The 144179-nt window shown below is 48.6% G+C and overlaps 1 protein-coding gene across 1 annotated transcript; it reads right to left on the bottom strand.

Annotated features, from left to right (window-relative positions):
• Positions 1-88050: 88050 nt before the first annotated feature.
• On the bottom strand, positions 88051-125458 carry TBX5 (T-box transcription factor 5). Its single transcript, XM_037400107.1, has 8 exons — positions 125261-125458; positions 123506-123600; positions 120765-120884; positions 119876-120023; positions 117523-117675; positions 108728-108819; positions 97402-97628; positions 88051-89066 (listed from the first exon to the last, which is right to left on the bottom strand). The coding sequence occupies exons 1-8, from the start codon at positions 125405-125407 to the stop codon at positions 88483-88485; spliced, it is 1566 nt and encodes a 521-aa protein (XP_037256004.1). The 5' UTR covers positions 125408-125458; the 3' UTR covers positions 88051-88482.
• Between the last annotated feature and the right edge of the window lie 18721 nt (positions 125459-144179).

The raw sequence follows: 144179 nt of genomic DNA, 5'->3' as shown, positions 1-144179 counted from the left end.
GGGAATGGACAGGTTCTCACCCATTTCTGCAATGACAACACAGCTCAAAACTGTAAAACTAGCAGTAGGACCGGCATTTAGTGCATTGGAAAAGGACAAAAAACTCCAGAAATACATTAATTCACCTGACCTTATGGAGATCTCTACATGTTAGCTCCTCCAAGGAGAGAAAGATGCAGTTCCAGAAAGTGAGACACCTCATCCTGCTCCAGGTACCTAAACCCATGCCCTTGGAGAGCTTGCCTCACAAAACGCCACCAAGGTTTTCGGTCAGAGGACCTTGTAGACCAAGGTTGATGCTGCTGTGATGGACTGTACATAACAGAGACTGGGAGAGGTGACTGCAGTCGGACGCTTTAATGAAGATTACATTCATTACCAATTTAGAGCTGACTCGAGGCACACTTTTCTTAAGCACGTGGCTTTTGCATAGAAGTAACACATCAATAGTTTGGTTATTAAAAGCTTCATTTTAAAGTAAGGAAATATAGCAGTGCCATTCTGTAAGGTTATTAATTTGTTTTCAATAATAATTTAGAAAAAAAAAGAAAGAAAGAAAGTAGTCATGTTCCTGATATTCCTTTTCAGCTTGAACCAGTTTTTAACAGTTGCATGTATAAAAATAGAGGTTATTCATTCACTCCTTAGGCTTCCCGAGTACGACAGAGATTCCCCCCCAGGTAAATCCAGACAGTTCAAAAATGAAAAAGAAACACATGCTTTAACTCTCAGAAATCTGAGAGTTACAACCAGCCCACTGGTTAACAACCAGCCCACTGCAGATCTGTTGAGGATAACTTGATGGGACAAACCTTGACTGTGATGGGACAAATGACAATTGTCATGTTATTTTCAGAAAGTTTCTTCTAACATCAAGATCAAGCAGAGCCTCAGGAAACGGCACTCAACCTCTGTTCGACCCTGAGCATCCTCCAAGCGAGTACCCTCCCCTTGCCTATCCCCGCTTCCAGTTTTACAGAAAAAAAAACCAAAAACCAAAACAAAAACCCACACAACTAGAAAATTGAGCATTGGTGAATACCAAGCACAACCTTGGTGGTGCAGCACCTTGCCAGGGTAATTAGACTGGGCAATTACAAAACTAAACTGGGCCACCACAACATGTTGAAGTAACAAGCCAAGACACAGGTACCCGCTGCAGCGCGCAGACACCCAGGTTATGGAGGGCAGGACACAGCAAGACACACAGTGCTGTACCTCTGAGCGGGTTTAATGGACAGGCTGATTGCCCACAGTCCCTCCCACCACCCATCCTGGCCAGCACAGCCCACATGCCCCGTTTGGTCCTGGAGGAGCTGGGTATGATCCAGATGGGGGGGGAGTGCTGAGCTGGCCCCTAAGCCTTGGTGTCCCCTTCATCTCTCCCTCCTCGCAAGTGCTGGCCAAGCTCTCTCCCTACAACTTGGCTTCCTTGTCGGCAAAATGAGGCTGGTGAATGGTTTTTGCCTTTCCTTCAAGGGGCTGAGATAATTCGATTTAAGAAAACGATGAAAAAAAGCATTTCTGAGTACCAAGTGGAACCAGAAAGCCATGGATCAAAAGCAGTTGGTCCAAAAGTTATTGATGGAGGCCTTCACTCCAAAACCACATTTGGATTAAAATCAGAACATTTTGCAAGGAATTGTTGATTTCTATGAAATTTTTGAAGAGGGTCAAAGCATTTGCCTTAATTTTCCAGAGGCAGTGTTGGAATGTTTAATTTCATTTTGGATATTATTTTGTTGGAGCATTTTTTTTTAATATAGTAAAATATTTAATGACATATTGTTACATATTGAATGCCATAATGTATTTTATGATGTGAAATTTAAAATATGTATACAAAACTCCAAACAAAATATTTTCTCATATTAAATTGTCAGATGCTTATTTAAACAAATGGATTTTTTTCAGAAACACAGCCATGAAGCATTTGAGACTTCCAACAAACTTGTTCACTTTTGTCCCATTTTTAGTGTATGAAAAATGCTGGCTTCTAATTGCTTTTCAGAAGGTGAAATTTCATTTCATTGGTTTCAAACTAAAAATTGCAATTCTCAATCAGCTCTCAAGGTACTGGAATTTCTCAGATGCTTTTTTTCCCCCTCAGAAGGGAAGGAGGAAGGCAAAACACTAATTTCCATCAACATTTTGGAGTTATCCATTAAGCAAAAACTTGGGGCAGTTGATAATAAGGACTCAGCACCCAGCAAGCCAAGAAAAGGGAACTGGTGCCAAACATTTTTCTTAAAAAGCCAAAAATTTGCAAATGCACCCGAGATCCTATGGAAGATCAAAGACATATTACCTTTCTGGAATGGTGGACAGTACATTTTGGTCCTCAGTCAGCAACTTCTTTACTTGATGACTCCTGTCATTACCTATGGGACGGAAAAAAAGAGTAAATCCTCTTTGTTGTGTATTTTGCTTAAGCTTGGGAAAAAGAAAAAGAATAAAAAAGAAATACCCTTGTGCTATAGCATCTTCTGTTAAAGATTGTTTCTGTGGGAGCTAATGGACAGAAGGCAGGTGACGGTCATTAGTAAGAGATCGTTATGAACTATCTTCATAGCTGCAGATAACCCACTTGGTGGCTTGGCCAGCGTGGGTTTACAGCTGCACGTGGGGGAAAATGGTATTAATATCACAGATGTGATGGTGAAAGCCCTCCCTCAGCCCTCTGGCTGCAGGATCATGGTGCTGCTTTCAATCCCTCATCTAATGCTGACGAAGCTGAGGAGAGAGAGAAAAGAACCTAACAACTACTCCCTTATACTAACACGAGCGGCTTGTTCACGGATAAGTTTTCATGGAAATGAAAAGGCAAACTTTGCTTCTAAATGCTCCCAGAATGCCCAGTATTTCTGTGGAATCACAGAATGTACCTGCTCAGAAGGAACCTTGGGAGGTCTCTAGCCCAAAGCAAGGTCCACACTGAATTCAGACTGGGTTGCTCAGGGCTTGGTTTGGTCAGTCCTTGAACACCTCCAAGAATGGAGATCCCGTGACCTCCCTGGGACCTCCATCCAGCAAAAAGCTACAAAAACCCCTCTTCTTTCCCTCACACAGTCATATTAGTACATGGCTTTCCTCCATGACTAATAGCTTTTTTATTTTTTTGTGTGCGTTCTTTGGTCTGGTTGGGAATGTCAGATCCCAAAGCCTCCAAGTACTACGGTACACCACGCTCTACATCTCTTTCTTGGGATGGAGAACTGATCTGACGACAGCACTACACTTTCACCCAGTCTAAGGAGCTTCAGTTTTTCCCAGCTGATGATTCAACCACCAAGCAAAACAAAGGACATAATGCAATGGTGTGGTCATCCCTCATCTTCTGCCAACATCGCTATTAAGTGAGTTCACATGACGTGTCTCACATCCAGAGCACATAGTGAAGTTTTTATTGGCATGAATCTGGACTGCCTGCATTACTCACCCACTAGCACAGCTACGAGGCATTCCCTGATGGAGTCACAACATGTGAGTAAACTTCTTACTCCTTTATCGGCTGTGGGGATTATGGCACCACCAAGAGAAGCTGTTTTGGAAAAATGTTCTGGTGACTTCATAGCAGCAACAGTCAGAGCTGTGCTAGAAGGACCAACACTGTGAGAGAGTAAGTCCCACTCTCCCTCTCTCAGTCCCTCAGCTGGAGGCTCAGCAGGCTCGCGATGCTGTTTGAGGACTCCAGCCTCAGCTGGGGAAAGTCCAGCCCTCTCCCACCAAGCAGCTGACCAATGCTGGCATCACCACTTTGCTTCTGTTTCTCATCACACCTCTCCTGTTCTCCAGGACAGACCTGTTGCTGTGTGTTCATACAGCGCTGAGAACCTCTAGAAATCATGACATCCTAACCCACTGTTAAAAAACCTAAATATATATATATACACACATATTAAAGGCAGGATAGTCGCATCCCTGTGCTTTCAGGCAACTCCCTTTGTTGGTGTTGCCAGCCTTCTCTGGAAAAAAAATAATCTTGCTGCTACCTGGAAAAGAAGACCAAGCCCCAGATACAGCAAGCAGAGGCTAGGAGAAGGAGCTTCATCAAACTGCTGGAGTCCAGAACCAAAGAACCCAAGTGACAATCTCCCAGTGAGTCTATCCTGAGATACCACATCTCACACTCCACAGAAAGATACTGCCTTGAGCCTAGTTAAAACAGGAGAGAGATTATTAGCTCAAATAGTTCACAAGGTTCTCCATCTCATATGCAGGGGGGGGAGGAAAAAAAAAAAAGTGAAGCTTTCTAATGAATGTGTTTAGAGTGAAGCCCTCTTTAATGTTTTGGAGGGTGTGAAATGAGGACAGTAGCCACAGGTGATGAGCTGTGATTCAGCAGAGTGCAGGTGGATCCCTCAAGCTTCCAAGGAAAGGCTGCTTCTCGCGGGGTCCTGGTTGCAGAAATAACAGCGTCCAGGGCCAGGCTGTCAGTAACACATGTGGGGTGGGTGAGCTGGATATAAATGATCCTCACAGTTTGGGCTGGAGGTTTGATTGCCTGACAGTTCAACCATACCTATGGCTTGAGTGCACAAGTTCTTCAATGTTTTCATTATTTTTTCATTTGTAATTTTATTTCATAATAGTAACAAGACACCCTGGGGCAATGTGTTTCCAGGGGATTATTGCCTTCAGCTTTTTGCTTTATGACACATGCCATAATCGCCAAGAAATGTACAGCCTGTCATATCTCATTACTTAAATGTGGGTTATATATCCATGTATTAGGCGTGATGGATAGACCAGAGCCATAAAATTATATGGACATTTGGTGGCGAAAGTTAGTTTGTGCAAGCAGTTCCTGAGAATGGCTTGCAGCTGAGCTAGTTCGGTTTGGACCCATCCTCAACTTCAGAGCTCTTACAAGTTGGTTTTGCTCTTACTCTGCCCACAGAGCTATTGCAGAAGGTGCATGAACTAATTCTGTGGTCTCACGCTCCTCTGCTTACCCCTTAGCTTGGCAAAGTTCACCCTGCCTGCAGACACTGCCAAGAAACACCCTCCAGGCAAGCTCAGCCCTGGGGTGACTTAAAAGGGTCCCCCAAGGGCTTGCAAAAAGCAAACCCCACATCAGGATCCTTCTACCTCTTACTACCCACCACCTGTAAATAACCATTCGCAAGGCTTCCTGGAGTCCCGTGGTGTGGATGGAGGAAAAGGAAAGAGCACAGAACATGGGGCATGAACTGTTTTCTTCCAAGGAATGGTGTCATTCTGGATTTATTTACAGTTTCAGCCAGCCCGGGCATCTGGCACAGGAAGCCAAATGTCTGAAAACAAGGCCAAACATAGATACCCTGGCTTTTGGTCAGCTGCCAAGGGACAGGAGAGTGGCAGTCAGCAGGTAACCCCCAGGTGCGCTCTGCAGGTAGTGTTCTCCTTGGCCGACAAGGCTGGGTGAGATTGGCGGGTCCCACATGCAGGGCAGCCCCAAAAAGCCCTCAACACTCCAGAACGCTTTAACCGGAGCAGTTGCACCATAGCCAGGAAGGGCTGGTGGTTATGAGCTCTTCTCTCGTGCTTGCAGGCGCTCAAACAGGAGGCCATTCATGGGGATCCAGTCATTCCCAGCAGCTGTACTGGCTCTGGCTCCCAGTACTCTGCTGTCCTCGGCAGACTGGGAAGTTCCATCACCCCTGAGGGCTGAGTCAATGGACAAGCTCCCACGTCTTTTCTCAGCAATGCACAAGGCTGAGGTTACAGCTGCCTGCAGTTTGCTAAATCAGGAGAACATCAGCACTCAGCAAAGTGCAGAATGAAACTGAAGTGGGTGAAGAGTACTTTCGTACAACCCTAACACAAATACTCTTCAGATGAGAGGTTCCCGACCTACCATCTTGCAAAAGAACCAAGATCAAACCGAAGACTAACTATGCAGAGACAGCAGGCTAGAGGAGACCTCTCTGGAAGGCTGTGGGGCAGGTAGAACTTCATTATGAGGGGGCCAAATCCTTTCTCGGTTGGACTTGATGATCTTAAGGGTTTTTTCCAACCTAAATGTTTTTATGATTCTTGAAATGCTGGTGCATCTAAGGGACAGCATAAGCAAGCAGGAGAAATCCCTCATATGTATCTGACTGTAAAACACAGTTATAAGATGCTGTAGAGGATGCTCCTAAGCCTTTGCTATACAACTGTGAGTGCCTTTGGCTGGGAACACTCACAATAAGGCTCTGAGAGCTGGACCACCAGCAAGAGCATTACTGAGAGGTAAACTGAGGTTCAGGGTTTGCCTGGCAGACTCCGTTGCAGCGCAAGTCTTGTGCTCGGCTCTGAATGACAGTTCTGTGCTAGCCTGGGTGGCACACGCAACTGCAGACTGGTCTTCCAGCCCAGTCCATCCTGGACATTTCCCAGGACCGTGAGGAGGCTCAGTTAGACTAGGATGAAGATTTTTTATTTGTATGTTTGGCTGGAGAGAGCCTGCACTTAACCACAAATCCTGGAAGAATCCATGACCTAGCCCTTTAGAAACACGAGCACGAAATAAATTCACAACAAGCCTTTTCATCTCCAGGGAAGTTCATCTTACCTGAGTCCTGGAACAATGTCACGGGGGTAGAGTCTTCCTTTCTCCAAGGAGCATTGGCAATGGGGCTTGCAGCAAGTTTTCATGTGCTGTGCCTTTAAGCTCGCTATACTTCTGCCTCCATTTCCAAACAGCAGCCTTTTTGTTCTCCAGGCTGCTGCAACTCGCAGATACGTGTACCATGCCCTCTTTTGCTGAGTTTTTTTTTTTTTTAATCTTTCTTGCTGTTCTCCATAATCTAAAGTTAAAGACATTCAGGTTAAAAATACATGACTGAAGTGTTTTTTTCCAGACCACCTCCTCCCCCCAAAGGTACTTTCTCAGCTGAGAAGGATCAGCCTTCCCCAGGTGACAAAGGCAATTTACAAGAACATAAACTACAATTACACATGGTCAAATGCTCCTTTTGGATATAGAGAGAGAAAATCCCCTTTGCTGCTACCCTCGACAGATACTCTGCAAATAAAGCGCCTCCATCACTTCTGCTATACTTGCTCACACTCAAGTTTCCCTTTATTCTCTGCTTGAGAGCAGCTAAACATAAATCTCGGTCTTCACAGTAGCTTCTAAAGGTTTTTTTCTCTTTGCCAAGTTTCCTCCCAGCTCCTGGAGGGCAAACAGCAGCCACACAGCCCCTTTTGTGCTCCAGGGCTCGGCTAACAAGCCCCACCTGGGGCGCAGGCAGGAGGGGTGCCCTTGGCCGTGCTTGGAGGGCTGGCACACCATCAAGGGGGCTTTGAGAGGGAGCTGCCCTGGGCCTCGGGTGGCAAGGGCACCTCCCCGAGCCCCAGCACTGCGAAGGGGTAGGGGTCTGCAGGGCAGGGGCTCAGGCAGCCCACGGGTACCTGAGCTTGGGCTGCTGGAGGCTCCAGGGGAGATGCTCCTGCAGGTGGGAGCTGGGGTGTTAGATCGGCCTCAGAGGGGAAAGCTGCGTGCTCCGTATTTCTGTTTGAAAAGCACAAAATACAAACTTGAGTCTCACAAAGTTCACTGTCACAGAAAATCAGAGCCTACAACTTCAGAAATGGGACTTCCTCACCCCCATTCTCTTTGGGATATAAAAACTGGGTGCGGACAGGACCCAGCTGGAGATGCTCCTGGCCCAGTTCTTCACCACATCACCAAACCCTCCCCAGTCCCTTCACTCTGCCTGTGGGAGGGGACACGGGAGTGCCCCCTGCACTGCAACAGCAGCCAGACCCTCCAGGGCACTGCTGACAGCAGCTAAAATCAGCTTTAAGGGATGCTCCTTAGGGCCTTATTCTGCTCCCAAGGGGCAGCACCTTCCAGGGAGGAACAGAAACACCATCCAGGACCCTGCGGTGCCCAGCACCCCACAACATCCAAAGCCCCAGCAGCTTTTGCTCCGCAGCCTGGAGGGCTCGGCACAGCGGACAGAGGGTCCCTCCCCTGTGCTGGTTGGGGCTTGGGCACATCTGTTGGCTGCTAGGCCAGTGGCTCTGCATGGTGATGGCCACCGGGGTCTGTCCTGGGCCATGAAACTCTTCTGGGGGTCACTCAGCAAGTTAGTGAAATGCTGTAGTCACCTGGGGACAGGTTCAGGTAATGGAGAAAGAAAAGAAAGGAAAAAAAAACCCCAAAACAACCAACTCCAATTAGTAAGTAAGAACAATAAATCCTTTGCAATGGCCTCTCTTTCTCTTGCTTTCTCTCAGCCTTCCCTGCCCCCCCCCCCCCATTTATTGTACTGGTTCTTCTTTCTTTTTGCCTTCTGACTTTTTCTGTATCACTTTCTTTTTTCAGCATCTCCTTCTCTTTCATTTTTTTTTCTCCTTTTTACGCACTTGTGTTTTTTCTGTGCAAACCATGGCGCATGTTTCATTTACACCTTACCTGGCATGCGTGTCTGCTGTTTGCATACAGTGTCGCTGTCTAGGTTGTGGTTTGCATGAGTTGTTTATGTGCTCCCACTTCTTTCCTCACCTTTTTTTTTTTTTTTTTTTTTTGGGGGGGGGGGGGGAATGATGTCATTTTCCTTAGTGGTGCCATCATTTGAAAAGATCCCACACGCTTTAAAGTCTTAGCTAATGCCCTTTCTCTCCCCCAGGTCAGGCGCTCACGACTGCAAAGGGACATGCAGGGACCACAGCCCCAGTGCATGGCAATGCAGCACTGCTGCCCATTCCTGTCCTAAGTAGACCAGTGCTGGAGGAAGAGCCCAAGACCTCAAACATCTCCAGACAAGTCTGCAGAGGATGGGATGACAACACGTTTTATCCTCTCTTGCATCATCTTCTCCCCCTGTCCAGCCCTTTGGGACCACTGCAATGGGCAGATCACACCAAAGAGGCAGCGTTTTGGGCTGCCAGCAGACTCAGGAAGCCTCCACTTATACTTCCATCATGTTTCCAGCCCTCAGAGATATGTATTTATAAATAAATGAAAAACGAGACTATGATCTCATGTCTGGGATGAAGCTGGTCCTGACAAGTCACGCAAAATTGTTCCCGTTACTGCAGGGACCAGAATAGCAACATCCAGCCCAGTGCTCTGCTAATGGAAGGATTAGGTCCAGCAAGACACTTTGGGAACATACCCTGGGAAGAGCAGGATATTTTTGGTTTCCAAAAGGTCCTTATGTTTTAAGATAAAGGGGGAGAGTGAAAAGGAAGGTGGGCAAAGCAGTTCTTCCAGCACCCTCGAAAATACATGGTGATTCTCCATCCCCTCCCTTTCCCCTGCATTTCACAAGGTCCTCCGCCAATCCCAGGAGTTGCACAAAGTCCCTTTGCAGACATCCCTCCATTCCCTGAGCTTGCCTTTTAGTCTCCTCCATTTCTTGTGTTGGGCTGATACACACACAAAGCTGCCCCAGCTCCTGCCCAGTCTCACCACCTCCTTCTTGGCCACATCATCACGAGCAGCACCAGTTTCCTAGATGTGCACCACCAAAACAGCGCTTCTCGCCTTGAATGGGTTAAAATGTCAGTCTCTTCTCCCAAGCAAGAAGCAACAGGAGAAAACAGCCTCAAGTTGTGCCAGGGAAGGTTTAGGTTGGATATTAGGAAAAATTTCTTCACCAAAAGGGTTGTCAAGCATTGGAACAGGCTGTCCAGGAAGGTGGTGGAGTCACCATTCCTGGAGGTGTTTAAAAGACGTGTAGAAGTGGCACTTGGGGACATGGTTAAGTGGTGGACTTGGCAGTGCTACATTAACAGTTGGGCTCGATGATCTTAAAGGTCTTTTCCAACCTAAATGAAAAATACGTTTAAAATAAAGCTACGGAGCGTTCTGAAACAAACTCCCCATTTCATTTATTCTCCAAAACCTCTGAGGTTCCTTGCTTGGGGAAAAGCTTGTCCCAGCCTAGGAAAGAGCCCAGCGGGAGGTGTAAGCGCACATCAGCCGTGCCTGGGGGCTGCAAGCCGGGTGGGTTTCACAGCAAACCGGGGGACCCCACCCCCCCCGAAGCCACCCGCCGGCTGTTCCCGGCCCAGGGCGGCGGGGACGGGGCGCTGCCGAGCTGCTGCCCGGTGCCGGGGGTCCCGGCCTGGAGGTCCGGTGGCGGCACTGAGCATCCCCGGGGCCGGGAGAGGTCCCTCCCCGGGCCGGGGGCCGCTAGAGGGCAATAGCGGTATGTCCGACGGAGCCGGGAGCCGGCGGGGGAGCCGTGGGGGCCAGCGAGGGATGCGCAGGGACTGGGTCGGTGTCCTCCAGGACACATCAGGGCGTCTTTCTTGCCTAAAGAAAACATAAAAAAGGGTGTTTTTTTTAAGTTTTCTGCTTGGTTTAAGCATTGCAAGTGGGTAAGAAAACATACCTTTAGCATCCCTGCAACATCCAGGACAACACAGACCATTGCAGTTCAGAGCCATCACTCCAACACCAAGGCACAGCCCCAGGTGAGCTGCCTTTTATCTTATTAGCTCGTTAGGCTAATTTAGGGAAAACCTGTTCCCACCCCAGATAGGCAGGTGTCAGCAGTTGTTTTCCACCCTGCTAGAAATACTGGAGACACTGTCTCTGGTGTGCCTCTAATTTCCATGGGGGTGCATTGCTTTGCTCCCAGAATGTACCCCATCACTCCTCCGTGGGATGTTCCCTCTGCTTCAGGCTTGGAAGCTGGTTGTTCCCAAGTATGACCCCTTGCTCTCAGTGATCCTTTGGGGAGGGATCTGCTCTGCTGCTTCCCCTCCACCACAACTTCATCAACATGGAGGGCTCACAGAAGAAGCACCACAGCCCCACTGGCTTTGCGCCTGGCCAGTCCCCAGCTCCATCCCCTGCTCTGGGTGCTTCCCCCGGGTGCCACCAGCCCCTCTGTTTATCAGGCCAGGGCGGTGGGAGATAGGGAGGGAGGCCGATAAGCCTTCAAGTGGCAGCGTGCTGTAAACATTCCCACTGGTGCTGTTAGATTAAAGTGCTGGGAAAATGCCTCCAGTCCCCCAGCCCACCAGCGCAGCAGGCTGAGGCTGGGGGGCTGCAGAGCTGTTGAAAAGCGCAAAAGGAGGAGCTGTGTAGGAGCTGAAGTGCTTCGCTGGCATGCTGCAGGGCTGGCTCCTGCCTCCCAGGGTACCAGGGCCTGTCAGGGGTCTGACCAGCAGCACTAGGAAGGTTGTTTTGGCATCTGACCCTGCAGTCTCCATCTGCATCCACAGGCTTGACCGCCTTTTGTTCCCCAGCTGGCAAGAAAATTCACTTCTCCCTCCCTCTATCTCCCAGGCCACTGGTGGCCAGAGGTCTCACCTGGCTAGAAGCACGCTGTGTGTTTTAGCTCTTTTGCAGGAGCTCTGCTCTCCACACAGACCTCTCTTTGCAGGTACCTGGAGGACTGGCACAGAGCGAAAGGCTGTGGTCCTCCTTTCATAATGATCTGTACCCTGTTGCAACCTATTTTCCACCAGTAAAAACAACCAATCACACACAATAAGGTTTAGCAGGTTGCACCCTGCTTAGTATAATTTGATGTGGAGCGGGGAGTGCAAACCCTTCAGGCAACTTGTCAGCAAGGAAAAGGGGCTCTTTCATCACAGCAGTTCCTGTGGATGGGCTCAGCTTGAGCTCAGAACCTGCCACCCCACCTGTCACCTGGCACTAAATTTATCTAGATTCGAGTTTGGAGATGCTGATTGTTGTCAGGGTTTCTAGTATTGGCTCTGCAAAATGAGGCTTACCAGCAGAGACAACCTCACCCAGGACACACCATCAGCAGTGCCATCGCTGGACTGGGCACAGGAGTGCCCAAACTCAAACCCTCCAACTTGCACTTCAAGACCATGCAACGTGCAGGTTTCAAAGTTAGGTGGTTGCAGCGTTCGCAGAAACCTGGCACAGCTCAAAAAGGTCTCAAAACAAAGTCTTGGCGGGTGTCAGATCAGAAGAGCATTCTCTGACACCAGAACAGTGCTGTCCTCTCCCAAACAGCTGGTGCATTGAGACTGGTCCATGGGTCAGAGGGAACCTGCCCAGAGTGTGTGGGGGTGTGTGTGTGAAGTCTTTTCCCATTCAAACTGAAAGATTTTGAATGCAACTTCCAATTTTTCTTCCTCCTTGCCAGGGACTGAATCCAGCTCCCCCAGAGGACAGCACTGGGGGTGGACAGTCTTACTCTGAAGTGATACTGCTGTAACCAGGAGCAGAGCAGATCCAGCCCTTGCAGGCAAGGACAGGGCTACAGCAGCCTATAGGACATACGGGGTGGCATGTGTCACCAGAGTTGACCAGTCCTGGAAGAGCAGTGGCACTTGGAGAAGAGCACAGCCTCCCCTGCCAGCAGCAGGCAAGAGGACAGTCTCATGTTCCCCTTGCCAGGCAGCCAGAGCTGGCTCTGAGAAACAGCTCCAGATGGAGCTGGCAGGGCAAGAAGCCAAGTGAAAATCTATCCATGGGGTCCATGTACCACAAAAGCCAGGAGAAATGGGTGCTCCCAAAGCAGCACTGGGAGGAGAGGGGGCTGTACCCCTGCAGAGCCCGTGGTACCTGTGGTCTCTGCAGGGCCCCACACCGCAGTCTGAGTCACAGGTTATAAATCCTCAAGCACTAGGGCTGACACATCTGTGCTGGGGGAGAGAGGTGGGAAAGAGGCTCCTGCTCTCCCTCCCATCCTGATGCACGTTTCCAGGGACTGATCCAGACATGGTGTCACCTTTCCTTGGGCAGCAAACTAGCATGAGGAGGTGACAAGATGGCCGGGGTGATAACTGTGGAGCAGTACTGGCTCTGCTGGCAAGAGTCACTTGGCTGGAGGGGACATGGGCTCAGCATCCCCACAAGAACTGGACACTGTTCACCTTGTCCAGCATCAAGCAGCATCCACTCTCCTACCCACATTTCCGTGTCTCCCTCCTGAGTTGTTGAGGATCAGCATCACCTCGGACCTTCATCTCCAAGGGGGAATGAAGAACAGATCTTCCGGCTGACAGCAGCTCCCGGTCCACCTATTCCTTTCCTTTTTAGCCTGAGAAGGACCTTGAAGTGCCCCTAGGTTCAGGCATATTCACCAGCAGTGCTCAGCAGAGCAGTCGCAGCTGCCTTTCTGTGCCACTCGGAGGCAACCTTACCTCCTGCTCCTATTCCCCAGCATCTCCTTTGCCTTCAGGCAGCTTTCGGAGCTCGCAGGCAGGTAACGCTGAGCCATGGGAACCTCCCACTCCCACTTTCTCCCTAATATCTCCACAGTGAGTAAATCTCCATCATTTTAGGAGTCTCAAATCCATTATTTTTACATTTGCAGTGGATTCCCTGGCCCTGTTATTAATGAAAACCTCCAGGAAAGCTCCTCAAATACAGCTTTGACTTTCTGCCCAGGACCTGTGGACAAGGGGGGGGCGGGGGGGGGGGGGGAAGGCAACATTAATAAAGCAGGAGGTTTCTATTAAGTCTGAGGGACTGGACGCTCTGTCTTTCTTGGATGCTGAAATCCTCTAGTGCAGGATAAATCTTATACACTTCATTTTCCCAATCTCTCCTTCAATATATTTTAAGAGAACGTTGCTAGTATCAGAGTAAATAATGTCCTAACTGCAAACATGGGGTCTGCAGAGTGGCGTGGGGTCAGCCTGTGGGCTGTGGCATCCTCCACTGTGGTCTGCTTGTGGTCTCAGTCCTCTCTCCATAATCAGGGGGTTGAGCTTGGAGAGGTTTTAATTAGCCACGAATACAAATAACAAGCGATTCCTCAGAGGCTGGGGAAGGAAGTGGGTGAGCTAACATTACGGAGATGTGCACTAAGTCACAAAATATGCAAATCAATGAGCTCTGTAACCAACACCACCTTGGCGTGAGCAAACCTCCCCCAGCCTTTTTTCCTTCTAGCAAGACGTATTTCCCATCTGCCTGCAAGGGAACTCTCCATTTGCGGGCTCTGCTGTCTCCTTTGTGCAGCACCTGCTTTTTATACCGCTCAGCTCCTCCTAAAGATGCTGCATTTTCTTGGTAAAAGCTGTTATCTGGAAGCGTGCATGCCAGCTTTTGCTGCAGAAGAAAAGGGAGCAAGTCCATGGGGTCCTGCAAGCCCAAGGTCAGGCTGGGAGATGATTTTCCTTTGCTTTTATGCCTTTCACTGCTTTGTAGAGCACACTGAATGAGAGCTAAATGCAGCATCATCAGTGCAGGCAGGTGAGGGAGTGCCTTTGTGTCTTGTTTTGGCACCAACAGCTTGCACGCAGCCACCAATCTGCGACAGATGCTGTGAACACTGGTGCAAGGGTCACCTTTTATTTGTATCTTGGTACCTCTTTCACCTTGGATTGATGTGCATTGCTGGAGATGGGGCTGCTGTGCTTGCAGAAGACATGAGGAATTGATTGTTGCCTTAGGCTGCTTTGGGGAGTACACCTGAAGAACTTTGCTAGCAGGAAAGACATAACCTTCCTTGGGAGCAAGAGCTTGCATGTTCTTCGCAGTCACTCATACTGGTGTTTTTAACCCAGCAGGACTCTTAGGCATTACTAAAACTCAAATGCTGATGCTTTTTGATAGCACCGGAGTAGCAGAGTTACCTCTCTCCTGCCTAAGAAATACCAGGCCAGTCCCAATCTGCAGAGGCAGCAGAGTTCAGCCAACATAAGGCAGGGGCCTCGAACTCACAGCATCCTGATGCCAACACACACGCAACCAAAGCCCCCTGCAATAAGTGGTAAATGAGAGAAGGAGATGGCACGGATTCAAATTAATAAGATCCAGCGTAGCCTATAAGGCAGTTCTGGGGCTTGAGAAGCCAAGTGTGAAGGGCTCTGGCCCAAAGTTGAGAATATAGGGCTGGAAAGCACCATTTGGATGAGAGGCACCAATCCACTGGCAGTTCTGAGTAGCCAAAAAAAGGATATTTTGAACCATCCATCCAGTTCAGAGGCCACCTAGTCTGGAAACACGTCATACCTCTCTCTACAAGATCAAGGTATGTACATCATGAAACAAATTTAAATCTCTCTTGGAAAGCCATAGCAGCCCTGCCTTGTAACATGCTGCATTCGTCCTATGTTAACACCGAGAAACCGAGGCGTGATTGCATCGTTTCACATACAAAGGTAAGGAAGACCATCTTCTCCAGCTGAATTTCCTCCAGTGGAGCAGGAACAGCGCTGGGATGGGCAGTTGTAGCCCTTGGGTGGAGATGATGCATTCTAGGGCTGGAGCAGCGTGGATCTGAACTGTTCCTAGGACTGCCAAAATTGCGATAGGTTCTTGCTGTTCCATCTGGCCAGGACTGGGAGAGGCTGGGAACCGAGTCTGTAAGCAGGGCTCTGCACAACGCGCTTGGCTTTTGGGATGGATTGAAAGCCGCTCTGATTTAAGATGTCGTGTGGCTTCACACACACAGTCGGTAAAGCTCCCCTTCATTTTCCCAGTAGCCAAAGACAAATCATGTCCAGGGCTCTATCACCATCCACCCTGAGAAATCAGCAACATATCCTGCTAATGAAGCGCCATGGTAACACCACCTTCATAGCACTCATCCTCTTTGCCCTCCACTTTACTTGATCCATGACAGGTCAAACTCAGTGCTACCTGGATGAAATACACAGCCTGCTCCTGTTGGAGATAAGGGACCAAGGAGGATGCTATGAACAACTCGCATCCTTGGTAGATGAGGGGTGAAACAGGTCCCTGAACAGATGATGTAGCTTTAGCGCTGGAAAGCATCTCACCACGTCTGTGCAGTGGCTCGGCCAGGTAGGGCCAACAGCATGGAGAGATATTTCCCCTCTGCAGACTGCACTGCAGGAAGCCCTGTGAGGAGCTGGGTACAGGATCGCTCTGGCTCCATCCCCCCCACAGTGGTTTTACAGGTCCCAGCAGGACTCGTATTCAGTGTAAGCATATGAATTTAGGGGAGGGGGCAGAGAGAGAATAACTCCCTGTGAGTGGCCAAATGTAATAAACACAGTCACTAACCACTTTTCAGAATACACACATAATAATATGTGGTATTTATATTTTTACCAGCCCAGTGGGACTTTGGCAAGTAAATCTGATTTTCCCACCCTGACCCAAATAAACGTTCAGGAGTCGGAATAACAGATTGCCTTTGCCTGAAATAACCATGTGCTCATTCCAGAGGGATGTCAGCTGAGTGATCCTCACTTCTCTGGACCAGTCAGACCTTGAAAAGTTTCCCCTCTTCTCCCCAAGCTCTATAAGGACCCACTCACACTGGGCCTGATCCAAATTCCACTGAAGTTGGTGGAAAAGCTCCATCTGGCTCACAGAGATTTTTAACAATCCTTCAGCCATAAAAATGCCAAAAAGAATGGCGGGTAGAGTCCAAACAATTCTGGCCCTCCCCAGAAAAATCCTTGCCCATGTTTCAGACCCGATCCCCAAAACAACCCTCCATTAGGAATGGACACAGGAGAGCAAGCCCCAGGAAAGGGGCCCTCTTCCCCCCCAACCCCCGTTTTCCTCCCACAGTAGGGTACCTTTAAGGCCACAACTCCCCCAGCTTCTAGAATGGCTATTCATGTTAGCATCACAGTGGCCTTCTGATGTCACAAAGTACCTCACTGCTTTGCTGCGGACCAGACCCTGTAAATACGGTGTCCCCAGCAGCTGGCCCACATTCATTGAGCTCTCAGGCTGGCAAGCTGGCTAGCAGAAAGAGCACCCACAACACTGTAGCTGATAAAGAGGATCTGATGGAGATGGATCCGCCTCAAGAGGAGGAGCTGATGGAGGTGGATCCGCCTCAAAAGGAGGAGCTGATGGAGGTGGATCCATGTCAAGATGATGAGCTGATGGAGGTGGATCTGCCTTCAATCTGAGGGAGCTGATGGAGGTGGAAGGAGGATAGAGCATGTGACCTTTAAAGATTCCTTCCAAACCACACCATTCTATGAGTCTGTAATGCTGCAAAGCCATCTTCTACTGATAGGCCTGAAAAAGTCCCCGGGGAGCTGTGCTTTCTTCTTCCCTGCCCCTTCTTTACATATACCAAAACCAAACCACTCTCTTCCTCCCTCAGGTGCTTTATTCAGAGCAAAGTTTGAGAATTAAAGCAAAACGGGGAACATCAGGTTTTTCCATTTTCCAAAGGCACATATTAACGGTTTGCATTGGACGTGCACATTGGGCAGTGTCTGGCCTGCAGCTTCCAAGCTGCAGTTCCATCAGAACCTTCCCTCTTGCTGCTTCTCACGTTGCTGGGAGACACCAAGCCACAATGGTGCTTTGTGAGCTGTTACTTACCCTGTCCTCCTACTACAACCAAGTTCCTCCCTGGTGCTTCTGGAGATATTTCTCTCCAGGGTATGGGCTTAGTAGGATGACCAATGGCTATGTGAAAACTAAGGTGGTTGGTCTGTGAGGTCTCATGGGATAAAGTTGCCTCCTGTTGTTACCTCCTGAAACCTATAGTGTGCCTGAGGCAGGCGTCCTTTAAAACCTTTAGGAGCTCTATGGGTTTCGAGGCCCTTGGTGTGGTCAGAGGCTGAGGATTAAAGAATAAAAACGGTTGCCTCTGTGGTGTGTGGAGACCTCAGATGGTTGACCTCGGTCTGGTGGTCCCTTGCCACTCCCAGCAGCTGCTGAAGGATCATCATCTCAGTTCAGGTTCCATAACGCTGACAACAGGAACAGCTGTCATCCCCTTTCTTGCCCTTGATCGATAGTGTCCCAATCTCAGCGTTCAATGGCATAAATTATTTAGCTCTAATTGGATTGGATGCTTCCTTGGTTCCAGTGAATCAATTAATGAGTATTTGCCATCAGAGGTCTTGGTGCCCTCCGCGAGACTTGTCACAGCAGCACCAGTGGGAACTGGTACTGGAAAGGCTGGAAGGAGCAGAAAGGCAATCTCTTGGGGTTTTTTTCTTTGGAGGACAGGCTTGGTTGTAATGGCCATCAGGCATCTGAGCCAGAAGCAGAGCTGCATAAAACCTTTATTCCTGTTGCATGGCCTTTCCTTGAAAAGCAAAGCTCCTTGAGATCCACGTGAAACTTCAAGAAGTCTTCAGTCAGCATTGTCCACACTGCAGTTCTGTCACTTTCCTCTTCTGCCTGTAAACAGTTATCTGCCCCTGCCGTTACCACCTCGAGCCACTTCTAAAGGACAGTAGCCATCTCCTGTAACTCTCTTAACACGCTTGGGGTTGACAGTGCGAGGGTACCCTCACACACATACACTGTTGGGTAGCAGTAATCCCCCACAAGCCAGCAACTGCCTTTGATAATGAGGGATCTTTGAGGACTTAAATGTTCTCATTTTAAGCTCTGACAATATTTAAGCACGTGTTAATGGTTTAAAGAAGCAATCCACTAGAGAAAGCCTCATTTGTCAGGAGCAGTTCCTCTAAATTTCATCATAACTGAATTAAGGCAACCTAGAATGGAGTAAGTTAGAGCGAAGACAGAAGCAGTGATGGATGGCTTGCACTAGCTGCTAAAGTGGTCCTTTGAAAGCTCTTTGAGCTGAGGTTCTGCAGATCAGTGTCAGTGACTCCTGAGCAGAAGCAGGGCAGTTTGAAGAAGGCTGAACTGGATTTCTGAACTATTGTACAGAGCCACATATCAACACAATGCCTGACAGTAATGCTCCTCATCCCTCAAATCATCCGTATGCTGTAGGAAATCAAATCATGGGCTGCCACGGATTGTGATGACTGGAGAGACTCAGATATCACCTTCAGAAGTGAAGCACAGCTTCTGGAACTGCATATTTAAGATAGAAGAAAATCCACCACCATTGCAGTTCCAGATCTTCACAATTCAGAGCCTTTCCTGCATTTTTAAGCAACAAGACCATGAAATACCCTTGCAGCCCTACTGTTCCTGATTCCTTGTACTCTGGGTAAGTGAAATTTCTTGTAATATCAAAGCAGTGGTTCTAAAGAATTGCTTAATGTTGCTACAACTGCTAAACATGAGACTCGGCAAATATCTTGCAATGAGGTGTTCCTCCAGACTTATTTAACGAGTAGGGCCATGGAGATTAGATACTAACCAGGCCAGGCTAGGCTGGGAGGGGGACCAAGTCATCAAGTCACTCCTAAAGTTACCCACGATTTTGGCTCATCTATCAGAGGAAACTGAGAAAGTTGAGGCTCTTTTGGGGCAGCCAGGGCAGGGCAGGTCTCAGTGCAAGGCAGGAGAATTGGCAGAATGCTCCTACACCAGTCTAGGCTTGTCATGAAACAAAGTATTTTGGATGAATGTGTTGAGACTGACCATCTTGGGAATATTTTAGAACTTCAAAATACAGGAAATGGGATTATTTGTCCTATGCCATGGCAAGTGCAGTAAACTTGACAGGCCATGCAGGGAGCTGTGCCCACAATAGAAAGAGACCACATGGAATAGGCAAGAAAAAGAGGAAAGACTTACCCAAGACCACATGGTTGGGCAAGCCTGGAACCTGCTGATCTCAGTGACCGATGTCCTCACCGACTGAAGGCAAGCAGCTGCATCACCTGTTTATGGCTCCCACGAAGCACTGGCACCAAGCAACATCCAGGAGGGCAAAGACATTATTCTCCCTGTGGGGGAGTATTTTCTCTGTCCCATCATAAAGCTTTTTAGCACCCGCACCAGCCTTCTTCATGCTGATTTTCAGCAGATGTTGTGCTAATGAATAACAATGTAATCTCAGTGCCTTAATATAGTGCCGGGGTGCGATAAGTCTGAAATTGCTGTCATCATCAGTGTGAGGACGATCTGGTCATTGTTCAGAACTGTCCTCCTCTGATGATTACATGAAGGGGAATGTATTTTCTTCCATCTACTCCCACTCTGCTTCCAAATTTGAAACTATTCAGGCATTAGACACTTCTGCTTTTTTAAGGGCTTAATAAGAGGCCAGGATGCAGATGTTCTGATAAGGCCATGACAAATTGCAAGTGGAGAAGCCATACTAAACATGACCAATTAATGATGCCAAACTCAGCTCTGTCTGTAGAAGTGTAATGACAGTCAGAAAAGGGCCTCAGTAGTTCTGCTGAAGTGGCTGCTACCACCACGTACCTTATACTGGGAAGGGCAGAGGAGGTGGCTTACAGCCCAAGCAAATATTGCAACTCAAAGCTGAAAGCCAGAGATTAAATACAAGATTGGGGAGGGAGCAGGTGGGTGAGGGCATGGCTTGGTTTCTAACATTGGCACGTGGTGATATAACCAAACAGATCAGAGGATGGAGTAATCAGCCAAGGGACCAGCCAGAGCAGGCAAGACCCCAGGAGAACTTGCCTAGCAGAGGCTTGTTGAGCAGGGGGCTGTGCAGCTCCCACCCTTGGGAGGGTTGGGAACAGATGCTCCAGGCAGCTCTCACCGTCAGTGCTGCCAAGATGGGCTTGGCAGCTCCCTGCACATCTCCCACCCTGTGCCCATCAGGGCAAGACAGGCCCAAGCTGAAGACTGTAAACTCCATCTCGTTTTTGAAGGGTCTAACAAAACATGCCCTTATGGCCCATGCTCAGGAAGGGAGTAGTGGGCCAGAAGGGGAACAGAAATGGGAAAGTAAAGAGCAGTACGAGTGCGGGGAGGAGAAGTGAAGAGGTGCAAGAGGAAGTTCTTCTCTGGGAAAGAAGGCAAGGCATGGCAAGGCATGGCAAGGCAGCCCGGGAGCAACAGAACTTGCAGCAGCACTGCCTTGGGAGTGGAGAACTTGGGGGCAGAGCAGGAGAGGGGGCAGGGGTGAAGTGCTATGTGTGAAATCATTAAAGCAAATAAAAGGAAACAACATAACATCAGCCTTTGCTCCACTGGAAAAAGATTGACTACAGGCAGCTAGATCTACCAGGCAATTCAGTCCTGAGATCTAGAGAGGCGTGTTGGTTAGAAGGGACCTCTGGAGGTCTCTAGTCCAGTGCCAGCTTCTGACCATGGCAAGGTGAAAAACTTTTTTCCTAATCTCTAACATTAGTTTCCCACATTCCAGTCTGTCTGTTGCCTCTTGTCCTATTGCCGTGCACCTTGGAGAAGAGTTTGGCTCCATCTTATCTATATCCTCCCATCAGACAGCTGTAGACAGCAAGAATATTTCCCTTTAGCCTTTTCCTCAAGGCTGAAGAAATCCAGTTCTCAGCCTCCCCTGTACGTCAAGTGCACTGGATTCCCCCTACCCCATCTTGGTGGTCCAAATAGAATTACTTACTCTACTATGACAATATTTTTCCTTGTCCCAGAGAGCCCCAAACCTAATGTCATACTCCGGTGTGGCCCCCTCTATTTGGTGAATATTCACTGCCCCTAGCCTGAAGGCTATGCTCCTGCTCATACAGCCCAGCTCACCTCTGCAGCAAGGATTCACCACCAGCTCCTTTTCAGCCTGTTGTTCACCAGAATCCCCTTTTCTGCAAAACTGCCTGGAAAAGTTGGCCCCAGCCCATCCTGCACAGGACTAAGGCACTCCCAGAAGCCAGACTTTGGGTTTTCCTTTGTTGAACTTCACGAGGTTCCTGCGAGCCCTTGCCTTCAGCTGGAGACACCCCTCAAAAAATGGCAACTTACTGATGATTTTCCTCCAGCTGGGTGCTGAGAAGAACAGAAGTGAGTTAGCACCGACATAACAACTGGCTGTGAGCTGACAGCCTGGACCAGGACTGTCATAAACCTGTACTGTGACAGACACCCTGGAAGTAGGGTGCTGAGAAAATTGGACAAAACTGGTGCCTGCAAGATTCCCACCCTCTGTCACAGGCTGGTGTCTCTTCCCATGCACTTAGACTGTTTGAAACACTGGTAAAACTGGAAAGAACCATTTGAGGTTTGTCTGTATGAAACACTCTGTCCCCATCTTGCAGCATTTTGCTGTTGGGGGTGAGGTCCCCTAATGAAGGGGAGGCAATGTGCTGGCAGCTGAGCTGCTCCGGCTCCAGACTGAGCCGGGGACTTGCTCTGATGCAGAGCGATGGCAGGTGGGAGCTGAAGCTCTGCATTCCCCCAAGGGAAAAAATGCTTTCTGCCCAGTTTCATCCCTTTGCTGCCGAAAATCCCAACTATCGAAGGCAGTTAGGAGCTGAGGAGATGATTTCTCTGAAAAAGTATCTCCAGAAAATAAGAAGAGGGTCCATAATCCAAGGAACAGACTGGCTCTTCTGCTTTTTGGACAGCACCTCACATCACTGGGCCCTTCAGACTGCAGCAGAAGGCTGCAGCAGGTATCCTGGAAACATCTGCATCCTCCCCTCCAGCCTCTGTGGCAGAGCCTGGCCAAAACCCATGGCTAATTTCCGCCACGGCTCAAGGTGTATCCAGCATGCATGTGCTATTTTTCTTTAATAAAAACTCCTTTGGACAGTATTTTCTGGCTGAAGCTTTATCTCCTGATACCTGTTGCATGCAGGCCAACACTTACCCAGTCAATGGGGACTGGTCCACCTCTACCAGAATTCACCAGCTTCAATCTTTCAGGGGTGAGAATTCTTAAAAATATGAACACAGCCGCTGAAGCCCCATTCCATCCTGCCAGAGCACGTTAGGAGGAGGCATATCCACCTTCAAGTAGCTCTAAGGTACGTTCCTCTTCTTCTGCACCTTCATTTGTACAAACACATTTGTATGTCACCACACAAAGTCCTGAACCCAAATTCATTCTCCTTTCAAACTCCAGAGCCATGACTGGAAACCAGCTATTCAAGCCTCACTGTCCAGGCTTGCTTCCATGCTGCCAACTTGCCAGCAGCCGTTCTGCACTGGTAAAGGCAGCACGATGGAGGAGCCAGCAAACACAGCTTAGAAATGCCTCTATTATCCAGGGACAACAAAACAGTGGAGATCATCTAAGTTATACAGTCCTGGGGACTGAGGAAATGCTAGCTGTGCTCCTTTTCTTCCGGACCCTGCTGGACAGCTAAATCCCATTCTAAGCTTATGAAATATCGCCTGCTCTTTATTTATGTATCTGATGTATTTGCTGACTGCCAGAACCGACATCTCCGTGGCTCCCTCTTTCTAACCCCAGAGTCTTTGGATCTGAAAGCAGCCCTGATAGAGCAGATGAAAACGCAATGGTAACTCAATCTAGCTTGCTCGGTGTAAAATGTAATAAAAAGGGGGCCCAGAGCCCAAGCCTGAGGCTGTAAATTTTCTGCCAGCACCGTGCTTGTCGTCCTGCTCAGATGTTTCTCCTGCATCTCTTCCCTGCTCTGCCTGGTCCCACCACTGGGACTGTGCACTGTCACTTTGCCTTGCTGATTTAGGTATTTCAAAGGAGCTGATCCAATGGGTTTTAATTCGATAGATACTCTGGCAAGGACAAGATGACATAGAAGAAAGACAGAAGAAACAGGATAGACTTTGCTTTTGCCGAAGCCCAGGTGACTGAAGGGAGGGAGGCACGTCTGACACAGAGAACAGGCTTTGCTGGAGGGAAGATCCTGGCAGCACTCATCCCTGCCTTGTGTGCAGCACAGGGAAACAGCACCATAAGCAGCTAATTGTTTCAACTTAACTAATGACTTCATTTTATACTGAGGAATAAAAAGCCATATGTATTACATACTGTCTCAACTCTTCAATCTTGCCTCCTCATCTGCTTTTGACCAGCTTGTAAATAAATGGATGCGAATAACAAAGCCTTACCTGCTGCCAGCTCCACATCTTTCATGCTCTTGCTTTGCTATCCATTTTCATCTCCCTTGTCTAGAAACAAATCAATACCACATCAGTTCGCACCTTGTCCTAATCATACGTTGCCATCAGAAATAGCTGGTGGCCAGTGGGGAGGAAGCATGGGTTGGTGGCTGGCATGCTCCGTTAGGGTGTGGGATATTGCAGCTCAATTCCCTGGGCTGCCACAAACAATTGCGATGACCTTCGGCAGGTTGGGAGGGCCAGACCTGATCCAGCAGCTCCGTGGTGGCTAATGGCATTTGTGGTGCAACACCCCAGCTCCTTGGCTAGAGGCTCTGTAACACCCTGCCAGCTGAGATGGGAGGTGGGGAACACTCCTCTGTGGGCACAGCAGATGGGAATAGAGACTGCAGCTCCAGGTGGGATGGGGGCTTTTGCAGAAAACTCTCGCAAAATGAGTTTCTGCAGCAAAGACTTCCATCTCCATCTGGAGAGAAAAAAAATCCTGTGGAAACCCCCACAATTTTTATCTAAAACAGATTGGTTTGTTTGTTTGTTTGAAGTCTTCCTGGCAGATCAGCACAAAGAAAGAGGGATGACACTGCTCCACTTAGTCATCTAAGTTACACAACAGAAGAGCTAAGGGCTGGGGACCCTAAACAGATAGAAGGGGTAGAGATAGAGACTGCATTTCACAGCTCCACTGCAAGCCCTACTTGCTTAACTCCCTAATACCTCCCTCATATGCTTAAACTCCCCAAAATCCCGCAGGCAGAGCATTTCAGCCAGATACCCCCTCCCTGGGCAGAGGCACAAATCCTGTCCTGCATCCCTGGGAGCTGGGGGAGGTAAACCCAACAGCAGCCTTGCAGAGAAAGGGAACAGCTCTCTTTCCCCTCCATCCCCACCAGCCAGGCTGGTTGCTGAGCTCAGACCCCACAAACAGACAGCCCAGGCTCCTGCGTTGAGTTACCTAAATCCTGCAGGTCTCCTTTGCAAACATCTGACTGCAAATGCTGCTCAGAGCCAGCAGCAAGCCCAGGCTGAGCACCAGCAGTGAGAAAAAGGAGAAAACAGCCCTGTTGATCATCCCCTCCCTTTATAAGATCCCTTTGCCCCATCTGAGCTCTCCCACAGCTGTGGCAGAGATCCAGAGCTGCGATGCACTGCACCTGCCTGCAGCCTGCTGGAGCTTTTATCTGTGCCCAGGCACAGCTGTAATTAGGGAGGGAGTTGAGAGACTGAAAGTCCCAAATCACATCATCTTTGTTGCTTTGTATTAGAACATCCCATGACGCATGCTGCAATAAATAAGCAGACAAACAGCCATTCTAAAATGTGATCCCCACAAGCTGTTTTGAAAAGAAATTATCTCAGCAGAACATTAGCTAGAATTACCCCCGTTACACACTCTTCTTCTGCCTCCCTCACTGGAAAAGCCCTGAGCCAGCACCTCCTGATTTATGGTGCTCAAAGACACAGATCAGAGTCATTAGGGGAGCTGGTTTTAAAACTCTTCATTTATAGAGGCATAGGTGTAGAAGTGGGTTCAGCCCCAAATATGACCTCCAGCACCATGAAAATGGTATTACCAGGTACAACGTGTCTTCCAGAGTCTAAATATCCGTTATCACCTGGAGAAGCACAGGCTGTACATGAAGTGGGATAAAAAGGCAGCTGGCTCCACAGGCACCAGTGAGAGCAACACATTCCTGCACCGGCATCTCCCATTGCTACAGCAAAATCTTCAGCCCCTATAAATAAATACCTGTGCTATCTTCCACAGGGCTCCCCTGCCTTGAGATGTTAGCACAGGTCCAACTTCTAAAGATGATGCTGCGTTACCCACTGGTAGCTGGTCGAAGAGGAGGTTGACTTGATTTCTGAAACTTGTTGTTTCTCAGTCAAATAGTTGAAGTCTGAATTAATTCATTTAAATGAGGAGTATTTCTGAAACATTTGCAACTTTGTGTTTAATAACTGTTCATATTGTTGGCTAGCCCTTTTGTAGCGAAGAACTGAATGCCATTCTGGTTCAAAAACAGTGCAAAATGTAAAAATTCAAGGCATTTTCCTCACCATCTTTCTTATTCTGTCTTTCCACCACATAGAAACACTTCTCTAGAATAAAAATGTTGCTGTGCTGCACTGGTGAGGAATCCGTATTCTCACAGGTCCTTGGGATTTTAATTTCATGGCACTAAATTTTATTTTTAAAGCACCTTTGGAGTTTTCAGTTGGCTATATGACTTCACATTGTTTGAAAAGCATGAATTTACACTAAGCCACGCTAGTGTGTGCCTTTTGGTGCAAACTTTTATGATCATCCCGTGTGGGAAGCCTGGAGCTCTTCTCCCTTCATGCCTCCGGTGTGCAGTCGTCCATCTCACCCCAAGTTGCCCAGCTTTTCCCAAGTAGATTCTCATACCCCTGATCTTACAGGGCATTGGGAAAATAACATCCTAGAACAACGTTCTTCAAAACCCCCTTATTTCTCAGCACTCTTTTTCCTCTCTTTTCCTGGTGCCTAGAAGTGCTAGCTACCACCTAACCCAGCTGAAAACTTCATGCGCTCCAAATTTTTATTTTTTTTTTTAATAGAAATTAAGGAAACAAACCCTCTCCTTTCTTTTGAAATGCCTCCCACTAAAATCACACTGAGTGGTGAAACATTGGGCTGTGATCCTCACCATGCTGGCTGCGCGATCCCCATGTGCTTGCCTCCCTCCCTGCCCACGAGGCCGGCTGCTGGCAGGGATGGGGACAATATCTGGGACTTCCTCCATCCCACTTGGCCATTTCCATCTTTCCAAGAGTAGGGAAGTGGATGCAAAGCACGACGGGCCGTGCTGCGCCGGCGTGCCTCTGGAAGCCCATTACTGTTTTATGGAGGTCACCCTCACCTAATTATGCCACTGTTCCTCCCAGCCCCAGCTTGACCCTGCCTGATCCTGAAACGGATTAACATGTCTTGGTCACTTGAGCGTGTGGTGTGTGTCTGCTCCAGGAGGGCAGCGGCTGAAGGTCTGGCCGTATCTCAATGTTATTTTGACCTCAGCCGTTTTTTTCCGTGGCGAGTCCTTCGCAGACCTGTTGAATGGGGCTTTCATTTCGCTGACCCCAGGGGTCATCTGTTTTCGGAGCATGAAATATGGCTGCCGGTGGACAGGAGGGAAGAGATAAACTTCACTGAGGAGCCTTAACAGGCCAATGAGCCGTGACTAATGATGATTGTGGTTTGTCTTTCGAGGGCATAATTTATTGGGCTGCTGACCACTTAGTGCACTGGTTGGGGAATTAACTCCTTCGGGCGCGGGCCCGTGGGGCTCTGCCACGAGGGGGTTGTTTGCTCGTTGCTCATCCTTCTCCCCTTTTGCAGGGGAACGAGCATTTCTCTCTGCATCTCACTCACCTGCAATGCTTCCTGGCTGTTTTCATGAGCTTTTTACCCTGTGTCCCCCCTGGCAAAATGGTTCTTGCAGCTTTTCTCTGAGCAGATGTCCTGTTGTGGTGTCCCCTGCGATGCCCAGGCTATTTCTTGCAGGCAGGAAAGGGGCCACGGAGCACAGTGACCCTTTTAGGCAGCGACTGTCATGCTCCTGGATGGCAGGTGGCTGACGCGAGCCACAGTTGCCCCAGCAAAGGAGCCGGCATGTCAAACACTGCTTTTACATCTTCATCACAGGGCTCCCTCAAGGCCTGAAGCTTTCTCCTGGAAAGAAAGCCCGAGCCTGACAGCACGTTCCCAGCACTGCCACGATCCATCTCTGTCAGCCCACGGATAGACAGGAGCGGACAGACAGGCAGACAGGGGTGCTCCCTCCCAGCTGCAGAGCAGGCAGCCTGGAAAAGGACAGCAGCAGCCTCGCAGCCAGCAAGGTGTGCAGAAGTAGGGTCAGCACTAGGATCCAAGTCCTGATTTCACCTGTTTTTTAACTTGGCATTCAACTTTTGCAGGGGTTAATTGCAAAAAGTTGGATTTCTCATGGTTGGTAGCTGGAGGAGAGGCTGACACTACAAGGAGCTTGTTGGAAATAAGTCCTTCCAGGCACAGCAGTGTTTGTGGGAGGACCTGTGTCTTCTCTGGCATCCTAAAGCTGGATAAGAGGAAAAAATCAGAGGCTGTAGGAGTGTCCTACAACCTTTAATTTATTTTAACAACTAAATTCTGCCTTTGTCTGCATTTCTGTGTCACCCACTGAAGTCAGCCACCCTGGGTGCAATTAAGGAAGCTCACTTAGTTTGCAAATGCCTCAGTTTCCCCACCCGAAAATACAGGGTAGAGGGAGGGTGCTAGCACTGATTTTCCATATGAGGTGGGATGAAAAAGATCTGACAGGTGCTGGGGGAGGAATTTGGTGCAGGGAAAGCAGCTCACTCTTCTACCTGTTAAAAGGTACTGGCACCCCTCACTTGCCTGGGCGCTGACGGCAGCCTGCACAAGCCCCTGGCCCTGCCTGGCCCCAGGGTTGGAGGAGGGTCCTGGGGCTTGACGTACTCGGTGCAGAGCCATCAGTCATGGAGCAGTGTGCAGGGGCAGAGGGGACCGTGCTTCCGGAAATCACAGGTTTGGGGAGAGTTCTGAAAGAGCCATTTTCAAACCAGCCATAAATCGAATCAATTGATAAAATTATGAGTCAAGTTGTATTTAAAATACTGATTCCTTAATCTTGAATGAGAGCGGTCTCCTTTAGATGATTCCCCCTAAAAGCACAGGAAAAAAAAAGATATCAGAAAGCCTAGGGAGAGACTGGAAGAGTTCGCCAAAGGGTTACATGGGTCCCAATCTCTTCCACCCTTTAAAAAACTGTAAGTATTTACATATTAAGAGCTACCCTGCCAGAGGAACTCCCTGCCTTTGAAGGCGCAGGAGCTATTTCTGCAGCAGCAGTGTCTAACAGTGGGTGTCCTTTAGGGTGTGGGGACTTCAGCAGGGCCAGGGACCACAGGCCAGAAGCCACAAAGTCTCCCCTCGAGCCAACAGCCCTCCGACAGGCACAGCACAAGGTGTCCACGGTGCCTGGCTGGGACACAGCAGGGAGATGGGGTGGTAGCACAACTGCAGGTGCCTCTATATCCCTTAGCATTAGGCTTATCCTGCCCTTCAGAGCAAGGTTTGAGACTGACTCTGGACATTTGGGACTGGTTTTCAGCTGATTTACAAGCCAAAGGACAAGCCATAAACCTCAGCCCCTTAATTGCAGTAGGAGCACTGGCATAGCCCAGGTCCAAGCTGCAACACTAACACGACCATGTGCATTAATACACCATGCAGTGACCCGGCACTCTGCAAATTCAATCACGCTGTAACTCATTAGTAGCAAATTAGAGGAGATATTCTTATCCTATCCAGGCTTGCTGAAGGTTTCTGGGGAGTTACAGGGGACGCTGCTCCTCCAATAATCACAATGAGAGAGGATTTCACTGGAAATTGGGAGGCTTAGCAATCTGAAAGCCAGAGCAGAAGTAGTGTGAGTTATAAGCAGCTCCTAACACAGGTGAGGGGGTTTTGTGGGGATGCTGCCACAGCTGAAGCCAACTCTGTAATGAAATGGGTTTAGGGGAAGGACTCCTAGGAAGATGGTAAGTGTTTTACATTAATACTTCTGGGAGAAATAAATCTTGAAAAGAAATTGTAGATAGAGTCTAGGAGCCTCTGTGTGCATGCCTTCAGGCTTGAGGACTTTTTTTAAACTGCTTTTCAAAAACTAAAAAGGTACCAGGGTTACTTATTTCTCTGCATCGTTCTTGCAGACAGACTAGATGTTTGGAAAGAAAGGAAGAAAGAAAATGCCTCCTTCCCTGCCCTTGCAGCATGCTGGCATCTCCTGGGCTGCTCTCCCAGCACTGTCCAGCCCAACATTCCACCTCCCGTTTGATCTCCCCTTGCAAGAGACCTTCCTCTGACTGTTATTGTTAGCACTAAATAGTGCCCAGGCAGGAGAGACAAAATTACACCACTCGGCCCTTGTTTCTCCCAGGTGGAAGACCACACACGAGCATGGCCGGCAGGGTGAGAGCAACCTGCGCCCTGCAAGATGGGGGAGATAGCAAAGATGCACAAGATGTGTGAGATGGGGCAGCCGGCATGGCAAAGCGTGGAAATAAAGATGTGAGAAACGTGAGACTGAGTCAGCAGAGAGGAGAAATGAAGGCAGGGAGGGGGCAGGGGCAAGGCAGGCTGAGAAAGTGAGCTCATCGCATCCCGCTGTAGATGCAGACCTTCGGGGTCTGCAGCCACAGTGATTAGCCAAGACATGATCCAGCCTTCACTGGCCTGATGCAGGGTAAGAGGTCAGCAGCAGGCTGATAAAAAGGAGTATCTTCAGCTCCTCTTGGGGGGTGAGGTGGCTAACACTCAACTGCAAAGGTCTCTGAGCAAACAGTCTTGCAGGCCCCAAAAAGCATCCGTGGCCGCTGGGCTCGGCTCTGCCTTTGCTCCCCAAAACAGGCCCATGTGGGTGCGGATGCAGGCAAGTGGCAAAGAAAGGGGGGCAGCTGCTTCCTCCCACATTGTGCTCAGATGAGGTTGTCAGCAAGTTTATTTTTGGGGGGGGGGGGAAATAATGGTGCAATTTTGTCCTTTTAAGTGATATTGTTACCTGCTGTCATGAAGCCTTAATGGATGGGAAGATGGCTCTTGGCTGGGCTGAAATTCCCGAGCCCAACCTTGTAAAAAAGGATCTGAATGTAAAAGAGAGGGGGAGATATTTAACAGAGCCAAGACCTGGGGATCAAGAGGAGAGAGGAACATCCCAGCACATCAGAAGGTTAACCCTTACAGTACCAATTTCTACAGCTTTGAAAGCTGATCTTTATAAATCACAGCTAACAGACAGCATGGAGTAAAGCAAGAAGAAAAAAAAGTTGGGATCTTAAAAAAAAAATAACCCTTGAAAAACATCCCAGCCTCATTTTTAGAAGAGGAAATGTAGTTTATCTTACCCTGAAGCCTCTGCTTTCCTCTCCCATGCTCTGGGGCAGCAGTACAGCTCCCAGCCCCACAGCCAGTAGGTGACTGGTGCTGCTGCAAAATCATTAACTCTGCTACACATGCTTTTGCTAGTTTGGATAAACAGCCTGCTGTTGTTCTGCACATGTGAGTTACTGTAAGAGTTGGTGAAAGGTTCTGGATTTATAGCCTTGGAAGATGATTTATTTTTTTTAAGCCCACAGCTGATAAAGCTGGGGAAACGCCAGCATGCAATTTCCCTGCACCGCCTCTTGCTCAAGCACTGCATCTCAGAGACACCAGCTGTACGGAACGGGGAGAAATGCTTGAACAAAACGTGCCATGCAATCCGCTGCTCACCACGGTGGTAAATACTGTTTATGCAGATGCGTGTCCATTTGGACACAGACCCCTCCAACTTGCTTTGTTTCCAGTACTGAGTCATCTTCAGATAGGAACACTAGCAGGCTAGGGATGGAGTGGATTAAAGACCTCTTATCCCAGGAGTGGATCCTCAACAGCAGCCACCTTTTGGCACTCAAAGCTGTCCCAGATGCTTCAGGATAACTCTTTCGATCCTCTCACCTGGGCAAAGTGCTGTTTGGGGGGTCAGCCTGGCTCTCTCCTCTCACGAGAAATGCAAACCATGCAGCACCCACCTCTTGCACCCACCAGAGGGATCCAAGGATCCTCCAATGCCTTCACACAATCCCCTATTCCACCGGAAAATCCTGCTTTCCATACTGCTGTCAAGGAGCAGGATGTATGGTCTCAGGATCGTGCTGGAGAAGCTGCCCAGCGTCTGCTTGGTGGGCAGCATGAAAAGACAAACCTCACACCTGCCACCAGCACACAGCAGGGATGTTCTGTCTTTATCCACAGCCGTCTTTGCAGCATCACTTTTGGAGTTTTGAACTGCTGTAACTAAGGTACAACCTCCCCTAAGTCCAGCCACACCTGGGACACCTTTGCCACAGGAGTTTGCCAAATTATGCTCACTGGAGGTTACAGCTATGCAAGGTTTAATTAACACCAAAGCTGTCTTCCCTGCAGCATTCCTCCCATGCCCCTGGGGAGTACTGGGAGGTGTCAGTCATTAGTGCTGAGTGATTTCACACCCCCCAGACCACAGCTCTCATATTAATGTGGGAAGCTGCTGCTACCACTGTTACTGCCTCTAACTCCAGTCTTTTATGGGATTTGCTGCATTAAATCCGCACATGGGTGAACATGTCTTGGATATAGCCCCATCCTGTCCAGCCATCTCCTACATGACAGAGAACCACTTTCTATAGAAAAGGTCTCCCCACTCTTCCCTCCCTTTTTCGTTAATTAGGGATCCAGCAGAGAAAGCAAGCAAAAAGGTGAAGAAAGTCTGTCCCTATCTGTGAAGTCCACAAGGAGGAATTTACACTCACTAGACCCTTGGTCTGAAAAGGAGAGCAATGCTCTGGCATGCCCAGCCCAGCCCCCTGAGAACTGCTTGGGTAAGACCTGTTCCCCCAGGACAACCCCCCTGGGGGTGGGCTATAGGTTAAATCAGCCAAATCAGGCTCCTTGCCTGATTTAGTCAAGACACAAGAGTACATCTGTGTACCCCCCATCACTGGCTGGCTACTTCTGACCCTGCCATCCAGCCTACATCACTTTGTGAGCGAGGCTCTTCATATTTTGAAGAATGAAACTCAGAAAAGCAGCTGAAGTTTGAGAAGCGGTGTGGCATTCTCAGATGAGAGAGGGCATTTGGGCGAGCAGGGTATGGACCTGCTAGCTCAGTCTGATGTCCTAGCCAGCCTTCATGGAAAATAATTGCAAACAGCTCCACTGACCATGTCATCCGTTCCCCTGCCCTCGACCCCAAATCTCCCATACCCATCAGAGATGCTGGGCATTAGCAGTTTACTGCAGTCACCCAAAGTATAAGTTCAGCTCTTCAGTCCCCACTGTGGTTAAAGCCAGCAAAGCTGTGGAACCCACCGGGATGAAACTGGTAATAACACTTGGTCCTATACATGAATAAGCAGAGGTTACCAAAATCCTCATTAAGCAAACTAAGGTTGGCTTACCAGAAGATGGCTTGAAAGGCAAATGTCACCCTTTACAAGTGCAGTGTCTTGAAAAAGACTAATCCTAGCCTGTTCTAGATAAGGGAAAGAGTAGGTATGTCTTAAATATTTCTATTACTTCAAAGTCCATAAATCTATTGGTTTAAAACTGTCAACAAGAAAAAGGAAATATGAGCTAGAGACATGGTTATCACCAGGAAAGGAATTTCCTCCAAAGGGAGAGCAAGACAGTAAGTCCAGGAAAGAGGGACAGATAGGGAAATACCTCTATGAGATGTTAGGAATCTGGACGAGCCTGATCTATGAATATCTTCTCATTGACTCCAGTAGGCTTGGTTTCTACCCCAGCACAAAAGAAGGACAGTCAGGGAAGACTTGTTTTCAACTCACCAGAAAAAAAATAAAAATAATAGGAACCGTATGCGTTTGTTGGGATTATTTTGTTGGGTTGTTTTGAATTTTTTTTTTTCCAGAAAGCCTTTGAAATATGTCAGGCTTCTGTCAAAAAAAGCCTTTTACCCAGCTGGCCTGATCCCACTTTTTGGTAGACTGAGCTGGTGTTCCCAGGGAGAAGAGTCATGTGGTAAAGAGGTGGTATAGTTTACAGGGCACAAAGAAAGGGTAGAAACCCATGGGAATGAGAAGGGAGACTCCAGGGAATGATCTTTTGGTATCAGCCTGAGAGGGGAGCAATGCAAAACTGAGGAGGAGGGGGAATCAAGGACTGAAGAAACGAGTGCTGGGCTCTTCCCTGGACACTGTGCCTGTTTTTGGTTTGCACAGGATGAAACAGAAATTGCATTGACTCTCAGAAGCAGCTTTTCCGCTCAAAAGAATCCAAACCACCAACAATGCTCAGCTTTGCTACCATTACATCAGTACGCCTCCAAACAGCCCCCATTTAAGACCATCCAGATTCTGAACCCACTGACAGGCGAGTTCATCCTTTCCCAGCTGTTGAACACACCTGGGGCATTGCTGCCCCTAGAAAAGGGGATGAAGAGCTGAAGGGTTCCCAAATAGTGATGGGAAAAGGGCAGAGCGTGTATCAGGAGTGCTCAGCACTGAGTCAGAAGGTGCCTGCAGAAGGCTGCAGCAACAGAGCCCCACACGGAGCCAGCACTGTGACTGTCATCACTCCACAGGGTGACAGGGTACCTCTGTGGAGATGCTGAGGACCAAAATATGCCCTTCCCTACAGGTCTATCAACAAACCCTCAAGTGATGGAAAGTAGCTCTTAAGCAGAGCTGTGTCTGCACAACCTCCCAGTGCTAATGGTATTGAAAACTGGGTATTTGAGACATCATCTTTATTGTACCCACCCACCTTGAATGGTCATGGCTTGGTCTGATCAGATGGAGCCTCCTCAGCACCCCTCGCTCTGGACACAGCACTGCCTGGTGCATCTATTCTGGGAACACACAGAGGACTGCAGTTCCCAGAGCTGTCAGAGCAGCACTAAATTCACTAAGAACGCACTCAAACACATTACAGCAGATAAAGGATCAGATAGTTTGAAGTCTCCAACTCCTACCTGAGAGCAGCATGGCAGTACAAGTGTACCCTCCCTGAATTTCATCCCTCTCTGTATATCTGAGAACTGGTCTTTAATAAGCACCATCCTTCCCCTGCCCCTTCCCTTCCCCTTTTATCTAATTCTGCCTAAAGTCACCATCCTGTCCTAGGGCAAAGTTCCGACCACTGCCAACCCCTCCCCTCCTTTCTCTTGATAACTCAAGCATTTTCAGCCCGATCCGCTGTGCTCTGCTCTGTGGGTAAGCAGTAACTTGCTCGTATAAGAATGTTTACATTTAAATATAAGTACAATTACACCAACCAATCTAATAGTCTTCTCTGTATATGTTACTGAGTACTTAGGGCCATTTTTTTGAAAGCCATTATGCTCATGTGATTTTCCTCAAAGCCTTTCGAAGGGATTTTGTTTTGACAGGAGGGCATTAAGGGGGTGAAACTGATAGCATAAGTACCACTTACAGACTTTGATCAGCTTGGGTCATAATTCTCTTGGAGAAAGTCTTGTATATATTAGAGAAGGAAATTAATTTTATTGCTGCTGTGGCTTTTTTTTTCTGCCAGTAACGTCCAAGCACTTGTGCTTGGGGTTGGGGGGGGTTTTTTGGTTTTTTGGTGGTGGGTTTTTTTTTTTTTTCAAGCCCCATGTGTTCAGAGCTGAAGCACAAGCTGGGCTGTCCTCCTGCCCAGGGCAGGCACTGGAAGAGGCTTCCAGCACAGTCTGGACCCTCCTCTCAATCCCCAGGAGGATGGTTCCCCCCAGCACCATCCCACAAGGTAATGTGAGAGACATGCAAACCTCTTCCTTCACATGGGCTGGATTTAAGTGTTGTACAGATGGATTACAGCAAGAGTATACATTGTTTGATCTGCAAATATCCAAAGATAAGCAGGTACCTGGACCTCACAGATACCTATGAAGTATTATTTGGGATGCCCAGTTCCCAGGCTGCTGGTTTGAGAAAAGCTACACAAGAACAGACTAAATAACGTTTCTGCAGCCGTGACACAGAAGATGATCAACTTTTACCTCCAACCCAGCAGGTACACTAGGGAGGAAAGCAGCAGAACTGACTGGCACTGTAGATTTTGAGATGAATAGATGTTTTCTCAAAACTGGCTATAAGTAGAGCTCCCTACTCTGCATCTCAGGTTCTGTGCTCACAGAACAGCTGATACAGTGTTTGGTGCAGAAGCACATGGTCCAGGCTAAGACAGCTATCAGCAAGCAGTTACACCATCACCACAAGCACAGCTAATGAGCCATGGGATCTCAGATGCATATTTAAAGCAGGGTGAGGAGGTCTGGGGAAGCAGGCACGTTCTGCAGGAAGAGTTAAACTTGGTCATTGGAGCTTTTGGCTGAACAAATTACACCAAGGAACAGCTCAGGCGGTGGGGAAACAGTGTAGTATCAAAACTATCGCACATCTCAGCTGTTCACAAATGAAACAAAGGAAAAAATTTCAGATGTCTCCCTTTGCATTTTTGCTACTATTTTTCTTGCCTGGTCAGATGGTGGTCCAGCCGTCAGTTTCGCTTGGTGCCAGTCAGTGAAGGGACAGGAGAGCATGGACAAGCAATCTCTGGGAGCTGATAGGCATCTGCAGTTGTCACACATCTCAGCAGCACCTTGTCAGCAGGTAGGAGCTGGCTGTGATCTGTAGCCTGAGGCTGTCAAGGAGGTCCCTTCCTTAAAGACAAGCTGATGATGTCACCCAGAAGTACAGAGCTGTGTGAATCTGTTCCCTCCTTCCCAAAATTCTTCTATAACCACATACCTTGGTCTCCATCACCAGAGAAGAGCAAACTACACATGCTCATCCTCCTGTATTCACTGAAACACATTTCTACAAGATATTTGAAGTAGAATCAATTCCATTTAACAGTGGCAATCTAGAAGTGTTGTCTAATGTAACCATAATGAGAAAGTGGATTGAATCCTCAAGAAGAGTCTTTCCACCTCCTTAACCATCTTTAGAGGCACCAGCCTTTTAGCCAAGGACAGCAGAAAAAGCAAGAACAGCTGAATAAGACACTTACCTTGCCTTTGACTTGAGCCAGAAAGATTCCCGTCTTCATTTGGTATCTCTACAGCAATCCAGGAGCTGCATGATAAAGCTGGGAGAAAACCCACAAGAAAACCTGTAAAAGAGATGTGTAAGTTAGCAGAAGAGCCCCCGAAAGGCAGAAGTGGCGTGCGTTACCTATGTTGGCCCATTCAGGTAAGCTGCAACTGCACTTCAGCCCAGCTGAAGAAAAATCTCTGAGGACTTTCCTCCTAGTGATACCCCAGTCCATGTTGCCAGAGAGTAGATGCTTACGGGCTACAGCTTGAACAAAGCCTAGATGAACTTCCGAGCTAGTCCCAAGCATGATACACACTTCAAGAGGTCTTCTGTTACTGGGGGCAGTAGGAAATAGATGCAGAAAAAATACTGGCATCCCACCCCACTTGAAGTCTAACAGGGACCTAACTTTGGATCAGCAGCTATCCAGCCCTCAGTCAACTCCCTGGTGAGCATTTCACACAGAGTGCTTTAATTCCTGCCCAGGTCAGCCAGCCAGCCAGAGTGAACCTTGGTCTGAGATCTCCCTGGAAGCAGGATGCTTGTAGCAGTATTGGGTCCTTTGACAGGGTGATACATCACTGACAGGTACTGAAAAGAATAGCCCCTCTTCATCCTTACCCCCTCTCCCTGCCAAATCCAGATTGGAATAGAGCGTGGAAATGTTTGTGTGTAGCTAGTGAAGCTGGTTGGAAAATTTTTGTCAAAACAGATTTCCATCAGAAAACGACACCCTGTTGGCTTTGGCAGATTTTTGTTCAGGAACAAAGTAGAGAGAGAAAAAAACGTAAATGTCAGCGTGCCCTTTTGACATTTTCCCCAATGAAAAGGATGGACTTTCTTGGTTTGAAATGACTTTTCTTTGACATTCATTTTCTACATTCAACTCTAAACAAATCAACTTTTCTACCAAAATGGAATTTGTTGACTACTCTAAGAGGTTTTTTTCCTTTCGAAATTGAATGTGCAGAAATTCTAGGATACTGGCTTTTTCTCAGTTCAGGATGGGATTGGAAGAACAAACAATCCTTCATTTTTTTTATGGTGAGTCAAAGATTCATTCTTCATACCAGTCAGGCCCCTGCCATCCTCTCACCTGGATTTCTTTTTCTTTCTTTGTTCATCCTGGAGTGACACTTACCTTCAGCTTCACTATCCCCCAAGTTTCCAGCTCTAGCACTACCTTTTTTCCTGCTTCTCTTTTCTAGTCTCTTCTCCCAGCCCTGAGCTCATGTCAGAGCCTTCAGAAAAACCCAAACCCAAAAGCAAAGTGGGTACCCCATGTTCAGCTGGAATCCAGCAGATGTGAAGAGTTTGCCCTGGAGATCCCCAGTTATCCAACTCCCCACCTTTCTCCCAGGGTTCAGCTGTGGCCCTTAGCCTCAGAGGAACAGCAGCAGCTCTCAGTGCCCTCTCCTACTGCTGCTGGCCACAGGAATGACCATCTTCTCTCAATCTGCTTTCACCCACGCTCCCTTTCTCCACTGAGGACTAGCCTGCAAGGGTTTCCTTTTCCCTCTCCTTTAAAAAAAAAAAAAGAACACATGTTGGGAGAAAAATCAGCTGTGTCTTCTATAAAAACCAGCTCCAGTTTTTCAGCTCAGGCATTGCCTGGTGAAATGTGATCTACTTTTTCCTCTATGCAATAGGTTCCCAAAACAATTGGGAATTTAATTCAAGAGAGTGTAATATAGATGCATTTTGCTTAAGCTTAACCATCTGCAGTGAAGTGTCTCATCTACGCTGACTGTGTGGCCGCCTTCTGCCGTCAACAGACGGTAGATCTACAAGGAGAGATCCCCACCACATCGCTCCATTGGCTATAGAGGGCACTCAGATATCCATCTTGGAGAGCTACAGTTTGCTAAGACACATGGCACATCATTTCTTACCTTGGAGTGCAGTTCTGGACTCGTACCAGCTTTGGCAAATGGGAAACTGGGACTATGCTCCATCACCACAGCATTTCCCAGCCTTTTTGCTATAAAAGAAGAATGAAAAGGTCTCAAAAGCACTCTTGTCTGACCTCAGCAAACACTACTCCCAGTTACTGAGCACTGACATCGCAAACAGATTCTGTAACGAACCTGGAAAACGAGAAGTCCTCAACACAATGGCCTCAGCTTTTTTAGACACACACACTGCGAGTGCTGAAGGTCACAAGTGTGTATCAGCAATGGCGGCACAGGCAGGGTAGAGGTGTGACCTTCACTGTATCATCCTGCACAACAAAGTTCTCAGCTGGTGATTATCAGACCTTCCCAGGGCCATGGACTGCTCCAGAGGGATCCATGAGAGGTACCTAGGGAAAGCCAGCCTGCCATCAGGAGCTTAAAATGCCTGTGCAGGGCTCACAGGGAACCCGGGGGGAATCTGCAGCTCAGAGATTGCAAACAGCTAGACATAAGCCCCTATTTTTTTTTTAACTCAGCCAAAGCTGATGAAATATCTACCTCCTCATCCCCACATCTCTCCTACATACAGTAGATTTATCTTGCTTGAAACTATCTAAATGTTCCCACAGGGACTTTCCAGTGCAGGTCTGCTCTCCAGCAGGCAAGTAAGCCTACAAAGCCAAGCCATGCTCAGGTCCTGCCTTGCCCAGAAGCACAGGAGGTTTTTTTGAAGCCAGTGCCAAGGATTTCCCTTGGGTTTGCAGCTGATTCAGAGCTAGGGCCAGACTCCAACTGCATTTCACCACAGGCAAGACCAAGCACCTTGGAAAGGATCATTCCCTTCCATCTTGGTAGCCCTGGGGAAATTGCAGCTCAAAACAGCATCTCAATGCAATTCAGTCCCCCTGGCAACTCCCCCAGGGGCTGGGGAAGAGGACTCTGCTTCCAGCCAAAAAGCAACTGCAGCATTTTGTGGCCAACTACGTACTCTGGGAGCAGTGGATTTTAACAAGGGGTAAGCAGGCTGCCGGACCTCCCTGGTGTGATGAAACTCAGCTGCTGGAGGCAGGAGAAAGCACTTTAGATAAGAGGCCAGCAGGAGGGGGTGGGGGGGAAGGAACAGGCATGCTGGATATTTGATGCTGTCAATCACAAATCTCACAGGGTCCCTGTGGAAGAGGCTGGAGTTCAGAAAGCCACAAACATCCACACCTCTGTCCCTCCGGACAGGACAGGCGATGCTCTTGGCTCAGGTGGCTATGCTGCACATCCAGAACCCTCCTTGCTGGCTGCTGCACAGCCTCCCCAGGGAAGGTGCCTGCAACACCGCAGCCAGTGACCCTCAGCAACGCCAAGAAATTCAGGCTGACAATTTATTGATAACATCAAGCAACACTCGAGCTCTTCAGTGGACCTGAGCACTCCCTGCTCAGAAGGGCACAGGTGGTGGCAGCAAGGGATGTTTCCTGAAGTCCCACCTGGCCTTGCAGTTTCCTTCCTACCACTTCAGGTTCCTCCATCAAGGAGGACCAATGTGTCCCAGCCCCCCCCTCTTCTTGCTGACAAATAAGATGACTTCAGGGCTTTGCTCGGGTGCAGGAGCAGGTACTGTGCTGACAAGGCAGTAAGGGGAAGAAACCCCAGGCTTCCCGTACAAAGTAGCCTTTCAGCATTTACTTTCTTGGCTTGTCTCTTACTGGAAAGGAAGAAAGGAGAAACAGAGCTGAGTACATATTCATACACACACATGCAGGAGATCAAATCATTGCTATAAATCCATCTAAACTGCAGAACAATGCTGGATACTACCATAGAGAATCTAGCCCTAAATGCTGGCCAAAATATTTAACTGTATCACTTTTCCCCCAAAAAAAGCATCACTGTTGTAACATTAAAATTGCATCATTCCAGCCCTTGCAGAGGGAAAGCTGATGTCAGGGAGCAGTGCTGCCGGTACGCAGTGCCTCCAGTGAAGGGCAGCTGATGGTGGTGTCCAAGCACAAGCTTGCAGGAAACCCTCTGCATGAGTTCTGTGCCTTTGCAATGTCACTGAAGGAGCAAGCTCAGACACATTTTGCTTTGCCTTAAGAGCAGTGCGACTAACTGACCTTCACACCAACAGTTCTGGAAAATGGCAGCGGTTATTTCAGCCAGCTGAAAAGTACAACAATGAAACAAATTAAAGAATTAATAGTATTTTTTTCTTAGATATAAGGAAACGCTTGAGTGGAAGTATCTATTTCCCAATACTTTGTTTAACAAGATCTCAGCATCTCAAATACAAAATTCATTCTGAAAACATTGACTCTTTCAGAATCATTTTTGCATGCTTGACCTGAACCATCCAACGAGCCAAACCCCCACTCCCTCCAGACAGACAGCGCAGTATCACACAGTTTTGCTTTGGTTTTGTCCTCTCGAGCAAAGGCTTTCTTTGTGCATTATGAGACACTACCTGCTGGGTGAAGGCATTTCAGAACTACATACTCTTAAATACCATCCAGACCAAAAAGCTTCTCAGCCCCTCTGCCCAGGCTGCAGCTGCCAGCGCTGCTGTGGATGGCAGATGTAGTGCTGTGCCACTGTCCCAGCCCCATCAGCAGAAGCCCAGATGCTCTGTGGCTCAGGACCCAGACTCTTCTGCAGCAAGGATACTGACTCAGCCAGCGCTAGACAAGCAGCTATGGAAGCAGAGACACCACGAAGGAGAGGGCAGCAGGGACAGCAGCCCAAGGTTGCTACCTGTGGCATTTGAGGTGACACTATTTTTACTCGTTAGCCTGGTTCAAGGCACAGGAGCTCAGTCTGACAAACTCAACTCCATTTACTGCCAATGGAAATAGCTCCTGTATTTCTTGCCCACCTTTCTTCAGATGGGTGGCCAGCCCTCTGGAGCCACACATTCTTCTCCAGTGACTGCAGCGGGCACCTGGAAGCCCAGCAGAGATGGCATGTTGCTCTGGGTGGCTTCAGCTCCGGGAGGTGAACCTGCTGAGGAGCAGGAGGAACGTGATTGCCCCAGGAGGGGGGGACAAGCTGGGAGCTGAGGGTGACCCCAGCACAGACAATGCCCTCACCAGTAGGGTGCTGCTCTGCAGGGTCTGAGTATAGCAGGGGCCACTGACAGTCTGAGACAAACAAGCGATAAGTCAAGTTCAGAACCAACCCAGAGCAGAAGACGAAGCCAGACAGGACTAGAGGCAAGGGGTCTATCCAGAACACAGGAATATAGACAGACTACCTACAGCAGAGGTCCCAGGTCTAGCCAGAACAAGAGGCAAGTTACTTACAAGTCTGAAGTTCATGGAGGAGGTCAGGTTAGAAACAAAATACCTACAGCAGAAGGCTCACTGCATGCCAGAGGCAGGGTGGGAGGCAAGCCACGTTCAGCATATACCCACAGCCCATCCAGGAGGCCAGGGGCACACCAGGGACACCTACAACATAGCCCAGGGAGGGAACAAAGACTCAGACTGCTCTTAAATAGAACTCCAGGGCCATGGGAAGAGGAGGGATGGGTGGAAGCCCCAGCTGAGGCTTGTCAGGTCAAGTCCAATTAGGGCCTCCAGGTGACAGATTTGCATCTGCTCCTGCAGTGGTAGAGGAGAGGCTGGTGGAACAACCTCCAGGGACCCTGGGTCAGGGTTGGAAAATCGCACTAAGGAAACATCTTCCGAAAGCAGCAAGGACCTGAGCTCACCCCACTGCCCAGGCATGCAGGTCAGGCTGGTGGGGAGCCAACAGAAGGATCTGATGTGGCAGATTTGCTGAATAGTGACAGATGGGACGGATGCTTCTCCCCCAACACCACATAGGAAAAGTGGTTTCTCACTGTTACACACCTACCTGTGAATTGCTCAGGTTTCACCTGTACCTGTTCTAGCTGAACATCTGAGCAGGTGTCTTCCTTGGCATGAGAGCTTCCTAACTAACAGACTCACAAAACTGACTACCACCCCTGGCGGTCAAACCACCTCTGTTTCCCAAGCTCACAACACAATTTTTCTGGCCACCTACACAGTGGAAAGGAAAAACACAGTGATCACCATGGCACGTGGAAGTCAACTCTCAAATGCACGTTTTAGAGGGTGACCAGACCTGGAAGGTGCACCAAGTCCTGTGCAGCTGGAGACTTTAATTGTTGGTCTGCATCGTGTTTCCATCAGGCGTGCAGGGTGAAGCAGGCAGGGGAGGGGGAAACTGGAAACGCTATCTGTCGATGGCCGAACCGCCAGACGGGAGGGCAGTTTCCAAGAACACATGGACGTATTGTACAGCAGAGGGAGGCCTTCAGAGCATGCTTTGACTTTATGCCAGGCTTAGGCAGTGTGCTGCTTTGTATTAATTTGTGTAACTTCATGAATAAACTGTGCTTGGCTTGTATATGAATTTTAAATGAATTGTTAACACATTTTTATGAATTGAGGAGGAGGTGCTAGCTGGGGAGATTGACTGTTTGTTGTTTAAAGCAGAGGAAATCAATCATGGTTTTTCGCAAAATAAAACTTTATTGAGCTGTAATAAACAGATACTTCTAAAAAACATTTAAAACCACATAAAAACCAAGTGGAAGGTGCTTGACTGCTTCGGCATGAATCACAGGTCAGTGAATGCATATCTGTATTAAAGCTCCTTACTACTTTTCCTAACATCAGGAAGGAAGATGCATTAATGTGCTACATCACTGCCTTTATGGCAGGTGGAAGGTGTGCCTGTGGCCTGATGTCTGGGGTCACTGAGAGACCCCATGCAGCAGCTGCCAGATGCCCGTTAGGAGGTGTTTTGATGCAAGATGTTTTGCTGTGCCCAAGGTTTGCATGTTGCACTTTGTAACACAAGACTACACCCACCATCTATGTATTCTGCTCCCATCCATCCTCTACCCTCCTTTCCAGAGACTTTTGACTTGTAAGTTGGTTGGGAAACACAACTTCCCACAACTATTTCTTCATTCTTCTTTTAACAGTGGCAAAGGGGATTCTGCATAAGGTTGCTGCTGGTGGATAGGGAAAACAGAAGTGAGAAAGCTCTGGATTTTTTTCCTATGAAGACCTGAAGCAAGTCAGCTTTAATTAAAAGCAGAGGAGCAGCTCTCACCGTGCTGAGTCCCTCACTCTTCTGCTGTCCACTGGCTGCTGCTGCTGGGGGAGTGGGGTCACAGAACTACAGAACACACATCTGCGCTAAAGGGAGGTCACTTTGGTGGCTTTTGCAGTGACATACTCGTCTTCATCTGCTCCATAGCCTCAAGAACAAAGTATTTCTGTTAGCATGGATGAGAGGGAGAGAAAGAGAAGAAAGATGAGAGCCAGAGAACTAAAATGGGCACATCTACACAATCTCCAGGCTTTGGCTACTACATGTCAATCAGGTCTCCAGTGGAGAGAGCAGAGCATCTCCTGCAGTAGAATGAAGGCAACTTCCTGACTATGTCATCAAGGCGTAAATGATAGAGAATAAAAAGGAGATCCAGGCCAAGAGAAATCTCAAGTGAAGAAAGTTCACATTGCTGTCTGTTCCTGCAAGCTGAGTTCTTGAAAGCCAAACCCTCCCAGCCAGGAGACAAACCGGTTCTGCTACTTTCCCCTCCCCAAAATCCAAGTCATTCATCTTGGAATGGGAAATTCAGACTGGAAAAGCAATGGGCTGAATCTTGGTGCTTCCTTCACAGCCTTGTGTTAAAGTTTTATTCATAAAAGGTCCTGCAGACTGAATGACCAATTCCTGGAATGCTTCCAAGAATTATTTAAACTTTTCCATATTTTGTAGGTCTCGATTTGAATGTGTGACTTTGGCCAGTGCATTGATTGATGTTGCTAAAAATGCATGCTGCCCACCACCCGCCCTGGCAAGTATGTGTTTTGGAATGTCTCTGGATTACTTTTAATAGTGAGCTTCTCACTAGCTGGAGATCACCGGTGTTTGTTGTTAAAATAAGTGGAATACTTCAAAAGGCAATTCCCTGGTCCTCTGCCCATGCATGCTGGCTGCCATTTTGTGGTGGCTGAGGACACAACACAAATTTTCAAAGCTCATGAGCAGAGCAAGGAAAACGCAACGTTGTTCCTTCAGCTGCAGAGGCTTTCTGTGCCTTTGTGTCTCGTGGCTGCAGTCTCTGTTGTCCCATAAAACAAAAGCTGTAACTGGAGTGTTGCCCAGTATTGGATCATCTTGTAGCATCTCCATCCTGCACATGTTCCTGATGCTGATGGGTGGGATCTGCAGGTTTCCTTCCTTGTCACCAGATAACACCACTTCTCCATAGCACAGCCCAGCATCAAATGAGCTTCTTCATCTCACCTGGTGATAAATCTCAGAGCTGGAAGATAGACAAGTAGCTGTCCAGACACTTCCAAAACCAAGGGCAAGAGGGCAGCTTTGCCCATCCCTTCTAACCTGAGGTTTGTCTGCCGCTGGGATGGACTAAATTACCCACAGAAAGCACTCCTGTTTCTCCTCTAAGTTTTGAAGAGTAGCTTAAATTGCACGCCATACTCTTGGTCCAGAACAAAGTCCAGAGCCAAACTTGTGCTGTCCATAGCTGCACAGAACCCAGGGCATCTTGGAGTGCTTCCTGGGCCAGAAATCACAAGGATTATTTGCAGCTTTTACCCTCATGGCATCTGTGGGCAGGGAGGAAGAAATGGCATCTTCAGCCCTGCTATGCAGGGTTAAAAGGAGCAAGAGATGTCAAAGCTGGGACCAGAACATTTGCTGCATGGGGACTGGTGCAGCGTGAGATTGTGGTTTGCCTGACTGTAGGACTGTGCGCTCAGCAGAACAGAGCCCATAAAGAACTTGGGCTCTTCTGGGAGACAATTAAATTTGACCAGTGTAAACTCAGGGTATTCTGATGGAATTCAAAACAAGGGATGGAACCAAGATGTACAGAGGCAAGTCATACCAGCAGTGGGTTGTGTAGGTTGGGATTTGCTAGCTTTCTACTTGCCTTAGTTGCACAAAACTGCGTATCACCAAGCAGGAAAATATCTAAAACAAATTCTTGAAGGCAACAGACCTGTGAAGTCAACACCACCAAGGCACAAACTCCAGATCATTTGCAATATTGCAATTTCTCTACAGGTAGAGAAAGAAAACTTCCAGCACCCCCAATCTGCAAGATAAGATTGTAAAAACCATGACGTGAAAGAATATCCATAAAAAGAAAGAATAAGAAAGAATAAAGGTGGGGTTCTCACTATGCAGCTTCTGAGCTCATAAAAGGTCACATTTTCTGGCTATCCTTTGCAAGTACAAGTGTTAGAAATGGGCTTTATTTAAAGAAAATGAAAGCTCAAGTAATTATATGGCTTCAGGAGCCAGGACTCTAAGAAAAACACCAAGTATTTCAAGAGTTGGCAATGCTGCCTGTGGAAAAGGAGTGAGTCATGGTGTCTTTTTGCACTCCTGGTTGGGGGAGGGAGACCAGCACAGCCACTCCGGAGTGGTGGGGGCTTTGCTCAGCCGCTTGTGTGGCTGCAGGCCCACTGGCCATCTCCCCAGCATCACTGTGGTGGGACACACAGAGGATGGCATGGCCAGGACAAGGGATGAAGAGCCCTCAGCTACCTGCCTGGGGTACACGAGGGACAAAAGTGCAGCAGTCAGGGGAAGAAGCAGGAAGGTGATGAAGGGGGAGTCCCTGGTCTAGCAGGCGCAACATCTCCTTCAGCCTGGGAGCATGTGCTGGAGGGAATTTGTTGTGAACCAGCAGCTATGAGCCTTGCAGGGAGGTAAAATCCCTCTTTTCCTGAGCAAAGACTCTGAAATGCTGAACTGTTCCTTCTTTAAAGGCATGCAAACAGACTTGGACTCATCCAGCCCAGTGCTAGCAGAAAAGGGTAGAAGGAGAATCAAGACATTAAGCACAGGCGGCACAGTGGGAGCAGAGATGCTTTGCCTGAAGAACGCAATTAATATTTTAGCAGTCCCAAGGCCAGTTTGTTGTTTTTCTTGTACCTAATGTCCTTCCAGCCTACCACCTCCCTAGCCCTCCCTGTCAGCTTTGTCCTGCATATGTCCCTGTGCATTTTAGTTAAATTACTTTTTCAAACTGAGTCCCTGAGAGTCAGAGAACCTCCTTGGTCCACTCACGCTGTGTGAAGCAGCCAGATGAAGGTCATCCCTACAGTCAGATCGTGGTTGCTACCTTGAGTTTGGAGAAAGCACCAGCCCGTGGTCTCACTGCAGTATCCCTATGTGCCTCCCCCCGGCAAGGCTGCGCATCTCAGAGGACACACAGCAGACGTCAGGAAGCCTCAAACCATCACTTGGGTGGCAGCAGTGGGAGGGAAGGCAGCACTGGGAGAGAAAGCAGGGAGATGGCACTGGCTGGTGATACTGTGTGCGGGAGAAGGATAAACAGAGCCAGGCAGGGAGCCAGAGGCTGCAAGCCAGCAGGCCATTACCCACATGGGTGGGATGTCCTGGGTGACTGTCAGAATGCTCTCTGAGCATCCTCCTCCCCAAAGCCATGCTGCAATCCATCTCAAGGAAATGGGGGCAGCTCGTTACAGGGATTACTTCCAGGCAGCCAGCTGCACAAACCAGTAAGATGCCCATTGATTTCTGACTGCCCTCCTTCCCAGCAGAGGGAGTTTGGGAGATACTTCTGCATTGATCTAACCTGTTGTTTCCATAATGGGGTTGTTGCCAGATGAAGCTCACATTAGAAAAAAAAAAAAAAGTTGTTATTTTCAGATGTGCAGAAGCTCCCACTGCTCCAAGGAGCAGGCATTGGTACCATGTCAAAGAAACGATCCCCTTTTCCTTGACAGCCCAGTGAGCAGGGTGACAGCTTCACTTCACCTCTCTGGTACGCACCGTGTCATAGCTCATGCTGATCAGTGATGTCTTGAAGTCATAGTCAATGAATTGCAATCAATGGCTCAGGAGTTCACAACTGGGGCCATGGTAAAAGCCAGCAGTTGCAGGGCTGTCTGGCTCCCCTGGGATGCCAGGAGAACCCCAGGGAGCCCTGGTGATTCCAGCAGCTCCCTGACGAGCTGCTGACTGGATCTGAGGAACAAGTTGTCCAGCCAGAGGTTAGGTGATTTAATTTGGATCCTATGAAGCCCACTCTCAAAGTCATAAACTCAGGCAGTCATTTTTTTTACCTAGACTAAACTAGTTTCCTCCATCACTGCCATTTAATTGGCACTCTCAGGAACTCGTAAGATGTAAAGATACTTTTCTGTCTTATAGGACCCTATATCGCCTCACACAGCAACTGAAGACACTAATAACTCCATCTAATTACAGAGTGAGTGATCCCTGTTAAGGGGAATGGCAGATATGCTGGTATTATTTATGTCACCTGCTTTGCTGCATGTGGTGCTCAAGCCAGCTCCGCTTGCTTTTTTTAGCAAGCACATTTCATTTTTCATTCCCTACTGTCATCCCCTTCCCTGTCTCATTCAGAAACTTCACCCACTCGTTCTATCACAGCCTGTCTCTCTGCTACCCTGTGATATAAATCAGCATTAATTATGCTGGTAAAATCCTCTAAATCACTCATTGTCCTCATTATTATTATTTATCTTAGCCTGAAGGTGACACATGCAAACGCAAGCTCTTCTGTTCCCCTAGGAAGGATTTTAACAGGCTGGCTGGTTTGGCAACCCAGCTGCAACACCTTACACAGAGTTTCCTAACAGGGCTGCGTCCTCCTGGTTCTGCATCCTTTGGTTTGGGTCCATCGGTCCGCTGTGGGATGATTTACAGCCTGGTCCAACTGGATGGAGTGGGATGAAGCGCTTGAGGGCATTGAGCTTGCTTTAGGATCACTGTTGCAACGACGCTGTCTGTGTGCTGGAATCACCTAATTAAAACCTGCATCCTCATGTATGTATGCAAGAAAGGCCACACAGACAACTTTCATATGGGATTTTTAGAGTGGTTAAGCTGGCAAGTGTTAATAATTCTTTCCCCTCTCAGTTGTCTCATAAACTGAAGGAGTTAAAGCTCTGTAATTCTGGACTATGCCGCAAAAGCTGCATGTGTAAATAAACAAACAGCCCAGCCTTTTTCCTCCTCTGCCTCCCCTGATCAGGAGAGACAAATGTAATAAATTGAAACTGAAAATATTTGGAAGCCAACTCGCCTTCCTGGAACAAACCCAGACTGAGCACAGAAGCCAAGGTGGCAGCTTCTGGTTTGGAGAGGGTCCCCAAATTGCAACCGTACTGATGGCACGCAGCCTAAAAAGCCAGCTCTCTCCTTCCCTGATGCCAGCCAAGCAGCATATCTCGCCTCTCTGCAAGCTGTATTTTCCAGTCCGCCTCCCCCGTGCCTTGGCAGGACAGCACCGGCCCCACACAGCCGAGACGGCGCGAGCCGACCTCCAGCCCCCCAGGAGCAATAATGCATGGGAGTATCGATCCTCGCACTTGTCACTCCGGATGGATGTGCCACCACTAAATCCCTAACCTTTAGCTGTGCCTGGAGTCTGTAAGCTCCCACCCTCTCCTCCCGCCAGGCAGCAAACACCATGTCCAACAGCCTATTAGCAGGAGAACAGCCTGTCCCCTGTCAAAACACACAAGGTGCCATGGTCCCCACGGGAATGCTGGTGGCTGCTGACAGCACTCTGGCGTGCCTGCCTGCCCGTCCTGCCAGCATCCCGAAACCTGTGGGGAACAGCAGTGCCAGGGAGCCCCAGCTGCAGAGCAAAACGACCCTGCAGCTAGCAAAGGGAAGAGGGAAGGTAGGCATCGCCCACTTGCTGGCCTCAAGACCCACATTCCTTGAGACACAAAAGTTAGTACTGGCCTTCATCTCATCAGCCCTCCTCATCATCTGCAGGAGGAGAAGGGAAGCTGTTCTGGGTGGGATGTATGCAAAGGGAATGATTTTAGGCTCACATTATGTGCATTTCAAAGCGTGCAGACAGCAAGGACCTGATTCTCTCCTCTTCAGCATTACAGAACTATTTGTAAGCATTAACATTTCAAAATAAGACCAGGAATGTTTTTATACTTTCTTCGGTTTAGGGAAAATTATGTAGACATAGGAAGGCAGGTAACAAACCCTTACTGGAAAACCCCATATCAGCTTGAAACAGTCATTAATTATTTCAGTAAAGACATGACCACACACGGCCCCATCCCAGCTGGGTCCTGCCTGGAACTCAGATAGCATCTCAGTTTGAGACACTCAAGACCTTGATGCATCTTGGTGGCTTTAAGGCATCCTTGATATGAAACCAAACATTTTTCAGTATGTAAAGTGGGACACACACAGCCTCAGCTGGTGTAGATCTGTTGGCAAGTTCACGCTTACTGTCTCTCAAATCACTATCCATAGGACCTAAAGACTCCTCAAACTCTTCGGGTTAAACAATTTGCCTGAAGTTTAAACCACTCCTGCAGGGCAATTCCTTTTCCATATAGCAAATCACACTCCAAGTGCATGGCTTTGGTGGGGTCTTTTTAAGCCCTGCCATGGTAGGACCTTCTCTGTGGCACAGAGGCTGCAGTGCACCCGTACGATGGGAGTCCCATGTCCTATTGCTCAGACACCTCCTGTCTCTTAACTGGACATCTGCCTGGGCAGCCCCTGCAGCCACACTGTTCAAGCACTTGTCCAAAGGTAGATCAAATGTCTTCACATGGCTCCACATTTCCCATTCTGCTCCTAAATATTGACTCACTAAGCCCAGGCTTACCATATGGTGGGTTAAACCCCGTCAGCTGAAACTCCTTCACTGCCTTCCTGCAGGCTGTGCTCCACGTGGGAGCTTTCCTAACCAGCATCCCTCTGGGACAAAGCACGCCAGGTTTGATCTCAACCCAAAACTCATTTTTTCAGTCATTTGTAAGAAATTGCACCATCCATGTGTGTCACTTGGCTCCCTCCAGTAATGGCTTTTGAAATCCATGGGTCCGTTTCAATCGGCTCGGATAGAAAAAGCCCCAAAAACATTAGGAGTTGGCTCAGTGTGACAGCTTTAGGCAGCTGGAGAGAGGGAAAACGCTGAATTACTGCCCTTGCTAGGAGAGGGGCCATAGCTCGGGCTTAGCAAGGCGGTTGGACGCTGAAAAAGGCACAGAGAAGAGAGACCTCTGCAAGGCCCCAACCTCAGGAGATGTTTTGATCAGAGCTCACACCTTGTGAGGCACGCGATAATCCAGCTATGAGACACAGAGCTATGGGAAACCAAGCTCTCGAAGTCCTGCTCCTCATGGATCAACTTCAACTTAAAAAAAAAAAAAAAGCAAATCACAAGTAAAACACAATGAAAAGCCTTTCATAAAGCAGAAAGTTCTGGAGCAGGCACTTTGAGTCCTCCTGATGTAACAGAGAGGCTCGGGACTGCTAGGAAATGCGAACACCATTGCTAGAACAGAAAGAGGGAGACACTAAGACAACAATTTGGATTCTAGATCTAGAATCCAATCAATTTGGAAATCTAGATATGGATTTCCATCCAGATCCAGAAAGGATTGTAGGTGCCAAGATCCACTTTAATGAGACTGAGGAGCTAAAAAGCTTTGAAAAACTCTACCTGCTTAGGGATGTCTTTGTTTTAATAGCAGTTCTTGTTAGACTTTTTTTTTTGTTCTGGTTTTATCCTATTTCTATGAAAGTTGTTACAGGAGCAATAAAACCCTTGAACTCCTATCAAACCCCCATTTCTCTAACTAGAGAGGATCCCCTTTGCTAATGTGGTAGCTACAAGCCAGTAGCAAATGAGGTTTGATTAATTTGATCTTGATTAGAGCTAAAAGACTTTTTTTGGCCAGAGCTATATTTTGAAGCAAAATAACTGGAAATTCAATCGGAGCAAAGCACTTTGTAACATATTTTTTAAACACAAACAATTCGGCAAGCTCGACACAGAGAAAGCCCAAAGACTTTGTTTTGTTATTTTAAAGCAAAGTGTTCAATTACAGTTCATTTTTAGTTAAAAAAGTCTTTCAATTTTCTTCAAAAATTATTCTCAAGATTTCTTGAATGCAAAATGAAATTCACTTCAAATTGAAGTTTTTTTGGCCCAAGAATATTGTTGTTTATTTTCTAATTCATTAAAAAAATTTATGTGCTGTGCTGCTGTTCGTTCTCCTGCAAACTGAACTGACACCGTTTCTTCCCTTAGCACTAACAAATTCAAAGCCACAGGCTAAATAACAAAAACAAAACAACAACAAAAAAAAAGAAAAAAAAAATACACATTTGTGCGGCCAAACCTACGGCCCAAGCAGCGATTTGAAGTTCACCTCTAGACTATATGCATGTGTGTAAATATGCTCTTAATGAGGGCTGGGGAAGAGGACACATACTGGCATTTTCATTTAACATATTAATTTGAGGAGGCTTCGGAGTCGTGAGCTGTGACCTCCTCTTTCATGGCAAGCTGCAGGTCCCAGCCCTCACTGGACTGACAGCCTCAGCCAGGAATTCCCTCTGATTTCCTACTCAAACCTCTTGATTCCTCCCTGCTTCCTTTATTATTACGTTTAACGATCCCTGACATGCTTTTGGCAACCTCCTCAGAGATAATCAGGTTGTAGCGCTTGAGACCAGCTCTGCTCAGATAAAGAAAAAATGAGTGATAAAAACCAGCGATGTATTTGCAGATCAGAGGCAAAGCAGCGGCGAGCACACTGTGTTTTAGACTTTTGATCAGAAGAGAAGGCGCGTTCCTCGTTAGTGCCGTAATACGGCAGTCACAGAATTTTTCTGTATCAATTGTCAGGCTGGGGTTAGAGCTGGAGCCTGCAGCCCTGTCTGCAAGGCTCAGCTCCTTCCCTGGTGTATCGGACGCGGCTCCTATTTTCTGCTCTCACAGATATTTCTAAAGACAAATCATGCCAAATACTTCATGTCCTAATAGATCTCAGTTCTCTTGCAGCTACCCTTCAAATCTTAGCCTTCCCAAGGGTTAAAACTGAAAAATTTACAAGAGAACAGAAAACTTAGAAGGAAGGAAAGGGGGGTGGGCGGAGAGGGAAAAAAGGCAAAAAAAAAAAAAACATAACAGCAACAACAATATGACACAAACACACACTAAAAACCAAACCAAACCACCCAGCTGTTGGATCTGTGAAGATCTCCACTCCAGCTCTATCGATTTCACTACACCTCTGCTGCCTGACCCATTAAGCATGGCTCACTAGCAAGGTGTAAGAGATTCAAGTTGCACTTTGTTACATCCTTAGACATCTCTTGTGCCTGGAGATGTTCAACACCTTCCCAGCTTTTACATTTTCTTAGTTGAGTGGCAAATTCACACAAACCTCCAAGTGAGAGGAGTTTGCTCATAACCCAATTTGTAAGTACTCCTCCCAGTCTGTGCCTTGACTCACCGGGGTTGACAATGGCTGGGAGACATTTCTCCAAGATTGGCCATCAAAGGTTGGCTGTCCCCAGGCCACGTCTGTGAATAGTGTGAAGAGACTGACACCTCAGAAGGTCTTTTTCCCATCTAAAAATTATTTGAAGGGTGGTCTCTTGAGCTCCTGACCACCCTCCATTGACTATGGATGGAGTCTGGACAACTGGAAATCCGGTTTGTAGATGAGGCAAGTTACCTGAGCAGAATCCCTCTCCGCCAGCATGACTAACATCATTTCACATCCCTCAGCGATGGGCTCCAGACATGCTCTCAGACTTTGGCAATGAAAATATATTGGGACGCAGAAGGGGGCTGCATGTCACAGCCTTTCCTTACAGAGCAAAGAGTCACAGTGAAGGTCCTTTTCAGGGAAAACCATGGACTTGTTGGCCCAGACAATTTTTCAGAGTTTTCTTCCACAAAGAATTGGTTCTGTTTCTGTGCCCGCATGTTACTTGTGTGCTCTGGGATGTTATTGTCCCTTTTTCCAGGACACTGGCCAAGAAAGTTGGACTCTCTGCACCCTCAACACAAGCACAGGGCAGGGGCTTATGAGTGCAGAGGCCACAGACCGACCTGCCTCCTCCTCGGCACCAGGCTCTGACCGAGGTTATGATGATGCCCTGTTGCCATATATGTGACTTCACATTATTTGCAAGGCCAAAAATCTGCAACCTTTATCTCTGACAAGACATCCAGGACCCCCAGATAAATGTCCATAAGCCTCAAGCCCCACCCAAACAGTTTACGGGGAGAAAAAAGGAAGGATATGGGCAAAACCCAACCGCAGGTGAACTCACTAACATCTCCATTGGCATCCAGCTTCCTACATCCCTGGGTGTGCGACAGTACCCTGCAGAGGATCCTCCTGGATTTGGTACAGACCTGAGCAGGGCAGAAATAACAGAAAATGCTGCCGATGAGCAGGGAGGGACTAAGGCAGAAGGAAAGCCCGATGGGTACAAGTCTAGCCTACATTAAATCCTGCCTTTTCATCCAGGGTTGACACAAAACCGAATGCAATTCTGGTGTCCTGGACACCCTGAGGGCAGAAAATAAAGAACTGCTCAATGCTGTGGTGAAAACTTCACTGGAGAAAACTCCTCCACATGTGAAAGCACTTTGGAAACACCCACCCCAGGTCTGCAGTAGGTCCCAGATCTTCCAGTGGGAGAAATGCTCTGTCTTTCCCAATTTTCTTCCCAAGCCTCTCTGTATACTTTCCAATACACCGTGCCTTTTTGTGGAAGACTATTAGGTCAGTGGTTTTCCGTATAGTGGATAATTCAGCCTCATGGGTCAATGCACAGATTTTTATCTCAACCCTGAGTTCCCATCAGCCTGGCAGCTTAAGCTCTGACTGCCCGTAATGGATGTGCCTTTGCTTGTGTTTCAGCTTGATCCCGCTTTTTACTCAAAGTGAATTGTAGCCACTAGTGAAAAAAACAGAGTGTATTTATCCCATGGGGATGACTCTGTCCTTTCTGGTGCTGGGTACCTTAATAGAAGGTGCTGGCTAACTCCAGGATTTGGCCTATTGCTTTTGGATGAAAGTATTATCACTCATAATACCTGAATTACTACTAACTTCAAAGGAAAATCTACGCGAGTGAGGACTCCTTGAGAACTGGAAGCCTCCTGTAATTCCTTTTACCAGCGCATCTCCCAGGCAGTCCCTGCAGAGCAACAAGGGCGTTGCAGTTTTATTCCTCAGGCAGCAGAGAATAAATAGCATGTTATGGAAACGGCTTACCACAGCCCAGGATCAGACAGACACTTTGCAGGAGCAGTTTTTTCCAGGCAGATTCTCGGATATTTCCTTGCTGTCCCCTCACATTGGAAAGCCTCTCTTTTTCTTCCAATATTTTGGAGCTTCCATTGCTAGTCTCACCCAAACCCAAGCAACAGTAGAACTTTTGGAGCCTGATGCAGAGGTCTGCTGTGACTTTGGGTGTAGTTGACCGTGGCTCATCACTTAACCCGCTTCAAGTGTGCAATTTTGTGACACCTGCTGTAATCCACACTGGAACGCTCCTGAAGAGACACAGGAGAAATTCTTCAGATGTATTTCCCTCAGACCACAATATATTCCATATGCTCCAACTGTGGAGGAGAAAGGAACTGGTACATTGAGTTACCTCTGGTAAATCTATCATTCCCAGCTGGGGGGACTGGGGCGGGGGGGGTGGGGGGGGGGTGGGGGGGGGGGCGCACAGAGCTTATCAGTGCTTTCCCTGACTTTACAGCTGGAAGAAATTTACAGGCAAACGCACACTCCTGTTGCAAAGGAGGGATAAGCCCTCCCCAGACGTGCTTACAAGCCACTGTTGTTATCAGAGGATCAGGGGGCTTTGGATCACCTTTATTGCTGGCCACCAAGGGCTCTTCTGGAGCCTGCTCTTTGCAGAAGCCATCGGGCAAGCTTCTCCAGCGAGGGGCTGTGATGCTGCCCTTTCAGGAGCAATGCCCTCAGCCATCCCTTTGGAAAGCATGTCGACAAAATTTAGATTACCTGTGAGCATACATCTCTCTGAAGACTGCTGACAGGGCAGGTTTTGTCCCCTCTCTCCAAAGCTCCCTCTTTGGGAAGCCCATAACCCAACATCTTCTGCCTGCATGCTGCAGGCATCCCATCCCCCGGCCTCCCCCCATTGCAGGAGCCACGCAGGAGGTCGGGGTGCATCGCCAGGGGCTCCTCTTTGCACGTGCTACATACTAAACATGGCTGGGACCCAAATATCTACCTGATTTGTGGCTTCATTGGGATCTTACTGTTGGGCAGGGAGGATTTTATATCTGAAATTCATCTCCTGCTTCTGAAAAACTGGCAACCATCAAATACCCAGCTGCAATTGTAGTTTCTGAAATGTTAATAGGCATGTTAAAAAAATATATATATGCAGGTTTATAGGCTTTTTAATCACCGATGTTTCAGTAGCTTTGCTTAATCTTCAGGTTTTAAAAGCCATCGTTAAAGCTCTCGCAGTCTCACCTCCCTTGGAGAGGGTGAGCTCAGAGAAGGAGGGAGCTCTGCTCGGGTCATCAGGGCTGAGCGAGTCCTCAAGAGCTGTTGGGAAACGGGGCCCTAGGGAGGGCAGCAACATAATTAATTGTTATCTAAGTAATTGACTTATTTATAATCACTTTTTTATTATGAACTTAATTATTATAATTAACACTGATTGCTTATGTTTAATTGATAATTACCTAAATTGTTATCTAAACTAGTCTGCCTAAACAGGCAGACTAGGCAGTGCTTAAGAGGTCTGCATCTTCACAGCAAATTTCTGCTCTGAAATATAGGACTCTACTAAAACCAAAGCAGAAAAACAAAAGATTTCATACGTGCTGATTTTCCTTCAGAACAGATTTCTCTGCATTTAATTTTTTCCAGCTACATAAAAATACCTCATCGCTGATGAGCAAATCATGAGCAAGGTACAATTAGCCTCGTACGTACCTATATGTGCACAAGGCCCACGATTCCCCCCGAAAAACCTGTTCGCCATTAAACCGGGGTTTGCAACCCTGGCCTGGCGAAAGCCAAATATGAAAACAAAGTGTGTTCATCGTAGAAGGAAAGCAAGCCCGTGAGGAAGCAGATGTAAAACTCAAGCTTTCAATACACTCTAGCAAATAGCCAATGAAAGAATAACGACTTGAAAGACGCCGGGCCAAACTCCGTGCTGGCACAACTCCATCAGAGTCGGTGGAGATAGGCCAGCAGCGGATGTTTCCCACTTCGTCAGCTGAATGTGAAGAGTTTATTTTCCAAGTCACCCCTCCTCTTACTTAAATTCCCTGTCATTGATCGATGGGTGTCCCAAAGATGCTGAGTGGAGAAATCTGTCGCTTACAGAACTGGTACTTCGCTGTATAAAAACAGGTCTCCAGTCTGGAAATGGCAAAGAGATCTCTTCAAGCTGCTGCCAGAAAAAGATAAAAGAAAACTCATAAGCTAGAGGCTGCGCTTTCTGAGGACACTGCCAATTTTTTAAAAGGATAATCCCAGTAGATACAGCATTACACGACAAAAGTCCCATTGTGGAAACGCTGCCAATTTTTTAAACATCGGCATTTAATCTCTTGGCAATAATATGAGTCCAACTGGGCTTTTTTCTTGGGTTGTTTTTTTTTTTTGGGGGGGGGGGGGGGTGATGGTGGTTTTTTTTTACTGTCACAACATATTTGCATACATTACAGCAGCAACATATGGCCTGAAGAAGGTTAATTTGCTCTGCAATTAATAGTGGCATGCAAATCCACATGCAGCTAATACAGACTGAACCAACAGACAAAGTCATTGATGTTAGAGCTGAAATACGGAGAGAAGGGAAACATTAGCCAAGCACCTGACTCTGTTTCAACCTGGTTTTCTTCCCAGAGCAGCTGATAAAGGCAACAACAGGTTAAATCCAGCTCTGTTAAGGCAAAACTCCTCCTAGTTTTTTGCAGATGAAATTTTGTGGGATTTGCAAAGAATTTTTAAGGAGCTGGGACCCAAAAAGGACTTAGGACAGGATTTTCCCCAGCAGCAGAGCATGAAGCCAGGATGATCATAGCACCGGACAGTGGGAGCAAGGATGCACCAGTGAAATGTAACAAGAGGCTGAGTGGAAAGAAGCCAAGGCAGAATGAATGTGGAAATGCTGATGGTGCACTCAGATCTGAGTAAGGAAAGCAAAACCCTTGTTATTATTATTTATATATACAACATTCAGAGATTGGTAATATAGAGAGAGATATAATATTATTGCAGTGCCATAACAATATAGAGAGTGACTTTGTACAGACATAAGACATTTTATCTGCAATCTATATACCAAAGAAATAATAGCAAGCAGAATTGCGGCTCATTTGCAGCAGCCCAGCACCTCTGTCCCTCTCTGCCCAAGACAGAAACCCTGGCTCTTCATCACCGAGCCCCAACCATCCCATCCGGACAGGAGCTGGTCACATGGGATTGTTCACCTGTCATTTTATTTTGCTGCAAGTCCTTTTACAAGTGGGCAGGGCTGAATACAGACTGCTGGGCTTTGAAAATGGGCCCCCCATGGAGGGCAAGGAGGCAATGAAGCCCTACCCCTCCGTGCATTGCACAGGACTCTCGCCTCGCAGCAAAGCAGCAGGAGTTGGGGAGCAAGCGAGCATAAGGTCACCGGGTTTTGAAGAGGAAGGCTCTGCTCACAGAGGGAGGGGGAACGTCTCTGGTCTGCCTGGCTACAGGATTTCCTGGGTCTTTTATAATGATGTTGCCCAGGGTTATTTGGCTTTAATGAAGCAAGTCATGTCCTGGTTTGCTAATCACGTTGGAGAGGTGTGGAGCTGCCTCTGATTCATGTCCCTTGCTCTGAAGATGGGTATTTTTCACCCTGGCTAAAAAGAAATTAATTGCTTTAGATGGTTTATACTGCCCAACCACTCCTCAGGTGTAGTATGGCAAGTAGTCCCCAATGAACCACGGATGCCCATAAAGGCAAAACGCCCAATTCACCTGACGTAGCCGAAATCACTTGTCTCTAGTCTATTAGGAGAAAGGCTCCTTCAGAGACAGGCTACCCTGGGAAAGAACCTGGGTTCCTTTCCTGAACCTCCTAACAGCAGACATTTTTGCTTTTCCTCAAGCCCCAGCTTCTGGATTCACATAGTTACAGGGTAACGCAGCTTTAATTAAAAAAGAAGAAATGTGGAGTACTGTTTGGGGAGGATGGAACAATGTGAACCTATAAAGCATCAGTAAATAAAAAATTCCCCTACTACCGCTATTATCGTTGCTAATGACAACCAGAACATTTTCAGATGCTTTCGTGATGCATCCCAAGTTATAAATTTTGAATGTTCAAATTCATTCTCTAATACTGGGTACCCGGTTTGGCTGCAATGGGAGGGCAGGCTGCCATGGAGGGCTGGCAGCATGGGTCGGCTGCTCTGGGCAAGACCTTCCCATGGGCTGGCAAGGACAGCAAAGCTCTGGATGGAGCAGGACCTCAGGGCCACCAAGAAGAGCATTAGGATAGAAACCCAGAGATGAGTCTTACGGGAGATTTCCACCATCCACACCTACCAGAAGGGAACTGAAGCAGAACGATTTCCCCAAATGCAGGTTTCAGCGCTTAAAAGGATTCCCCGCGTAACAGCTAATCCAGGTCAGGCTACGTAGCATTGAAAGGGTCAGCAGAGACCGGCAAGCAAGAGGAGCACTATCTGCCTGCCCTGGCAGGGGATGCAGGGAGGGGAGGAGAGCCCAAGGGGAGCACATGCACGTGCACGGCTGCAAACGGGAGTCTCCCGCAGAGATGGTCCCTCTGCCATGCTCTTGCCTATCTCCAAAGTGAAATGGATTAGCAGCTCACTTTCAATCAGGCTGAATTATGAGTGCAGTGATTTGCTGGACATTTTACATGAACCAGAAGATGTGTTATCTGATGAAAATTGCTTAATTTAATATCCTGGTCTGACAAGCAGTGAACTGTACATCTCCTGGAGAATTTACCAGTGCAGATGATTTTACTTAGCTGGAAGGATTAAGCAATCGGGCCCCCTTTCTTCCCCCCAAAACCCGTGGCAGAAAAGTGCCCAGAGAAACTCTGAGGAGCTGGTGGTGCCAAGGTTGCCAGCACCCTGAGGAAAAACAAAAGGTTGTGGGGTTTTCCAATCAGAAAACACTGCAGAATTACAGGCACTTTGCCACGCTCACCCCAAAAAAATCGATTATTGTGAAGGAAAGCCAGGAAGCAGATCAGATCTAGCTCTCAGAGCTGCCTTGAGGGCACAGGACATGTCCACTTACCATATGCAGACTAAGCTCCAGAGCAGGTCTTCTGGTTGTGTCACTCCGATAGATGGGAAGCCCTCCTGGGAGCCTTCTACAGGATGGGGGATGAGGCAGACCGCAGTCTCCCATGCCTCAGGGTACCTCAGCTGGATGGCTGAAGGAGTGGGGAGCCCAGCCAGCCTCTCTGGGTTCTCTTTTTCCAACAAGCACTTGTTAGCCCAGGTTTGCACAGAGGCAAAAGGGTGGTGGGTGAGGTTGGTCTTCAAAGCAGGTGCAAGATCTCCCTTACCTTACAGTAAGGACCTAGCCAGCAATTCATATCCCAGCAGAACCAGGCTTTCCCCCATGGCCCGTGAGTAACAAACCCAAGGAAGGCTATGTTTGTTTTCACAAGGAAGCTCTTTCTGGCTGAGCCGTAAGGGGGGAATCTGTGGGTAGGGTCGAAACACAACTGCAGTGCAGAGCCAGACTGCTCCTCAGGCCTTTGCAGATTCATGGGGGGAGCAAAAGTCATGGGAAAAGCATCCACTACCCTGACCTTTCTCCTTAAACAGGAGAAACCCCAGCAGTCTGCAAAGGTGGATAAACCTTTCCTGCTAACTGCACTGGGGAAAAGAAAACAGATGGACAGCTCTGTATAAACCAGACCCTGCCAAAGCACATGCCATCAGGCAGCTGAGAGCTGAAGGATCCTGAATTCCCAGTCTTTCTTGAAGGTCTTGCCATAAACTAGTCATGTGTATTCCCCACACTTTGGTTTGAGCCTCCCAATGCTGTAGACATAATACATGAATGTAATTATGTAGACTTTATCCATGCTGGCAATCTTATCCAAATTCAAGGGTTTTATTATAATTGAAGGTTATTATGATTAATGGTTATGTTTTTAAACAGCACATAATTAAGTGGTAGAACTCATTGTCATAGGACGATGTAGAAGCCAAAAGCATAAATGGGTTTAAATAACAATTAAAGACATTGAGAGATCCATCGAAGGCGATTACACACAAGGATGCAGATATGACCAATAGCTCAGGAAGTCCTTCAGCTGCAAATTGCCATGAGTTGAAAGGGCCATAGGAAGTATCACCAGGGGCTTTGCCATAGTTTTACATCTTGCCCTAAGCATTTGCCGCTGGCACCATTAAAGACAGGCTGTTGGGCTAGATGCATCTCTGATCTGAGCCAGCACGTCTATTCCAATATCTACATAGCATGACCTCTAACAGATCTGTTCTTCCCAAAAGGCACTAGGCCAGGACAAGTCTAGATTGTGGTTTAGGCCTGCAAGATATAGACCTGACCTAAAAGCTGTACCTCCTCCATCTAGAAGACTGAGCCAGAATATCAGGTCAGGAGATTGGCACACCTTCCATGCTTCAGTCCCAAGAAGTCCTTCAAAAGGGAGTTTTCACTAAAGGAATTTTCTATGACTGGGAAGAAAACCTTGAAAAACAAATGTTGCAATGTTTGCTACAGTTTTCTGATTGCCTAAGTTGGCAACACTTTAAAAAAAATAAATATCCGGAGAACGTGAACATCATGCCAGTTCACAAAACATGCATCCGAGTTTCCTGCAGTTGTGGTGATGGCAGGGGTCAGCACAGCCAAAGTGCAAGAGATGTGTGCTTCAGCCTGGGGAAACGACCTTCCCAGGTGAGGGCTGTCCCCTGCATTTGCAGGATTCATGAAACACTTCCCCTTTGAGGACAAATTTGGTGGAACTTTCGTCTTACCTTGCAGTGGTGTCTTTAGGCTGTCCCAAGCAAACACCACGTCAGAAGGTGTCAGTATGACGGAGTTGCTCATCAACTTAATGTAACATTAGGGGGAAATCTCTTCAATTTCAATCAAAGTAGCTGAAGAATGATCCAGCTGAGCCCTTTGCTGCCCTAAATTGAAACAGCCAGGGATAAATCAAGGGAACAAAGCTTTCTTATACCAGTTGAAGAGCTGCTTCTAGAATACTTATTTCCAAGCATCTCCACTGTTGGCAACACTTGGATGTACATTAAACAGGGCAAAACTTCAGACCTGCTTTCCTGTGATTGTGACCTACCAGGAAACCCCCAGGGCATGGCAGAAATTTGAGTTATTTTTGCAGGAGCATGGGATACCAGATTGGCGCTGGAGTCCCATCCCCTGCTCTCACAGGTGATCTAAAGCCCCATCACACGTAGCAAAGAGTCACTCCAAGGGATGGTAAAAAAAAAGGCCTATTATTCTTGAAATGAAGCAGTAGTTTATAATACTTCATCAAGCCAAAGAGATTCCTGTTTGAAGAGATCAAACCTTCACAAGAAAGCAGGCAACATTTTGAATGGATCCACGTCCCCACAAAAGCAACATATCCATGCAGCAACTAGAAACCTGCTGGGAACAACCTTGGCATGACACCTGGCTGGGTCTGGGTGGCAGGAGGTGGCGATCTACCTTAAGTTAAAGGTTATGTATGTAGGCAGAGCTGATAGCTATCTTAGTCCTGGAGGAACCAGCTATTCACACCCAACAGTGTTTTAAAAAACTATAAATGTACTTGAGCAACCTGGAATCTGCTCAAAACACATGGCTGGAAACCAAGGCTGATTTCTCAGCAGTCACCTTTGGTTGGCGTAACATTAGCGTTGGTGGAGGAGATAGCACAGATCTCTGCTGGCTCCTCAGCATAGCACAGACCCGATGGTGAACGTTCAGCAGCAGCTGGAGAACAGCACATCTGAAATTTCCCACACCTCATCCCAGGGACTTCTCCAGCCACTACAGATATTCTCTTGTGTAATAAAACCAGGGGCTGAAGTGAAGGAAGCTGGGTCCAAACCTCATGGTGCTTAGGCATCTAACTCCCACTGGGGAAAATTAAGTGCCTAAAAGCCTTTGAGATCTTTGGCAGTATCTCTTCAGCCACGTAGAGGCAGCACAGGAGAAGTGAGGGTAAAACTGAGCACATTTACAGCCATTTCTCAGAACTGTAAATGACGACACAAAATAAAATACAAAGGAAAATCTGGCCCCAAGATTCAGGTCTATGCCTTTTAATGAGGGGGTATTTTGCAAGGACAGAGAGATGTCATAATCAAAATTAGCTCTTTAACTTGTTCTTAAATGCAAATCAAAAGAGATCATTATCTGAGACGTCTCAACATTTAGTCTCTGAAGATTTTCCACCCACAATTTTTGGCCAGCCCAGGCCCAGAGAGGACTTCCCTGCAGTGTCTTGGGCTGGCTCAAGAAAGCCTTAGTCAATAATAAATACCAGGCTTGCGGGCACAGAGGGGTGGGATTACACAGCACCTCCCTGCCATAAGCCTGGAAGCATGCACATCACATCAGGCGACACTGAAGGGGAGGTGACAGCCCTGGAGAGACCACAGCATGGAGCGGCAGCGGAAGGTGGCTGAGCCAGTGCATGGACACCAGCCACGGCCAAAGTGAAGCATCTCGCCAGTGCTAAGGTGGGGAGGAACAACGTACAAGTTACACTGTGGATAGAAGGGCTGGCAAAGGAGATGGGACAGGCTCAGGCTGGTTTAATGTCTTGCTTTGGTTTAGCAACAACCAGAGCAGTAAGTCTCAGCACCTTCAAGACCTTAAGAGTACCCCAGGACAGCCAAGCACATTCAAGATACTGGCTAATATACAAATAGACAGACATGAGAAACCCTACACAGTCCAAGACATCATCCTTGAATCAGAAAATAAAGTTTCCTAAATCCCTTCACCTCCCTGCTCCACTGCATCCTCATCTTCTCCATGTTCAGGTGGGGATTGGGACACCTTCCCTCTGCTGAGGACATTGCCCCAGCCTGACCTAGCTGGGCACCCAACACCGCAAAGGTCCCCCCCAGCCCACTGCAACCACGATGACCCACACTGATCCCTCCATCCCAGCAAACCTACCTCCTGTCCGAACCCTCTCCAGCACACCTGGGCAAATAACCCACCCTTCCTTGTAACACCAGTATAACCTGGGTGGCCGAGCACCACTGTAAGGGCACAGCTGCCCCGGCACAGACACCACTTGGGGCACAGTTATTTCACTTCTGCCAGGGAGATTTTGAGAGGCCAGTTTTGTCAGCAGCTGCAAGACAGAAGCACAGACCAGAGAACAAACGTTTTGGCAAGTGAATGAATGTGGCACATAGTTGGAAAAATAAGGTATTCTAGAAAAAGTAATATTTTAGGCTCATGAGAAAGCAGGACTCTCTTCAACTTTCCAGACAGATTATATTGGCCAGTTCATGTACCATTTATCACCTTGCCTCACAATTTACAAACTGTAGGGTTTTCTCTTTTTGTTGCTTTTGTTAGCCTAACAAAATGCTCTTGGCTTTGCATGCCTTGTTTGGGTGAAGTCACCAACCTGGCACAGGTCAGCCTGCTTTCTCCTCATGAGAAATGCAGATGTAGCAGGACAATTTCATTACAACAAATTTGCTTGGGCAAATGAGCCAGCAAAGATTTCCTATTGCTGTCCATTGCAGGGAATTTAAGTGCTGCTATGGTTGCAGCTTCAAAGCAGGTCCTGGATGAAAAATGTCTGCAGAAAGAACAGGGGAGTTGATTTTGTTTGTATGGTTGATTTCCTCCTCTATTCCTGATTTGACTTAATGTGGGAGTATGTTCAGGTGGTAGAAGGTGACTTGCTTAACCGTTGAAAGATATTTTTTTCAAAGGCACAGCCTTTCTTCCAGGCAGCCAAGCTGTGAATTTACCCACTGCTCTCCAGAAATCGATTGTACAGCCAGATCCCTTCAGCCAAGAATGCAGACCTGTCAAATCTCAGGCACTGAGCAGGAGACGCGCAATCTGCTCTGACCCTCTGCTCCCTTCCAGCACAGCCCGGCTCTTCCCTGCTCCCTGACCCTGGGTGCCAGACACAGCCCCCCTTCTGTTTGGCCCAGCACCCATGCCTGGTGCTGGGGGTGGCCGTAGTCCTGGAGAGCAGCCGGGAGCCTGCATCCTGCTGCTGGAGGATGCCCGCTGCTCAGATGCTTCTCTGGCCATAGCTGTCCTCCGGCTCTCCCCTGGTGGCCTTTCCTTCCTTGCCACATGACCAAGTACAGCATTGTCCTCCATGTCAGTCCTGGAGAAATCTGGGAATGGTCCACCTCCAGTTTGTGAGCACTTTCATCCTGGCTCGCACAGAGTATCCCAGAAGAATGCAGCTGTCTCAGTCCAGGATCATTTTTGTAAAGCAGGAGAGAAGATAGACTCTTCCCCCTGCTTTTTTCTGATTTATTTATTCATTGCATAATGACTTGTCCACAAACATCCCAGCTTGGTTAGATCTTTGACATGTAAAACATTTCCAGAAATTCTTGCTGCCATCCAACAAGACAAATGGGTAGGACTTGCTTTTTTTTTAAAAAAAAAAAAAAAAAAAAAGACTCCTTACTCTTCTTCTGTTTTCTTCTTTCTAGTGTGACTTCGTCTCTGGCTTTCCCAAAGCAACACGCTCATTTATCAGGCTTGCAAGTTCTTACGCATTGGCAGACTCCGCGGCTTTCCGCTTGGCTCAGGGCTTTCAGCCACCATATGGAACGAGTTGCACATTTTCACTCCTTATCAGAGTTTAAGATGGAAATATTTCCTTGGTTCTTCTTGGGGTATTTCTGCAATTGCACACATGCTGGGAGTATTTAACCCTGACATTGCTGATGAGTAGTTGTTACTATTAAAATGCCATCAAAGATTGAACTGAAAATCTTTTACAGTGAACTACGCCAGCAGTTTGATTCTGTTCCTGGTTACAAATAGTTCCTTTAATAGTTTTGGAGTTACATGCATATAACAGAGAAGAATCTGGCTAGCTGTCTATTTGTCTGTCTGCTTGTCTCTCTAAAGAGACAACTTTTTCTCCCTCTCTGCATATTGATCCAGTTTTGCTGTAGTAGCGGCAATGGTCTAAAGAGGTAAGAAAAGCTACTCCCTTTCCATCCTGCCTTTATTAAAGTAGATGACAGCTGAAGACAGACAATTTTTCAGGCACAGACCTTCCATGCATGGGTCTGCCACTGCTATGCATCTAGCTGAGGAATTTTTTTCTTTCTCTGTTCCATGCAAAGTCATGCATCATACTCGGGGTTTATTCCAGCCCCTCTTTTTAGCACAGGCTACCAGGTAGCACAGTAATAGTAAGCAGAGGGTGAGCCCATCAAAGCCAGGCTCTCTAGATTCGTGGTGACAGAAGTGCTGTCCTTCAAGATCACCACTAGCCTGGGAAGTCCAGAAGATGGTAAGACCTGTTAGAACTCTATCTCCACGTTCCTCAGCCAGGTCACACCAAGGCACCAGTAACAATGCCAGAAGGCAGCTCTCTTGCATTGCCAGGACTACGTGCCAAGGCACTTCAGGAGACGCTGCAGCCAAAACCAGCCCTGGGGCAGAGATCTGGAACAGCTACCCCAAGCCCAGATTCACACACCCATAGCTCAGCTGAGGAGCCCCAAAAACCATGAGTAAGAGCCCACCTTCTCTTCCCCTGTGTTCTCTCCACAGCAGCGCTCCTATCTTCTGTTCAACTGTCACTTCCAGCTCTACACCCAAGACGTAGGTCTTTCCTCATTAGACACGCAAGTCTAGAAACTCTTGGATGATATCAATGATGGTGGGCACATTTATTTTTTTTTAACAAGTTCAGGCATATACTAACGTACACATCTTAGGTAAGCTGAAAACAGAACATGAAGTCCCTAAATCCACATTCAGAGAAGAATCACAGCAAAACTTAGAGACTAAGTGTGATGCACGACCTGGGTCTTAGACCTCAGGGCCTCTTTCAAGGAGGTGAGGAACTTCCATGGTTTCCCACAACAAAGGCTAGAGTCTGGATCAATTCAGTCCTTATTGCATTTGACAACTTGCTGCAGCTCAAATACATCATTGGACTCTGTAAAAATAGATTTTCTACACTTGTCAATTCTGCTTTTCTCATCGTATGTGGTTTCTGAACACATTAAAACTAGTTCTCTGTTATCCAAAAACTTAGTCCACAATGACACAATACATAGACCTTCAGTGTGAAGGGAATTGAATACGACTTTTAGGCTAAGGAATGCTGCCAGAAAGTTGTAAAGCAATATTATAAACGGAAAGCAAGGTCTGGTGTCCATATAGCTGAGATTGGACATTAGCCCTCCATTTGGTTATTCTTGGTCAAGTTTCTTCCATATTGGCTTCACCTGATCCGTACGGCTGGCCTTAGAGCATTTCACTGTGAGCACCATGTTTTTCCATTAGTTAGCTCAACATTAGTCCCACACAGATTCCCATGTTAGATCCAGTGGTTTCAGCATTAGCTCCAGCTGCCAGGCTTCACCTTCAGAGAACATACATCACATACATCAGTCTGCAGAGCTGTTAAAAAAAAACCCCACGGTTTCCACGGAAATTGCTGCTGATACTAATCTAGATGTCTGCTTTCTTTGTGCCTACAGTTAACACAGTAGAAAAAGAAACGTGTGAATCCCTGTTTTTCAAAATTTCTCTCATTATGGTAGAAAACCAAATACATCTAAAAGATTGAGAAGAGGGAGGGAGTCTGATTTCCAAGGGGTCCAAGGTAGCTGGCTGCCAGGAGCTGATGCCCCACACTGATGCTGCAACCAGGGAGGGAAGGTGCCGATTCCCTGCACCTCCTGCCTGTGAGATGCGTGAGATGGGACAGTGGGTGCACAGTTTTCACCCGTGGCCAAAGAGAGACACTGAAGTTACTGGCAGAAGACAGCTTGGGTAGAGATGGTGTGGATTCACTGAAGAACTAGAAAGCAAGAGCCCACTTGTACCAGCCAGCAGAGCACAAGCACCGCCCTAAGGTGGGTGTCACCGTTCACCCTCCTTGCTTGGATGGGAGCCTCGGCCAGACCTCTCCATGAATAGCCATATCGGGGGCAGCCAACGAATTTTCCTTTTTTGCTTCTAACTAATGAACCTGTGAGAGCACTACGATCACAGGTCTCTTCGGGCACTTGGGCAAAATCATAGGAAAAAAATACTAAACCACTTGCCAACTTGAACCTCCGTTATAGGAAGGCCAAATATTTTAGAAGTCTTATTCAACTTCCCATGCGCTTGTCTCCTCCCACACCAGCCTGTTCAATGCAGAGAGGCAGCTGATCCAAGGGAGGGTTTGGGTTGAGTTCCTAGCAAGCAAATGACATTTCCCCACTGTGGTAAACCTGGAAAGGCACTATGTTAGCACTGTCCAAGTCAATTTTTTCCTTATGTTCAAAGGAAACCCTAGATATGTTTTCTAAATGGCTTTCCAGCCCTTTCAGCGAACAGGAGGCTTTGAAAACACATTCTGAAACCCTTCTCTTCATCTCAGTGCATCTGTTCTTTTTCTTCTCCATCTGGACAGCAGCACAGGTACGCAGACTAGACCTTGGCCTTTGGCCGACATGGTCTTTCCAAGTAATTTTTGGACATGAAATAAAAAATCAATCCAAAGCTCACTCCGCAAAGGGCTTTTATTTCCATTTGAGTCCACTTCAAGGGGCTGCAATGGGCTTAGTTATGTTATTTTTGTTCCCCTTTCCAAAATAATAGCCGAGCAATCCAAAGTTTGGATTTAGAGAATTATCGGACTGTTGCTGAAAAAGCAAACAGCAGAAGCTGCGTCTCTTTGCTTGTATCTCTAGAGCTGGGTCTTGACCACTAATTGCACATGAGATTAAGTCCTTGCTGTCATTCTCTAATTCAAGATCAGACTCCTGGACTAACTTCAGAGAGTTGCATTAGGCAGAAATAAGAGCTGGCACAGCCAAGCGATGCCATTATTCATCCAGAGGGAAGAGCAGAGCTCTGCAAGTGACATTGGCTGGTAGGCAGCAGGCACCTCCCGGAGGCAAGACCTGGCTGTGAGGTGGCACATGCTCGTGGAGCCAGGGCAGAGGGTCCAGCTAACACATCCAAGACAAGTAATCTACTGCCACACCTGCGGTTAAAATCCAGTAAGGGAAGAGGTGGAGGGAGATAATGTTGTTGGCAAGGGCGGAGGAGGGGGGGGGGGCGGGAAGAGAGACAACTAATAAAGCAGCCAAAGGCTTCAGGCGAGAAAGAAGGAATCATACCTACCTGCCGTTTTAAAGAAATAATCATACCAGTCTGGGAGGAGCATCTCTGCCAACTTCCCGCAAGGATGTGAGTTCACAGAGCAGGTGTTTTGGCTTCTCGCAAAGCGCTTTGGAAATCATGGAAGGAGCAAGTGAGCTGAAGTATGGGAAACCAAAGCAGCCAAGGCTTCCCAGCAGGGCAGCACCAAAGCTAGTTTGGGAAGAGGAAACCAGCCTCCAGCTTCACCCTCCTCTGCCAGAAGCTTTGCTGCCGACAGGTGACAGTGACACTGTGCCCCGGGGGGGACAGGGCCACCAGGAGGGCTGGGAGAGTGGCTCCTCTTCCTCCCAGGAATGCTGGCTGGAAAGGCACAAAAGAGGACAGGGCTGGAGGAGAGGAAGGCAAAGCACGTCCATGTTTAGATGAGGAACTTGGAGCTTGCTTTTCCAAAATAAACCCTTGGCGTTCCGAGCCTGACATCCTGCCTCCCCAGGCAGCCAGGACATGATTCCTCCCGTGTAACAAGCCACCCTTTCCATGTACAAACACTTTATTATTTTTTTTTTTCTCCTTTTGAGGCCAGATGGGAGGAAGTCTTTAGTGCTGGATTCAAAATGGCCAATGTCTTTTCCATTCATGGTAGATTCTATAATCTATCTCCCCACGCAGAACACACAGCCCCTGCTACATGACCTATCATTAGACAAGAATTTGGTCTCTGAAGACTTCTTCAACCGCTTCCTTTTATTCACCCCTCTTTGAGCTGGGGAGGGATGCAAGAGGAAGGACAAGGCTAGGATTTTAGCAGAGATTAGCAAACTGAGAACCAGAATGAACTAATTCTGTTGTAGTACCAGTTGCCTATTTGTTGGACTGTCCAACAGTAAAATTCACCAATAGACCCCCTCCTGCTGTCCCACAGTATATGGCCCATTTTGCAGAGCTGATCATGCATGACTGTTGTTGACATCCAGGTTGTAAACCAGTGACTAATCCAAGCACAGCAAGATTGGAGCCAAGTCCTAGAAAGCTTTTTTTGTGGTTTCTACAGACAGCCATTCCCCTTTCACTCATGAATTGCCTTTCATGTTCATCTCTGAATGCAAGAAAAAACAAAAACATTTCACTTTTTAACTCTGAAGCAATGTTTTCTTTCTCTCAATTCACTTGGGCCAGGAAGAAAGTTTCCACAGATTTTCCAAGGTCTCTTCTTTAAGAGTAGAGCAAAACTATTCATGGAAAACAGTCCTCATCTTCTTGCATGCTGAAATGTTTGCTTTGGAGGGTAAAAGAACATCTGCATCAGTGGGGTGGAAAATGGGGGTTAGGTATTCTCATGCAGCTATTGATCTCCTGGGTCCACCTCTGTAAAATAGTTGAGCAGGTGCATAACTAAATTCTCTGCCAAAAAGTGAAAATGCAAGGTGAGCCTGTGTTCCATCAAGCTTGAGAACAGTGCTGGTGAAGACACAGTAGTGTAAACTCAGCTCATGCCCAACATCAGAGGTGGTTTTTCAGAAATGTTTTTCATTTAGTTGCCTGCTTGTGCAAGCAAACGCTATCATCTCACCTTCACTTATCTTGTGGCCAAAGGCTGGACAGTCCCTTAAGGTCAAGGGATGTAAACACATTTGATGTTAAATATTATGGGTTTTCACTGACCTAAGGCTTGGTGAAATACAGTGTGCCCTAAGGTCATCTTTAGGCAAAGTTCTTGGCTTTACAGAGGCCATCTCACCTGCCTCCATACCTTGCCAAGTACAGGGAAACCAGAGAGTCTGACACTGGCCATTGATTTTGCAAGCCCAAGCCCACATCTGCTAGAAAAGTTCCCCACTCCACCACACAGCAGGCTTGCCAGTGCCTGTTGGGACTGTTTGCATTCCAAACCCCTTGGTCTGCAAGGGATTTGCCATCAGTGGACGTACTTCTGTAAGAAAAGGCAACAGACTCAGTAAAGGACTACAGGAGCCCAAGAGGGGCAACATCTGATGAGCCAAAAGCCACCCAAAACTCTGACCCCTTCCCAACAGCAGGCAGTGGCTGTTGTCTTTTTTTATTATCATGCTTGAGCAATCCATGGAACTCTCTGCTAAAGAAGCCATCATTTTTCTAACACTAGTAAGTCCACAGCTACCTTATACCTAAAACAAGAAGGAAGTCCTGGACCAACAGGCTTCAGCCAAAGCATGGTTGAGTCAATAGTCCATGTGCCATTTACCTCACCAATGCCTCGATCCCAGCAAATTTGGCTAAAGCAGAGATATTTTGGTTTTGACTAGCAGATTGACCTACTGCCCGACAGAACAGAAAATTTGTTCTTGACTTGCAGTGCTGCATCGGGCTCCTGGGTGTTGAACTACCAAGTCAGCCCTGGGGAAAGCCTGAAGCCAGTCAGTTTCCTTTTGTAGCACTGTATCTCTCTTTCTATTTCTAGTGCACTTTAAAGTACAGGAGGTTGTGTGCTCCTTATCGCTTCCAAGCAGTGCTATAACACAAGAAGCAAGCAGCAGACAGCCCATGCCAAAGCATGAGTTAGGAAACAGGCCTAGTGGGGATTTTTGGTTGTTGTTGCTATGATTATTACAGTGTTGTTGTTGACTTTGTCTCAGCTTTAAAAGAATGTAACCACTACCAAGAGCAAATATCAGAATAGAAGCTGCATTTCTGTTGATCCAGCCAGTTTCCCATTTCTGTTTATCTTTCTGTCTAGGCATACGAGAGGCTCAGAACAGAAATCTGACTCTGTGCCAACTCCACGTCCTCACCCAAAGCCAGTGCATCATCTCACACCGCTGGGGCATCCCTACAGCCATGAGCTTTTTCTGTACTTTTGCTGCGGTGCTGACCTGCAGCATCTCTAGGAGCCAAAGGACATGCATGTTGCTTCAAGAAAAGCCTGGACAGGTAGCTTAAATTCAATGCCTACACTTTAAGTTGCTAAAATCAGATGACGAGGACTCCCAGCCCTGACTGCAAGAACAGCTGATGTCTCTGTGCTGGTTTTGGCAGGGATAGAGTTAATTGTCAAGGAAAGCATAAGTGGGGATGGGGTTACACTGCCAGCCATGCCCTGGAGGAGTGACAGATACTGCACTTGCCAAGGTATTGCAAATGCTGGTACAGTCTACTTAAGGTAAAAGCTCTCCAGTATATTTTAGTACTTGAGGGTTTTTTTTCAGCAGGTTGATGATTACGATGCTTGTAGGAACATGCATCAGCTGGAGTCAAGTACAAGATGCAGCTCACAGGCGTGTTCCCAAAAAAAGCTTATGAGCTCAGCTCCATTTGGACCTGCTCTCCTCTAGTCTTGGTTCAAGGCAGCCTCATACACAAGACAGAGTGAGAATTTGCTGGAAAAAAAAACCCTTTCAGGTTGGCATTAGGGAGGTCAGGACACAGATCACAGCAGACAGCCCTGCAGACAGTTCTCAAAAAGAGCTGTGAGCCCCAAACCACATCCCTGTGCCTATTTATCGCACCCCATCCCCTTCCCCACTTATTCTCACTCTTTTCCCTCTAAGCTGCCTGCACACAGTTCTTTTTCTATAAAAACATCTAGCTGGGTCTTAAAAGCACATAAGGCCTTAGTGGTCTTCTCGGCAACTGCCTCCATCATGCTACTGCCCTGTCAGGGAAGAGCTTTGCCTAGAATTCCCTTTTTACTAATGGCCAGGCAGTAGCTCTGCTGATTTTGAACCTCCTCCCCAATACCAGTATGAGCCATTTACCCTGCTCAGTCCCTTCCTAAATTGGAAAACCTCAGTTTAGGGGTTTAGCTTTCCCCCCAAAAAAAGTACACTTTGGACAAGAGCTCATCCTAATTGCCCCAGCCCATAGGACAGTAACATCCTTCCCTACAACCACAAGCAAAAGCAGTCATCGTTTTGAGCGTGGTCACTCTCCTAAGGTGATGCCATCACTTTATCTTGTCTAAGTTCCCAGCTGGTTCCTTGCTATAGGGAACCCCAGTGTCCCATATTCTTTTTCTAGCTGTGGTTTTTACCCCATTGTAGCTTTAGAGCTGAAGACATCAAAAGATTTCTGTGATTAATGAGAAGGCTTTATGCCTTCCCTCCTTTCTCTTTTGTTCTGATAGTCTGGCTTCCCAATATGACCTTGAAAGCAATTCTGATGTCTCATCATAGGATTCAGCAGTGCACATTTTCGTGCCAAGAAGAGTGATTATTGACTGGGAATGAAAGAGATCTTGTTATTTAGTCTCTGGAGAGCAGAACAGAAAGAAGCAGCTTGGTACCTTGCCTTGAGTAAGAGCAGAAGCAAAGTCTATAAAGCTGTCTGCCTCACTCCCTTTTGGACACATTTTTTCAAAGCTTCACCTCCAAATGTGAAATTCCAAAAGCTACAACCTTATCAAATAGGGGGAACACAGCCCAGCCACTGTTATTCTTTAGAGAATTCAAAATGACATAAAAACAAATAAACCCAGATATTACATTACAGAAAACTCTACTGATGCATTTGAAAGACAGTATATATAGGGCTGCATATTCCAGACCCTCAGGCATTGCAAGCTCCAGGGATGCTCAAACACCTTCATTTTGCCAACATTAATAAGACATAGCTTGAGGTCAATGCTCATACCAAAAGCGAAAGTTATCCAGCTTCTCTTATCTGCTCCCCTGTCTTCACCCAGCTGGAAAACACTGTGTATTCATTTAGCCATCTTTCAGACACCATCAAGTTGTTTATCAGATCTTAAAATGGAGGTTTCGCTGCCTTGGACAGAGCATGAGCACTTAAAAGAGGAGGGATGGATTTATCAGAGCCATGGTTTGTGACTTGTGGCTATTGTTCCCCAAGGGCTCTGTGGCTTACATTCAAAGGGAAGGGTTGGTGCCAGCGGGCTTGATGCTCATCCCTGCATTGGGAAACTTTTCCGAGACTCCGGACAGACAGCTGATCAAAATTATGGTAGTTGAAGAGAAAAAGGAGGGGGTGAAAGCCTCCCAGGAGTTGGAGAGAAGCAGAGATGGGATGAAAGTACAGCCCAGCTTTATTTTCTTTCATTTCTAATGTAATTTCTGCCACTGCATTTACTCCAAGGGGAGCCAGCCTGGATGGGCACCAGGGGAGACCTACAAAGCTGCGGTGGACTGGAGAAGAGAGACTCTGAACTCACCGGTTGCACCCAGCCTTGCTGCATGATTCCCACCATTGTGCCCACTGCCCAAAGGACTACTCATCAGCTGCTGTACCTCAAAACACCATCCCCTGATTTCAACTCCATCAGCCAACACACAGGAGAACAATCACTCTCCTTGCACAAGAAAACTCCAGTCCAAAGGGGCATCCTGGGAGCCCCTGACATAATCTTCTCCCAGCTGAAGCAGATAACCCTCCACCACACTGAATTGCCCCCAGTTGCCAGGAAGAACAGGAGTGACTGATGTCAGCATAAATAGCTAGATGGACAGACAGACAGGTCTACATATAGAGCAATGTGTATACACAAATATATACATACACATTGATTTGGATGCATAGAGAATCACAGTTTCTTGAAGCCAGTTTCTGGCCCAGAGCTTATTTGACCTCATATTCCATTTCTCCCTCGCTAAGCTAATAATCTCACTTGCGGAACCTTATCAAGTGATGTTTGACAATCCAGTAACTAGATTGCATCCAGGAGTCTTTTGTCCTGCACCATAGCAGCAATATCTCCAAAGAACTCCTACTAAAGCCAGGACCACTCCTCGTAAATCACACACACACATTGGCCGTCTCTTAATCAATCTTCCCCAGGTGTTCCCTCACTCAACCTTACCACGATCATCTTGAGGTTTTCCTGGCAACTCTGATTTTTTTTTTTTTTCCCCTAAAGCAACTGCCTGACTGTGTTCAGGGTCTTTGGCTTTTGTGTTTTCTCCCTGGTAACATCCTTCTTTTCTTTCTGCAGAAGACACAATGTTCCATAGATATCTCCCACAAAGATATTATGCTGGCATCCCTACCTCAGTGTTTGCTTGCCCACCAATCAAGCAGATTTAAAATACTTTATAGACATTTTACAAATACCATATATATATATATTTAATCAGCCTGCTTCATTCCTTTTTCCTATCACCACAGCATGAAGTTACATATCTCCAGGAGCCCTTCCCTGGTACCCAGAGAAAGATTTTTCCCTTGAAACATTTTTTTTTTTGAGAGAGAGAAAATGTAATTTTTCAACAGAACAATAATTTTTTAAGTTCAAATTACCTGGTGTATTTGAAGACAGTTGATAAATCATTTAAAAAATGAAACATTTCTCTGCATTGAATGATCTTGTAATGAAAAAGATTAATTTTGCCATAGCTTCAGGTTTGGACTTCTTTTTTTTGGCTTTCATCTAAGCCTCACATGAAAAACATACTCTTTGCTGGTAAAAACCTCTCCTACTTTTAATCTTAAAAAAAGCATTTTAAAAAGCAGTGAATGCATTTTTAATTCCTATTTTTGGTAATAGCTCAGGCTTAGCACCCCACTGACAAAGCTACATGCCTTCTAGTGCGGAGCTGGCTGACATCCAGCCAGCTGAAGGTACGGGCAGCGAAGGTCACGTCTGCTTGCAAAGGACCACATAGACATCCCCTGAAATTCCTGAGGTTCTCTGCCTAAACACACAAGGTGGCATCAAAAAAAAAAAAAAAAAAAGCAAGCCCCATTCCTGAGACAGTTTTTATCATCTTTCACAAACAGGAGTTAAGAAATAGTCCCAGGTTCACCCTTCTCCATCCTCCCTGGCCTTTTCCTAGCCCCTGTCAGGCTCCCAGAGAATGCTTGCGGTGGTGGGACGTGCTGTGTGACACCACCAGGTAGGGACGTCGCTGTCAACGTGCCTGCAGCAGCACAGAGCTAGTTTAACCCTCCTCAGCCGGCCAGAGCAGGGGTCCCCAGAGCCACCCTGGGTACACAGGCCACTTCACAGCGGTATGTGAAGTGCTTGAGCGTAGCCCCGAGAGCTAAGTGCCTTCTCCGGGGCAGCAGGCTGTCCCCACACAGAGCCAGGAGCTGCTGTCGGACGCTGCTCCCGACGTGCACGCCAGTGGCTTCCCCAGCGCCCATGCTGAGCTGGGTACCAGGCGCATCCCTCACAGCCCTTCCACCAGCTGCACTCTGGGGCTGCATCAGGCTCAGCAAGTGTCACAAGTCAGGGGAAAAAAAAAAAAAAGCTTTTCAGAGTGGTGTCTCTCTATTGCTGCCCTGAAGCCCTCTGTTTGGATCAAAAGATGAAAAGTTGTCATGTTTCAGCTTTTTTTTTATTTTTTTCCCTGCCTGGTAGTAAAATGTCGCATCCCACTCTCCTTCTCCCAGGACCATTTACATAAGACCTCTGCTTGAAACCATCACTGGAACTACCTGAAAACCTTGGACTGTCCCAACAACCTGACCCTATTTGGGATGTTTGAACAGAAAGGATTTCATAGAGGCAGGGGAAAAAAAATCAAGTTTCTAAGCACTATACAGCCATGGGAGACCAGCTCCTCTGAAATTGAGCCTGTTGTGTCTAAAGTGTTAGCCACTTGAGATAGCACAGAAAAGTCATGGTCACTGCCCTTTTTATATCTATTACCTAGTTCTGGAAACCTTCCTGTGAGTAGCCACTTGGACTTTAATAGGATGAATCATTGTTAAAACCATCATGTGCTTATAAATGTTTACATGAGTGGGCCTTAAATGGAGATACCATCGCAGGCAGGGTGTGGAATTAAGTGAAAAGCTGCAGCCAGAGCTGAAAGACACTCGTCTGGAGGGTTTCAGATCTGCTGTTTCTTGATTTGACATCAAACCATGCCCCCAGGTACAGAATTACTAATCTCAGCACTTAGGAGATCCCCAGAAGTAATTTCCTTTGCTAACAAACGACACCAGTAACAGTAGTGCCTGATGCAGAAGTAATAGCAATAGTAAAGGGATGAGTAATTCAAGGGAATAAACGTGTCCCGGCACTAGGAGTCACAGGACTATTCACATGGTGGGAATGGCTCGTGAAAGGGTCTAACCCTGCAACAAGAAGCCTGCGTCCATCCAAAAAGAGATCACTAGAAGCAGCAAAGGGCAGCCTGACAGTGCCTTTCCCCTGAGGAGCATCCGAAACACATGTACACACACTTATTTCACTCCAGTGGATGATGTTGCTCTCTGCCATCTACCTTCAGAACAACTTCCTGCCATCCCCCAGTCATTAATCTGCTACATCTTCCTTAGTTTATCCTTTACTTAAGGTATCACATCATGTATGCAATATCAATTCTAGTCTTAGACTAAAGTTTAGGAATTTTTTGGGGACTGTTTCTTGCAACCACATGTGTTATTTTTATATAATGTGCGCACTCAGAGTACTGCCAGATAGGCAGGGTATGTTTAAGGGCACGGTAAAAAAAAGTCCTCAGGGTTAGCGGTAAGATTCCCACCAACTTTAGCAGCTTTCAGATCAAGCACTCTACAAGATAAACCTTAGGCCCCTACCAGACTTCTCTGGCATGGGATCTGGGAGGTTTGCCGTTGGCTTTGAGACTTTGAATCAGGGCCAAATGATTGCAGCTCCTGGTTTAGTGGAAAAGGAAACAGAAAGGAACTACAGGCTTAAAGGATTAGAAGGAAGATCTAAAAATAAAGTACCAGCAATGCCAGACCCCAACATTTACTGCTTTACTTGCATAGAGGATGGGTTTTCCTGTTGTTTTACCAAGGGGAATCAGCATCTGCATGACTTGGAAGAGCAAGACACTGATTGAAAACTTGGTGATATTACTCTCCAAGAGCAGACTTGTTCCTGTTGCTCTTCCTGAGGACTCATCCTCTGCCTAAACGTGGAGAAGAGCATATGATTCAACTCCTTCCTGGTGAGCATTTCTCAGGCACAACAGCCCATCAGTGCCAAAAGATAACACAATTAAGGGACATTGGGCATTTCTACTAGCATGGCTTGTGATGGGGACCTAAGAACAGAGAAATACTCCTGCCTTTACTTCCTCCTGGATTGCTGCCCATCTCCCCCTGCTTTTTCCTTCAGGTCTACATTGTCCTTTCTGTATCATCCAGGCAGAGATGACACTCAGGAAACAGGGGTGGAAAAGAGGGTGTGGGAGCAGTGAACTGGGGGACCAAGCTGGTTGGAAGGGGTGTGGAGTGGGAGGGTAAGGAGGGGAAAGCTGCATGAGTGATGCTGCTTTTGAGATGGGGAAAGGCAGTCCAACAGGTTCCATGGGCTGGAGATATATTGTCACCTACAAATTGGGAACTAGATGTGATTCCAGCTGCGGAGACAGGAGGGCTCCAACACTACCATAAGCCCAGCTCCTAGATGAGCATTAGCCCAATCATGGGATGTTAGCAGAGCACCTACTGAGCTTTTGAGCATCACTTGCTGTTGACATTCAAATCCAGTGCTGTGTGAGGCCTGGCTCATAGCTAGGATTACCAAAATCCTGCCTGAGCCTTTGGAGCAAAAATCCTAGTTTTCAATCTAGGTGATCCTGCCTTAGGGCCTGGATGACCTTTTGGAGTCCTTCAGATCCTGTCTCCCACCTAGTCCCTTTCCAGGTCACCCCACTGCAGATGGAGAACAGGAGCAGGTGCCACCGGGTCACTGCTCAGCCAATTAAGGTTCAATGAGGATTTTTTCTGGGAATGAAAGAACAGCAGAGAACCCCATCCAAACTTCTACTGAGCAGACAGTTCACTCTTGAGAGAAAGCCCAACACTTGGACCTAAAATACTGTACACACACAGATATGTTACATATTTATTCAAGGCAGAAATTGGCCAGGAAATGGCTATAAAACACACATTTTGAATAAAAGGAAGGAGATTTATGGCTCTTTTGCGAATCTGAGTCATATCTTTCTGCATCCCCCAGGCAGGAATACTCTAATCACTAACATACCCAAAACATGTACACACAGTGGGCCGAGAATTGCTTCCTTCTGGCCACAGCTCCAGCTAAAGACGTGATAGGGATTGAGCTACTTTATCTGACAGTTGGTAAATGAATTGCCAATTCATTCTGAGCTCGGAGGGGGATTTTTTCCCCTTTAAAAAAAAGGGTCCTTTTATATATGTCTTTGATCAGTCAGGGCCTTGACAAATTATTTTCCAAGGAATTTCTTGAGCCCTAATGCCATGAGGAAGGGGGGGAAGAAAGAAAGAAAAAAAAAAAAGATTTGCTCTCAAAGAAAAGCTTTTATGTCTCAAAAACTACAGTGATATAAGTGGGTTTCCTCCATTTCCCCTCATCTCGTTCACTTCAAGAAATGGAGGCAGGTAGCCTGAAGATTTTTCCATCCCACCTAAAGCCAGGAGGCAGATGGGTAGGAAGCACTGCCAGGTCTCCCAGCCTGATTCCTCCCCAGCACAGGAGAGCACCATGAACTCTAGCAGAGACTGAACAGAAAGGTCATGGTCATCAATGACACTAATAAAGAGGCCCTTCAGCACTAGCATGAGCAATGGGAGCAGAGAACAGCTCAGGGTTGTGTCACCAAGAAGCTGCTTGCTTGCTACAAACGGCAGCACTAAGCACTTTGGAAGGGTTGAGACACAAGGGAGCATCTCCCTGCCGGCACTGCTGGGGTCACTCCGAAGTGTGAGATTAAAGCAGTGTTTGCTTGGCTTTTACTAGAGCCTGGGGCAGTGGGGGAAGTTTCCTGGGTTTCTACTTTACTCTTTTTATGCTGTCATTTAATCCCTCTTCTCCAGGCAAGTACCATGTCCCCGTCTGAATCCCAAGTGGTACAGGCAATGAGTTGCACAAGCCACGTCTGGACAGTGGCTGCGCTTTCTATTATCATTAATGTACAAATAACTTATCCCCTAGTTATCCCACTCATCTGTCCTGCAGGAGGACAGGCTCCCAATAGCACAGGATTTAATTAATATATTTCCACCACACTGAACTTCATCAGGATGGCTCAGATTCAAAAAAAAAAAAAAAAAAAAAAAAACCACAACCACAAGACCTTTTTTCCAGCTTAACCCTGCATGGGCACATATGTAACCTGTCTACAGGAGCATTCCTACTGAATCCCAGTAACAAGCCCCACTGCAGACAAGACTGATGGATAAAGCCTTTTGGTTAGGGGTTAGATGGTCCAGAGACTATGTTGTAGCTTCATTTCCTAAAGAAATGAGCCTAATCAAATCACTGCAGCTGTCTCTTGGGAGCTTTTCACATTCCCCAGCAAAATTCAACCACCTTCAACAGAAAGACAATTAAAAATTTCAAGTTAAATATTGTCAAGGGTCCTCAGTAAGAAGCTCTTGAGCTTGAGGAGTTTTTCAAGCTAATTCACTTTTTAAATAGTACCTGTTAAACTTTTCCTGGCTCACAAAGCCTCCAAGGTTTGGCTTCAGAGTAGGTGCTCATTTAGGTTATATATAGCTACCGTTACATCTCAGCTAGCTGCACCTCACAGGAACAGGGCCACCTCTCCAGTTCTTGGAAGTCAGTCCTGGCCAGAGCAGCAGCCTCCTGCCAACCAGTGGGAACAGGAGACAGCACTACAGCCTGGACCCAGCTAACGAACTGAGGGGGTTCATGTCCCATCCATCAATACCAAATTGAGTTGTCCTAAAAGCTGCCACAACCAGATGAGAAAGGAGATATCACACACAGCTTTCCTGTACTTTATTAACAGCTGTGTAAATATGAGCAAAATCCAAGCAACCAGCATTAAAAATAAACCCATATAAGGATCAGCAATACCCTGGGATGGTGATAATCCTGCGCAGACCAACAGCTCACTTCCTTACAGGCAAGAGTCTCCAAATATTGGTATAGACTGAACCACGATGTCTGGAAGACAGGCATTACGAAAATACTTAAGACTTTTTTTTTTTTTAATGCTATAGCAAAACTAAGCATGAGGTAGTCATCTTCTTGGTTCCTAGTCCTGACTTTGCTATGTTTCATTTTTTCTTTTGAATACTGATTAGAGCTGAGCAATATTTTGGGATGGTGGGGTGGCATGAGGTGAGAATTGTCTTTTTTCCACCAAAAAAAAAAAAAAAAAAAAGCAGATTACATCAAATTGCCTTTACATAAACATTCAACAACCACCATGAGAACTACTTTTACCTCCCAACCCAGAAGCAACGTTTTATGTGAAAGTTTAAGCAGCTTTGATGTTTCCAATTCTAGGAGATGCTTTACATAGACAGATATTTTATTGTTTCAGGTGATTTGTTTAAAAATGGAGGGAAAAGTACAACTATTTCTTTGTGAGCTTAGCAAATGATGTCATTCAAGCCTAAGCAGTGTTTTGGTGCTGGTTAAATACACCCAAAAAAAGCAGTTATCCACATTTGTCCTAATATTGGTATTTAATTTCCTTTGCAAACCATTTCTGGAGGCTTTGAAGGTCACCCAGCCACGCAAGGCTGCCTCACCTGTGGCCTGTGACCCTGGCTATGCAGTGCTGCCTCCTTCCCTTGCTACACCATCTCAGTGTAGGACACTTGGAAATGAACCAGAATAGAATTTTATTATTTGCTCCCCACGTAGGCAAGTGCTGCAGCCACTGCCAAGCTGGGTTCGTCATCACCACCTTGACTGGCATCGACCCAACAGTAATATTGGTGCCTGTCACTCAGCGAGGCTGTTAAAGTGTCTGTGTACAGGCACACGCTCTCATAACTCACTGACCAGCTCCAGACTGCTTACAGCATCATGGACCATCCGTGGTCCATTGACCTTCTGCCTTAAATTAAAAGCTCTCTGAGTTTGCAATTACTTCTCCTTCCCTGCCCAGGCAGCCCAAACGCCAGGCTCAGGCAGGGTAGCCAACACTACTTGAACAGCAGCAAATAGATCATGCTAACTTAGCTGCTCAAATAGGCTTCGGCTAGGCTTGCTTTCCACAGGTTTGTACCCCACAAAAACCATCCTGTGTTTTAGCGGGCTGCAGTGTTTCTAATTAAAAGCTCTGATGAAGAAGGTACATGCAGACATCCTCAGGTTTACAACAATCTTGAGATAGAAAATGCTGGGGGACTCCCAGCCTAAGTTTCTACTGAACACTGGGACCTGTAACTGCCTTTGACAATTTCCCATAGTGTTCTCCGAGTCCAAACTGGCAAGGTACAGACTGGTTAAGTAGACAACAAGGTGTGTGGAATATTGGCTGGACCATCAGGTGCAAAGGGTGAGCATTAGCAGCAAAAAGCCCAGTTGGTGGTTGGCTACTAGCAGCATCCCTCAAGGGTCAGTATTGACACCAATGTTTGTTAATGTATTCATATATTAATGACTGGGGTGATGGGACAGAACACTCACCAAGTTCACAGATGATACCAAACTGGGAGAGCCACCAACAGACTGGAAGGCAGAGCTGCTACTCTGACAGGCATCAACAAGCTGGGGACGTGGAATGGCAGGAGCCCCATGAAGTTCAAAGGTTCAAAGGCCAAGCCCTGCCTCTGGCATGGCCAACCCCATAGCTGGGGCTAGAGAGCAGCTCTGCAGAAGAGGACCTGGGGGTCCTGGTGAACAACAGGTTGAACAGGAGCCAACCATGGAACCTTGCAGCAAAGATCAGCTGCACCCTAAATCTATATGAGCAGAAACATAGCCAGCAGGTCCAGGGATGGGATCATAAAGGATGTATTGGAAGTCCAGACACCAAAAGCAGGAAAAGAGGAAATAGTACTTCATCATGACCACCTCATTACCTTTTGATGAGAATGTTCCCCTGAAAACCCCAGGGACAACAAACAAATTTCTGATTCATCACAGCCGAGGTCTAAGTAAAAACTGGAGTGAAATATTGATGACTTGGGGATCCCTGGAGCTAGCAAGGAGGATATCATAACGAGCAATGAGGAAACCCTGCAGTGATACAGGCACACATTAGTAATGGCATTCTCCACATGCCAGATCACACAAAGTAGAGGAAAAGCAGCGTATTATCATAATCATAATAAAAACAGTAATACATTTGTTTGGACTTATGCAAGAAAAACATCTCAACACCACCCTTCCCCTTCACAGACGTAAGTACCACAGGAGCCCTCAGTCCCTTATTAAAGGGCTCACTATGTGCTGCAGCAGGTTTCTGCCCCTTCCCCCCTCCAATTTAGGGCTGTATTTTCTGTTCATAACTCAAGCAACGTTTTTTTGCCTTGAGGCAGGTTACAATTCATTTGTTAGGTCCTAAGCAGAGGCCAAAACCCTCCTGACTTGTAGCACATCATATGCTCCTGAGCAAGAGCACTGCATGGGTTACATAAAAACCCATTCATAGGGACCAATTTCCACCTCCTCATCACATCCCCATTTTTCACTTACTTGTGCTTAAATGTGTTCCTGAGAGCAGCAGGGCTGTGGAGCTGACAGCATCACTAGGAACTGCGGATGCAAAACTTCTGTGGCAAAGCCCAACCCTGCTCTTGTCTCTGCCTTTAACCCCTGTGGTGGGAGGGCTCATCCAAGTGGAAATGAAGCTGGGGGCAAGCCCTGGGGAGCATCTCCAGCTGCTGCTGCCTAACTTAGGGCAGCTGCAGGTCCCACAGGACTTTCCCCCTGCTGATGGGCAGCGATGGGCATTGCCCAAGTATTCCCAGGAGCGGGGTGATGCCAACAGCACAGCCGCCTGGGATGCTCAGACAAGCAGCAGTGTCCCACCACCAGCCCTTCTGACTGTCAGTAGGAGCTGTCACACCTAAACGTCTGTATTTGTCCCATAGGGGAAACACGGCAGGCACTTGCTGACCCTTAACTATCCTTTACTGCAGCTGAGCCCTCCCAGGTGCAGGGCAAAGCCTGCAAAACCCACTGCCAAGCGCAGGCAGAACCAGCCACTGGGGCTGGAGGGTTGGTTTCAACAAGGGAAGCAGAAGACATCAGAGCCACTGGGTGCAGTGGGCTCCGAGTGAAACACGTCAGTATTCTGCTCGGAAAGGACTTCAGGTTGAACAATTTCCTTTGAAATTTCAAGAGAGTAAAATCTTCTAAATGTAAACAAACTATTTCTCCTTTTTTGGGGGGGGTGGGAATTTATTCAAGCCACTTTCTGAATGTTTTCCGTTCGCTTAAAACTTGGAAATTTTTATGACTCAGAAAAATGCAGCAAAAGCATTCAGTTTTCCAGAGAGAACTCAAAAAAAAAAAAAAAAAACCACCAAATTATTTTTTGTCTGGTGATGAGTTCTAGTCCCGCCTCCAGACAAGTCATTTCTTTTCTCTGCCTCACTTTCCAGTAAAATTTCCAACTTCTCTACGTATCCTAAAACCCAACAAAGAAGGAAAAAATGGGGTGGGGGGGAAAGACTCAGAATCCCCTGAGAGTCTCATATAATCACAGGACTCCAGAAACTGGAAACTTTAAGAGAAGAAAAAACAAAAAAACACAAAAAACAACAGTTTTGCAAATCGCATGAGATCCATCATAAAATTGTCAGAGTTGGCAGCACCATAAAATCTATGATATTGTGGCCTGGATTTATGACCAAGAATCCTGAGGCTTTGGGATATTTTTTCCCTCAGCCCTCAAGGCACAAAGGTAGTTTTTGGGAGGTCGGCTCTGCCCTGGCAGCACAGCACCGAGCAGCAGAAGGGTTACTGCCCCTCTCAAGCATCCTTGTCCCTAGGGAAAATCTCACCAGTGCAGATTTGGTAGCTGCTGACCCCAGCAGGTACCAGAGTGGGGAAAAGCCACCTCCCAGAATCACTCAGCATCCCAGCTGTTGAAACCTGAAATGCGGAGGGGAGCTGATAGGGGCAGACAAAGAGCTCTCTGTGTGCCTGCGCAGGGCATCTGCAGCCTCTCCAGGTACCAGCCACAGTAACTGCAGGGAGTATTTTAGCCCAGGAAGGCAGCTGAGAAAACAGCATTGTGACCACAGCCCAGGAATTCGCGTTCGCTCTTTAAAAGATGTTTTTAGCTGAGGCTGGGTTTCTTTCTCTCCTTCTCCACTTGAAGGAATTGTGCAGCCTGCACTTATTTATTACAGTTCATCTATAAAGCCCTGTTTTTCTTCTGCCTGGTGATGTTTCATGGCCACTTTCCATGCTGCCAGAGCACCAAGCTTGCTCCAAGGCTCCTCACCAAAAGGGAGAGGTTTGAGGCAAGGAGGTCCCCTGCCCATGAGGAGGAGGACAGGCCACCATTGCTTCCCCTACCCACCAGACCAGCAGCCCTCCTCCACTGGCTTTGCAGGGTTCCCTTTGGAGCCCAGCTCCCTCCTCACCAGCAACACAGCTCGCCCTCCAGCAAGTCCAGCTCTCCTGGGCTTCTCCCCCATTCCTGTCACCCATGGCAGAAGCACCTCAGGTCGAGCCCACCTCTGACACCCTCAGTGGCACTTATGGGAAACCACCAAGCAATGCTGAGGATTGTTTTGTGGCTCCTGGGACTTGTAGGCAAGAAGGGAAAGGCTAGTGGTGGCCATGCTTGTTCCCCTGTACCACGGTCTTCCTCAAGTTTCAAGGCCTCTTATGGATCAATTGCCAGTTTAGCTCTGAGTAGGGTGAATTTTGCAACCTCTTTTGTCCAATTCTTCCAATGACAGTAACTCCTATATAATTTTTTCCCTTTTTTTTTTTTTTTTGTTGGTTTGCTTATTGTTATCGTCATCATTATCATACTCTGCCAAGGAATAAGTCTGTAAGAAGAGAAATGAAGGAAATTGCTTCAGGCTTTTTGTAACATAAAATCACCAACCAATCACACTCTCCTCCTTGACAGCTCCCAGTATTGTTCTGGGACAGCTGGGAAGAAGTACAAGCTGTTCCTCAAGGCTCAACATAGACCAGACATGCTCACATCCACGGTGGGATTCACCATGGGTCTTTGAACAAGTCACCTTTGTCTTTCATCTCCTAGCCACCTCCTCAGAGTTCTCCTGCTCATTCAAATGGCACAGCGGGCTGCGCTCATGCAGCACAACTGGGCTCCACCAAGGCTAAAGCCCAGAAGTGCTATATTGAAGCAGTAGCCAGTAACAAACTCTTTTAAGAAAAGGAAAAGGCTATGTCACATCCTCCCACCCACCTTTGCCTTCATCCCAGATTTTGCTGGTGTGACAGGTCCATCCTCCTGCCGCTGATGGCCTCCTTGCTCCTCATGCCAACTTGGCAGCACAAGGCTGTGTCCTCAGGGAGCCACCTGGCTTTTCAGCAGCCAAAACCCAGCGATGAGAGCCCACTGTGCCACCGCAGACTCCACCAAAGAGCCCCGGCGCTTCCCTGAAGACCCAAAACAGCTCAGAGGAAATTAGGCACGTTGAAAGCTTGAGGCTTTCCTTCCAAAGCTTGAGAAGGAATGTACCACGTGAGTTTGGCTTCCTTAATACTCTTTGAGATGCATGGCACACATTTCTGCTAAGACTTCTTTACTTACAGAGTAACTGCTGGCCATTTAATTACATGTAAATTACCATATAGTGATAAGATGATTACATGATTAGCAGTGGGGTAACAAAGCCTGGAAAGTACAATGTAATTGACAGCTAAATGCAGTGTAATTTTTTTATTCCTTAACTCAAAATGCAACTTAACTCAGTCATTAATCTGGGACAACTTCACATTCTGGAGGCACAGCATGTGATTTACTGAGCAATGCAACGTTTCAGTAATTCCCTGGGAGGTGGCTTCACGAAGCTGAAGTATAACTTGAGGTCCCAGCCATGCCCACAGAAGGGTTACATGATGCCTGCGTCTCCTTCTGCCTGCAGATGTGGCCGATACCCAGAGCAAGCTCCCAGGGTAGCGCAGCATCGCATTTTGACTGTGTCTGACCCAACATTTATGAAACCCAGTTGCTGCAAGCAGAAGCCTGTAGAAGCAGAGACAGCTGAAGGAAGAAAGCTGCGTTGTAGCCAGCCCTGGGATAGCCCCAGCAGACACCACCCCCTAGGTCCCCTCTGCCATGGGACACTTAGGTGGGAGCATCACCTGTGAAAGGGCTTTACTAATCCTACTCACCTTCTGTCCCTTTGCAAGGTGTCCCTAGATGTCTGGTGCCCAGAGGCCACCAAGGCTGCCAGCCACGCATTGGCAGTGCCACTGCTGCAGGCGCACGAGCTGCTGCCAGTGGGCAGGCTGGGGACACCTCCTCTGTTCGTTCCCTTGACCTGGCCATGCTGCTCCCTGGGGTGGCCATGGCACACCAGCCACACGGAAGAGACGACTTCTCTGCTGGGCTTCTCAGTTGCAATCTCTTTAATTCTGTCGAGCTGATTTTCCCATCTTGTTTCCAACCCACGAAGCACCTAACATCCTCTCCTCCTTTGCTGAGGTTGGGACACGGCCCCACACCTCCCCTGGGCCAGATGTCCCCCACCGACCCCACCAACATGGGAATGGAGGGCAGCTCTATCTCCACAAGGGCTTCCCCATGTCACCCCAGCACCCACCCAGATTCCCAAGGTCGCTTCTAAATCTGCCTTGATGGGAAAGTGACCCCAGGAGAGCACATCCCTTGGGGACGGGCTGGGTGGGAAGGACCTGTGGGACCCAGGCAGTTCTTCAACGGACAAGCAACAGCCCCAGACACAGCAGCCTCAAGCTCCGCCCATCACTGCCTAACAGCCATCCTCATAGGGATGATGTACCTGTTGTGGCACACCAGAAATAAACAGAAGTCACGCTCATGGGCATTAAGCAGAAAGAACCAAAAAAAAAAACCACACCAAAAAAAAAAAAAAAAAAAGTGGGCAGGTCCCTTGCCGTTGAGAGTGCGTGACATTTATTAGACATAAATTGGCACACAAGAACAGGAAAGCATAGCCAGGTAGGGATTATTTTCTTCTTCTTAGCTACATGGCTTTGGATACCTGCCTATAATCCCTTCCACGCGCATACCGGCATTACTGCACATTCACACCCACGTTCTCAGTTGCTGACACACAGGTATACCTCTTTTGTTAATTAGAATTACTTTTAATTAAAAATATATGTAAATTATATAGTGTGCACAGCTTGGAGAGAAAAAAAAAAGAAGAAAAGAAAGCAAACTTTGGTTTCAATAAAAATTTTAACCCCTTTGAATCAGCTGCTTTGCTGGCTTTGTGACATACTATGAGTTACTTGAACTCCCATGTATAAATAAATAGTACCAGGAAATTTTACACCTGAAAATTTTTGCAGTAGACATTTTTACTTACACACATTTGCTTTTTCTTCTCTTCTTGCCTCCCCCCACTCCCAGCCTCTCACGATCACAGCCTGCTCCTTTTAAACACATTTACTTAATATCTCACTTAACATACTCAGACCAGTATCCCTTTTTTTTTTTTTTTTTCCGGAAAGGAAGAAAAAGAACTCATGATAAAACGAAAGTCCAGGATTGCAAACAAGCATCATCATCATTTTTATGAGCAAACTTTTTCCTTTCGCTGTCTGCATGCTCCCCCCCCCCACTCTCCCCCCGCTGCCGCTGGCTCAGAGCCTCGCTTTCCGCATGCCGGTAAAAATTCGGCAGGAGACAAGCTGCGGATGTTTTCAACTTTGAAAGATACCCCACGCTTCTGTCAGAAACAGCTGATGGATCAGGAAAGACCGGGAGATGGGAAGGAAAGAACAGTGAGAGAATTACACACAAGTGGGAAAGGAGATAAGTTTATGGGGCTGGCTCCTGCAGGGACACGTTTTGGGGCGTCTTTAAGGACACATGGCACCCTGCAAGGAGCAATTCCATCGTGGTACAATGTCTGGGCGAGGTAGGTACCTGCTTTTCTTATTTGTGGGTTAACAAGGATAACACTAACAAAAAAAAAAAGAAACACCACTCCAAAATCCACCCTTGGTAAAAAGGGCTGGTGTGCCGGTGTCTTTTTTTTTTTTTTGAGAAAATGGAAAGAAAAAAATATATATATTATTATTTATTATATAACATTGTCAACATCAACACCACAAAAAAAAAAAGTAACATCCTAGTTGTTTTCGTTCAAGCATTCTGACTGTGTTGAGAAAGGCAGCAGGAGTTTGGTGTCCCTTGGAGAACAAAAAGAGCAGGAGGGTGGGGGGGACGAGGGCACAGGGCTGGCGGTGGCTGCAACACAAACTGGGTGGGGATGGTGGCAGGGGAGAAGTGTGCCGATTTGTTGATTTTTTCTTTTGAAACAAAAGAAAAAGGAGGGGGGGGGGGGTAAGTCACACCGAGGCCGATGACTATTTCATCTGTGGTTTCAATCAGTGTCCGTCCCTCTCGAGTGCTATCGGTGAACATTCAGTTAAAACAGTCTTGCAAAATACTTTCACTTTTATTATCGACAGGGTATTTTTTTCCTTTTTCTTTTCCCATATTTATTTTTTTTCCCCCGTGGCTAATGCTCTTGCACTTTCCTGACCGCCTCGTTAGCTGTTCTCGCTCCACTCTGGCACCATGCCCACGCCGTGGACCGAGTGGTACTGGTGAGGCGAAAGGGTTCGAGGCACGCCGTGGGAATACAGGAATTCTGCGGGCTGTAAGCTGCTGGGGGGGGACTGGATGCCAGTTTGAGGTCCACACTGCCGGACGATGGGTTGGTGAGAAACCGAGGTTTGGTGCTGAAACATGCTATGGGTATCTCCTATTTGGGGGGAGGTATGATTGGCCACGCTGCTGAGCCGGGGCATCAGCGGCCCCGAGGTGAAGTGGGCAGAGAAATGCTGGTAGGGTAACCTGTCCATCGGCTGCATGGCAGACACTGTGCAACTGCTGTAGGATGGCACGCTCGGCCAAGTGTTACAGCTGATGTCTTCCAGGCTGGGCACAGGGTCCGTGGGGGGAGCGGAGCTGGCATACATACATGCTTGGCGCTGGGCTGATTCAGTCCTGTATGAAGTGTTCAGTCCCTGCTGCTGGGGGTAACTGGACCTGTAGAAAGGATCCTCGTCTGCCGGAGAAGTTTCCATGTAGGGCTTCTTGTAGGGATGCTCGGTGGTGGAACATTCCTCATCTGTTGGGAGAGAAAACTCCTGGTAGCAGACAACAATACCATGCCCTCGACTGAACCTCCGTCTCCACAATCCTCATTTTCCCAAGGACACAGCCCGCACAGGGCTGATCCAGGCACTTGTCTCAGTTATATCAGTGTAAATCCAGATGCCTTCCTTGGAATCGATCTGGATCAATCCTGCTGAAACCAAGTCTTGCACTTGGTCCTGTCTGCTGGACTGGGGCAGGGATTAGTTAGAAGCTCCGGGAGGAAAATTAAGGCTCTAAGATGCTGGAGGGATCCTGAGGCTTAGCTTGCTTGGTGATACCCCATGCACACCCCCACACCCCCATGTTCCTTGTCTCCTTTCTGCTGCCAGCACTTTGACCAGAGGAGTAACATCTGCCTCCAGATACAGCGCACCTAACAGAGATCCCCACTCCCAGCTGCGAGCCTCAGAGCTGCAAACCCAAAGCCTTTACAATGATATATTTTCGTGATAAATGAGACAAAAATGGAGATCACAATAAAAATCCCCCCAGGAGAGCATCAGCGATCGCATAGTTGAGACAATCAGACTTGGCGTTTTACAGCTCCAGTCTTTAGCTGTGCCAAGGGAGCTGGGCACATAAATCCACACAGGGCTGTGTGCTGGAGCCAAGTGTAACAAGAAAGAAAAGTAAATTTCACAGCTAGAAACAACAAGGCACAGCTTGCAGAGCCCTTTGTTTCCTGGAGCATCCCAGGCCAACAGAGGGAAGGAGATAAACAATTTAGGTGAAACCTCTAGGGTGAAGCAAAATGAATAAATAAATATGCACTTATTTATTCATTCACAGGGTCATCAAATGAAATCCAGCTCTGCTGGAATGGATGGCAAAGTTCCCAGGGACGAGCACTTCACCAAGAGATTTTAAGGACAGCAAAGCAATGGAAGGGGAGCTTGTTCTGACCCAGATTAACTTTGCGGTTGCTTCAAGAACAAGATTTCTGGTGCTGGCAGAGAAACATCCCACTTTGCTTACAGCCTTCTTGGCTGCACCCTTTCAACAAGGGTAAAAATTTCAAAGAATACTGCAAGAAATGGCCCTTTTCAAATTTTTTCAGCCAACATGTTTTGAGCCATAATCTTTTTACCTCCAAACTACAAAGGAAAAAAAAAAAAAAAAAAAAAACCAAACCAGTTCCACAAAAGAAGAGGACTACAAGCATCTGTCCCCCAAGAAGCACTTGCAAAAACACAGGTGCTGTTTCGGGGCTGCTCCAAGGTGAATGCCCAGGTCTCCCCTTCAGGAGGTGCAGATGGGCAGTGCAGGCACCTTTTGTTTCTTGTAAGCACGCACAGCGCACACCCTTATTGCTATAAACAGCACCATGCTTTCTCCTGGAAGCTGCACCCACTCCACTTGTAATACAACCCATTACTCCAACTCAGGTGTCTACCAAGTCCAGCTGCCGTTAGTCTTCTCGGCCTGACAACCCCAGAAAACCTCAGGTACTGAGGTAACACACCTCCGAGACTTTCCCCTTGGTGTCCTTTGTTAGCAGCTGCCTGTAAATCCAGCTGGAAAGCTGCAGTCCCATTTCATCCTTTCTTCCTGACGGCAGCAAAATGTGGCTCCTTAGTCCCAGCGATGCAGAGCCCTGACAATAACGTTACCTTCCTCCTCTGCCTCCTCTTACACCAGGACAGAAAGCAGGATGGGGTGAGCGAGCAACACAATCGCACCTTTCCAACAGCTGCAATGGTCAGCAGAGAGGCACAAAAGTGTGTCACCCTCCTCAATCCTGATCAGGTTCATTTTATATAGGAGTGGCAGAGAGGATGCCGTCCCCTGAAAGGCAAAAGCTGGACGCACGGGTCCGAGCTCCCTCCTGAACACGGGGCTGTCACAGGAGGTACATCTGGGAGAACAGCCTGAGCTCTAGCTTTTACAGACAGCTCAAAAGTTTTGGATCCCTAACCCACTACTGAGTAATAAGAACACTACGGTGGAAAAACAATGTCTTGTAAAATAAAGCATTGTTCTGCTAATAAAGTTTTCAGCATTAAACCGCATTACTCTGCTGGCATTAGGAATCATTGGCTTGGGGTTTGACTGTTTATTTTATTTTTATTTTTTTAAATATACAACACAAAACAGTCAAACTCTGTTTTTCCGTTGTGTAAAAATGTGCCTGACTTACAACCTGTGGTTGCTGATTTTTCCATTTAGCCCAGACATTTCACCGTCTGCCACAGCCCAGCCAGGCAGAGCCACAGCACTATGGATCCGCTTCCAGAATTCATCACAGGTGAAGAGAGAAAAACAAAAACAACTTGGATTTCAGTGGAAACCCTATAGGTTTCTCTCTTCTTCTGTAAGCTCTCGCGGGCGCTCTGCTGGTCTCTCTAGAGCCAGGCTCACCAATGCCATATGTGGAAAGGGCACCATCGCTCCTGATTTTAAGATGTGTAAGGACACTGCACGCATCTCCAAAGAGGACATTGTCACTAACGAAGGATTACTGCACACCCTAACAGCATCTGCCTGCCCTCTGGCCCCTCTTCCTGATGATTTTCCCATCTATGTCATCTCAAAGTGCTGGACAGGGAAGAGAACAGTCCGTGTTCATCATCAGATGGGATGATGCAGACCAGAGATCCTCAGCTGGCACCAGCTGATGAATTTACACTGGTCCAGACTCTCTAGTCTGATCTGGCATCATCCCATAGCTCCTCACAGAGGCAACCAGAGCCAGCACAGAGCAGGCAAAGGGCATCCCCATGGTGCATGGAGCAGATCTGGGAGTGGAAAGAGGACATTCTCAAGTAAGAGAACGGCAAAAGGAGGACAAGTCAAACAGAGCTCTCACACAATGCTGAAGGCTGCAGTTTAAATTCATCCCCACTTGCTCTGGAGCCTGGACAGTCTTTCTCAAGACCTTAATCCTCTCTTTGAAGGTCCTCTCACCTCCTCAGCATCAGCGTAAGCAGAACATATGACACAACTGACCGGTCTGCCCTGGGTTTGATTCTTGATGTTGGTTCCCTGATAGCACTTCATTGTCCTTTTCCTGTTGCCACTGAGCCCTAGGAGGTTCTGGGCACTTCCAGGAGATGCTGACCATCCTTTGCTTTTGTTGCTATTCTTGGAAGCCAAGGGTGGTGATCAGCTCTTGTGACCAGCCCCTCGATACTGCACAAACCTCAAAAAGCAAAAGGTTCTGCCAAGCAGGGGAAGCTGCCAGCACTTGGGAGAAGCTGCTCCAAAGTGGATCCAAGGAAAACGGAGCCTGCAGAATGGGATGGAAACTGGCTTCCTCACAAGGAATTTGATGTTCTATCTAATGAAGGAGCTTGAGCGAGAGCATAAGCAGTTCCAAGATTTCCGGTATTTACTACTTCCAGCTGGGTTGTAAATACCACACAAATGGCTTTTTAAATGGAATTTTCCCAATTCCAGGATTAGGGCCATCCAGAATAAAATGCAAACATGTAAAATCTCTGGACTTCAGGGTGCACTGGGCCCACCGCTTCCCCTGGTGTAAATCAGGAGAGCTCCTTTCCCATTCATGACAGTCAGCTCCCTGGGACGGAAGACAATGAAGAATGGGACCCAACTGGTTTAGTTTTTAAACCTCACCCACACTTCCAGGGCACTACAGCAGGTTCCTTCTGACTTTATGAGGGAGACACAAAGGGTGATTATCACCAACACGGTTGTTTTATCCAGTCTGGTTTCTAGTGTGAATCTAGCATGAGCCTGAACAGCCAATACTGGTGTGCAAGACTGACTGTCAACAATTGTCAAAGAAGAAAAAAGGCAGATTCAACCAAAATGAACATCCCTAGAGGGCAAATAAGATATACATCCCAGGACATGAGAGCTAAGACACAGTAATTATTTCAGCAGTCGCACAGTTTGTGATACAGCTGCGTTGCATTGCAGGGGAACACAACAGAAAGGGTGGTGGGGCAGAGACAATCCGACCCAAAAAGCTGGAACCCCTTCCAGAGGCAGCGAGCTGCTGGCACTGCCTGCAGAGGAGGGCAGGATGCTTACATGGTGCTGCTGAAACTACAGGACTGCAAGCAATGTGGCTGCACAGCAAAAGATGGGTGCACACCAGCCCCCTGAATATCTCCCCACCTTGTAGGCAGGCTCTTCTTCACCCTGTGTCCCAGCAGCCACCTTGCCCTGGGCTCCACTGCATCTACCCAAGCTGCAGCACAGTTCAAGTCTTGGCCAACTCGTTGCATCCCCTAACATCAGGGGGACAAACAGCATGTCCTCCAAGAAGATATCTCATACCTGACTTTTGTCCCACAGAGTCTTTGAGTGAAAGAAGGCTGGGTGGGATGAGGGAGAAATCAGTTCAGTGTCTCCACCTTAACAGTGCCTGTTCTTGGGGAGAAGAGGGAAAGGCATTGCTGTATCTCCACCGACCTCATCAGAGCAAGAAGGAGATGAAAAATACATTCTTTTTCCCGGTCAGGGTCATGTCCGAGCTAGGTGGCTGAAGGATACGGTCCTCGCTGGTTGGAGCCAGTGGATTCTGCCACGTTCCTCTTCTCCCTCAGAGTGCCAACATGACAACTTTTATAACCTCCCCAGGGAGAGGCTGTTCCAGTCGCCTCCTGTTCAGCATCACAAGCATCCCAGAAATCTGCCAAGTGGTTGAGATTGTGTAAGGCTGGGAGGGAGCAGAGGTTTAGAGGGATGGCTTTTTAGTTCACAGGAAATCTGAGGGAGAGGATAACACAAGGGAAAACAAGCCCCAATGCCTTAATTGGGACGTGGGGCTAAAATGAAAGACAGAAAGCAAGCTGCCTGCTGGTAAGTCCTTTTGGGCTTCTCTGAGCACAACAATGAGAGAGGGAGAGATGGAGAACAACCAGAAAAAAGGCAAAGCTCTAACTGGTCTTTGTTGCAGCCTAAAAATCCACATCAAGAACTGAAGCCACTCCTTGGTAGAATACAGGATTGGAGTTAATCCATCCGCTCAAGACCAGTGGCTCAGTGAAATGCCATAATCAATCTCAGTGTGGAGCTGGGATACAATGCAGGATGATTCTTGCCTTGAGGATTGCCATTCCCCAGTGTTCAGCACACTCAGAACATGCTGGAGCAGCAACCCCACTGCACCACACTGGGGTCATTCCCAATGCTGCGACCTCGCAGTCCCACCTGCACACCAGGAATTGCCAGATTTGGAGGTCTGGGATGTGTCCTTCCTTCCTTCCTTCCTCACCCAGAAGAGCATCACCTCCCTGAAACAGAGGACCCTTCAGAGATAACACCCCCTCGCAGCCCTGCTGCTCTCCCCTAATGTAACCGCATATCAGATCTCCTGAGCGAATCCATCTTTGCCTTGACAGCTAAGAACAACACTGTCAACCACAGAGCTAAATCTTTGTCTTAGGTCACCAAGGAAGTAGAAGTCGAATAAGGTGCCTTCGAGTCGCTTGAACACAGACCTATTCTTAACTGAGCCTAAACCAAGACTTGACCTCCTGATTAAAAAGGATACAGAGAACTACCATGAGATGTCAAAGCTGGAAGGAGCCGTATCTGAGAGACTATCTTGGAAAACAGTGGTGGCATTTGCTACAGAAGATACAGACGCCAGCTGGACTCAAACCCAGCTGCCCTTGCAAGCACTTATCCTTTACCACAGCCTTAGGAAAAGGAAATAATCTGCTTGAGATAAATCCTACACTGACTGAAGAGGAGTCCATGTTTGGGGAGCTGTTGTCCAACAAAATCAATAAAACTTCCAGTCCAGAAATGGGGACAGGGGTGCATTAGGAGTAAACACGCTCCTGCTTACATTTTTTCTTAGATGGTGAGGCTTGGCTTACGCAGAAAAGTAGGAAAGCAGGCGAGCTGTGAGGGAAAGCTTAATATTACACTTAGAAAGGAGAGGTTGGAAAAGGAAGAAAAAGACAAATATTACAGGTAAGGTTATTTTCCCAAGTTCAGTAAAGATCCTCACTCAGTGCTAGAAGAAAGTGCCACGCTCAGTTTGAGTTTGGGATGAAACCTTGGATCACTTTCTGATTTATCTGAACAGAATTGCTCATCTCTAGTGACTTTTTTTTTTTTTTTAATTAATTTCACTTTGCAAAAAGCTGCTTGGCAGCTTACGTTGGCTCTCTGTTTCCCATTAACTTTGTGTTTCTTTTCTTTAAGCCCTGGTGGCTGTTTTCGATTTACTAGATGTGTGGGGAGGGGGAAATAGGCACAGAGAGGAAAGCAGAGACTCAGGCTCCTGAGACGTACGGCTTCGCGGAAGAAGCCGGTGGTATCGCACAGGACACTGCTTCTCTTTGATTAAAGCATTTGGCGGCTTCGATAAAAGGCCCTTAACTGCTTGTGCCACTCAAGCCATCGGAGAGATAATGAGGGGCCATCGGCCGTACACACAAGGGCTCCCTTTGCCAGTCTCCAGCACTTTCGCAAGGGCCACGCAGGCCAAAAGGGGCCGGGGAGCTTATTACAGGGCAGATAGTCGTCTCTTTTGTGACAATAAGAGGAAGTGAGATAATTGGGGGATTGAGGGAAACCACCCATGGAGACACCACTTAGCGAGAATCCCAAAACTGGAAGGAAACCTCTGTTGATTCCTTATCACGTTACAATGTGGAGGCGAATGATGAATTGCCCTGCGGTGTGGGGACACGCAGCAGTCGGAGATTGTCCAAAGGGGTTGTTGCCATTTGGGCCAGCTTGTTTTGGTTAGTTTTTGCAAAGGGGAAGAGGAGCGGTGAAAGCTTGGCTCCCAGGGCAAAGGAACACTGAGGATGGATTGCAGGCTGAGGGATGCCAACGGTGAACGGGACCTGCCTTTCCATGGCTGACAGTGGGGCTCTGCAGCAACCCAGTGGTGTCCCAGCACCTCGCACCCACAGTCCCACACCAGCACGGGGGTAGCAAGGGCCACACGCGCCACCTCTGACCTTAGGGGACACTCTGGGAGGCCGCTGCAACTCCTTATTCCCTACCTTACAGCCAGCTCAAGTCCAGCATCACCATTTCCAATCACAGCTTTGATACACTCTATACGAGCACAAGGATCACCTGGTCAGCTGTAGGGGTCAGGAAACGATGCCTCTGTTTTCCACTGTTTAGCTTATTCTCAGGAAACTATTAAGATTTGTCAATTAGTTTTATGTATATATATATACTTGTACACCACACGTGTGCTTTTACAACATTCAGGGGATTCACCAAGGAGGTGACAGAGATTTCCACTGCCCTCCTGCCGCATCTGCCAGCACTTCCCAGCATCCGCCACCTTAGACTGTGTGTCTACAGCGCACATCCCAGCACCCCAGGGGTTACGTTACTAAAAATAATGACATGTGGCTGACTGATAGGACCATGCAGGGAAGCAGGAAGGGATCTGCAGTGGAGAGAGGCTAGTGGGCTGGAGAAATTCTTGGTGCATGCAAATGCCATGATGCATGCTGACTCCTGTGAGCTTTTCCCATGCAATGTAGACTAAATCCTGAGAAAGGGCAACACGGCTAGGCAGCAACCATCCCCTGCCCACCTCACAGGGTTGCATTCAGCTCTGGAAATTCCCTATTTTTTTCTGTAGGCCTGTGGTGGAGCTGATCTGAGGCTTTTGCTATCTCAGTCGTGCAAATGTTTCTGCATCTAAGCATTCCCATTGCTTTGGGAGAGGAAGGGAGAGACTGCAAAGTGCTCGCTCCTGCCCGAGAACAATTATCCCATCGATATCATGGGGCTCTTCACGCCAGGACGAGCTGAGCAGTCAGTGTAAAGCCCTCACAGTTTGATCCCTCAAGCTCTGTCAAAGCAGGTCAGTCGCACCAGAGGGGAACGAACATGGATATCATGATTTTCAATCCCACGCCCCATTCATTAGACCGAGCATTTAAGTGGAATTGCTTTCTGCAGACAGGCAACTGTCTCCCAACTGTGAGACTCTTAGTGGAAAACTGTGCAAAATCCAAGCTGTCAAGGTATCTCCACTTGGAGATTAAGCCTGTCTGAGGGGCTATGGAGGCAGATAAGTCATCGTTATCTCCAGCACCAGCTATCATACTGAATGTGGATTCAACGTGGGTGAAAGGTACAGCCACCCCTCCAAACCACTCACTCCCAGCCTAGCAGCAGAGATGGAATTTTAGGCTAGTGCTGGTGAGAGAGAGGAGCCACCCAGCCCATCGGGGGGGAGCTGCCCACCTCCAGAGCACAGCCTTCATCCCTTACTCATCCTCAAGTGTCACCATAAAGCAGGCTGGGGCTGTCCAGCCTGTGGACAAGGGGAAACATCAGAAAACCACGCTGACAGTCATGTTAGGAAGGGGAAAGAAGCGAGCGGGGAGCAGCCAAGGTCTGACCTTTTCTCTTGGTGCAGTGGTAGATCTGGCTGTGCTCCTGGGAGATCGGGTAGGGGTTGGCAGGCGGTAGCAGGTCCTGGGAGGTGCTCGACACCCCATTCTCACACTGGTACTGGGAGCCCAGGTTGGAGGAGGCAGAAAGGACCCTGGTCTCACCACTGAAGGGGCTGTGATTCGAGGACACTTTTTGTCTCACTGTGCTCCTGGGAACAACCGGGTACTCTTTACTAAAAACAAAGAAACAAAACAACAACAAAAAAAAAAGGCAGAAAAGGAATCAATTAATAAATAAATCAGTGGATTAATAAATGAAGGCAGCACATTAGTGTCATGGTGTTTGTTTAGACTTTCAGAGAAATAGAGACGTGCCTCCCGGGAGACTGCAGCCCCGTCACACTTTATCCATGCAGCACTTTTCTATTTCCCTTTCCTTTTAGTATCTCTCCCTTTAGATTTGTGCCTCTCCACCACAACTGCTATTTTACACCCATAGACAAAATAGATATATGCATTTATAGCAAAATACACAAGATCAGTATTTACATATTATGACAGCATTTCTAAACTATATTTTATTTATATTGTATATGTGGACATGCACATGCCTGTAATTAAAAACTTCATTTCTGCCAAGCTGACTTGGAGGTGGATTAAATATTTAGGTCTACTTTTTCTACCATATGGTAGCTGTCCCCATTCCTTTTCCTCAGGGTCTGCCAGCCTGGTTGTCCTGGATGGGGGATCCCTGGACCAGGGAACAAGCTCTGCTCCAGAGCGCTCAGAAAAGAGAAATAAATAAATCACCAAGACCTGATGCATGCCAGAGCCACACGTCTCAGTGGAGCCAGGCTAGAGGGTGAGCACTAACGGAAAGTCTGGTTCGTTCCCTTGCTGAAATCTGGTTTGAAGCAGAGATGCTTTGCCAACACTGGCTGAAAATCCCCTCTCCTATGAGACCCTACAGTGTGTTTTGGAGACATTTCTCTAAGCACATCTGCAACGTGGCTGGACAAGATTATTCCTGCTCTGCAGGGGGAAGAACTGAAGCTCAGTAAGGTGTCCCAGAGAACTCCAGCGAGGTGCAAGCCTCCTCCTGGGCTGTCTCCGAGGCAGCTGGGTGCTCCCTGCACCCAAGGACTCGTCAAAATGCATAAAGATCAGGTGGTTCAGCACCATCTTGTGAAGTGCCACCAGGCTCAGAGCAGCCAGAGCCTGGGTCCCAACACAGGCTTTCTTCTTTGAGGACCAAGCTGGCTTTGAGGTACCCTACTCACCTGCCCCAAATCATTATGCTGGAGCAAGGACAGATCCTTAAATGCCATAAGCAGGCTCACCTGGCCACTTACATGTGGAGGAGGAGCCTTGAATCTCCAGTTATGCCCCTTAGAGAGAACCTATCACTGTAGCAACTCAGAACTTATTTACAAACTTTAACAATACCAATTATATAAACCTACTCACAGCAGGAAGCTTTCATCCAAACCACTGCTGTGGTGGCTGCCAGAAACATCAGCAACTGAGCTGCAGTGGAGGGGAAACTCACCCAGGAGCTCAAAACCAAATAAATGTGTCTCTTATTGTGCCATGAAACCTTTCCAAACCCTGGCACTGGTGGCTTGCTGCGGAGAGCCTATTCCAAAAGTGGGGGTTCTTCCCCTGAAGCCCAGCAGCTCCTCCCCACAGGGCTGTCAGGAGCATGGCTTTCCACCCACTTGGGCTGGCTTACCAGGCAGCTTTTTCCCAGAACTGAAATCCAGGCTGTGCGTGAGGAACAAGAGAGAGACGGATGGGGAGGAAGCAGAGATTTATGCCTCAAGATACCCTGGCATCCATGGCTGTCTTGCGTATGCGGTGGGCTGCAGAGGACCTCTTTGCCTATGGACACCCAGCACTAGCACTTCCACCACAGAGGCTCTTGCTAGAGGGCAGCTTTGGTGGCTCTTCAGGAAGGTCAGGGTCTCCAAACCTCATGGGTGACCTTCAAATCTTCTAGGTTCTAGAGGCTCTCCCAGCCCTACCAGGTCACGGTGCTGAGCTGCCTGCTCCTGTCGTGCTCTACCTTCACACAGCAAACTCCATGGAAATAGTACCAGCAGGACACCACAGAGCTGCATGCCCACCATGTTTCCCTTCCAAGAGACAATCCATAAGGAGGTGACACATGGGCCTTGCCCCTAGCTCTCCTCCCTAATGAGAAGATGCTGCCTGGATTGGCTGCTTCCTTATTCCTCAGCTCCACCACCACCACCACTCAATCCCCCAAGAAAAGACAGAGCCTTGGTGGGGGGGGGGGGGGGGGGGGGCGGGCGTGTTTCAGTGGGATACCTGTGAGCTACCAGTGGCGGAGAAGGAGAGACATAACATGGCGTGATGCTACATCATGTTTTCTTTGACTTTTTTGGAGGATGTACATCATGTTCTCTTTGACTTTTTTGGAGGATGCACTCTGGATGGGATGTCTCTGTGGGACATGGATTAGATCTGGATGGGGGTTTCTTGCAGTAAATCCTCACAGTAGCTCACAGGTATCCCACCACATCAGACCCTCACTGTCTGAAGCACCACACAAACACTAAGAAGCCATCCCCATCCCAGATACTTCTTACCTAAATCAACCCTTTCTCTGTCTCAATGGAGAGCTGAGAGGGGAAAATTTTAAAAACTCAATTGTTTTCTCTTGATAAAAAAGTATTTTCTTTCCATTAAGGAGCTGTATGCCCAGAACAGCAATATTTTTACCCTGAGTGCCAGCACAGGTGGTGTCAGGATCCCACGCTACTGTTGTGCACTGGGGACCAAATCCCTTTCAGACTGCACTTCCCAGGGGACACGGCAGCCTCCAGGGCCATAAGAGAGGACCATTATGTTCTGCCGGAGACATGGCAGGAGCAGGGAGTCACGCTGGAGAGGGAACAGGTTGGAGACACCAAGTTTCCAAACAGCAGTTCCCAGGAGGTATCACCATGACTTCTCTCCAGACTGAAATGTTTCCATTTCAGTCAAAACATGTTGCGTGTTATTTTTGCCAAAAAATCAACTATTTGAGGAGGGAGAGGAAGGAAAGTATTTTTTAACTGAATATCTAAAATATTCTCTTCACTTTGCTGTTTTTCTATACACAAAGGCAGTTATCTCTGTATTTCTACTTTTTTCTTCCTTATAGGAACCAAGCTTTAATAAAAAGGTGTCTTTGGTACCTTGTAAAGCAACAGTCATCTTGACATTTATACTGTTCCCTGAGCCCACTCAATATGCAGTGTGCACAGCTACCATTTTTGGTCTTTAAAAATGCATCTTCTTTTTTCCCCCCCCAGTACCTAAAAGTCACCATTTCCAAAATAGCTGGTTGTAATCCTGAGCCACAGTTTAATGGAATGAAAGGTTTTGTTCACTGCTGGCACAAAATGACTGTTGTGTCCAGAAATTTTGCTCTCAAAAAAAATTGTAGCAAGGTAGGTAGGGGAAAAAAGCACTAAAGCCTGACTCAGACAGGCAATATAGGAAATTGTCCACACAGCAAGGCAGAGACTGTTTGTTCATGGGCCAGAATGTGAGTTTTACACAGGGGTGTTAATGGGCTACTTTTTTTTTTTTTTTTCGTCAAAAATTATAAAATTCAAAAGAAAAAAATCAAAGTTGGTTGGGGAAAGAATTTACAAGGAAGGAAGCTGTCACTGGTCTATTTAAAGTCTGTTGGAGGCTAATGATGAACACTGTTAGCGTGGTCGGTGTATTACCATAGCAGAGGGGGACAGGGAGGAAGGGGGGAGCCACATCGTGCAAGGTGCTGTGCAGCTCTGCACCACCAGGCTTCCAGCTGAAGGGCCACCAGGAGAGAACGTTACCTGGATTTTCATTAGAGCTTGAGGGAAGAAATCAGGGATGAGGATAGATGTTTCCCAGACTCGTGGGATCAGACACCAGCTCCACATAACTGCCTCCTAGTAGCGCGCACACATTCCTCTTTAGAGTTCAGTGTATAACCCTGGCCCTACGGATCAGGCCTTACAAGTAAATTCTTCCTGCACTTCCCGAACACTTCCACCCAAATCAGACCTCTGCCAGGTGGAATTAGCAAACTCAGTCTCCTTTTCTCTCATAGTATCTTCCCCCTCCCCCAGCCAAACGATGCCCTCGCCACGACAGACTCAGGAGCTCCATAAGATCACTTATGCCACAAATTCATATCTAGCAAAGAAGTCAAAGGAGCAAATTCAAGAAGGTTTTGTAATCTCAGAGCTGGAAACCATTTTTGCTTCTGCAATCTAATACAACTTGTGGAAAAATTATAAATTTAATTATAAATATAAACCATCACAGAGTGACATCCAGTCCACTTTCTTGCTTATCACTATGCTGTAAGAAATTAATACTTTTCAATCTATTTTCATGTGCAGACTTGATGCTTCCTAATGTATCAGCCAATGCATAGTAAACACAGCTACCAGCCAAAAACCTTGTTAAAAATCTCCTTGAAGCTCCACAGTTTATAACCAGGAAGCTTCTGCACTGAAGCATCCAACCCTACTGGCCCTAAGCAGATTATTTGTGATGAAGATGCTTCTGCTACTTCTGCAACAAAGCGTTATATACCAAGGCCTTCCAGAGCTGCTGCAGCTTACAGGAACAAGACTTCAAAAAACTTGTATGATCCTTGTGACCTGACATTTGATACCTGTTCAAGGTCAAGACGAGGCATGATACAGATTTCCTCATGGTTAGCTGCCACCAGGTTCTTACAGCATCCTTTGAAGCTCCTGAGCTAAGCACTGTCTAGGTCTTGTTCACAATGACAATTCCCAACCTAAAATCTGACAGAAGGTATAGCAGTGGCCAAACACGGTGATTCCCCTCCACTCTTTCCAAATTGCCAGGAGATTTTAACACCTCCTTGGTCAGTCACTGCAAAAGGACAAATGTTTGCCATCCATCCTAACAGTACTGTTCCATCCACTCACCCAGCACCCATGGATACAATGGTGCAGAATCAGACCCCAATTCCAGATGTGCAAATATAACTCAAAGGCATTTGGGTTTATATTTCCCAGGCCACCAGCTGTTGGTCCTTCCTGCTGAGACTCGAGAGTAGGAAAGAAATGGAAGTCAGCCATAGCAGATATAGAAAGAGGAATGAGGGAAAAAAAAAAACAAAAAAAAAACTGACTGGAATAAATATACCATCTCACAAGAAAAATAATAAACCAGAGAACAATTGTCAATGTGCATTCATTACAGCTTATTTCCAGCATGTTGAAATAAAATTGAACCACCCTCAAGAGACTATCTGGAGAGTCTGAAGTGGACAAACTACAGCAGGAAGGGTCTTGGTAGAAGAGGAACTGCTGAGTACTTCCTTCAGTCTTAACCTCAAGTACGAGCTCTCTCTGCATGGGGACTGCAGGCCAGCCCCACAGAAAATAATACCCTAGGCTGGATGTCTGGTAATGCAAGTCAGAATGATCACTGAGAAATATGGAAGGCTGTTCACTGCAGCATTCTCCACCAACATATCAGATGTCCTGACTTCTTGCCAGAATGTGAAGGGGTCCAATAACCCTGGTTTGGGTGCATGGTATGTTAACAACCAGTGCTTCCATCACTCACCTGAGCAATGCAGCCCAAAGAGATCACTGCAACAAACCCAAGAACCAGCCGTGAAAAGAACCAGCTAGAGATCTAGAGCCGTCATTATCAGACAAATAAAAAGCTAGATTCCTGCAGACAAATCCCACTGTTCATGTGGGAGTAAAAGGAATACGAGAGGAGACGAAGAACGGCTGTTGGCCAACAGCGGCAGCATCCCTTCATGCTGGGCTGAGCTTCTGCAGATCAGGTCCTACTGGGCAGATCCCCCAAAGATGAGGAAAAGGAGGAAACTGCAGCTACCCTGTGCTTCTTGAGCTGACTTTCTCACTTTAAAAGAGCTGCAGATACCCTCCAGTGAAGACTGTAGAGCCTTGGTTTGGATTTCCTCTGAATTCCATCAGATTCCCTAGAATACAGTTCAAGCCTACAGTTTCCACTGGGGCTTTGACCAGGAAAATTCCCTTGGGGACATTTGCTGGAGGAAAGCATCATCTCTTCAGCAGATGTTATAACTCTATGTCTCACACTGAAAATGTTTCAGACAACACATGGCTCTTGGGAGATTTCAGTGACAGAACATGGGAAACAAAAGTGGAAATGTAAAGATGCAATGAGAAGGTGCAAGAAGAGCAAGGCCATCTGCAGTGGACCAAGACCTACTTGCATTAACCAGCCTGGTACCTATCAGTCCAACACGGTGTTAGCATGCCAGTGCAGACAACCCTTTTGGAAGCCTAGAGGCTCGTCTGTTTATTCTACAGGCATCCCAAAAGACACTCTCTTCTCCATTATGCCAGCTCCAAATCGTGGTATTGATTTTATGTCCTTCGTGTCTGGCCCAGTTTCTGTTCTCAGCTACACCAGGGAATCCTTGGAATAATTCCTTTGGAGCCAGGAAGATTACTGTGGATTAATGCCAAAAGGCAGCGAACTGTGGCTCATGATCTTTGACAGAGAAAACACATACATAACATCAAACTACACTGCCACTCTTCTTTGTCAAGTGGATCATTCTGGATCTTTTTCTTTCTTTGAAAGGGCCCAGGATACCCATCAAGAGAGCTAAAAGCTACCCTTTCATGTAATCATCTTTGCTCTCAATAGCTTTCCCAATAAGAAGCTTCAAGGACTAAATTGCATTAATTTCAATGAACAGTAACTAGGGCCCAAGATTTCCAGAAGCTCTTCTGCACCCATAATAACACTGAAGACAATGGGAGCTACAGATGATCAGCAAAAATTGGTTAAATAGTTTAACAGTATTGCTCTTTTACAGTGCTCTAGCCCCAGACCCACAAACACTTCTCCCCTGCTGTCTTTTGGCAGTCACAGATTAAAAAGAAAAAACAAACAAAAAACCCAAAAGCGATGACTTGCATGCAGCCCCCCCCAAATCACTCAGTAGCTATAGTTCATTAGTACAGTTCCAGTGACTCTCATGCATGGGGAATTTTAAGGGCGAAGTCCTACACTGGCATCTGCAATGCAGATCCCATCATCTCTCTGCATAAGCTTCACCCTCTGTGGATTTCTGCCACGTGTTTTGCTCTTGCTCTCCACACCAAATTCCCCTTGGCACAGGCAGATGTTCCAAGCGGAGACAAAAGGAATTTTTACAGTACAGAGGGGCAAGACATCCTAAAGGAATACTTTGCCTAAAATTCCCAGCATCACAACTACGTAATTTTTACCTGATTTATGCTTTTCAATTGCAGCAGAACCACAGGATACAGATGCAGTATAACTCACATTACTCTACACATTTTCCTCTAGTGTGTTTTCCTTTATTTATTTATTTATTTAATCAAGGAAATAACAAACTTGATCTCATGCTCAGAAACTTACAAATTTTTGAAAACCCGTTCTCCCAAAGCACTCATCCTGTCAGAGAAACTGCTAAAGGGCTCCTGTGTGTCTCGGGAAAGAAAGGCAGTAGGGGAAAAATGAACATGTATCGGAAGTCTGTGTTCACTGGAATTTGGATCTCTCTGGAGCTCATGGCTATTCTTTCTGAATGAAGTTGTCTGCTGCTGCTGAAAGGCTTAATATCACCACTGAATGAAGTTTTCTGCCTGGACAGACTTACTAACTTTTCTTCTGGGAGATAGGAGGAGAAAAAAACGACCCAGAGACCTTGCAAAGGAGAAAGCCAGGGAGAGGGATGGACTTGCAAAGACATCCCCATCCACCCTGCAAAGCTCCTGTCCCCCGAGGCCACCCAGGCCAACACATTGCTCTTGCTTGGCCAGAGCACACAGAGGCAAGCAGAGATGGAGGGACAGTCCTCAGCAAGGCACCCGAGACCTCGCTCTCGGCACTGGAAGTTGTCTGTCTTCCCTGCTTCCTCTTCCTTCCTCCCAGCCCCTACCATTTGCTAAGTGTGGATGTTCAGTGGATGAATTATCAGGCCAAGCCTTCACCAGCACCTAGACCTACCCCTACCCCACTGCAAGACCTGCTCTGAGGTCAGTGAAATCAGTTGGGACCCAGCAAACTGGTCTCCCTCCCATCCTCTGACAGCCGAAGGTGCAAGGAGACCACCAGAGCCGGCCAGATGGCAATTCTTTCTGTTAGGGTGGGCTTTATCTCATGCAGTTTTAGCTGTTCAAAAGCAGGCATCTACTCTACACAAAACATTCGGAGTCTGCAGGCAAGACAGGCAGAGGGAGGGCTCCTCGCCCACCCTGCCATCCATGGGGTGAGCTCTCAGGGCAGCAGCTTTGCCCTCTGAAAGTGCCCATCACGCTCTGCTTTGCACAGAGGGGGCCCAGGCACCAGCCCAGCCCAAGGATGCTGCTTCCAGACAGCATCTTCAACCACCATGCACCTGATCCAAGCCCCACGCAACACACGAGGGCCTCAAGGTTTAGGGCTGGAAGCACATCTTCCCCAGGACTCATGCCTCCAAGGCTGCTCCGAGGTGGGCAAGCATCGCGGGGTGAGCAGAGGGACATGCTTTGGCCATAGCTGGGGCCAGCCTTCCACAAAGCAACCCATGCAGCATCACCAGCGATGTCTGCTGGGCTTTGCTTCTCCCAGGGCTGCTTTCAGCTAGGAGACACCCCTCTGCAACAGCCCTACACAGGGGATGAAGAAACTTTTGAGATTTAAATAAAGAAAACCTAGAGGTGCCGAGGCTTTCCTCAGCATGAAAAATTAATTCCCTTATTCCTTCCATGGGTAACCCCCTTAAGGAGATGAGCAGGGACCTGATGAATGTCAGGTCACCAGTTTCCAGTACAAAAGGCTGTGCATTGTTTAAAAAAAGTGGGGGTTTTCCAGCTACTTCTTTTCTATAATGAAGGAATAGCACTAAAAATACATCCCACCATATTCTCCAAGGGCATAAATAGACAGCACTCCCCTAAAGCCAAGATAGACTTACTTATACCTGCCTGGTGGGGAGTGGGTCCCTCACTGGGAAGCAACTTCACTACATACGCACGCACACATTTATATATTAAAATATATATTTTATATTTAATTATATTTTAATATTATTTATATGTTAAACCTATATAAACCCACAAAGGCAGGTCAGATTTCTCCAACATGCTCAATCCTGAATGGTTCTTTATGCTATATATGCAATTTATTTTTATGTATATAATTTATTTTATATATGTTTTCATATATTTTTATATATCGTTTTGTATATATTCAGATATACATAAAAAACCACAAAGGTGGGTGCATATTTGTCTAATATTTTCAACTTTGAATGGGTCTTTATTTTACTAGAACAATCTATCCCGCTCTCCCTTAAAAAAAAATGACATTGTTGTAAATGTGCTCAGTCGTTCCTACGCTATCGGTACAGAGGACAAGTTATTAAGGAAGTGAGCATCAGAAATCATCCTGTAAAGTCTACGCTGTCGACTTTAACCCTTTCGACCCTGCCAGCTCTGAGTGGGTATATTTATATATTCCAAGTGTTTCTGTTCACTGTATCACCAACTATGACCGCAGGCCAGCATAAAAATGCCAAGCAATTTTTAGCACAAGCTCAGCATGGCTAGATGCCATGCTCTTCATATGGCACGAAGCCCTTCTAATAGTCCTCACTGTTCTACCTCCTCCCTTCTCCTCCAAAAAAAACCCACGATGAATGTAAACCTTCACATCTTTCCATCGATCGTAATGAAAGGGTAGTTTAGCAGCAAAAATGCGCGGGGGACATCGTCACTTAGGTTCCAGTAGAGGTTGGGAGGCTGGCACGGGAGGGGGGGGCAGGGAGGGAAAGCTATTTCAAGTGGAAGTGCACCCATAAATAAATAAATATTGACATATTATGCCAGGATCTGTGCTGTCGTTGGAAAGAGCAGGCAGGGAACACAGGACACATTCAGAAGACCACAGAGATGATTTAGATTGAGAAGAGTAAGTGTTATACATACAATTTTATATATATATATATATAAAAATATATGGTTTTTGGCTTTTCTGGGTCTGAGCCTGAAAAATGTTTGTACACAGGGGTACATTTGCACATTTGAGTAGGGTTACAGGCGCAAGCGTTCGCAGGATTACAGGCAATATTTGTTGCCTGCCAGTGCAGTTTGCACAGCTACAGAGAGCCACGCGCAGGTCACCAGGTATGGCAACCAGAAGAGACTCCGGCATCTGTACTCCAGCCTGCAGTGACCACCTACAGCCAGCTCCCAGGCAGGCTGTGGAGAGAGCCCACCCAACAGAAGGTCACAACGCAGGTCCCTACAGCCCTCCACCGAGAGCCAGCTCTGCTGGTCCTGGAGAACAAGGGAGCTGAGTCACGCGTGCCCTCCCGGACGGAAAATGCTATACTGAGCATCTACATCTGTCTTAGCTATCATCATGGGTGTGGCACCATTCCTGCAAAACATTTGCACCAGGAAGCAACTTGACACATGGACAAAGTTCTCAGTGAAGTGAAAGGCATGAAGTTAATTACCAGCAGGACCTGATATTTAGAAAAGGGCTTTAAACAGGATTTTTAAACAGGATTTAGGTTTGATTTTCAGCTTAAGTACTTGCATCCAAAACTGAGATTCAAAAAGACCTCTTCAGCCACCTGGCCCTGGAGATCCCAACATTTTCTAACACCCGCCTTCTTCAACCTGAAACCATCACGTCTACACTCCTGCCCTGCAGATCCAGAACCGACCAGGCAAACATGCCCCTCCTGCCAAAGACCCTCTGAAAGCCAAAAACCAGCACAACACAGGTCTCCACACCAAGATCTCTAGAGGCATCTCGAGCATCTTTAACGAACCCGCTCACTGAACAAGGCTGTGAGCTTTGTCTTTAAAGCACTGCCACCTGGGGCAAAAACACCCAACGGCTCTGCTGCCACAGCCTGATGACCAGAGCTTCTCCGAGCTAGTCCAAGTCTCTTGTTGCTTTCAACAGGTTCAAGGCCACATGTGGCTGCAGAGACATCTGTTTAGCACAAAGCTAGAGGTTGTTCTGATTGAGGATGTGTCAGAAAGAAATACAAGGTCCCTGTGGCCAAGAGAACAACCCGCACGTGGGAGCCTGCCTCTCTAACCCAGCAGCTAAGGCATTCATCTCTGGGTGGGAATTCCTGGATTTTGGCCCCACATCCTGATGATATTTCAACAGCTTGACGTAAAACGCATATGCAGATGCCAGAGAGGGGACTGCCACCAAGTCTTGGCTTAGCTCAAGCCACAAGTGACATGCAAAGCAAAGCCCAGGCAGCTCTCATGGTCCTGAGCGCCACGCCAGAGGCACGCGTTACCTCTGCATCCTGGACATCCTGTGGAGCTCCATGTCGTCGCTGCCGCGGAAGCCTTTGGCAAAGGGGTTGTTCTCAATCTTTAACTGGGTGATCTGAAAGGGAGGAAATGCAACGAGTTCATTGCAAGTCCAAGGCATGGCCTGGGAGAGAGGGGATATTGTTTATTAAACCCAAGTCAATAGGGATGTGGGGGGAAACAGCTTTCAGGAACTCAAGTCATCCTTCAGCTCAGGCATTGACCGTTCCACATGGGCCTTCCCCTAGATCACTCCACTGGAAAAATACCTCCTGTCAACAACCTCTCGCTTCTCTCAAGCTTGTCCCATAACTAACACGTGGAACTGCACACACACAGAGATTTCTCTCTGGGGGAAATCTGCTTTCTTAGTGTTACTTTCTTTTTGCTTGGGGACAGAAAGGGCTGCACTAACCACGCAACCGGGGTGGAAGTCATACTGCTTGAACAAATCCCACTGACACCAACAAGTATTTTCTTGTCAGTATGCAGCCATGACCAAAACCTTATCTCACAGACTGGTGAGGCTCATCCTTTTCTGCGTTTCAGACCAGCTAAATGCACCCTAGGTGCTTTGCATCTGAAATCCTTCCCCAAGAAGCCCCACACCTGTAAGCACTGCATGGGCTACGACTTGGAGGGCAACTCCACCTCTGTCCATCATGTCTGGGAGGAATATTTGTTGCCCCATTAATTCTGGCAGGAATCAAGAGGGACTAGTTTGCTCGCTTAGTTGGCTACCTTCAGCATCTGAGACTTGCTGGGATGAACCCCTCTCAGTCTCTTAACTTTGGTTCTCTTATAACATCTTAGTTAAATAGCTGCTGTACCGAACACACCCGTATCCAAAGCAACTGTGCAGCTCAAAGAGATGCAATTCCCCCCTTCACATACCTCTCCTGAGGGCTTAGGTGAGCAGGTTTTCTCAAGCCAGGGGTTGTCATTTAAGCAAATATTAACCGGCAACGCCCTCAAATGCCCTGCTAATCTTGTACGAACTCACTCTGCCATGCCAAATTTGATGCAAATGCTTTGGTGTCTGCAGAGCAGGACAGAGTCTGGACCAGGTGTGACCTAGCTGTGATACCCTAACAGGCAGAAGAGGCAACACTTCCCCTTCTTTTCTTTCTCCATCACCACCTAGCAGTGCAAGCCCTCAGCCAGGAGTTGGGAGAGCCACTTGCCCAGGAGGAGAGACAACCCTGTGTTTGCCATCGGAGGAACTTGATGCACTCACCACATTTTATGGAAACACTGTCCCTCCTTCCTATTGAAAGTTGGCCAACAGGAAGGAAAAAGTCCAAGATTAATGGCGGGAGAACAGAGAGAGGTTCATGTTCACCAAGTCAAGCACACACAACTGGACCCACCTCCTTGCCAAAATTCAAAGAGAAAAATCTGGCCCAGTTAGTGTCAATAGCAAACCTCGCCAGGTGTCTGCATGACCAGATGATTTTGCTATTTTCTCATCTAATAGCATATTTTTTTCCAAAGGCCATTTGTTTATTTGCCATTTTTGCCTAACTCAGCCCCAATCTCACACAAAGACCCCATCACCCCTACACTTTTCCCTATGGGCATTTCCATTAAATCAGGACCTAATTTAGTACATAAACAGGGCATTGCACTTTTTTTTGTCACACATTTCAGATTTCAAAGAGAAGGGTAAACAAACAATCTATTTGGTCCAATTTGCCATTTGAGCTGTTCTCTAGCAGTAAAACAGGGGCGCATTTTGTAATTAAAACCCCTGAATAATTAGACAACCAGCTGTGTATTTTGCAAAGAAACTGCCTATCAATTTCCACGAGAGTGGTGGTGGCACTTTTATAATGAATAATAGGCATTATTCAACTTTTTGAATGTTTCTATGCAATTTGCGTTCTGCAGCACACTAAATGTACGAGTTGTCCTCACTTGCCGAACCCAATGGCAATATTTGCTCGCATAAGTGAAGTCCTTCACTGAGCGAGGATTTACAGTATTGGCACCAGCACACAAATGTACAAAGGGCCAGATTCATCCCAACCTAACCGAAGGCATTTTAACCAAGGCGCCTGCAACTGGGAACCTCGTCTCCCGGTGTTCCTGCTGGAATCAATGGAGAGAGATGGGGACTGCCAGAGGGCACTGGGGCTCTGAGGTGGGTAGCATTGCCTTCACAGGTCCCCAACACTCTCCATTCACCAAAGAAGCAGCCGTCAACACACTAGCCCCTGATTTAAGATGAATGCCCTGTTTGATGAATCAAACCTTTAGTCACCCACAAAATGGACAAAATATCATATGGGACCTCGATCTTGCAAATATATTGCTTCATAAGTAGAGAAGTCCCCTAACCCGCATCAGGAACACACTTGCAAGCAAAGGTGTTAAGGTACGTGTTGGCAGCAGAAAGCCCCAAGCAAAGCATGGCTGACTTCAGCCTCCTTAAAATGAGAGATCTGCTAGATTGAAGGCATCTAGAAACCAGGGACTACAGAAGGTTTTATATTAGGTCTCAGCTCTTTAGTGTGCTTCAGATGGATTTCAGCAGCTTTCAGAACACTTTCCCTAGATGATAACTTGTGGCATCAGCCCTAGCACTAAGCCAGGAGAATCCAAGCCAGATCTACCGAAACCGTACACAACAAAATAGAAAACAGAGAAAAAGTTGGTGAATCCCTGCTTTAGAAAACAGCCTGTGGAAGATATTTTGTTTGGCCTGGTTTTGTCTGACTTACAAACTATTTCAGAGGTGGAAAAGCAAAGAAATGGATGGAAATAACCTTCTCTAGATCAACTATGCCATAGCAAAACTCTTGTTTAATTGACACTAACTCATTGAGGAGGGAAAGAAAAAGCTGTCAGAAAGTCAAATGACAATTACATCATGAAAAATAAAAAACTACAATGTCCTGCAAGGTCATTAAGACAGAGTGCCCAGGGCCAAATTACATAGCACAGATTCAATAAAACTGTAGGGCTTTGTGTATCTGTTACTGAAAGAAACTGATGGCAAAATTTGTTTCTGACCACTGATTTCTAAAGCTCCTGTGGACCCTTCTGAGACAAGAGCTTTCCAGGGTGAAGCCTCCCAGATTTACACTTTTCAGGGCTTGTCTGACCCATGGGTTCATCTTCACTTTAACAGGAAGCGACAGCTCCAATGACATCTCAGCACCGCTCCTCTGCATTCTTTTCTCTGGGCTAACTGACAACAAAGCACTTCTGCTGAGACATTTCCAATGGCATCCTTAGCTACAGCGTGGTAAAATTTAACTCTGCATCTAGTTAAGTTGAGGAAAGATTTTTTTTTTCCTTTTTTACTCCCATATGGACATGTATTTATATGGGTATTTGTGTCTACGGGCTCACAAATATTGGTATGGCCAGGGTCAAAACTACCACTTAGTACTACTTTTTATCAAACACTTGCCATAATAAGCTTTTTCTGAATTGCTTCTACTAACTTGACAAAATATTCATAGGGCTGAAATGTTCCATACCAGGTACATGCCCCAGGTTCCATTCTATTTACTTATTTTTCTATAAACCAAACTAGTCCCAGGGTTTTTTGAGCCCTTCAGCTGAGGGAAAACACACACCCTGACCCCCTTGGGCTCTTCTGGAAGCTCCTGAAACTGCCCAAAAGGCTGGGCATTCTGGGAGAGGGACTTCACATTCTGCGTGGGATGGGGATCTTTAGTTTCTGAGCTCTCTCCTTGTGAACATCTGCCCCACTTGGACAACTTAAAAGCCTGAGTGGGAAAAAAAATATCACCATTCAGGTCTCCCCATTTAGTGCTGAAGAGGTTGAGGTGACTACCCTTTGAGCTGAACATGCACGGACCTCCCCGTGCTTTGGGGATACATGCTGTCCCTGCCCTGCAGTAACCATAGTCCAGGACCATCACTGCCACCACTCCAGCCGTCTATACTGGGAGCGACTGGGAGGCCGGGCTTTGGGCTTGAAAGCATAGAGCCTTTTTCTTTTGCACTCTTGCATACATATCCCAGGTGGAAACCAAGTCAGCGTGGAGGAGGAAGCCAAACCAGAGCAGTGGGAAGGAAAGAAGTTGATGAAGACAAGGTGCCTGCTGAGACTACGTACATCTGGCCGGGACAAAGACAGGAGCTGGACAGGGAGCTGGGACTCGGAGCCCGAAGTAAAGGCCAGGGGAAGGAGGGGCTGCAGGCTGGAGGGAGAAGATGCTGAACCCAGAAGCCAGTGAAGGAAATGGGAAGGACTGAGAGCCAAAGGCTGGTCAGAGGTACTGGTGAGAGACAGAGGGGCTCATTGAGGAGGCTGTTGGCTGAACTGGGAGACAAGGAGGAGGATGAAAAGAGACAGACCTTGCACAGTGTTGGGTTGCGGGGGAAGGAGGGGGGTCGGGAGGCAGGAATGGGACTGGAGAGAGATAGGGTGCCTTTGCAGAGCTTTGGGAGGGGGTCTGGACTGAGTATCAAAAGGGCCCAGGGGCTCGGGACTGGCTGAGCACCCTGTCTTGGGGCTGGCAGGGAGACAGGGACAAGACTGAGAACAAAAGGGTAGAGGGAGACAGGGCTGGTTCAGACACAGGTTGTGAAGGACAGAGGACCACTGGAAGGAAGCACTCTCCTACCAAAGTCTGGGACAGGACAAAGCACTTGAGAGCAGAGATGTGAGGAGCCCCAGAGAGGGTCAGCGGGAGGAGAGGAGCTCACTGTGGTCCCTGAGCAACCAAGGGCTGCACAGAAGCCACCAGTCCTGGCAATGAAGAGGAGATACATGGTCTCACCTCACTTAACCCCAGGGAGCCCTGCCTCTCTCAGCTCTTGAAGGACCCCCCTTCGGAGAAAAGCCTGCCCTGAGTAAGGAGAGGGGCTGCCCCTTCTTGCCATGGAGGTGGAAAGACACAGGGCCACTGGCCCCAGGCGGAGCAGGGTGAGTGTGAGGGGGACAGCTCTGCCGGGCTTCTTCGGGGGACCGGACTGGGTCCAGTCTCTGCACAAAGGCACTCCATGGGATGCCAGCCAGGTGGCCTCTACTGAAGTGACAGAGGTGGCCGCCTGCAACCAAAGCCAAGAGGAACTGAGTTCTCACGGCAAAACATCCCAGCCCAAGGGCCTGCCCACCTCCAGCAGTGGCTACACCTACTCAACCTTGCGAGATGCCTCAACAGAGTGGCACAGGGCCACGTGCTCAGAGGAGCCACGCAGGCAGCTCTCCAAAATCTGGCAGGATGAAGCACCAGTCAACCTGGCCAACTTAACACCACTCTTTTAATACAGAGGTCTTTCCGGGGGTGGGATGAACCTATATATTCAGAAAGCCCACCAGCTACCTGGGAGCGCATCAAATTAGTCTTGAGCCAGGCCCTTCCCTGGTCCTCTGCTTTGCTATAGTGCACATAGCATTTCTGGATGCCTATAGCATCCCAGCTGGGGCTAATGTTTCCTCAAAAGAATTTGGGCTACCAAGAATGTTAAATAACTTAGGGGGGAAAAAAATCAGCATAAAACTGGATATCCTGAGGGGGGGAAACCAATATAAAGCCCAAGTCCAGCTAACAGGGAAAGTAGGTTGTAAAAATTAATGAGAATAATTGTTGTGAATTCTTGCTTTTGAAAGAACCCTCATGAGGGCAGAACCTTAATTATTTCTGTCTATTAGGGTTCATTTCCTGGTCCTAAGCAGAGAGCTAGTACCTAATAAATACAAGCTAGTAACTCAATGATTTAAGCTACAGCAAAATGGTACTTAACTGCAGGGGAAGTTAATATTTAAGAATCAACCTGATTGCAAGCACCCATTGTGTAAATTGCAAGGAAATGAAATGTGCATGTGACCTATTTTAACACCTCAATATTTCTGGGGTATTTTTTCAAGGTTGCAGAGAGGGAGGAGGTGGTCAAGCAAGCTGCTGACAACTGCACTGAAAACTTTACCAAGACTTTCTTCGTAGCTTAAGCCCTCTTTTTGGGAGTAGAGCTGGGGAGGGGGAGATCCCCGTGTGCTTAAATATCATTTCAGGCTGTCTAAAATATCAGGGGAAATAAGCACAAGCCCTACACTGGGATTGCAGCTGTGCTATTGAAATAAATTGATGGATCTGAAATCAGGCAGGTATTTCTATAAGCTGTGTAAGCATAGACTCAAATGCATTTGTGGGCAAGTCATACAATTAATACAAGCTAGTATAATTCACCTATAACGTAGCTCTGGAAACCTAAAGCACATGCACGTATAAATTTGTGCAGATCTACACGTGTGTGTAAAATACATGGGTGTATAAAAACTACGTGTAAAATGTGTTGGTGTATACAAGCTGTGTGTGATTGCGTGGACAAGAAAGTTTGTATGAAGGATGCGCTGCAGGTAATGGGTGGAAGTGAGACGTGGCTGTAAATGGGAAAAAATAGTGCACTGAAAAAATGACGTGGGGACGGAGAAGCAGACCCTCCTGGGGGGCCTCAATGCAGACGGGTGGTACTGCAATCATTGAGGGCCACAGGAAATAACAGCCTGCATTGCAACATGAAAACATGTTTTGCCCAGCAACATCTCAGCTGTGAAAGCTGAGAAAACTCAGGTTTCTGCCTGTGGAAAAGACCCCACTTAGCCACTCAACTCAGCTGAAGGATCTCACCCCTTGCACACAGCCAGCATCTGCAACAGCATCAGCTGCGCGCCGCCTCGGCCCCAATATTATTCTCCATCTGCAGTGGGGCAAGCTACAAATTCTATTCCCTTCCCTGGAGGGAGATGCCATTTAGGGTAGATCATTCCCTGGTTTATTTTTATGGCTCTATCTTTCTCAGTTGAGTCTTTAACTTGGGGCTACAGCCACTCTTTGGTTGTTCCCCCAGTGATTCAGTGCAGCAAGAGGAGGAATGCGTGTGCTGGGGGGGGGCGGGAGAGATGTAAGTGTATGTAAGATGTGTAGAGGGGTGTGTAAAATATGTAGTGGTGTCTGTGCGCGGGTGCATGCGTCTGCTGGGATGCGAGCGCGTGTGTGTCTGTAGGGATTCATGCATTTGTCAGTGTGTATGTTTTGACAGAGACGGATACGCAGATGTCATTTCTTATCAACCAGATGTTGCTGATTTACAATCAAATATTCTTGCTCCTCCTAATATGGCAGTTTTCCCAAACTACTGTACTGACATGCTTCTGCTTTGCTTTTGTTTTATTTGCATGATAATTTCTTTTTCTATAAAACAGTCCTATTTTTCTTCAAAGGAAAGCAGTTAAATTCAGGCCTGTTTTCTCACAGGGAAATGCCTTTAAAGCAAGCAGTGTGTCCTGTTTTATTAACTCCCAGTTCTATTAATATTATATTCTTTCTCTGAATCCATCAAGCAGAAGTTAAACTTGATTTTATAGCATCCACAGTGGAGTTATAATTTAAGGCATAATTTGGCGAGGACTCAATTTGGATTCAGTTTGCTTGTCCTGGTCGTGCCAACAGCTCCTATTTTAAAGGGCAGGGAAGTATTTTCTTTTCTCCCTAGTTACGGTGAAACACTCTTTCTTCCCCAGCCTGCCTCTGCTCTCTGCATCTCCCTTGCCAGCTGATGAACGGAGGAAATGCAATCATTTCACGCAGGTTTAGGAGCTTCCTACTTACATCTCCAGGAAAGCATCCAGGATTTATCCAGGGTGTTAAATAATCTTTCTCCATTTGAAAAACAATGATTTTGCTCTGTCAAGTGCAAAGGAGCCACCCTACCCGCCCTAAGTACAAGGAAAAGCTTGTAATAATTGCTTTCTATGCAACTGGGGGAGGAATTTTGGGGTTTTATGAAGGAAAATTGGCTTTTCATGGGGCTTGGCCCTAGAGAGTGTCTGCGGGCAGCAGTGAAGGACAGTTGGTGAAAGGCATCCCTAAGTCTGGCTGAGAACTACCCCATGCCTAAATCTTCCTCCCCAGCCCTGCACCTTCCTCCTCCTCCTTCCTCGCTGGGTGAGGAAGGCCAAAAGCTGAGCAGGGGAAGGAGAGAGGGCAGCAGGGTCCCCCTGCAGGGGCAGATGGCGGGGGTGGCAGCAGGAACCCACACATGTCTGCCCATTAGCACCCCAATAAAACCCTCATCTTTTTTTTGTTTGTTTCTTTTTTTGCGCTTTGTTTTGCTTGGGCAGGGAGGGAGCTGATTTCAGGGAGAGAGCCTCCCTTTCCTTCCAGGGCCTCCTCACTGCCAACCCCGCAGCACCCCACCGACCTCCCCGCAGGGGGGGGCAGCCAGGGCAGGACTCCTTCCCGAACAAAGGGCCGGAGCGCGGCCAGCCCGGGTTATCAGCGCCCCGGCTGCGGAGGGGAGCGCCAGGCTCCCCCCACCAGATTACAAGGCTTTGACCGATGCCGGGGTGGGGAGAAGATAAAGCCAACTTCCTCGCTTGGTCGTCTCCTCTCTGAGCAAACCATCCTGTTGAGCTAATTCCCCCTCAGCTCACCCTCAGCCCTGTCTTTGGATGCTTTGTGTGGCCAGGAATAACAGAGGGGATGGGATGGGTGTGTGGTGAGAGGGAAGGGGAAAAAAGGAGAAAGGGGGGAGGAGAAGGAGAAAAAGAAAAAAAGGAGAAGGGGTGGAAAAAGATGGGGCAAGGAGAAAGGAGACAGGGCAAGGAGAAAGGAGACAGGGCAAGGAGAAAGGAGACAGGGCAAGGAGAAAGGAGACAGGGCAAAGAAGAAGGGGGAAAGAAAAAGAAGAAGGTGGGGGTGGATGGAGGAAAAAGGGGAGCTGAGGCCCTCAGGAAGAGCCCCGGGAGCAGGGAAGGAGAGGGGACGTTGTTCGCGAGGGCAGCCCAGCCACTCACCTTGTGGTTTTGGTAGGAGGTGACAGCGATGAAGGCAGTCTCCGGGAAGACGTGGGTGCAGAAGGCAGTATTCTTGGAGCCGAACCCGTTGTTCTCGTCTGCTTTCACGATGTGGAGCCGGGGCTGGTATTTGTGCATGGAGTTGAGGATGATCTGGGCAAGGGGAGAAGGAGAGGACACCCCGTGGGAATGGAGGGGGCACAGCCCGGTACAACCACCCACTACCCAGGGAGGGGGAAGAAGAGAAGCAGGGCCCACATGTCCTTGCATCCCTTTCCCCAAAATCTCCTTCTTCAGGGCTCCCCCAGAGGGCTGATGTAGGTGCTGGGGTGGGGGGACATACCTTTCAAGGACACCCCACACACTCACACACATCCTGACTAAGGAGCCCATCAGGGCCAGGTGATGCTGCTCCTTACCTGCTGCCCCTCTGCCAGCACTGGGCTGTGCTGCTGTCCCCCCAACACCCTCTGAGGGGTGGGGGGCAGGTGGGGAGCCGGAGCTGCCCCCCCAACATGTGTTAGCATCCTGAACCTGCTGCTGCTGGGGGGGGGGGGGAGCCTGCCACCTTTCCAGGCCCTTCACAGCCCCCCAGACCTCCCAGCCCACCACCACGACGACCTGGGCACCACAAGCCCCCCCGGCCCCCCACCGGGATGGCAAAAAGGCAGGGAGGGGGAAGGGAAGCGGAGGGCTGGAGGGATTTATCGTGTCCCCCTGCCAGCCACCCACAGAGGATGGGAGAGGAGGGTGGCAAAGGGCGGGGGACACGACAGGGACAGCGCTGTGTTCAAGATAAAACGCGGTCCCTGCTCGGAACCGGGTTAATCTCGGGGGAAGGGGGCGGCGGGTGGGGGGGGGGGGGGCGGCGGGGGGCCGCTAGGTCACGATAATGACTGCCGGACCCTGGCGACAGCGAGACGCAGCGCGCCCCGCCGCCGCCTCCCCCGTCCTGGGGGTTTAAGCAAATTGCTTTGACATCCAGGAAAGTCGTAGACATCAACGGTGAACGATCTAATGGTTTTTAATTTCATTACAGCGACTCTAATTGAGAGACTCCTGGTGCAGCTCCTCCTCTGAAGTCCCTTATTGTCCTCTCTGCGCCTTCGGTTTCTTTAGAGGGACTTTTCCCCAGAGCCGCCTGCTCGCAGCAGGGAGTGCCTGGCCCCGGCCCCCCCCCCAGGCCGGATCCCCAAAACCATCCCGGGGGTGGGCAAGGTCCCCCCAGCTGAGCTGCTGCGGAGTCCCTGCCCTCCCCTCCCTCTTCCTGGGGGGGGAGCGGGAAAGGTCCTGATCCCTGGAAAGCAGCTCTTGCAAAGGGCTTTGCCCCCAGCTCAAAGCAAAAATGAAATAATCAAAAGAAAAAAAAAATCGACACCCCCCCAACTGGAGGTGGAAAGGAGTGCTGTAAAAAGATGTTCAGCACTTCGGTGGGCAGGGGACTCCGTCTGGCTGCTTTGCCCAGCAGCATCCCCCCATCGCTTCTCAGCGACCACGTGAGCGAGGATTTAATAGCACAAGATTTATCATTAAAAAGCGAAGAAATAAAAAACTTGGGGGAAAAAAATGAAGCCGAAGTGTTGAAAAGAGACTGGAGAAAAATACGCTTTTGGAAGGGATGGCAGGATCTGGATTCGCATACCCGCTTAAGTAATTATATATTTTTTTTATAGATATATATATTATTCATATTGCACATATATATTTGCTCAGAGGAACACGCATCTTTGGAGACCTCCGAAGGAGGGCTGTTTCTGGCTGCAGAATTCACACAAGCTTTCACAGCCCCACGAGTCTAGCAAAGACCTTTACATGTCCAAAAAGCTCTAGCGGGATTTCAATTTTTTATTATTATTGTCTTTAATTATTGTTGCAATTTTTTTGGATCGAGGGATTCGCGTGGTTTTATGTCCTATTTCCTCGAATAATTATGCCTGATTGATTTTACCTGTTAGGCAAATCCATGGAGGCAGTGAGCAGATTTGAACGCTCCAGGACTCCCCATGAGATTAAATCCAGGTAGCTAAATACTCAATTAAGCCGGGCGAGTTTCACCCACTCGTGGACTCCAGCCCCCACGGTCCGTAATCAATTCCCACACAGTGCTGCGGAACAGTTCATTTTTAAGTTTTATGCTTGCATCTGGGGGGGGACCTTCACCGGGGTTCCTCCCCCCTCCCAGGGAAGAAAATAACAGCCCAGTAACGCAATGGATTTGGGGGTGGGTGACATCGCGTGACCTCGGTGGCACTGGCAGTGGCGGGGGAGACCACGTGTGGGTGCCGTGAGCACGCGTGGGGCCCCCGGTAGCCCCCCATAGGCACGGTGCCCTCCTCCCACCCCCGGTACTTACATGTCCGAAGGGGTCGAGGTGGTTGTTGGTGAGTTTGAGCTTCTGGAAAGAAACCAGCTGCCTCATCCAGTGGGCGCCGGTGGCCGGGGAGTCGGGGTGCACGTACAGCCGCCCGGGCATGGCCGGCTCTGCCTTCCCCGTCACCGACCTGCGTGGGGACACAGGCACTGAGCTGCAGCCGGAGGGGGGGTGCCTCCCGTGGGCTCCTGCTCCCCATCCATCCCCTCCGGCGGGGTCCCTCCCGTGGGCTCCCTATCCATCCCCTCCGGCGGGGTCCCTCCCGTGCGCTCCTGCTCCCCCCTGTGGGTTCCCTCCCACGCAGGTGTCCCCGTACGCGGAGGCAGAGCGGTGCCGGACAGTCATGCCGTGCTTGGGGAGAAAAGGCATTTACAAACACTGCTCGGGGAATTAATTGAGCTCTTTGGCACCTTTCCCGTCGGAGATGGCTCTCGCCGTTTCCCCGTTTAACCCATCCTTCTCCCTTCCCGAATTCCTGGCACACAAAGCCAGGAGCAAAGGACGGACCGTGTACCTATCCCTTAAAGATTTTCCTACCCAGAGATATTCATTTCCTTAATATAATTAAACTATCGGCTCCACAACCGCCAACAATCTCATCGTCAAACAGGATTACAGCTATCGTTAGCTAATTGCGACGGACTTTTCTCTTTTTTTTAAAAAAAAAAACATTTCTCTCCCAAGGGGTGTGGGAGCATCCCGAATGGCTCAGGTGAAGCCCCTGCAGCTCAACATCCCTCCTTTGCAGGGGAAAAAGAAGAATGAGCTGCTGATTCAAGGGCATCCCCCAACCTGCGCTGCCTAGGTTTGGCCAGCCCAGAAAGCCCGACACAGAGGTCTCCTCCCTCCCCTTTCCCCCACGCATGCATACCATTTATTATCTGCAAATTTGTATCTGTGGTCATCCGCTGGTACAATATCCATCAACAGTATGTACTTAGTTTTTGGATTAAGCCCAGTGACCTTCACTTTGTAACTGGGAAACATACGCCTATTAAAAAAAAAAAAAATTAAGTAAGTATAAAAGCGGAGAAGGGAAATTTTTCCGAGGTGGTTTCGTGTGTGTGTTTGCAAGGAGGAAGCAGGGGGGCTCGTTTAGCAAAAGAACAAGGCCACACTCCCAGCCGGTCCTGCCCGAGAGGCTGGGGCAGAGGAGGGGTGCTCCCTCCCCCCCGGCTGCGGGCGATGCTCGGGTACCGCTCCAGGTCGCCACTCCGGAGAAACAGGCGATTTATCCAGGCAGAATTGTAATTAAGAGACTGGGGGGCTGGTTTATTCACCAACTCATATGCCTGCTCGCCTATTCGTATTTTTATTAATTACTTGCTTCGCCAAAACTTCGACTCTCCCTTCCTTGAACAAATCTGATCGTCAGAACTTTTGGAAGCAAGTTACTTCCCCTCTATACATAAACCGCTGGAAGAGGAGGGGAGATTTCCGGAAAGAAAAAAAAAAGTGTATATATATTTCTATAAATATATATATTTAAAAATATGTATATTTCAACCACCCGTGTGTGTGTCAACTGGTCTATGTGCAGATGCGAGAAAAAAAAAAAAAAAAAAAAAAAACCAAACCCTACACGCACTCAGGTGTAGCACCAAATCTGCCCGTACACAGACATCAGCAAACACACCTGACAAATACTTGGAAGCCCTCGGGTACACACTGAAGACAGGGGCTTTTCGAAATATTTTCCATTACTGCAAGGCAGGGACTTAAAACACTGGTGTTATTTTAGTTTGAGCTTTCCAAATATTTAAAAATAAAGCAGTTGAAAACGTATCCCTGGACTTAAAACACACATAAACAAAACCCCCACACCTCTAAAAATACTGCACTCTTCTCCCAGGCTGGGGCTTATATCTCTGCGATAGAGCATCGGGGCTGGGGTTTAATTCCGTTGTAAAAAAAGCTGGGGCGGGGGGGGTGGTGTGCTATTAACGGGGATTTAGCTTTAACGCTTTACGGGTGAAGAAACTACTAAATTCCACCTGAAGAATGATCTGTAACCCCGTCGAAAACACCTGACCAGCAAGAACACAGATTTCCAACAATAAATATGGGGAAATATATAAATGAGGAAACTTATCCCGTATCTCCCCTCAAGCCCCCGCACTGTAAATGTCTATTTTATTACTCTCCAGATGAGATTTCTGTCTGCTGCCATATTTGTTTGAAATTTCTGCAAGGTGGTTTATGTCTCCCCTCCCTGCGCTGCTTTTTTTTTTTTTTTCCTGTGAATTCGGCTTTTTCGAGAAGTCCCTCTGCTCCCCCAGCCCCTGGCCCGGCACAGGGGGGCGGCAGGACCTCGGCCCCCGGCAGTTTCCCCCCTCCCCTTGGACACAAGACCCTTCTTTAAAACCGATTTTTCCAGTAGCAGCGAGGTTCAAAAGGAAGACGAGCCGTAAGACTGATCTATTCGCTAAAATTTTATACAAACAGCTCTATTATATTTTTTTCTCCTCCCTCTTCAGGCAAATTTTGGAAGACCACAACAAATGCCAGATGACAGAGCAAAATGAAAGTTTGACTCTGTGTTGTTTATTGTGCCCTTGCAATCTAAAGCTACTACTATTTTCCACCCCACTTCCTCCGAGTATTATAATTTAAAATCACAACGAAAAGAGCCTCTCTCGGGCTGCCCCCAGTTTGCCGTGGGACTGGAGAGACTACTTCCCTGGGTCTCGCTGGCTTAGGCACTCTTCAATTTAACAGTCCTCCAGCACATTGATATTAAGAATAATATTAAATCGCCTCAAACGCACTCAAATACACACGCGTACACATACAAGTATCTATGAATCAGGTTTACTAAGCCGGTGATGGAATCGATTACGCGAATCCCAATAAAGTTGGATTTGCAAGGCTGTATATTTTTCTACACGCCCACGCAGACAAACATACACATATAGAAACGCATATCTGGACGCAGTTATATCCGCATGCTATTTATTTGCGGACACATCTATCTATGCATCTAAACAGCTTTGCTATCAGTATATAAACAGTAGCTTAAGACCACATATATTTTTCAATGGGGTGGTGTGGGTGTTCGGGATACGTTCGCCTCAGCGTGTGCAAAGTAAGTAAGAAACTTCTGTAAACAGCGTAAGGCGTTGCAAAATCGCAGAAAGGGCCGAGCAGCTCCTTTAATTAATAATAATAACGAAATCGCCGAGAGAGCTGCTCTAAACAAGGTTAGCTTTTGGCCAAGTAGTTGCAACTCGCGTTCGCCTGGAAAGCTTCCAAAGGCCTGAATTTGGGATTAACGATCCAACTGTTCTGGTTAAAAAAGAAGCCAGAAGAAACAATTTCTTCTGAATATAACCTCGCAGGGAGGGCTCTCCGCCCGCCCCGGGGGGGCATGGCCGGGCAGGGCTCTGCGGGCGCTCGGGGGCCGTAGCACACACACACGCGTGGGGGGGGGGGGGGGCGGGGGGGGTGTCTCGTACACGAGCGACGTGACCCTACCAATGCCAGGGAGAGCGGGGCTACGGCCACACGCCACCCCCCACAGGCAATCCCCCTCCCCGGACCCACGCACGACAGAAGGCAGATTCAACCACGCAGACACGAAGGGGAACGCGCACACCCCCCCACCCCCCTTACCTCCCGGCCTTTGTTATGATCATCTCCGTCCCCACTTCGTGAAATTTCAGCCACAGCTCCCGTTCGTGCAAAAACACTTTGATCCCCTCCATGCCCTGCGTGGGAGGAAGGCACAGACCGTCAGGCCGGGCGGTGCGGGGAGACCCCCGGCAGGGAGGGGGCGACCGGGCCCCCACGGCCCCGGCGGGAAGCTCGGAGGGAAAAGGCCGGGCGATGGGGATCGGAGCGCGGGGCATTCCCGAGAAAACCCGGCCGCTTGCGCCTTTGCGAAACCGGGGAGAACAGGGTTTCAGGCCGGAGCGCGGTGATGCTGGTCCAGGGGGGCGTGGGGCAGGATCCTGCGGGCCTCGGTGCTGCCGGGGAGGGGGGAAGGGGGCAGGGAGCCCCCGGAGCCGGCCCCAGCCCAGCCCGCCGTGGGGACAAACACCCCGGTGCTTCGGCCCGGCTGCCAGCCCGAGATTTACACCCCTCCGACGGGTGATTTACACCCGCCAGCTCCACTTCTGCGGGCTGGAGCACCCTGGGGGGCCACCTCTTCTCCCCTCTCCCGTTAATTTTAAACACCTCCCCCCCCCCCAGCCCACCTCCCCCCAGGGCTGCTGGCGTGGGAGCCCTGCGAGCCCCACGGCTAGCACCGCAGGGCCAATACATCCCTCTACCGTGGGGTGGGAGGCACAGCCCACCCCCTCCCCTAAGCCAAGCACGTATTGCCCCCACTGAACACGGCGCCCAAGCGCCCCACCAAACCCCGTCAGGGGTCGGTTTCCAAACGCGCCCGGTGGCCCCGGTAGCCGCGGCCGCTCCGGCCCCACCGCCACCTCCCGTGGGCGGCATCCACGGCGGCGGAGGTCTGCCGTGGGGCTTTACCTGCCAGGGGACCGGCGGGGCTCTCCAGAGGGGCTCGGCAGCCGCTGAAGGCGAGGAGACCTCGGTGGAAAAGCCCCTCTCCCAGCGTTGCACCCCCCCCCGCCCCGGCCCGGGGCTGCCCGTGGGACGGCTCCCAGCGCCGCTCGGCCGAGGAGGGCGAAGCGGGGAGGGGGCTGGCCGCTGCGCCTCGGCCGGCTCTGCCGGGCAGCGCAGGGGGCGCCGGGGCCCGCCTGGAAGCCCACGCGTGTCCTAGCAACACGTGGCACCCGGGGGGCGAGGGCTGATGGAGGGTACGAGGGGCACCCCAGGGTATGCCTGGCCCCAGGGTCGTTATGGGGGGCCCACGCGTGACACCCCCTGCCCTTAGGGCCCATTGGGTGGATGCGGGCAGAGCTGTGTGTGCGTTGAGTGCAGCTGTATCTGGAGGTGTGTGCCTACGCCTGGGTGTACGAGGGGTGCATATATATATGTTTATCTCCTACACAAATATGCACGGGCATAGCAAATGCACACAGGCAGCTGTCCGTGCGTGTGCACCTATACACTCAGGCGTGGACACCAGTGGGTGTGCGCCTGCTGCTGCATCAGCGGGTTTCTCGCTCTGGTATTGCGGGTGCTTTTCCGTGGGTGCCCCTCCACACACCCCAACATCCACGCGTGCCCTTCCACGCCGGTTTGGTGCTTGACCGCCCCCCCAAATCGCACTAAAGCAGGATGAGGCCCACGATCAGGTGAGATTTCCCACTCCCGTGGGGCCTAAAACGACCCTTTGCCGCCCAGAGCTGCAGCAGCCACCCAGCTGAGCTGGTATTTGGGGGAAAAAACGCAGAGAAAAGGGAGGAAAAAAAATATCGGGGGGGGGGGGGTGAGAAGATTGTGGGGCCTTACCTGCTGGGTGAAGGCTGCTTGGGGTGAGGTGGGGGACTTGCTGGTGGCCCCCAGCTGAGTGTCCTGCTTGGCTTCAGCCTGGAGCTCCTTGGCCTCCGAGTCAGCCGGCGTGGTCGGGAGCCCAAAGCCTTCCTCGCTATCCGCCATGTTACGAGCTTCCTTCGCTGAATCCCCCACTGCAGGCACACATCGAGGAGAGAGCAGAGATAAGAAACGCATAAGTTAATGCTGACGTTTAATAAAATATATATATATATATATACACACATACAGAGGAGATGGAGAGCGAGCCAAAGCGCTAGGCAGGGCTACCCGGCAAACCCGCTCTGCCCACAACTCACTTCCAGCTGCCCGGGGAGGGAACAAGGCCCTTTAACTTTGGGAGAGGGAGAAATAAAGACTTTTATTTATTATCGCAGCCCGCAAGGGATGATAGGATTTGGGGAGGGGGGGGAGGAGGGAGGGGAAGGGGGAGGCGGTATTATTAAATGCATCTTTTGGAAAAGGTAAACAGCGTATTTTAGCTCTGTCTGGCAGGACACAGGGAGCAAGGAATCGGGGGGCCGTGGACTGGCCAACTCATCACATAAGTGACTCCAGAGGTTGGAGGGCAGAGTTGGGGGGGGTAGTGTCCCCCAAGCCTTGAACACCTCCAATTCCCCTGGGCTCACTGCGGCCGAGGGGGCTGAAAGCCCCCACTTTCCTCCCAGGGAAGTGGGAGCTTTCACCCCACTCCAGTTTCAACCAGGCAAATGCCATCGACATGCGAAGCCCCTTGTTTAACCCCATTTTCAAAGAAAATTCAACTTTTGGCACCCCTACGGATAAAAAAAAAAGGGGGGGGGGGAGCCTCTTCTTCCCTCACCCCGTACAGTTGCAAGCAAAGCAAAGGATGGAGGAGATAATATAAAATATAAAAGTACAAATAAATCAATCATCGAGACACTGTGCAAGGTAACGCGCACTCGGGCTGGTGAACACGGGGCGGAATTGGGGCTGAACTAAACCATAACATTTAGAGTAAAACTGCACCAGCAGAGAAAACGAGCTTAAAAAATACACGGTTCACATCTGATGCGAGTATAACCACAGTGATTTTTAAAAGCAGTATTTTGACGTAGCTTTAAAGGCTCTATCAGGAATGGTAAAAGTTTCAAAGCAGCACCAAAAGAAAAAAAAAAAGATAAAAGCAATTGAATTATCTGTTAGGTTTTTTGTTCTTAAGGAGTTTAGAGTTTTAGTAGCTTTAAAAAAAATAACTCTTGCATGTTTCAAAGAAGAGGATTCATTTTTGAAAGGCCAGCCATATGGAGACAATATTGGTTTTAAGTACATGAGAATGTTTTGAAATGAGTTCTTCTCCCTGCAACAATATTTAAAAGCCGTTTATAAAAAAAAAAAAAAAAAAAAAAAAAGGAAAAAAGGCAATTCTCCTTTAAATGCAGAGGAAAATTGGGAATGGAAAGGAGGGGGGAGAAAACGATCTTCCCTGCTAGTGGTGGGTAATATATACATAAAGTATATATAATTTAAAAGGACAAAAAGCAAAGGGACTCCAGGTCCACACCTCTGGAGCTAAAGATCATGTACAGCAGCGGCCCGTGCCCCCTCCCTCCCTCCCCCAGCGCTGTTTTCCCACCGCACACCAGCTGGGCGCCTGGCAGTCACTGGCTGAAGGGCGAAGCAAAACCGCTGCGAGCGCGGAAAGTGCGCGGAGAGACGCGGGGCCGAGGGACACCGCGGGGGCCGCTGCCCCGGGCCTGGCCCGCAGGGGCAGAGCCGCAGCTCCAGGGACCATTTAAGGCTTTTCTCTTCCCCTCCTCTTCTTTCTTTTTTTTTCTTTTTTTTTTTTTTCCCTGGACTGTTGTGTTGGTTGGGTTTGTTGTGGTTGGTTTTTTTTTTTTTTTTTTCCTTACTGCAGCTTGGGAAGTGCCGGTTATCTATTTTTTAATCGATTTCCCTCCAGCTTGGAGCTATTATTGCCCCTGAGCTGGCAAACTTTCGGGGGAGGAAGGCAAAAAAAAAAAAAAAAAAAAAAAAAGGCATGTTTATTAAAACAAAGAGGGACCCAGCCATGGCAGCGCCGGGCAGCTCGGCTCCAGCCAGCCTCCCCGATGCTCTCCGCGTCCAGGCATAATTAAGCAGATATAAAAATAATAATTTAAAAAAACAAGGAGGGGGGGAGGGACGGCAAAGAATAGCCCAACAATTAAGAGCAATTGGCGATCGGTGGCTTCTAATTTTTTTTTCCCCTTTAAAGAGCTTCTGAGAAGAAATGGAGCTTGACAGAACCAGGCCGCGATGGCTGTATAAAAAATGCATCTTGCCTTGCTAAAGTAGCACCAAGTGGGTTTGCAGGAAGGAAAAAAAAAAAAAGGGAGGGGGGAGAAAAAAGAATATCCACCTTCTGCTTTTGTTCCAGCTTCGCCCCGGCCCCCCCAGCCCCACACACCGTCGCGGGAGCCCTGGGGAGAGCAGCCCCCTGCCTTCCCCTGCACCCCACATCTCCCGAGGCCTCGCAGCTCCTCGGCACAGACAATTTGTGGCTAACAAAGCCCCCAGCCAGCCACTTTCGCTCTCCCTCGGTCACACACAAGCACACACAGATTACAGACACCGACGGACATACATGGCAATGGAAGAGCTGTTACCTTGCTTGTTGAATTCCATGCAATCAATGCATCTCCATATATATAATGTATGTGTATATTTTCCCCTTTGCAATGGAAATTACAATGGGATCAGGCTTCTCGTGTGCATATTTCCTTTTATTTATTTATTTGCGGATCAGCATGTGAAAACCCAGCCTGGAAGAAAAAAATCTATCCAATGCAAGCCTGCTTGCCTGCTTCTCTCTCCCTCTCTCCCCTGCTCTCTCCAAACACTTCCAGGTTGTCAGACGCACTAGAAAGGATCCCGAGACCGAGATAAAGCCCCCACCCCTTTCTCAGCCTGATCTGGAAGATACAGTTTTCCCCACCCCACTCTTTCTACTCCCCAGCTAAAAATAATTTTAAAAATAAAAATAGTAATAAAAAAGAGGGAGAGGACGAAAGAAAAGGAAAAGAAAGCAGCACCCCCTTGGGGGAAAAAAAAAAAAAAAAAAAAAAAAAAAAAAGGAAGAAAAAAGAGAAAGTTTCGGGCGGGCTGGCAATCGCCGCCCCTCCGGGCAGGTTCGCGGCGCTGCCGCCGGGGCTGCGCGGAGCCAGGCGCGGAGCAGAGCGCGGAGGTGACGTGGGCTCGTCCAGCTCCGTTCGCCAAGTGCCGGGACCCACTGCCCAACCAGCTGGGATCCTGCTCCGGAGAGACTGACTCTCACACAGCCCTCCCCCCCGCCCCCACCCCCCAAACCTCCTTTTCCAGCCTATTTTTCTGGCCGGCAAACAAGAACAAGGCACAAAGACAATCATCAAACTCCCCAGCAACCCTCCCCCTCTCCCTTACCTCCTTCCCCGCTCCCTCCCTCCCTCCCTCCCTCCCTCCTTCATCCATCTCTCCCAACCAAAGAGAAAATTCAGCGCCTGGGAATATCCCCCCACACCCCTTTGAATAAATCGCTGGCTCCGCTAACCTCGCGCCACCCCCGCCACCCCCCACCCCCCCCCGCCCCCAAAGGCAGCCTAGAGGTGTGGATTTAAACCCAACTCTGTATTTGCTAGTGCTCACAAAGGCCTTTTATTGGGGGGGGTGTGGGGTGTGGAGAATCCCCCTAAATGGACTTGCCTAATGGATATAACCGGGGGGGGGGGGGGGCGAAGAAAAGGGGGTAGTGGGGTGAAACGCGTGGGAGTGGGACTGAAACCCAGCGAAGGTGGATCCCGGGGGATGTGCGTGGGGTTGTGGCCCTTGTCCTCCCTTCTGAGGCATCTGGATCCTTCCCCTGCCCTTCCCCATCCTCTTCCTCACCCCACGCCGCGCTGCCCGGCCGCGGCTCGGCTGCCCCGCAGCCCCCCGGAGCTCTTTGCCGTGCTCAAATAATCAAACCGTCAGCGAGGAGCGGGGAGGTGGGTTTATCTGCATCTTCCTTCGCTCCCTCTCGCTCCCTTTTTTTAATGTATTATTTGGAGGGTAAAGTTGAATAGGTCAGCGCAGGGTAAACAGCCTCCCTGTCGCATTCTGCAGGCTGAAGAGAACCAGATTGGCGAGGCGGATTTTTGATAAGACTCGGAATAAATGGCATGGTTTAGATCTGCCCACCCTCCTCCTCCTGCCCCCACCCTCTTCTCCTCGGTGTGTCCCAGCCCCCCCCCCAAAAAAAAAAAAAAAAAAATCCTTCACTTTTTTCTGCCTCTCGGTCATTTCTTTTGCATTTCGCGGAAGTTTTCAGCAAATCCACCCTCGCTCCCAGCTCTCGCAGGGCGCGATAACACCGGAGCCCTCTGAAAGTTTGAGGTGAGGAAGCGAAAAGTCTGGGGGTGAGCGGCTATTGGGGAGGGGGTGCGGGGAAGGGGGGTTAGTTTGGCATCTCCCAAACCCTTTCCATGTGCACGCCAGTTCAAACAGCTACTGGAGAAGAAACAGCCAACAGTAAACGGTTGCAAATCAGAATAATAAAATAACTGCACTTGTAGCCGCAGAGAATAAGCCAGAGAACGCTACTTAAACAAACAGAACAAAGCTTGCCCCATATTTCATTATTTTTAGAGGGGAAAGGAGCCGTGGAGCCCTTCCAAACACAAATAAACGAGCGAGCAAAGCGGGCGGTGTTTCCCCGGGGAGGGGGGGCGGCAGCAGCAGCCCCGGCCTTGGGGCGAGCGGGCAGCTCCCGCGGAGCCCTTCCCACCGCACGGGCGCTGCCGGGGAGGGTGCACGTCGTGGGGCGAGGGGCGAAGGGGAAAAAAACATAATAAAGGAGGAGACCACCGTGCTGCTGGTGCTGGGCGCTGCGGGGAAGCCGGGGAGGAAGCGGCGGCTGCAGCCGGCCCCGCAGCGCCCGGGTGCTGGGAGCATCCCCCGAGGCATTCATCTCGCCCGAAAGAAAAGCTTTTTCTCTTAAAAAAAAAATATATATATATATAAATGAAAGCAGTGGGAAGAAAGGGTTCTCGCAGCTGCTAGTGATAGAGAACACCAGCTCCCCTCCCCTCGCCAGAAAGAAAGGCAAAAGTGAAAATCCCTGAAGTTTGGAAGAGGGAACCCGAGCACGGCCGCTGCCTGGGAAAGCACTCACCTCTCCAGTGCCAAACTAGCTCTCAAACACCTTGAAGACAAGTTGAAAACGATGCAAATAAATCGAATTTATTTCCGTCTGCAGGTTGGGGGGGTGGGGGGGTGGGGGGTGAAGAAGGGGTAAAAAAAAAAAAAAAAAAAGGCAGCTGGGAAAAGGACAGCAAGTCCAGGCTCCCTAGGACCGTAACGTCAAGGCGAAGGAGCCGTCCAGCTAGAAGCCGATTTGTGGTCTCAGACAAATTAAATATTACTGTTTATTACAAGCCATACTCCGATAAAATAAAGAGAGTTCAAGGCGATAGCTGCTATCTCACGAGCTTTGCTCCTATAGGACACGGAGACGTCACCAGCCACGCAACTGGCCTATTCTGTCATGGTTGACTGCAGCAGTAATGGAAGGTTAATTTGTATTATTCTCCCCTTTTTAAAGCTCTATCAGTGAAATTCCTGCCTTTCCCCGCCCCCCCCCCCCCCAAAAAAAAAATCTATTCGGTGCAACGCCAAATACAGAGAGGCTGTGTGCCTGCAGCCTCTCTCTATAAACGCGTATGTGTATATATACACAGAAATATGTATATATGTATTTTCACAGGCCAAGACACGTATATATGTGGGTGTGAGGGGGTATATATCATACGTGAGTGTGCATCACCCAAGCAGGCAGGGAGTCACTGGGAACTCCATGAAAACCTGCTCTTTCTTGGAATGAAAAAGGAATAAACCAGTAGCAAAGCTCCCGCTTTACCAGGAACAGCCCAGTTAATCCAACGGTATCGGTGTTATTCAGCTTAATTATTTTAAATTTTAATATTATTAGAGCGGGCAGGAAACTTGTCAAATGAAAGCTCAGGCGCCTCTGAAAGCAAGCACGCTGGGCTATATATAGTAAATGATAACCTGGTTATTTGCACAGATTCAAGTGTGCTTCGGGAACCAATTATTTGCCCTGATTAAAAAAAAAAAAAAGTAGCAAATCAAGGCGATTTTTTGCCAAATGAGATTGACAAGGGAAGAAAAAAAAAAAACCAACCACCCAAACCCCCAAAAATCTCTCCAAGTGCAGCCAGTGGCTGCAGAGGAGCTGCCGGCGCTTCCCTGCGTCCCAGCTGTCCCTCAGCCTGGAGGGATTTTGGGATGCATTCGTGGGTCCTGCAGAAAGATTTCACTCAAAAAAAGATGCTAAACCGTTGTTTCCTCCAACAGAAAGAGAAAGGGGGAGAAGTAGGGAGAAAGAAAATAAAGAGCAACAGCTAAGGAAGAGAGAGAAGTTCCTGCAGGAGCTGGACACTGCAGAGGGTGAGTGTTCCCAGGCAGAGACCCCCAGCCCTGCTCCTGCCAAGGGGGCTGCAGGCAGCCGTCCCCTCCCGGCCAGCAAAATCCTGCTGGATTTACCCGGGTTCCCCAGGCTGAGCTCTCCCCACTAACACCAAGCTCTACAGACACTCGGGGGAAGCCAGGCCCTTAGCTGAAACCACCAGCAATGATAGGGAAAAAAGGGAGGGGGGGGAAAGAAGGGAGGGGGGGGGAAAGAAGGGAGGGGGGGGAAAGAAGGGAGGGGGGGGAAAGAAGGGAGGGGGGGGAAAGAAGGGAGGGGGGGGAAAGAAGGGAGGGGGGGTCGGGGGGGAAAAGGCCCCCTCTTGCCCCGATATGCCCCAGTGCAGCGCTGGATCTGGCCACGCTCCTCAGCTCGGGGTCCTTCCAAATAACCCAGATGGAGGGGAAAACTCCTCGGAGGGTGATTCTCTTGCGGGGAGCAGGGCTGGCACTGCCTACCCAGAGGTGCTGGGCCCCGACCCGCCGGGGTCCCGCTGCTGGGGGGCCCGACACCCCGCCGCAAAAAGAGCAGTAGGAAAGCTTGCACACGTATGTACGCAGATATATAGATATCCCTATAGGTGTACACGCATATATGAGTCTGGACATGCAAACAGTTTGCAGACGCACACCATCCCTTCCCCTTACCCAAGTGTTGACGCAAATTTTCTCTCTTTAGATTCAACGTGCAACATAAACGCGTGAGTGCAGAGATACGTGGCTATGCGTGAATATATGTCTGTTTATATACGTATACAGACACAGACACACGCTCACATCCCAAAATCGTACGTGCGTGGGGCTGCGGATAACGAGACCGTTATGCACGCTTGCACAACAGCACCTCTGCAAGTGCAAGCCAGCAGTGCCCCGTCCCTTATACAGGCGCGTGAATATATACATTTCACCTATGGATTACCCGCAGGTTTTGTGTGCGCACAAGCATCCATCTGCCCTCATCCCCTGCACAGCTCAGTGCCTGTGTGTGCAAGCCTGCACACACCCAGAGCCCGGGCGAGCGGATAGATGTGTGCACATCGCCCATATGTCTTACCGCATACATATATATATATAATTTGTATATATAAAGAAAAATATTTTTTATATATATATAAGCTCCTGCATGCATGGAAATACTGGAGCGTCCATCAGCATCCACGAACCCAAACACCCACACCATGGGCACTTACCTACGTGGGTGTGGGAGTGCGTGGCTGGGCGGGGGTCTCCCCGAGCCCTCAGCAGTGTCCCTCCCCCCGGGCCTCGATCCCTGGTGCTCAGCTCCTCGGCGCAGTCAGGAGCGCAGGATCAGGCCCGCGCAGCCCGGGCCCCACTGCCCCTCGCGGGGGCCTCAGGCCGCTGGGAGCCCCCGGTTTTGGGGGCCGCATGGCCGGAGCCCTGCGCAGCCCCTCTGCCCTCCTGCTACCTTTGGAGGGTGTCACTCGCCCTGGAGGTTTCTCCTTTCGGATTTTACCCTGGAGAGGTGGAGGGAGGGGGGGATGGCCGGGGTGCTGGCTTGCAGTGGGGTCGAGGTGTCAGCAGTAAGAAATAGTGCCGAGCATGAACTCGCTCCCCCCGCCCCCCCCACCCCACCCCCGGCTTTAAAATCACTTCTTGGGGCGGCTTAACCACATGGAAAAGCCTTTTGCATTCCGCCCGCAGCCTGCGGCTCCGCGCAGCCACCCTGCCCGGAACAGGGCAGCGCGCCGCCGGCCGCCCCCGCCTTGCACAACAGAGAGATACGCATATATACACACACACACATATATACACACCTCGGCATTTTTTGATTTCTAACGCTCTTTTTTTCTTCTTTTTGTCCCCCCCTAGATTTAACTACCCCATAGCAGGGTTTTCCCCCCCCCCCCCCCCCTTTCCTTTTTTAGGTACTTTACTTCCCCACTCCCGCTAGTTCCCCTTTTATTCCCTTTTGTTGACCGCATACCCGCTTTGGCGAAACACGCACCTGGGCGTAAGCAAGTATTTAAAATGATCATCCTCCCTGGAAGCGTTTTTGGTCCATTCACTTGGTTTCTTTTTTCTAAATTACGGGGGCAGTGACTGACGGCATTGATGGAGGGTTTATCAGTGAGATCTTTGTGTCAAAGCAACGCCAATACCGTTCTCCTCGTGTCAGTATTTCCATTACAAAATCCTGCATTTAGTGGTCTAGAATTTGTCCGCTTAGACAAATCTACCCTTCGGGGGTAGATACCTGGGTCGAGCTTTGTTTTATTTTTGTATAATTACAGGTGAACAGCATTTTTTCATTTAAAGTTTGTGGGGTTGGGGTTCTTTTTTTTTTTTTTCCCGCCCTTCTGGCTGCTTAAAAAAAAGTTTGCAATTAAAAACCATTCCCCCCCCCCCTTCAGCCCATTAATTTCCCAGGCGAACTCCAGACTTTAAAACGGTGACGAAAATGAAAAATAAGCAGCCGGGCAAAGGAGGGGTGCAGAGCCTCGCGTGGCGCGGCTGCAGCGCTGTCCTGCGCAGCCTCCCACGCGTGCCCGTGGGATGGAAATCCCTTTTTCTCCCAAATGGCAAGCGGGGAGGGGGGCGAGAGATCCCAAAGTCAAGCTAGAAGCATCCCTGGAGCAAGGGGGATCTAGCCCCTCTCCACTGTCTGCCTAAAAAAAAAAAAAAGCAGCTGTCCCGGAATTACTCACAGCCCGGGGGAGCAGGGGCTCGGCCCCCTCCCCAAGTTTGCCCGTGGGCACAGTGCTGCGCTGGATAAGGGGGAGTTAGGCTGCATTTCTCCCCTCCTCACCCCCCAAGAGAGGCAGTCGGGGTGATCTTTTGGCACGGGGTGCCCATCGGCTCCCCCTCCCCGCCTCGATCAATGACTGATGCTCCCGATGGAGGGGGGCGCGTTATCGATGGCAGAATGGAAAGGCTAATCCGCTCTTGCCAAACAGGGTGTCAATCAGGGCGTTATCTCGGCCCGAAGGAGAAAATAAAAGCAGATAAGGCCTTCGGCTCTCGCCCTGGGAAGAAAGCTAATGGGGCAAGAGGGGGAAAGTCTTCAGCTCCCCGTGCCTTTCCCTGAAAGTGATCTTGCAATGACCTTGAAGGGGGGGCGGGGGGGGGGGATGGGGAGAGGAGCCCGAACTGAAAAGCCTGAAACCCCTCGCTGAAGGCAGGCGGCACAAGCGACACCTGCAATTGGTCCTGCCATTGCCCCCGCGGCGGTAGGGCCGGGGAGACGAGCCCTGAGCGGGGGGGGGACAGCCCGGGCATCGCACAGTCCCCTCACCCCGGCAGACTGGCTTCCTCCCTTTCCTTCTTTCTTTCCTTCTTCCGATCCATCTCGCATCCTTTCTTCCTCTCCTCCGTTTCTCCCCCCTTTTCTCGCCCCCGTTCGCTTTCTCTCCCCTGCCCTAAATACCGCAGAGCGAAGCGCAGCCGAGCCCGGCCGATCCGTGATGACCACATTATCCTTCGTTTTCACAGCATCCCACAAATTTCGGGAGCCAGAGCAGCTCCCAGGGAGGCGGGGGGACGGCTGCGGCCCCCCATCCCGCTCCGCGGACGGGAACGGTGTTAACCCGGGTTCACGCGGCTATCACAGGCACCCCAAAAACCATCTTTCCCCAACAAACATCTTTTCCCTAAAACCATTTTTTTATCAGCACGGAGAAAATACAGATTATGTGAATCACCTAAACGGTTCTGTGGCAAGTTTTTTTTTGTTGTTGCCTTCAGCAAACATTAGGTGCAAGAAAAAATATTTACAGGAGGGAAAGTGTGTGTGGGGAGCGTATTTTCCCCTTTATAGGGACTTGCCCTGCCTGCTGTGAATCTCAGCGCCCTGCGCGGACAGAAATGGGTCCCCGAGGGGCAGAGACCCACGGGTGTGCCAACGGCATCCGCGAGCCGTGGGGCTCGGCCGCATCCTGCTGCCCGGCGCGCAAGGGCTCGGACTCGCAGGGATGCAGGTAGCTTTCCCGGAGTATTTTTCCACGCCAACAGAAGTGGGGAACGGGGCTGAGGATTTGGCTGCGAATAGATGCCGGTGTTGGCAACCGGTCTGGCGAACCCGGTTTTCTCTAAGCCCACGTGCGCCTCCACCTATACATCGCCACAGATTTATACCTGTTCCACGTATATAAAGTGTTCACGGCGGATACGTGCTTGTCTATTTTAGTCTAGATGTAGAAGTGGTTGGGGGCACAGAAAACGCTGTTGTTCACGCAATTGAGAAAAATTAGGAGTTCGTGTCGTGCCTGACTGGTTTTTTTGTTTGTTTGGGGTTTTTTTTTGGGCACAGACAAGCGTGTTTACCTGCTCCGGTGCGTCTCTGCAGGCAGCCAACACAGGGGCTGTGGGTTAATGCCTTTGCGAGCATGTTTTGGGTACTGTACGCTTGGAAATCGTTCGTTTCCAACGAACAATCCTTTTTAGGGGAAAGGAGCCGTCAAATCTCCGCGCAAAACCCTCCCTGGGCAAAGCCCGGAGCCCGGGCGGTACCTGCGGAGCCGAGCCCAGTTTCCCCCGCCCCGGCGCCGGGCTCAGGAGCTGCCAACCTCCCCGCTCCGGGGGCCGGAGCGGCCGCCGTTCAAGACAATGCCTATTTTCTGTCATTAATAACTCGTTTCTTTGAAAAAAAAAAAAAATCTCGTTTGGATCCAAGATTGTTTTTTATGATTCAGTTGGACAAGACGGAACACATGTTAGTTTAAGCAGGTTCATGAAATAGCTGTAAATCAAATAAAGTTTACGAGTTTAGCAGGAAATACTGAAAAGATGAAGAAAAAAAATCCACCGAGGCAGAGACCAGCAGGCTAAAATAGTTGGTGGAGTTTTGTCCTGCTCTGTGTTTCTCTCTGTTCTCTTGTGCATCTTGCCGATTAAAGGCCTCGAGACCCCGTGTTGGCGCCAAGTGGCATGTTATTAATCAGTTATCCCTAGGTTCAGTCCACATAAGAGAGAAATTTAATCACCAGAAACCAGACCCGACATAAAAGAGAAATCTAAAATCAATTCCCGCCCGCCCCCCCCCGCCCCCGCCCCCCCCGAAGCGATCAGAACGAGCAGAAGCAATCAAGATCTCGCTCCCTCTCCCTCTTAATTGCAGCAGGAGAACTGCAAACTTCTCCGAGCTTTACCCCGAAGAGCATTTGGAAAAGAAAAAGAAAAAAAAAAAAAAAGGAAAGAAAAAATCCCCCAAACTCCAAGGACCCGCCACCACAATGCAACGCAACAAGTTCGTCCTTGATCTCGCTATAAAAACGTGATGGGGGAGAAACATCCCAGGCGGAGCCTTTTATAAATGGAAGGTGGGGGGAAGTCACATTTATGGTTGTTAAAATGATCTTTGAAGGCTCCCAGGGTAAGGGCCCGTTGGGGAGGGGTCCCCCTACCCCAGATGCTGGTCGTGGTATCCAGCCCCCCGGCCTAGGTTCCACTGGAGGACGGGAATGATGGGGTGGGGGGGGAAGTGGGGGTGGTGTGTCTTATCCAAAAGCTGCGTGTATGCCCCACGAGAGCTGAGCGCTTGCTTCGGGCTCTTCCCGACTCACCAGCAGTGCCCCTGCCTTCTGCCAAGGCGGTTTGGATGGGAATGCCCAGGTTTGGGTTAGACCGCGTGGGTAGGAGAAGAAATTCTTGGCCCTTCTCCAGGACAGGACAGCAGGGAAGGTCCCCTCCTTCGGGAAGGGTCTAGAGGTGACAGCAAGGGACAAGGGACCAAAACATCCTATTGCCTCCCCAAAAAGTCTGTTGAAAACCGGGGGAAGCCGAGGGCGGCGGGGATCCGCAGCTTCCACGCGTGTTTTGCGTGGAACCAACCCCCGCTCCCCGCCCCGGGTTTGGGCACGGCGGGGCGGGGGGGGGGGGGGGGGGGGCGGGAAGTCGCGGCGGTCCCCCGGTGCGGCTCGGAGCTGTGAAGGGCACACGGGGGAGGCGGGAGGCAGACGGCCGTCCCGGGGCTATATTTGGAAAAGAATTTGGATGCCCTTCCAGCAAATCTGTGCGAAAGGTACCGGCCCGATGGGAGAGGCTGCCCCGGGGGCTGCTCCTTCCCGACCCCCCCTGCAAGGGCCGCCCCACGCTCCGGGGCCGCCCCGGTGGCAGCATCCTGCTCCCCACCCGCGTGTCTTATTACTCGAAAGAGAAACGATGCAAAAAAACCCAAACCCCAAAACCAAACTCAAACCTTTGCCTGCCCAAGCCCGAAGAGAGGCAACTTCACCCTGCTCCATCCCCACCCGCGACAGCCACGGTTTGGCAAATGCCCCCACAACCTCCTGTGGGTTAAGGTTTTGCGGGGAGGCTCTAACTTTGTCTGTGCCAGCCAAAGTTCTGCCTTAAAAAAAAAATGTTTGTTCTGCCCTAAAAAAAAATAATCAGGGGGGTGTCCTGTGGGCCTGGACCTTGGAGGGACGAGGGGCGAGGTAGAGCCGCTGCCTCTCTGCCCTCCTCCCACGCGAGCAAACCTGCTTGGGGTATTTTAACGAAAACTGTGTTTCCCCCCGATTTTTTCACCCCACCCGCACTCCCTCAAAACCCTAGAAAGCACCGATCTGAGATTTGGGTTGCCTGATGGGTTTCTTTTCCCCCTCCACGCTCTATCTGCTCGTTTTCCTACAGCCCAAAGACTGGAAACCACAGAGAAAATAATCAAAGTGCAGCATGTTTTCCCACAGTAGGAATGCATGTTAGCACTCTCTCCACGTCTTGATCCCTTGTTTGCGTGTGGATATCCATAAGGAGATGCCTTCAGATGCAGACGCACAGATGCAGAATGCAGTTGGGGTGTCCAGAAAACACCGGGACCCACGGACGCATCAGCCCCACGGCCTGGGGGTGAGGGTGGCTGCGTGGATCTGAGTATTTCGATGTAAACACGGGAAGCTATAGGCACGAGTGGGCACAGAGCCAGCTTCTACCCACCCGCGCCCGTGTATTTGCCTGCAGCCCGTGGGTGCTCCGTCCCCACTCAGGCCACCGGCGTTGACCTCATAACTCTCCGGCTTCCCTGCCGCCTGGCCGAGCCCCCCTCGGCATGATGCCGAGGAAAAGGGTGGAAAAATCAAAAGAAGCAACAAGATTTTGGGAAGGAGCGGGTGGAGGGGCCTCCCGCCCTGCGCAGGCTGCGGCAGGGGGAGCGGGTGGACTCCGCGGGGGGGGTTGGGGGTGGTGGTGGCGGGAGGGGGGAAGAGAGGGAAGGGCTCGTTCTCCAGCAGAAAATGGTTTTCCAAACCCCCTCGCTGTCAGGCACATCCCTAACTCCTCCTCTGTCTGCGGAGCGGCTCCGCTCCCCCCTCCCAGCTCCCGCAGCTGGGCGGCGTAGGTAGCTCCAGATAAGTGAAAGTGGTATTTTTATAGGCTGATAAAAGAGACTTATCTCGGTTTTCCCGAATCTGACAAAGATTCCCTAATTGGTCATTTGCCCACAGCCGCCGCCCCAGTCCCGGGCCCGGCAGACGCTATTTTCAGCCTCCAAAGGGGGTATTGCACCCTCGGGACCCCCCTCGGCTGCTGCTCCCCGGGCTGGTCCCTTCCCAAAGCCCTCGAGATCACCTTTTCTCATTTCCACTCACTCGCACACGCCAAAGCTGGGGCAGGCGGGGAAGCCCCGCATCCCCCCACCCCGGGCAGTGCTGCCGGCTCGGCCCCCCAAGCACCCCGGGGGGACCCTCCGAGGCAGCCGTCAGGGGATCAGGCCCCAGGGAGGAGATTCCCAGCCCCATCTTCCCTGCAGGAATCGCTCCCTCAGCATCGCCCACCGAGGAGGGCTTGTCCCACTAACCACCCTCCGTGTGTTGGCAGAGCACACCCATAAAGCGCTTATTAGGTCTTTTTGTGACATCGAATACATTTTATCAGCTGGAAAAAAACTCCCCGTCACATTCAAACAGGGCCAAAGTTCTCTCCTATGGACACACAGGAGGTGGAGATGCACAGTTTTGCACCAACCCTGAGCCCTTCAACCCACCCGGTGCTGAGATTAAATGGAAATTTAAACCCTGGGATTAAATACAAACAGCAAAGCAGGGTCACCCCCTTTCTCACACAGCTTCCCAGGGAGCACAGGTCCCCCCAAAACACACTACAACTACATCACCGCCAGCTCCAGCTCTGCTCCACACATCAGCCCAGATTTTTTTCCCCCCTCCAACGTCTTTTAGTCACCAGGCTACCAAAAAAGCCTCCCAAAGCAAGAAGGAAACACATTTCTGAACACCCAGACCTTGCAGCCAGCTCGCACCACAAGCCTTGAAGCAAGCCGGGAAGTCACCCACTAAAATTATTTCTCATTTTCTTTTTTTTTTCCTGGGGAAGGGGGAAGGGACTCAGGGATTAACGGCCCATCTGACCTACCAGTGGTGTACACACATGAATCAAACACAATCAAAGGCCCCAGTGTCAGCATTAGCTTGACCCCTACAACTGGCTCAGGGTTTGGTGCACAGCAAGGCCTGTTCTGGCCAGAGCAGCATGAACCTCCCCCCGGGTTATTAATGCCTGCTGAGGGCTCTGCCCAGCCCAGGCGAGCCCATCGGTTGGGGTTACAGCCACCTCAGCTGCCCTGGGGCCCGTGGGGATGGACCTGGCTTTGCCTGGCTACAGCAGCACCAGCAGGATGGCCCCACTCGGCTGAGTGAAAACAGGTCTCACCGCTTTAAATCATCCATTCAAAATCACGGAAAAGAGGAAGGGAGGTGGTGTTTTGGAGGGGTTTTTTGAGGAGGTTGGATTTTTTGGGGTTTTATTTTCCCTTGAGCTTGTCTTTTGCCTTTTCATGACTTTGGGGGGATCATTTCCCCTGAGTGGTTTTGGAAGAGGAAGCAGCCATTCACATCCCATTGGAACCTCTGCAGCCAGCAGTGTGGGGCAAGGCCAAGTCCCGTGGGAACCAGCAAAGTCCCAGTCACACCATGCAGTAATTTGGGACACACATCCCAGTAAATGTGCTCTAGACTTGGCCTTGAGGCTCAGCAGGTGCTGAAGCATGGAGGAACTGAGCTTTATTGAAGTCCAGACAAGTGCCCCACGGCACCTTCAGAAACCGGAGTGGCACCTGAGCACATTCTTTAATACTGTTCTTCCTCACAGAGAGGAACAAAGAAGAGCACAGCAGTTAGCACCCACATCAAATCTCCATCAGGAGAGCAGTTTGTCTGTAGGAGCCGATTTTGATGTATTTCAGAAGGTACCCTGCGATCCCCTCTTTTCAGTGAACTTTTTCCACACCCAAAAGGGGCACACTAATCAGCAAGTGATCAGCGGGAGGGAAAGCCCTGCCGCCCTGGTCTGCAGGAGCAGTCTCCAAAGGGGATGTGCATGGTCCTGTCAAAGTTTCAAGCTCACCCTCTGTTAAAACTGTTATTTTTAACGGCAAGAGTGTAACCTCCTGTTGTCCCCCCCCAGTCCAGCCTGGGCTATTTTTATTTCTTTCGTGCATGTTTATCATGACTTTTGCTTTTAACCTGTTCTTTCCAAATATATATAAATAAAATCCCCCTATTAAAAGGAAAAAAACCCACGCCAACACAGCAGCACTACCTCTTCAACTTTAACAGGTTAGCTCTCATTAAATCTTGTTATTTTATATTCTGCAACAACTGGATGAGCAAAGGCTCACATGGGAAACACCAGTAGGAGCTGGGCAGGGGTCTGCTGGCTGGGAGGGCTGGCACCCAGCTCTGGGCATGGACCGCACTCCTGTCTTTCTCCAGGCATGAGCAGGGAGCCTGCAGCAAGGCTCCCATCAAAACCAAGCTGCCAGAAAGCTCAGCGTGCTCAGGAATCAGCCTGAGATTCCTGAGGGTGAATTCAGAGGGGCACTGGCCCTGGATGTCCACCCAGAGCAGATCTGGGGCCAGGAAGAACCATGAAGTTGCAGCTGCTTGAAGCAGTTGCCCTGGATCACCGCTGCTAGTCAGCCAGGCGTGCTGGAGACACCGCTGCTGCTTGTAGCACTCCCTCTGCCAAAGCTTTTCTGCCACCAGATTTCAGAGGAGCAGCATGCTGCTGGATCCCAAATGGCAGGCACTGCCCAGGCTGCCTGTGAGCCACCCTCCTGGGCCAGAAAGGCTCCTCAGCACAGCCACAACAGAGCCAAGGTCACCGGGATGGGGCAGGGAGGACACCCATGTCACCCACCTATGGCAAACACCATGGCTGCAGGGCTAAGACCTCACCCTGAGGAAGTCCCTTGCTGGGGACATCCCTGCCTCAACTTGTTCCCCCATGGCTGCACCCAGGAGCACTCTGCAGCACCCATGGAGCTGGAAATACTAGTTCCTGGCATGCATTACTGTCGTGACACAATCATAGACAAGAATGACCAAGACAGTCAGATGTCCACTTCAATTTCAGTGGGCTGCAAATACCTACATTTCTGACAGCTTTTTGAAAACCTGGGAGTAAGAGCTGTTGCTCATCCCTGTAGATAGCTTCTGGACTGGTTTGATGGTGTCTGCACAGTCCCCAGTATGTAAGTGTCCTTATCACACTGTGCGGTCTCAGGGCCAACAGCATGTCCCATGCTTGCAGATGATCCCCGAGGAGTACCCTGGGGAGACCTGTCATGTTCAGCCCTGATGCCCCCCCCAACCTAGTAAAGGCAACACCTCTGCATCTCAGACACCAGGCAGGAGCATGGACAGTCCAAAACCTCTGTGCAATTTTGGACCATTTTTCAAACAATTGTGGGCCTATCTGTAAACCGGTGGAGCAGTTTGATGTCTTTCATGATGTCATCACTTAGTACTAAGGTCTTGGGTAGGACAAGTACTTTGAGTTCCCATGGTGGCCTCATCCACTGTGGAAACTGGGCTTCAGCATCACACCACTTCGCAAAAGGATGTAAGAGAACAAGTGAGCGTCTATTCATTCCCTCCTACCCCCTCGCTTAATTCTATCCAGAGCATAAAGCTGGCTACATTAGGAAGGCGGGAAACTCAGCAGAGCTCTAATTTGGGTAAATCTTACTGGCAAATGCTCTAAAATCCATCTGCTTCTACAGCCGTGGTTAAACTGCAGCCTAGATAGCTCTCACTGCAATTGCTGCTGTAACTGAGAACAGAAAGTCGAATCAAAGGGAGCAGAGATGGAAAAGAGAGAAACAGGGTTGGGGCTGCAGGAAACAGAAGCAAATTTGCCTTGAGAACAAGTCCTTCAGTATCCGTTAGTTAGATTTAAGTGGTACTTAGGGCTTTTACAAGCCCTGTGCATCAGAGAGAATTTCATCAGAGGCAGAGAGTAGCTGCTTTATGCTAAATCAACCATGATGGACGTACCAACCCTGAGCAAAGTTCCTCAGGCCAGGACCTTGAGTACACCCTCCAAAAAGCTTTGTCCTGTTTTCAGAAGACTGAGATTGATTATAAGCCATCAATTCAATGTACCACAGCTGTCTGGGGGATTCTGGCAAGAAAAAAAAAGCAGCTCCAGCTAAGTAATGCCTCTTCCCCAAGAAACCTGGGGTATCTACAGAGGGTCCTCCACCTAGCTGCAGTCAGGTGGTGGTGGGATGGAGGTACCTACCCATCACAGCATTTCTGATAAAAACTATAGCCTTTCCATTTCTCCTTCTACGGGAAGTCCTTAGCACACATTTGGCACAGTTTACAGGATGATGATGACAATGTGTTTCTCCTAAATAAAATCCATTTTTAAAGAGTACATGTGCAATTACTTTGGGTTTTGGCCTGTATTCAGGAAAGAATTTCCCCTCGGGTCAGATTTGGCAGGGACTGGTAAGGTTTTCTTGCTTTCCTCTGTAGGGTGGGCCATGGTCCACTTCCTAAGATCATCTGGACATTTTCACCTAACAATTTCCCTGCTACTGCCGAGACCCGGGACACTGGCAATGCCCTTGATCTCTCCTGCATGTTCGAGTTTTTGTGGCTTTTGGTCTTTTGTACTAACGGTCTTAAATTTGTTATAGGGTGTTGGGAAGTGTTTTATGGCCTGCAGCGTATGTGGTGGATGTTCTGGGGACCCCTCCAGATTAAGCGGCTATTACATGGTCACCTGTAATTGTAAGCGCCTGTACTCGATGAGGCAGGTGGTCCCCTCTCATGCTCTGTCACCCCTCCCTTATCTCCCAGTAGCAGAGCTCTGACATCCAGCTACAAGGCAATTACACCCCCAGCATAGTCATGTGTGACATCTCCCCTTTCTCTTAAGTGTGATGCTTATAAACCAAGGTGACAGGGGATATTAGGATAATAAACAAGGTGAAGTCCTGGGAGTGGGAAATTATGAAACCTGGGCTCTGCTCCTGTCTTGCTACTAACCGATCGCGTGGAACCATCCCTTCCCTCCTTCACACCCCCTTGATTAGACATTTAGACCATGCTGGTTACCCCAGGCTCCCCATGAAGTCAAAAGAAAGGTGTTTTATCGAGCTCTTATACCTTCCCACAACAGCGGTGATGACTTGCACCTACCCTTTCACAGATAACAGAGAGTTTCGACAATCAGC

This window comes from Falco rusticolus, chromosome 1 (genome assembly GCF_015220075.1).
Source record: "Falco rusticolus isolate bFalRus1 chromosome 1, bFalRus1.pri, whole genome shotgun sequence".
Lineage (NCBI taxonomy): Eukaryota > Metazoa > Chordata > Aves > Falconiformes > Falconidae > Falco > Falco rusticolus.
This window is presented reverse-complemented; position numbering and strand designations above follow the sequence as displayed.

Coding starts and splice junctions, on each gene's coding strand:
- TBX5 (XM_037400107.1), bottom strand. CDS start 125,407: ATGGCGGATAGCGAGGAAGGCTTTGGGCTCCCGACCACGCCGGCTGAC. Junction 117,676..119,875: donor ACCTCGACCCCTTCGGACAT/GTAAGTACCGGG, acceptor CCCCTTGCCCAG/ATCATCCTCAACTCCATGCA. Junction 108,820..117,522: donor CCTCCTACCAAAACCACAAG/GTGAGTGGCTGG, acceptor CCTCCCTTTCAG/ATCACCCAGTTAAAGATTGA.